The sequence below is a fragment of the Hyla sarda genome, chromosome 6, assembly GCF_029499605.1.
Source record: "Hyla sarda isolate aHylSar1 chromosome 6, aHylSar1.hap1, whole genome shotgun sequence".
In the NCBI taxonomy this organism is placed as follows: Eukaryota; Metazoa; Chordata; class Amphibia; order Anura; family Hylidae; genus Hyla; species Hyla sarda.
Window position 1 is genome coordinate 54,365,822 of NC_079194.1, and position 136,237 is coordinate 54,502,058.

Here is a 136,237-nt window from a genome sequence, read left to right on the forward strand (position 1 = left end):
TACACTTTTGCTGGTATTTTGGCCCATTCCTCCATGAAGATCTCCTCTAGAGCAGTGATGTTTTGAGGCAACACGACTTTCAACTCCCTCCAAAGGTTTGGCCACTCCAGGACCTTGAAATGCTTCTTAGGAAGCCACTCCTTCATTGCCTGGGTGGTGTTTTGAGATCAATGTCATGCTGAAAGACCCAGACTGGTTTCATCTCCAATGCCCTTGCTGATAGATGGAGGTTTTCATTCAAAATCTCACGATACATGGCCCCATTCATTCTTTCCTTTACACGGATCAGTCGTCCTGGTCCCTTAGCAGAAAAACAGCCCCAAAGCATGATGTTTCTACCCCCCATGCTTCACAGTAGGTATGGTGTTTTTTGGATACAATTCAGCATTCTTTCTCCAAACACAAGTTGAGATTTTACAAAAAAAGTTCTACTTTGGTTTCATGTCATATTCTCCCAATACTCTTCTAGATGATCAAAATGCTCTCTAGCAAACTTCAGACAGGCCCGGACATGTACTGTCTTAACCAGGGGGACACGTCTGGCACTGCATGATTTTAGTCCTTGGCAGAGTAGTGTGTTACTGATGGTAGCCTTTGTTTCTTTGGTCCCGGCTCTCTACAGGTCATTTACTAGGTTCCCCCCCCCCCCCCCCCCGTGTGTTTCTGGGATTTTTGCTCACTGTTATTGTGATCATTTTGACACCACATGGTGAGATCTTGCGTGGAGCCCCAGATGGAGGGAGATTATCAGTGGTCTTGTATGTCTTCCATTTTCTAATAATTGCTCCCACAGTTGATTTCTTCACACCAAGCTGCTTGCCTATTACAGATTCAGTCTTCCCAGCCTGGAGCAGGTCTACAATTTTGTTTCTCGTGTCCTTCAACAGCTCTTTGGTCTTGGCCATAGTGGAGTTTGGAGTGTGACTGTTTGAGGTTGTGGACAGGTGTCTTTTATACTGATAACAAGTTCAAACAGGTGCCATTAAATACAGGTAACGAGTGGAGGACAGAGGAGACTCTTAAAGAAGAAGTTACAGGTCTGTGAGAGACAGAAATCTTGCTTGTTTGTAGGTGACCAAATACTTATTTTCCACCATAATTTGCAAATAAATTCTTTAAAATTCAGACAATGTGATTTTATGGATTTATTTTCTCATTATGTCTCTCATAGTTGAGGTATGATGAAAATTACAGGCCTCCCGCATCTTTTTATGTAGGAGAACTTGAACAATTAGTGGCTGACTAAATACTTTTTTGCCCCACTGTATTATGAACTAATGAATACCACTTTAATCTATAGTTTTCATACTTTTGATATAGTCTATGGTGTGTTTTTGCAGTGGACAGACTACAGCTTTCAGATTATACATAAATACACTGCTCAAAAAATAATGGGAACACTAAGATAACACATCCTAGATATGAATGAACTACTAGTATGAAATACATTTGTTGAATGTGCTGACAACAAAATCACACAAAAATTATCAATGGAAATCAAAATTTATCAACCCATGGAGGTCTGGATATGGAGTCACACTCAAAATCAAAGTGGAAAACCACACTACAGGCTGATCCAACTTTGAAGTAATGTCCTTTAAACAAGTCACAATGAGGCTCAGTAGTGTGTGTGGCCTCCACATGCCTGTATGACCTCCCTACAATGCCTGGGCATGCTCCTGATGAGGTGGCGGATGGTCTCCTGAGGGATGTCCTCCCAGACCTGGACTAAAGCATCCGCCAACTCCTGGACAGTCTGTGGTGCAATGTGGCGTTGGTGGATGGAGCGAGACATGATGTCCCAGATGTGCCCAATTGGATTCAGGTCTGGGGAATGGGCGGGCCAGTCCATAGCATCAATGCCTTCCTCTTGCAGGAACTGCTGACACACTCCAGCCACATGAGGTCTAGCTGTTACGCCGAGCGCTCCGGGTCCCTGCTCCTCCCCGGAGCGCTCGCGGCGTTCTCCTCTATGCAGCACCCCGGTCGGACCCGCTGACCGGGAGCGCTGCACTGACATTCACGATGGGGATGCGATTCACATAGCGGGACGCGCCCGCTCGCGAATCGCATCCCAAGCCACTTACCCGTCCCGGTCCCCGGCTGTCATGTTCTGGCGCGCGCGGCTCCGCTCTCTAGGGCGCGCGCGCGCCAGCTCTCTAAGATTTAAAGGGCCAGTGCACCAGTGATTGGTGCCTGGCCCAATCAGTCTGATTAGCTTCCACCTGCTCCCTGTCCATATAACCTCACTTCCCCTGCACTTCCTTGCCGGATCTTGTTGCCTTAGTGCCTAGAGAAAGCTACTACTGTGTTTACCATCACTGTGTTCCTGACCTCCTGGTATTACTATTGACTACGAACCTTGCCGCCTGCCCCGACCTTCTGCTACGTCTGACCTGGTTGCTACCGCCGCAGCAAGACCATCCCACTTTGCGGCGTGCTCTGGTGAAAACCAGTAGCAACCCTAGAACCGTACCACCGACACGGTCCACGCCAATCACTCGCTGACACAAAGGATCCATATCCAGCTAGCCGAATCATAACACTAGCATTGTCTTGCATTAGGAGGAACCCAGGGCCAACCACACCAGCATATGGTCTCACAAGCGGTCTGAGGATCTCATCTCGGTACCTAATGGCAGTCAGGCTACCTCTGGCAAGCACATGGAGGGCTGTGCAGCCCCCAAAGAAATGCCACCCTACACCATTACTGACCCACCGCCAAACCGGTCATGCTGGAGGATGTTGCAGGCAACAGAATGTTCTACGCGACGTCCCCAGACTCTGTCACGTCTGTCACATGTGCTCAGTGTGAACCTGCTTTCACCTGTGAAAAGCACAGGGCGCCAGTGACGAATTTGCCAATCTTGGTGTTCCCTGGCAAATGCCAAACATCCTGCACGGTGTTGGGCTGTAAGCACAACCCCACCTGTGGACGTTAGGCCCTCATACCACCCTCATGGAGTCTGCTTCTGACCGTTTGAGTGGACACATGCATTCATTTGTGGCCTGCTGGAGGTCATTTTGCAGGGCTCTGGCAGTGCTCCTCCTTGTACAAAGCCAGAGGTAGCAGTCCTGCTGCTTGGTTGTTGCCCTCCTATGGCCTCCTCCATGTCTCCTGATGTACTGGCCTGCCTCCTGGTAGCACCTCCATGCTCTGGACACTACGCTTACAGACACAGCAAACCTTCTTGCCACAGCTCGCATTGATGTGCCATACTGGATGAGCTGCACTACCTGAGCCTCTTGTGTGGATTGTAGACTCCGTCTCATGCTACCACTAGAGTGAAAGCACCAGCAGCATTCAAAAGTGACCAGAACATCAGTCAGGAAGCATAGGAACTGAGAAGTGGTCTGTGGTCACCACCTGCAGAACCACTCCTTTATGGGGGTGTCTTTCTAATTGCCTATAATTTCCACCTGTTGTCTGTTCCATTTGCACAACAGCATGTGAAATTGATTGTCAATCAGTGTTGCTTCCTGAGTGGACAGTGTGATTTCACCGAAGTGTCATTGATTTGGAGTTACATTGTGTTGTTTGTGTTCCCTTTATTTTTTTGAGCAGTGCAGAATTGATGTGTGTATAAACATTCCGATCAAATTTAACATTTCAGAACTGCGCATATTATGACATACTGTGCTTTTTTAAGCTGCACCAAGCCCTCTTTGTTCCGTGTTTTTTTTTTTTTTCTGCCACCCAACAAAGTACAGTTTGAGCATAACAAGCCTAAAAAGCATGTAGGGATAAATAGCTCTATAATTTAGACTGTACCTGTCATATGCAACAACAGCTCTGGATTCAGAGCGACCCACGGAGGCAAAATGGGATGGTTTTCATTGCCGAAAATCCCATAATAAAAAAGACACGCAATGCAGCAAATGCTGGGAATTACATTATTGTAATATTTTGCTCCCATAAACTTTAACCCCTTAAGGACACAGGGGGTTTAGGCATCAGGACATAGTCAATGTTAAATTTGAGTTTTCATTTGTTTCCTTAGAGACATGGGGGGAGATTCATCAAAACCTGCACAGAGGAAAAGTCGCTTCTTTAATTTTTGAAAAGGCTTCTGAAAAATCGAATAAGCGATCTGATTGGTTGCTATGGGCAACTGGGTAACTTTTCCTCAGCACAGGTTTTGATGACTCTCCCCCTATATAACTTTTATTTTTCCATCTACAGACCCATATAAAGGCTTATTTTTTGGGGAATAAATTGTACTTTGTACTGACACCATAAAATGTACGGCGCAACCAAAAAAAGAGGGGAAAAATAGGCTCACCGCCTAAATGCATGGACTCCAGACACGAATAGGCAATGACGCAGAAGCACGGATGCAAGGACCCGCCCGCCCCTATAGCATACAGGCAAAAAAAGGTAAAAGAAGTCCAGCTTCCTTGGATACAAATACAATAAAACTTAACGTTTACTTCATTCCATTAAAATCAAAAAACATGGTGGAAAGGGAGTTGTGAGATGTCACTCTAAAATGGCCATGACTAAGAGCTTATGCTCGAAACGTGTCGGCGTTTCACTCCGATTTAAGAGTGACTTCTCACAACTCCCTTTCCACCATGTTTTTTATTTCAATGGAATGAAGTAAATGTTAAGTTTTGTTGCACTTGCATCTGCGGAAGCTGGATTTCTTTTCCCTTTTTTTTTTTTGCCTGCAACCAAAAAAATATATTATTTGTGGGGGGACATTGAAGAAAGAACACAATTTTGCAACTTTGTTCTGTGGGTCAATATGATTACAGCAGTACCCATGTTTGCATGCTTTTCTATTAATGTAATGAAACTTTATTTTTTTCTATACGGGGCTGTATAAGAGCTCATTTTTTGTGCCGTGATACGTAGTTTTTACCGTCACCACTTTTGTATCTTTGTGACTTTTTGATCACTTAATATCCCTTTTTTTTTTATGATGTAACAAAAAATCAGCAATTTTGGATTTCACCGTGGGGGATTATTGATATTATACTTGAATAGCTTGGACATTCCTGCACACGATGATACCAAAATTTGTTTGTTTTTTTTTCCAATTTTTATTTGTAGAATAGGAAAAGGGGGTGATTAAAAACATTAAATAGGGGAGGGGTTTATTTATATTGTTTTAAAACGTTTCGTTTGCTGTTACTGTTCAGTGCAATTCCATGGCAAAGCTTTGCTCAGTAACATTGGCGATCGACTTGTGCAGCCTGCCTGGTGGCAAACTATACAAGACAATCCCCAGAGAGCGTCCCGGAGGAGGATAAGAGACTTCTGGCCTTCATCTTCACTTATAGATCTCTACAGTCACGCGACAGAGGGTCCCATGAGTGTTGCCAAAGCCCCCAAACTGCTTAAGATGCCTTAATCAGCATTGATCATGGCATCTAAAGGGTAAATGGTGGGCATCAGTGTGATATGTGTTTTTGAGGTCAGTAACAACTTGCTTAAGGGAACACTTAAAGGGGTTATCCAGGAATAGAACAACAGAGCTAATTTCTTTCAAAAACAGCTCCATGTCTGTCTCCAGGTTGTGTGTGGTATTACAACTTGGCTCCTTTCACTTCAATGGAACTGAGCTGCAGAACCACACCCAACCTGGAGACAGACCAGGAGTAGTTTTTGAAAGAAATTAGCTCTGTTTTTCTATTCCTAAACCCTTCTATAACCCCTTTAAATAGTATCTGAGATCAGTCCCAAAATGTTGTTTTTATATATTATTTTGCAGCTTCTGGAGTCCTGATCCCAAATGACTTCCATGTTTGTTACTCATGACAGTTGACTGGCTAGAATTTGTATTTTTGCAACAGCTGGAGGCACCCTGGTTGGGAAACACTGTAGCAGAGCATCAACATAAACCAATAGTTTAGTTTATTTACCCTTCTCAACTACCATTTTAACTTGTAAAAAAAAAAACACAGTTACTATAATGAAACCCAAAAAGAACATAAAGAAAGTAAGAAAAAAACGATACCTTTTGAAAAATGTTATACTGTAAATGTTCTTAAGTATTGACGTCAACCGGATATTTTTTATAGAAAAAAACCTGTATTTTCTTTTTAAACCAATTAACCGTATCACACATGTAATATGAAATAGAACAGGCAAGCAGCAGCACAGCAACAAGATACAAAATAGAATGCGTTAACTATAATAAAGGAGAAATAATACAGCCATTATCTATGTCCTTGAAAATCAGACAATTGTTCTTTCCCAGGTAACTTTGAATTACAAGTGAAAACAAAAAATGTATAACCTCTGCTATTGTGTGGCTTCCTGAAAGGCAGAACAATAACACAATAAACTCCTACGATATTAATGTTTTGTTAAATTAGAAAACTGTTAAAAATGTTTAACGGACAAGTCAAGGCAACGCAAAAACAAGGCAATGTGAACTTGTTGAACAAGAAAGCAAAAAAAAAGGGGAAAGATTGATCAAAACCTGTGCAGAGAAAAAGTTGACCAGTTGCCCATAGCAACCAATCGGATCACTTATTTTATTTTATAAAAAGGCCTCTGAAATATAAAAGAAGCCATCTGATTGGTTGTTATGGGCAACTGGCCAACTTTTTCTCTACTGTCTCTATTACAGAACATTTTATTTTGCTGTGTACAAAAATTTAGTCAACATTATTACATAAGCCAATAAAAAAGGTATTTGTAAAAAAGAAAGAAAGAAAGAAAGAAAAGCTATAAAGAACTTCTAATTTTGGTTATCTCTCTCCCCTCTCCTATCTACTCCATATTAGCATAAGAGCTTAATAACCAAGGGGATCAGATTTTAAGAAAAAGATCATGGCCCTCATTTACTAAGAAAATCGGGTTGTAAGTTCATGTTGCTTTCTTACCCGACTGCTTTTTTCCCCTGGTATTTATTATTATGTCGCATCCTGTTTGTCGCACTGGGTTTTGTTGGTTTTGGTTTCCAACTCCTCTGAGCTGTCGGGGAAAAATCCACAACAATTCAACTAATTCGGGTTGGAAACCTTAATAAATACGTGGGAAAGCTCAGAAATGTCGGGTTACGCCCCTTTTTCGGGTTTGGGAGAATCCACATCGGGTCCGTCGGGAAAAAATGTCGCATCGTGTCGCAGACTGGCGCAGGATGTCTGCGACATGGCGCAGACAAAGATGCGACAAAAAAACCCGACAAAAGAGGTCGGGTTTAGAATAGTAAATGAGGGCCACTGTGTTCTTAAAATTCTACTGGTCATTTCCTCAAAAATACATATCTGGTTACAATCTTCTAAGGTTGGGGGTGTGTCTTGTAGCCATGGAAAAAAAATAGCTACAAACATCCCACCCCCAACTTATTTTTATTAATTTACTTTTTTCCCCTTTAGGTGGTGGTTACACGGGTATATATTAACCCCTTAAGGACGCAGCCCTTTTTCACTTTAAGGACTGAGCCCTTTTTCGCAATTCTGACCACCGTCACTTTACAAATTAATAATGCGAAAACACTTTTACCGAATATTCTGATTCTGAGAATGTTTTTTCGTGACATATTCTACTTTATTTTGGTGGTAAATTTTCGGCGTTACTTGGATCCTTTTTTGGTGAAAAATCCCAAAATTTCATGAAAATTTTGAAAATTTTGCATTTTTCTAACTTTGAAGCTCTCTAATTGTAAGGAAAATGGATATTCCAAATAAATTTTATTTTTATTCACAAATACAATATGTCCACTTTATGTTGGCATCATAAAATGGACATACTTTTGCTTTTTGAAAAAATTAGAGGGCTTCAAAGTAGAGCAGCAATTTTCAAAAATGTCATGAAAATTGCTAAATCTGAAGGGACAGATGTTACAGAACTACAACTCCCAGCATGCCTGGGCAGTCGAGGCATGCTGAGAGTTGTAGTTTGGCAACATCTGGAGGGCTACTGTTTGGGCACCACTGTGACAGTGGTCTCCAAACTGTGACCCTCCAGATGTTGCAAAACTACAACTCCCAGCATGCCCAGACAGCCTTTGGCTCTCTGGGCATGCTGGGAGTTGCAGTTTGGCCCCCCTAGTGGTTGCCACAGTAAAGATCGATTTACTTTCACTTTCAATTCCCCCCCCCCGTGGATTCCCTACCTGATCAGGATCCTGCAGGCTCCAGCGCAGATCCCAGGTCCCCAGGCATCTTCTCCTGCCTTCCCCTGTCCTGCGCTGCCATTGGTCAGAACTTCGTTCTGAGTAATGGCAGGGGATAGGAGGAGATCGCAGCTTTGCGATCTCACTCCAATCCTTTAGGCTGATCGGGGTTGTTGCTGACAACTCCGATCAGCCCTATTTTCCGGGTGATTGGGTCACCAGAGACCCGATCAGCCCGGAATTGGAGAAAATCGCATGTCTGAATTGACATGCGATTTTCTCCGATCGCCGACATGGGGGGGTCTCAGGACCCCCCTGGGCGATGTGCCAGGGTGCCTGCTGAATGATTTCAGCAGGCATCCGGCTCCGGTCCCCAACCGGCTAGCGGTGGGGACCGGAATTCCCACGGGCGTATGGATACGCCCTCGGTCCTTAAGGACTCGGAATGCAGGGCGTATCCATACGCCCTGCGTCCTTAAGAGGTTAAAGGGGTACTACCGTGCTGACATCTAAAAGATAGGGGATAAGTTGCCTGATCGCACGGGGTCCCACCGCTGGGGACCCCCGCGATCTCGCACGCAGCACCTCACTCTCATCAGGCCCCGGAGGTCTGATGACTGCCGATCACGGGGCTGGAGTTTCGTGACATCACAGCTCCGCCCCCATGTGACATCACGCTCCGCCCCCTCAATGTAAGTCTATGGCAGGGGGGCGAGACAGCTGTCTCGCCCCCTGCCATAGACTTGCATTGAGCCGGCGGAGCATGACGTCACACAGGGGCGGAGCTGTGACGTCACGATCACCGGCCCCTGATGAGAGCGGGGTGCTGCGTGCGAGATCGCGGGGGTCCCCAGCGGCGGGACCCCGCGCGATCAGGCAACTTATCTCCTATCCTTTAGATAGGGGATAAGTTGTCAGCACGGTAGTACCCCTTTAATAGGTGGGTGAGGCAATTAAGATCATAAGCCTCTATTTGTTGATTGTTGTAAAATATATGTACGTATAATGATTGTTATACGTAATGTATATGTTTTGTATATAGATTTGAAAATAAATAAAAACTATGATGAAAAAAAAAGGTATTTGTTACAATAATTTTTTTGGGGGACGTCAACGGGAAACTGATTCTGCTGTACAGCCTACAGCAGCATCCATCTTTTGCATCTGTTAATATTCACTGCTCAAAAAAATTAAGGAAACACTTAAGCAACACAATGTAACCCTGTTCTCATCACAGATGAAAGCAGGTTCACACTGTGCACATGTGATAAACATGACAGAGCCTGGAGACGTCATGGAGTACGTTCTGCTGCCAGCAACATCCTCCAGCATGACCGGTTTGGCGGTGGGTCAGTAATGGCATTTCTTTGGGGGGCCGCACTGCCCTCCATGCCCTTGCCAGAGGTAACCTGACTGCCATTAGGTACCGAGATGAGATCCTCAGACCCCATGTGAGACCATATGCCGGTGCGGTTGGCCCTGGGTTCCTCCTAATACAAGACAATGCTAGACCTCATGTGGCTGGAGAGTGTCAGCAGTTCCTGCAAGAGGAAGGCATTGATGCTATGGACTGGCCCGCCCGTTCCACAGACCTGAATCCGATTGAGCACATCTGGGACATCATGTCTCGCTCCATCCACCACGTTGCACCACAGACTGTCCAAGATTTGACGGATGCTTTAGTCCAGGTCTGGGAGGATATCCCTCAGGAGACCGTCCTCCACCTCATCAGGAGCATGCCCAGGGGTTGTAGGGAGGTCATTCGGGCACGTGGAGGCCACACACACTACTGAGCCTCATTGTGACTTGTTTTAAGGACATTACATCAAAGTTGGATCAGCCTGTAGTGTGGTTTTCCACTTTGATTTTGAGTGTGACTCCATATCCAGACCTCCATGGGTTGATAAATTTGATTTCCATTGATAATTTTTGTGTGATTTTGTTGTCAGCACATTCAACTATGTAAAGACGAAAGTATTTCATACAATTAGTTCATTCATTCAGATCTAGGATGTGTTATTTTAGTGTTCCCTTTATTTTTTGAGCAGTGCATACATATTATTACTTTTTGCACTGTATCAAACACATACAGTGGGGATCAAACGTTTGGGCACCCCAGGTTTGTATTAATGTGCATAAAGAAGCCAAGGAAAGATGGAAAAATCTCCAAAAGGCATCAAATTACAGATTAGACATTCTTATAATATGTCAACAAAAGTTAGATTTTATTTCCATCATTTACACTTTCAAAAATGGCATCTGCAAAAGTTTGGGCACCCTGCAGAATTTATAGCATGCACGGCCCCCTTATGCAAAGCTGAGACCTGCCAGTGTCATGGATTGTTCTCAATCATCTGGGAAGACCAGGTGATGTCAATCTCAAAGGTTTTAAATGCCCAGACTCATCTGACCTTGCCCCAACAATCAGCACCATGGGTTCTTCTAAGCAGTTGTCTAGAAATCTGAAGGTTATGCCATGGCCTTCACAATCTCCTGACCTCAACATAATTGAAAATCTATGGCTAGACCTTAAAAGGGCAGTGCGTGACAGACAGCCCAGAAATCCCAAAGAACTGGAAGACTGGGCAATGATACCTCAAACAAGAATTGAAAGACTCTTGGCTGGCTACAAAAAGCATTTACAAGCTGTGATACTTGCCAAAGGGGGCAGTACAAGATATTAACTCTGCAGGGTGCCCAAACTTTTGCAGACACCATTTTTTTGTTTTCTGTTATTTTGAAAGTGTAAATGATGGAAATAAAATCTAACTTTTGTTGACATATTATAAGAATGTCTAATCTGTAATTTGATGCCTTTTTGGAGATTTTTCCATCTTTCCTTGGCTTCTTTATGCACATTAATACAAATTTTTACCTGGGGTGCCCACACTTTTGATCCCCACTGTAAGTAAAACAAAAACGCAGTGTGACCCCACCCCCCTTAAATCAAATTCTTCATCTTGAAGGTCATGATAGTAATGGGATTTTTAACTGGATCTGGGATACTCTGCCTGGTATTGGAAAGTAGTTTTGTTTACCAAGCACATCATGACTCCAGCCAATGAAAGCTCTGTATGTTGTTCATTGTATAGCCTAAAAAAAGAAAAATATTTAAAAACATGTTTACTCATGTGAACCATTGTGGATTTTGACCCAAGTATCCCTTCTCTTTTGCACTGCTGAAAACAATTAACCCCTTAAGGACCTAGGGCGTACAGGTACGCCCTGGCTCCCTGGTACTTAAGGACCCAGGTCGTTCCTGTATGCCTGTGGGAATTGTAAACCCATTGCTGGGTAAGGGTTACCATCTGTACGTGGACAACTTTTATACCAGCATCCCTTTGTTTACATTCCTTGCCACCAGATCCACGTCCACTTGTGAGACCGTGCGGAAGAACCAGAGAGGCCTCCCTCTAAATTTGATCAAGACACCTATGCCCAAGGGTGAGTCCCGTGCCCTCACCCATGATAACCTGTTGCTGGTCAAGTATAAGGATAAGAGGGATGTCCTTATGCTGACCACTATTCATGGTAACGGCAGCTCACCTGTCCCTGTGCGAGGTACCACAACAACGTTCCTCAAGCCCGATTGTATTCTGGACTATAATTGGTATATGGGGGGAGTTAATCTCTCTGATCAAGTTCTCAAGCTATATGCGCCATGTGGAAAACACGGGTATGGTACAAAAAAGTTCCGGTCTACATGGTACAAGTTGCCATGTACAACTCTTTTGTACTATTCCAGTATGTCAGCAACACAGGGACGTTCCTCCAGTTCCAAGAAGAAGTCCTAAAGGCCCTGATCTTTGGCGACCGGGAAAGAGCAGGCCGGAGTTCCCAAGAAACTGGAGTTATAGGTGCCAGGATCGTCCCAGGCCCACACTTTCCAGGTGAGGTCCCCCACACTGGAAAGAAGGGACGAACCCAGAAAAAATGCAGAGTGTGTCACAGGAGGGGGATACGGAAGGACACCAATGTGACACTTGCCCCGATCATCCGGGCATCTGCATTAAGGATTGCTTCAGGGAGTATCACACTTCCATGCAGTACAAAATTTTCCCTATTGATTTTAATTTCCCATAATTTGACGCCAATTTTCTCCTATTACCCCTTGTAAAAATGTAAAATTTTGGGGGAAAACCAGCATTTTAGTGAAAAAAAAAAATAATTTACACATCCAACTTTAACAAAAACTCGTCAAACACCTGTGGGGTGTTAAGGCTCACTGTACCCCTTGTTACCTTCCTTGAGGGGTGTAGTTTCGAAAATAGTATGCATGTTGGGTTGTTTTTTGTTCTGGCACCCTAGGGGCTTCCTAAATGTGACATGCCCCCCAAAAACCATTTCAGAAAAACTCACTCTCCAAAATCCCATTGTTGCTCCTTCCCTTCTGAGCCCTCCACTGCGCTCGCCGAACACTTTACATACACATATTAAGTATTTCCTTACTCGAGAGAAATTGGGTTACAAATTTTGGGGGTATTTCTCTCCTTTTACCCTTGTAAAAAATAAAAAAAACTGGGTCTACAAGAAAATGCGAATGTAAAAAAAGATTTTGAATTTTCTCCTTTGCTGCTATTCCTGTGAAACACCTAAAGTGTTACAACACTTTCTGAATGTCATTTTGAATACCTCGAGGGGTGCAGTTTTTATAATGGGGTCATTTATGGGGTATTTCTAATATGAAGGCCCTTCAAATCCACTTCAAAGCTGAACTGGTCCCTGAAAATTTCAGATTTTGAAAATTTTTTGAAAAATTGGAAAATTGCTGCTGAACTTTGAAACCCTCTGATGGCTTCCAAAAGTAAAAACAAATCAACTTTATGATGCAAATATATAGTAGACATATTGTATATGTGAATCTATGTATAATTTATTTGGGATGTCCATTTTCCTTATTAGCAGAGAGTTTCAAAGTAAAAAAAATGCTAAATTTTCTAATTTTTCATCAAGTTTTGGAATTTTTCACCAAGAAATTATGCAAGTATCAGCGAAAATGTAATCCTTAACATAAAGCAGAATATGTCATGAAAAACACATTGGCCCTCATTTACTTAGAAAATCGGGTTGTAAGTCTATCTTGCTTTCTTACCCGACTGCTTTTTTCCCCTGGTATTCATTATTATGTCGCATCCTGTTTGTCGCACATGGGTTTTGTTGGTTTTGGTTTCCAACTCCTCTGAGTTGTCGGGAAAAAATTCAACAAATTCGGGTTGGAAACGTTTATAAATACGTGGGAAAGCTCAGAAATGTCGGGTTCCGCCCCTTTTTCGGGTTTGGGAGAATCCACATCGGGTCCGTCGGGAAAAAATGTCGCATGGTGTTGCAGACTGGCGCACGATGTCTGCGACATGTCGCAGACAAAAATGCGCCCAAAAAAACAGACAAAACAAGTTGGGTTTAGAATAGTAAATGAGGGCCAATCTCGGTATCAGAATAAAAAGTAAAACCATACCAGAGTTATTAATGCTTAAAGTGACAATGGTCAGATGTGCAAAAACTGCTGGGGTCCTTAAGGTGAAAATGCGCTGGGTCCTAAGGGGTTATAGGGGTACTCCGAGGAAAAAAACTTTTTTTTTTTTTTATCAACTGGTGCCAGAAAGTTAAACATATTTGTAAATCACTTCTATTTAAAAATCTTAATCCTTCCAGTACTTATCAGCTGCTGTATGCCGCACAGGAAGTTTTTAGTTTTTTTTGGAATTTCCTTTCTGTCTGACCACAGTGCTCTCTGCTGACACCTCTGTCCTTGTCAGGAACTGTCCAGAGCAGGATAGGTTTGCTATGGGGATTTGCTCCTACTCTGGACAGTTCCTAAAATGGACAGCAGAGGTCAGCAGAGAGCACTGTGGTCAGACAGAAAGGAAATTCAAAAAGAAAAGAACTTCCTGTGGAGCATACAGAAGCTGTAAGTACTGGAAGGGTTAAAAAAAAAAGAATTAATAGAAGTAATTTACAAATCTGTTTAACTTTCTGGCATCTGTTGATTTAAAAAAAAAATGTTTTTCACTGGAGTACCCCTTTAAGAGAATTTGTACCATCTAGGGTCCTGATCCCAACACTTTTTATTTTGCATTCTTACTATGTACCAGGACCATGTACAGGTCCAATAGAGCAGTGGTCTCAAACTGTGGCCCTCCAGGTGTTGCAAAACTTCAACTTCCAGCATGCCCGGACAGCCAACGGCTGTCCGGGCATGCTGGGAGTTGAAGTTTTGCAACATCTGGAGGGCCACAGCTTTGAGACCATTGTGCTAGAGGATGTGAGATCCTGCTGTTGGATTGATGCCCTTCTATGTCGCTGTCCAGCTCTCCTCACGTAATGGCTCCTGGCCAGGAGCAATTTGGTGATGAAAAATGCTTTTTTTCCAGCATGAAGGAGCAACATGTAACTAAACAAAAGTGATAAGGCTTAGAGCAGAAAATATTAAAGGTTTTGGTCCATGGCCAGGAAACTTCCTAGACCTTAAGGCTAAGTTTCTACTTGTTTTTGTTTTTTTTGTGCATTTTTCCCCAAAAAACGCCAAAACAGCCCCCATGGCGTTTTTTAATTGAAAAAACGCTGCGGCCAGATGTTAGCTGTAAATCAATGAGAAATCACAAAATTCTTTTTCCACTTTGCATTTCCAGTTTGGTGATTTTTTTTAATTCTTTTGGCGTTTTTTTCACTCTTTTTTTGGTGTTTTTCAGCTCCTTGGCAGTTTTGCAAAGTCGCAGCATATTGAACCTATGGCGTTTTTTCCCTGAAATCGTTTAGTGTGTGTTTTTCACTTTTACATTAAAATTTTTTGGTAGTACTACTACTCCCAGCATGGAACACACTGTTCCATGATGGGAGTAGTAGTACCTGTACTAATAGACAGATCGCCCGTTGCGATCCTCCTGTATAATGTATAGATGCGGGCAGCCGCTCTTCTACGGTCTCCTGCACTGCTGTATATATACCTATTCATATTTCCCGCAGAGATCTGTGATTGGCCAGATGGTTCCAGCCAATCACAACTCTCTGTGGGAAATATGAAAAGGTGAATATATACGTCAGTGCAGGGGACCATAGAAGAGCGGCCGCATCTATACATTATACAGGAGGATCACAGCGGGTGTCAGGAGTGACACTCGCTGCGATCTGTCTATTAATGCAAGTACTACAGCTCCCAGCATGGAAGAGAGTGTGCTCCATGTTGGGAGCAGTAGTACTTGCAATTAAGGACAGATCACAGCAGGTGTCACTCCTGACACCCGCTGTGATCATCCTTCATCCCTGAGATGTGGAGCGGCTTTCTCCTGCGCCCGCATCCCTGCTCTGTACTCCGGCCGGCCACTCACTCACTAATATTTCCCTCTGAGAGCTGTGATTGGCTGCCACCATCCGGCCAATCACCACTCTGGGCGGAAAATATGAATGAGTGATGTTCTGTTCACATCACTGGCCGGAGCACAGAGCAGAGATGTGAGCGCTGTATAGAGCCGCTCCGCATCTCTGCTATATTATGGATGATCGCATCACTCCTGAAACCTGGGGCGATCTGTCTATTCGTACAGGAACTACTACTCCCATCATGGAACAGTGTGTTCCCCTCTGGGAGTAGTAGTACTACCTAAAAAATATGTAAAAAAATAGAAATTGTGAAAAACACACACACTACATTTTTATTATTGTCGGCTACATTTTAAGTGCCCTGCCTGCCCACATAAATTGATCCTTGTTTAAAAATTTATAAAAATTTTGTTACAAAAAATATGAATTTCGTTAAAAAAAAATTTTTGGTGCATCTTTTTTTTGGTGCATCTTTTTTTTTTTTGGTACCCAACAAATTTTGAAAAACGTCAAAGGGGCCAAAAATGCAATTTCCACTCAAAAGGCAAAAAATGCCAGAAAAAGCGCAAGAAAAAAACACAGGAAAATGGTGTGGTAGTTTTTTTTTTTCTGGTGTTTCTTTGGGGCCACGAAAGAAACAAGTAGAAACTTAGCCTCAAGGGGTTATCCACCTTAGGTGACTTTAGTATGTACCTGCCAGTAATGTCACGGCCGCACTGCAACCTGGGAAAAGTTTTTTTCAGAATTTGGCCCAGAAGCTGATATCCAGCATGCCAGGGGGGACTGCAGAAGTCTTAAAAAAAAAAAAAAAAGAAGAAGGATCAACACTGCATTAATGTTTTTTTTTTTTTTTTTTTTTAAAGTTTAAAAACGTATGAAAAGTATATTATTGTACTTCAAGTACTGTCAGTCTCAAAACATTTGGCCATAACTGAATGAGAAAAAAAATAAAAATATGTACCGTATGCACCGGCGTATAAGACGCACCCAATTTTTAGGGGCAAAATCTTAAAAAATAAAGATTTTGAACCCAATAGTGGTCTTCAACCTGCGGACCTCAAGATGTTGCAAAACTACAACTCCCAGCATGCCCGGACAGCCGTTGGCTGTCCGGGCATGCTGGGAGTTGTAGTTTTGCAACATCTGGAGGTCCGCAGATTGAAGACCACTGCAGGAGGAGGTAATATTCACGTGTCCCCGCCGCTCCAGACCCGTCACCGCTACCCTGGATGTCGCTCCATCACTGTCGCCGCGTCCCCGTCGCTCTGGAACGTCTCTGCTGCCGGCCGGGTATCCTCGCTCTCCGTTGCCGCCATCACGTCGTTACGCACGCCGACGCACGTATGCGACGACGTGATGACGAGGAAGGAGAGCGCCGGCCATACAGGGGATCCCTGAATGGAGAAGACACCGAGGAGGCAGGTAAGGTCCCTCCCGGTGTCCTGTAAGCACTAACCCGGCTATTCAGTCAGGCTGTTCGGGACCGCCGCGGTGAAATCGCGGCGGTCCCGAACAGCCTGACTGAACAGCCGGGTTAGTGTCACTTTCCCTTCAGATGCGGCGGTCAGCTTTGATCGCCGTGTCTGAAGGGTTAATACAGGGCATCACCGCGATCGGTGATGTCCTGTATTAGCCGCGGGTCCCGGCCGTTGATGGCCGCAGGGACCACCGCGATAGGGGTGTATTCGCCGTATAAGATGCACCGACTTTTTCCCCCCAGTTTTGGGGAAGAAAAAGTGCGTCTTATACGGCGAAAAATACGGTATATATATATATATATATATATATATATATATATATATATATTTACTTTACTTTATTTATCACATCAATAAATAGAGTGTTGTGCAATATCAGGAAAGCAAAGTGAAAGAGGTAGCCGGGGTGTAGAAAGGATGCATCCATCATGTGAGATTTATTTTAAAAACATGAAGGCATCAATATGGAGAGCTGCGCCTCCTGAGACAACTTGTTCTCCTTAGTATAATAGGCAAATTGACTTTCCTCCAAAAGAAAGAAGCCCCTCCACAATGACTCCTCCATCTTCAGCAGATGATCCAGGGTTCTTGTCTCGTGTCAGTACTGGGCAGGTTACTGTTTGGCTGGTTGAGAAGCCTTAGGCCATGTTCACACGGCAGAATGTACACAACAATAATTTCAATGGGATTCTGCTGCACTGTACACACGGCGGAATGCAGATGTTTCTGCTGCTGAAATCCTGATTCCAGTGTCTGCAGAAAGAGTAGACTTCTCTCTTCTTTCTGTGGATTCAGCTCGGAAATGCATGGCTGTCTATGGAGACGGCTCATCTATTAGTGGTCCTAGCACCGGCAACCGCTGTTGTCCACTCGGAAATTTTCCAGGCAGACATTTTGCTGTATGAACTTAAAGGGGTACTCTGCTGCCCCAAGGTTCGGAACATTTTGTTCCGAATGCTTGGAGCAGGCGGCGGGGGTCGTGACATCATGCCACATCCCCTGAGTACAAGTCTATGGGAGGGGGTGTGATGACCGCCACGCCCCCTCCTATAGACTTGTATTTAATGGGTGTGACGTGATATCACGACCCTCGCCGCCCACACCCAGTATTTTAAAGAATGCAGCTGTTGACCCCTGTGATCAGACATCTTATCCTCTATCCTTTGGACAGGGGATAAGATGTCTAGGGGCGGAGTACCCCTTTAACCTTAGAGGCAGATACTGTCTGAAAAGGTCAGTGGTATGAAATGGTTTCCCTTCTTTTGGAGGAGAGTTCATTTGCATACTTTTTTACTTTTTCCAAAACGTTATCCCATAAGTCTCCATACAATTGAACTAGAGATGAGCGAACTTACAGTAAATTCGATTCGTCTTCAACTTCTCGGCTCGGCAGTTGATGACCTTTCCTGCATAAATGAGTTCAGCTTTCAGGTGCTCCCGTGGGCTGGAAAAGGTGGATACAGTCCTAGGAGACTCTTTCCTAGGACTGTATCCACCTTTTCCAGCCCACCGGAGCACCTGAAAGCAGAACTAATTTATTCAGGAAAAGTCATCAACTGCCGAGCCGAGAAGTTCTTGACGAATCGAATTTACTGTAAGTTCGCTCATCTCTAAATTGAACGCTTCGATAAGAGTCAGTCTACCCCTCCTAACCATAGTACAGTATGTGTTCTGTATCGGTGATTGTCCCTAAGGTCTGACCACAGTGCATATTAATTGTAAGAACTGTCAGAACAATGGCTGATTAACCACTTGCATACCACAATATGACCTTACACATGGAAAAGGTCATGTCTTATCTATGCAGCGTGGTCTTTAAACGGCAGCTGAATTACAGCTCTGCTGGTGCCCTATGGCAATACTGAGCTAAGTGGTCCTGCTGTTTCTATACAACAGCTCTTACATGGAAGACCCAAGTGGCCAATCATAGTGGTCTCTGAGCACGTGATCTCTGTGACAGCTTGACACCACGATCACTCAGAAAAGCAATAAAGTTTATAAAAAGCCAGCGGGATCGCTTTCTCCTCGGAGCTTGTTACTGCTGTATGACAAGTCCTGCTGGCTACTCTGTGTTATTAAATTCATTTGTAACAACCTCTACCTTCTTTTACCCCTTCCTGCCCTAAATATATATATGTGTGTGTGTGTATATATATACACACACACGGGTGCGCATAGGGTCGCTGTCAGTGGGGGTACAGGTAGTACCCCATTAAGAGATTCAACCAATATCTCTCACCACCCGCCAGCAACATTTGAGTCATCAGTATAACTGGGACATTCCAGTAGTCTGAAAAAGTTTTGGGGGGCACAGAGATGTCACAGTCATTCCCTGCGGGCCCGCAGCCACTTTAAATCATTAGAAACTCTTGGGAGGCAGCACACACAGGCAAGTCATTTATCTGCCCTGGTGCACCCAGACAGGTAGAGGGGTCTACCGCTATATATGGGGGCACATAATGGGCCTAAAACTCTTTACAGTATATAGTACCCAGAGGGGCATCTACATGCACAAAGCAGGCACTAATACTGTTTGGGGTAATTCACATGGGGAGTTTTAGAAAACGGTGGGTATTGTGCTGGAGAAAGGAGCCTTAAAATGTTTGTCTGGCTGCCCTGGCGGGGTCTGTGGAGACAAATCTTGGCAAGGAGAATGATGCCGTGGGCCAGATAGTGAAAAAGAGAAATCATGAATGACTCCGATCAGTCGTCATCTGTGAGTCACTAAATGTAATTGTAATCCCTTATACTGTCTGTAGAGTGCTGGTATTTACCTCTATATGGTCCGTGGGGGAGAGTTAATATAACCTGAGCAGAGGATAAGTGGAGCAGTTACCCATAGCAACCAGATTGCTTCATTTTTAAGAAAGCCTTTGAAAAATGAAAGAAGTAATCAGATTGGTTGCTATGGGCAACTGCTCGACTTTTTATCTGCACAGGTTGGGGACAGGCCACAAGGACCTTGGGAAAATATAGCGAACCCGACCACCATTCTTGTCCATGTCTCACAACACACGTTAGTATATAGAGCTCCTTTATGAACATTACATCATATATACTTCTTTTTACTATTACATATACACTTCTCTCTGTATTCATAACAAAAAAGATGTATTCAGCAGCTGTCTGGGTACGTACGATAACCACATATGCTCATATCCTAAACATAGAAGTGATTCGGTTGTTTATATAAAAATATTCTGAAATCATGTGGATGCGACTGATAATGTTGACAACAGACGAAGACTTTTCCAAGTTGAGTATTTAGAAGCCAGAAATGCTTTAGAAGCCCACAGCCCAGGAGTTCATGTCCGAAAGGAGAAGGAAAATAAACAATATCCCATTGATTTCAATAAGGTTTTTTGTGTTCTGCTGCCCTCAGGTCTGTTCTGTTCGTCAGGTTTCCAATGTTCCTGTACAGTAGCTTGTTATAATATTGTTGGTAACTAATCAGAAAGGATCCTTCCACTTTTTTTCTCTCAGTATAACAGAATGTATTGTTTGTTATCGTTCACTTCTGTCTTTTATTATGTCTGCCAGATTTATGGAGATAACTGTGCATGTTCAAAGTTTAATATGTTCGGCATCCGGCACAGGTGAACTCAGCCTAGATCTGGACGCAACTGATGTCACAACTGATGACAAGTTGTCATCAGTTGTATAGCCTCCGGCTTCCATTGTTTCTGGACGCCGGACAGGAGAATGCATCAAGCTGCGTTCCCCTGTCCGGTGCCCTCCGGAATGTCCAACCATTCGGCGTCAAAATTGAGACACTGGATGATTTTGAACTGTACCATTCAAATGAATGCAAGAAGAAGAAGGAATGGGATAAGTTCTAGCATCAGTTTCCCTCCGGTGCATGCAGTAACAGAGCTCTAGTGACTGACGTCCTTTATCATTTCTAATGGGATTTTTTTTCTTTTAACTGTATTTTGTATATATAAGAAATGTCATAAAATGCAGTTCTATAGATAGATTTCAATGAGTATTTGAGGAAAAAAAAAAAGAAAGTGGTAAAGATAGATCCATGACCACTTAATGGAGGACCTCAATGAAAATCGATTAGTCCCTAGTGGATGAGCAGGAACAATGAGTTGGGCATACGGTGCTCCCTGAACTTACAATATTATTTGGTTCCAGGACTAATGCAAATGCCACCATTTCAGTCTAGAAGAGGTATTTGATTATGTTAGTTGACATGTAAATACAACTTTAAAGGGGTACTACACCCCTAGACATCTTATCCCCTATCCCCAGCGGCGGGACCCCCGTGATCTCGGCTGCGGCACACCAGACATCTGGTGCACGTAGCGAACTGTATCGTTCGGCCATGCCCCCTCAACGCAAGTCTACGGGAGGGGGCATCACGGCGTGACAGGGCGTGGCTGTGACGTCCCCAGCCTCCGGCGCTGCATCCGACGCTCTAAACAAATGCCAGGTGCAGCAGTGAGATCACAAGGGACCCCTACAATCAGACATCTTATCCCCTATCCTTTGGATAAGCGCTCACGTGACCGGCGCTTATGAATATTTAAATCTAGCCGGCGGGCCCGCCTCAGAGCTCAAGTCAGCGCTAAAAGAAGGGGGACCTTCAGGGGAACGTGGCGCCGGACTTCAGGTAAATATAGCAGTCCGTGACCCTGCATCAGTCTCCTGTTCACCCGCACTATAACCCGATGTTTTGGGTTATAGTGCGGGTGAACAGGTGACCGTTTTCCTTTAAAGGGGTACTCCGCCCCTAGACATCTTATCCCCTATCCAAAGGATAGGGGATAAGAAGTCAGATCGCCACGGTGCCGCTGCTGGGGAGCCCCGGGGATCCCCGCTGCGGCACTGCGCTATCATTACAGCACAGAGCGAGTTTGCTCTGCACGTAATGACGCGCAATATAGGGGCCGGAGCATCATTACGTCACGGCTCTGCTCCTCGTGACGTCACGGCCCGCCCCTTTCAATACAAGTCTATGGGAGGGGGTGCGGCAGTCATCACGCCCCCTGCCATAGGCTTGCATTAAGGGGATGGGCCGTGATGTCACGCGGCTCCGTCCCCTGTATCGCCCGTCATTACGCACAGAGTGAACTCGCTCTGTGCTGTAATGATAGCGCAGTGCCCCAGCGGGGATCCCGGGGCTCCCCAGCAGCGGCACCGCGGCGATCTGACATCTTATCCCCTATCCTTTGGATAGGGGATAAGATGTCTAGGGGCGGAGTACCCCTTTAAGGAGCTCCTCTGAGACTACTGGTGTGCAATAAAAACAGATACCAGTGAACCATAAAGTGGCTATACAGTAAGGCCTTAGGCTCATCCCCAAGGAGAAACTAGTGAGCAAATATAAAAGAGTCTATTGGGATAGGGTGGGTTAAAGATGTGCCCACCCAGAGGTAGTCAGGCAACAGATAGGGGAAAAACTTGCTACTCTGAAACCTGTGGATAGTAAAAGGGAGGCAGCCAATAAAACCAGCAAATAGTGAGAGAATGAGGCCTCAAGGGAGCCTTGTCCATGTAAATCCAGCAGATTTAATAGACTGACAAAATTAAAAGGGACATTAATAAACTTACTGGGTTTTTGGAAGAATACCAAAGCAATCAAGAATAATCACTACTCCTGTGTACTGGGAAGGATAAAGTACTGCATTGTATATTGAAGATATTTCATCCAATCCACTGGATAGGCGATATACCATAAATGGGTGGGGGTCTAAACGCTGGGGCTCCCACCAGACATCAGAACAGGAGTCTCCGATCCTTCATCACCGCCAATACACACACAACTGAAAGGGTATGTTCACAATACGCAATGTGAACGGAATCTCCGCTCACAAAGATTCCATCTGCTGCCGAAATACTTCATTGGTAGGAACGCGTGGCACCCGCCATCACCCTTGATGGCTATGCAACATGAATGTGCGGATCAATTTCAGTGGCGGAATTGTCTGCAGCTGAAATTCCTCACGGAAGACCCATTCACACTGATGTTAATGTTCACTGTGCGTAATTCCAATTGCTGAATTCCACTCACGGAATTCCGCTGGATTTACACAGTGTGAACATACCCTAAGGGTAAAAAAACAACCTGTGTATGGTGTCAAAAAGTATAAATCTACTTTTACACTGCCATTGTGACCTGGCAGTACACCGGCTGTTGCAAAACGACGGGAGTATAGCGGGAGAAAAATGAGTGCCTGCACCATCTTTTTTTCCAGCTATACTCCTGTAAAACAACAGACCCCATTAAAATAAATGGCTGTGCCCATTGTGACCCATCCCGATAACGGCCATTAAAGGTCAAAAAAGGAGCCTAAGGGGCACGTTGCGGGCGGGTCACAACAGCAATGTGAAAGTAGCCTAAAAGAGCAAGTTACTAATATATGCAGTAAAAAAATGTCACATCACCAGCAGTTAAAAGTCCACTTTATTAAATCTTCCAATAAAATCGGAATAAAAAAATGTAAGTGTGCAGTGCAACAGACAAGACCATGGTGTACAATAGTTCCCTTTGTTCGGACATGTTTGACATATTTCCTTTTTTTTGGGTCTATGTTCAACTTACTAATATAATGTTATTAGCCAAGGTGCAGAGCTCTTCCATATCAGCTATGCTTTTCCCTTGTTACAGGGCTACAGTTGACACCATGTCACAGGCTCTGAAACAGTCTGCTCTGTCCCTTCTCCCCCCCCCCCCCTCCTCTCCTGTCAGCACAGGACAAGACCAGTGATGTGATGTGTTGTGTTGTAATAGGGGGGGAAGCTAGTATTATCGCTTACTAGATTTATTATAAGATAAGGAAGCAGGGAGCTCATTCTGATGGAAACTACTGTGACGGAGTACAGGCTTCTTGCTCCCTTATAATGAGTCACAAATCTGATGATCAATAATACTAGGTCTCCCCTTTACATCACTGGGTTCGTCCCCGTGCTGACAAGAGGGAGGATGGGGGCAGACTGCTTTTTCAGAGCCCAAGCTACAATGAAATGAGCTCTGCACTATGAAAGATTTCTACAACTTACTAATATGTTTCTAACTATAGTGCATTGTTATACTATTTGACACCATACAAAAGTTGTTTCTTTCACTGGACAATCCCTTTAAGTTATGATATGGACATGGAGGGTCAAAAAAAAAAAAAAACCCTACTGAGTTGTAGATAATTAAATTCTTATTCTCTTAGGCATGTTTCTAATCATGTGTTATGACTCCTATACATAATTTTATATATATTGGTCCCAGGATTTTACCTTTTTATAGTTTAGAATTTGAGTACAGCTGTCACCCATATCTGTTCCATTTTGCTCATTGTGTTTTCAGTGGGTCTCTTTCATACTTCTATGATTCCTACTGAAATTATTAATCAGAAGCTTATTTCCAGAATATTCCACTTGACTGCTCATGTATTGACAATGTATATGGACTCAGTTATTTATTAACAAATCACTGACTGTACAGGAGAACATTTCCATCTTCATAAGTTTTAGGATCCTACATAGAAGAAAAAAATGTTGTTTTTCTCATTTTAGTCAGTGAAGCTTAGAAATCATGATTGACGAGCCTGCCTCACATGACTGTTCTAACTACGACTAATATTCAACAGTGACAGGGATAGTTATCCTTCAGAACTGTGACCAACAATTCTTCAAGAATTAACCTTTGGTGAACTCTGGATTTTATATTGAAAAATAGCATAGGCAAAAAGTTCCTTTATATAGTGCGGCAAAAAAGTATTTAGTCAGCCACCAATTGTGCAAGTTCTCTCACTTAAAAAGATGAGGGAGGCCTGTCATTTTCATCATATACCCCAACTATGAGAGACAGAATGAGAGAAAAAATCCATAAAATCCCATTGTCTGATTTTTAAAGAATTTATTTGCAAATTATGGAGGAAAATAAGTATTTGGTCACCTACAAACAAGCAAGATTTCTGGCTCTCACAGACCTGTAACTTCTTCTTTAAGAGTCTCCTCTGTCCTCCACTCCTTACCTGTATTAATGGCCCATGTTTGAACTTGTTATCAGTATAAAAGACACCTTTCCACAACCTCAAACAGTCACACTCCAAACTCCACTATGGCCAAGACCAAAGAGCTGTCGAAGGACACCAGAAACATAATTGTAGACCTGCATCAGGCTGGGAAGACTGAATCTGCAATAGGCAAGCAGCTTGGTGTGAGGAAATCAACTGTGGGAGCAATTATTAGAAAATGGAAGACATACAAGGCCACTGGTAATCTCCCTCGATCTGGGGCTCAACGCAAGTTCTCACCCTGTGGTGTCGAAATGATCACAAGAATGGTGATCAAAAATTCCAGAACCACACTGGTGGACCTAGTAAATGACCTGAAGAGAGCTGGAACCAAAGTAACAAAGGCTACCATCAGTAACACACCACGCCACCAGGGACTCAAATCATGCAGTGCCAGACATGTCCCCCTGCTTAAGCCAGTACATGACCGGGCTGAAGTTTGCTAGAGAGCATTTGGATGATCCAGAAGAGTATTGGGAGAATGTCATATGGTCAGATGAAACCAAAGTAGAGCTTTTTGGTAAAAACTCAACTCGTCGTGTTTGGAGGAGAAAGAATGCTGAGTTGACTCCAAAGAACACCATACCTACTGTGAAGCATGGATGTGGAAACATCATGCTTTGGGGCTTTTTTTCTGCTAAGGGACCAGGACAACTGATCCGTGTAAAGGAAAGAATGAATAGGGCCATGTATCGTGAGATTTTGAGTGAAAACCTCCTTCCGTCAGCAAGGGCATTGAAGATGAAACGTGGCTGGGTCTTTCAACATGACAATGATCCCAAACACACTGCCCGGGCAACAAAGGAGTGGCTTCGTAAGAAGCATTTCAAGGTCCTGGAGTGGCCTAGCCCGTCTCCAGATCTCAACCCCATAGAAAACCTTTGGAGGGAGTTGAAAGTCAGTGTTGCCCAGCAACAGCCCCAAAACATCACTGCTCTAGAGGAGATCTGCATGGAGGAATTGGCCAAAATACCCCCGTGGACGGGAGGCATAAGACTTGGAGCCTCCAGCGTTTCCTTCAGTGCTCACAGGTGGGCGCTGCATGCTAGATTGTGGGGGTCTCCAGCGGCAGGACCCCCGCGATCAGACATCTTATCCCCTATCCTTTGGATAGGGGATATCTTAGGGCCGAAGTACCCCTTTAAAGGAAAACTGTCAGATATTTTCTCCCGCACTATCCACAGTACTGGTGGATAGTGCGGGAGACGCTGATTAAAACGAGCCCTACCTTACCCGGATCCGCCCGGCCGTTCGCTTGCAATTGTAGTTTTATTCTATGTGTATATCTTGCTGTAACTGGCACAGGCGGGGATTCTGCAGGTTAATTAACTGGCACTGACATCAGCGCCGCTTATGAATATTCATCCTCCCCTCCCTCCAGTTCTCCCTCTCTTCGCCGCTCCTAACTGGAGGGGGGATGAATATACATAAGCGGCGCTGACGTCAGTGCCAGTTAACCTGCAGAAGCCCCGCCCATGCCAGTTACAGCAAGATATACACATAGAATAAAAGTACAATTGCGGGCAAACGTCCGGGCGGAACCGGGAAAGGTAGGGCTCGTTTTAATCAGCGTCTCCTGCACTATGCACCAGTACTGTGGATAGTGCGGGAGAAAATATCTGACAGTTTTCCTTTAAGCATACTCATTTTCATACAAAAAGGTATAATTTTTTTAAAGTAGCAAACTAACACAAATTCTATATAAATTGGGTATCATCATTAGGCCAGGTTAACACTTCAAGTGAGGCCAGCGCCCTCTGAATTAGTCGGCTCTATGAGCGCACAGACATTGCCGTCCCCATAGACGGCAATGTCTGCGAAGCAGAGATCTGCCGTAATATTGAATTAGTTTAATTTTCTGGCAGAATTTTTCAAGGGGATTTTCAAGGTGGAAAGCCTGCACTCTGCAGCGAAATCCCATGGCCGGCAATGAAATATCGTTGCGTTCCCAAGAGGTTAAAGGGACCTATATGAAGACCAGGGGAACCTATCAAAATAGAAATTTATTATACTTCCTGTAAGTATTTTCCCTCTTTACCACCATTCTCTCTCTATCCAGTATACATGTGCCTCCATTGTTGACACAGCATTGTATTCAGGCTCAATATAAAGTAAGAAATTTAAAGGGGTACTCCACTGGCAAATTATTATTATTTTTTAAATCTACTGGTGCCAGAAAATTAAACAGATTTGTAAATTACTTCTATTTAAAAATATTAATCCTTCCAGTACTTAGCAGCTGCTGCATGCTCCACAGGAAGTTCTTTTCTTTTTGAATTTCCCTTCTGTCTGACCACAGCGCTCCCTGCTGACACCGCTGTCCATTTTAGGAACTGTCCAGAGCAGAAGAGGTTTGCTTTGGGGATTTGCTCCTACTCTGGACAGTTCTTGAAATGGACAGAGGTGTCAGCAGAGAGCACTGTGGTCAGACAGAACGGAAATCCAAAAACAAAAGCACTTCCTGTGGAGCATACCGCAGCTGATAAGTACTGAAAGGATTAAGATTTTTTTTAATAGAAGTAATTTACAAATCTATTTAATTTTCTGGCACCAGTTGATTTACATTTTTTTTTTTTTTTTTTTTTAACCAGTGTAGTACCCCTTTAATATCAAGCTTAGTGTACTGTTCATTTGTGTTTTACAGTAATTATTATAGGAAGCTTCTGTTTCTACTTATTCATCCAGATGATTTGGGTTGTTGTATTTTTTTTCCATTTGTGACATGACAGCTGGATGACTATGTTGGTGTTTCCCAACCAGGGTGCCTCCAGCTGTTGCAAAACTACAACTCCCAGCATGCCCGGACAGCCAAAGGCTGTCCGGGCATGCTGGAAGTTGTAGTTTTGCAACAGCTGGAGGCCCCCTGGTTGGTAAACACAGGACTATATAATCATCAGATGTGTCTTGTGTCTATTTTAGATTTGGCACCAATAGAGGGACATATCACTGCAATAACATATATATTTCAGTTAACTCATGTTCTTTTTACCGGAAACAAATCATTGAACTGTTATTAGAAAATATACAGATAATAAAAAAGACTAATGAAATGGAAATAAAAATATTATAAGAAATAAAATTAACATCCGTCATATTTTTCTATTGCTCTTCAGAAAACAAGGTCATCTCTATACATTATTAAAAGGCAGTGACAAAGTTGATTTCTTTTTAGAGTAATGTACCTGCCTTGATATGTTTTCAATAAAAAAAATGATTTATTTTTTGTATAATTACATTTATACTATTCCACGGCAAAATAACAGTAATGTGCTACTGCCACCTATCGCACATTTTAATACAACACAGTCAATAATTTACAGCGAGAGATCTCTGGCTTGGCATCCTAACCAGCATCGAAAAACACTGTAGTCGGAGCTGAAAACTTGGTTTGGGAAAACTACCTAAAATGATGGCTTAATCCATACATACAAAGAAACCAAAACAAATAAGCTCAGAAATTAACCCCTTAAGGACAGAACGTTTTTCCGTTTTTGCCCTTTCGTTTTTTCCTCCTTACCATTTAAAAATTATAACCCTTTCAATTTTGCACCTAAAAATCCATATAATAGCTTATTTTTTGCGCCACCAATTCTCCTTTGTAATGACATCAGTGATTTTACCCGAAAATCTGCGTCGAAACCCAAAAATCGTTGTGCGACAAAATTGAAGAAAAAACACCATTTTGAAACTTTTGGGGGCTTCAGTTTCTACGTAGTACATTTTTCGGTATAAATGACACTTCATCTTTATTCTGTAGGTCCATACGATTAAATGGATACCCTACTGATATAGGTTTGATTTTGTCGCACTTTTGGAAAAAATCATAACTACATGCAGAAAAATTTATACATTTAAAATGGTCATCTTCTGACCCCTATAACTTTTTATTGTTCTGCGTACGGGGTAGGAAGGGGGATCATTTTTTGCACCGTGATCTGACGTTTTTAGCAGTACTATTTTTGTATTGATTGGACTTTTTGATCGCTTTTAATTCCTTTTTTCATTATATAAAAAGTGACCAAAAATCTGCTATTTTGGACTTTGGAATTTTTTTGAGTGTACACCATTGACCATGTGGTTTAATTAACAATATATTTTTATAGTTCGGACATTTACGCATGCGGTTATACCACATATGTTTATTTTTATTATGGTTACATATTTTTTATATGGAATTTGGGAAAAGGAGGGCGATTTAAACTTAATATGGAATGGGTTAATGGGTGTTTTTTTTTACTTTTAGGAGAAATCCATTAGATTCCTTATACAGATCAATGTGGTTTCATAGAACCACATTGATGTGTGTGCTCTGCGCTCGATTGATAAAGCTGGTTGGTTGGTGTGTGTGTGTGTGTGGGGGGGGGTGGTGTGGGGGGAGGGGGGTGGTGTGGTGTGTGTGTTCCACCCCACTGGACCACCAGGGATGGTTAAATGTCCCTTTAGACGCCGCTGTCAACTTTGACAGTGGCGATCTAAAGGGTTAATAGCCGGCCACGGCAATCGCCACATGACGGCTATTAACGCCGGCCCCCAGCTACAGGAATCAGCTGTGGGTCGGCCGGTATGAAGCGGGCTCGAGTCGAGAGCCCTCGCCATACAACAGTTGCCGGTCCATACAACAGTTGCCGGTTAAGTTATGTGTAATAATGTGAAATGACACAGAAAACAGTATTGAACACAGTTACTGGTATTTATTCAATACTTTGTAAAGAAGCCTTTGTTGGTAATGATAGCTTTAAGACGTATAGAGAAACTAGTCGCATGCATTGTTCTGGTGGGGTTTCAGCCCATTCGTCCTTCAAGATTTGAAGACACAAACAGTCTTTAAATCTTGAAGGTTCTGTAGGCCTCTTCTATGAATCATGATCTACCGTTCTTTTCCCTGATTGTCAATGGAATTTAAGTCAGGTGATTGGCTGGTCCATTCTAGCTGTTTTATTTTCTTTCTTTTAAACCAAGTGAGAGTTTCCTTGGCTGTGTGTTTGGGATCATGGTCTTCATGAAAATGTCCTCTGTCGTTTCATCTTCATTATCCTGATAGATGACAGCAGATTTTAGTCAAGAATGTCTCAGTAAATTTGCCCATTCCTCCTACCTTCAATTATTTGACATTTGCCAGTACCATTTGCTGAAAAGCCACTGACACCATGATGTTCCCACCTCCAAACTTCACTGTTGGTCTGGTGTTTTTAGGGCGATGTGCAGGGCCATTTCTCCTTCAGACATGGTGTGTATTATGGCATCCAAATATTTCCATTTTTCTCTCATTGGACCACCCTATATTCTCCCAGTATTTCACTGGATTTTCCAAATGTTGTGCAGCAAACTTTAAACAAGCTTCAACATGCTTATTATTTATCAATTGAGTCTTGTGGTGAGTGTGCATACAGGCTATGGCGGCAGAGTGCATTACTTACAGTTTTCTTTGAGACAACAGTACCTGCTAATTCCAGGTCTTTTTGAAGCTCTCCATAAGTGTCCTTGGCTCTTGGACAACTCTTCTGATCATTCTTCTCTCTCCTCAGAAATCTTGTGATGATCACCTGATCAAGGCAAATGTATGGTGAAATGATTGTCTTTCCACTTCCGTATTATCGCCCCCAACAGAGCTCACTGGAACATTCCGAAGCTTAGAAAACAGCTTGTAACCAACAGCATTGTTAGGTTTTGTAAAAATTAGGTTGAGAAGGTCTTGAGGCAGTTCTTTGCTTTTTACCCATCATGAGATGTGTCTTGTGTGACACCTTGACAATGAGACCTTTTTGTAGCCATCAGATGGGACTGAACCAGCTGATATTAATTTGCACTGACAAGGGGCTGGATTCCCTTTTATTACTGATAGATTTCAGCTGTTGTCTTGGCTTTCCATGCTATTTTGCATCCCCAATCTTCATGTGTTCAATACTTTTTCCCTGTGTCATTTCACATTATTACACATAACTTAATTTCTGAGTTTGTTTGGTTTATCTGTATGTATAGATTACTTGAGTTGTTACCAACATCTGGTGAAAATGTCATGTTAATAGCAAAAAATTTTAAATGAAAATAAATTAAAGGTGAGTACAGTGGAGATCAGGCTGTGGTTGGAGCATGGCTAGAAAAGATTTTTACAGTTGCATGATCCAGTTTTGGACAAGCTTTAGTGGTTGGATAGATGGCCTCACACTTCACTATAGAATACTTTGGTATATATAAGCTCAGTTTGACCTCAAGGTGCCCAGGTCCTAAGGCTGCAAAACAACTCAAAATCATCACCCCGCATAACAGTCAGATGTTTTGAGCTGATATTTTGTTTGGTTGTTGACAACCTGGCACTGTGCATTTCTCCACTTTGGTCTTGCTTGTCCAAAGGCAGTTGTTCTAAAAGTCTTGTAGTACAATACTCTGGCATCTCCAGTGCAGTGCTACCATACAAATGAATGGAGCATATGCCCTCTATGAATCACGGTGGGTATTGGCCATGATTGGACACTTTTCCCGGATCCTGTGGATAGAGTATATTTTTCACTGGACAGCCCCTTTAATCAAGGACATTTTATTAGCAGCACGTGGCTGTTACATACCCTCTTAATTCTTAGGATTTCTCATTTTGAACATATCATTCATCTTACTTAGACGGGTTTCCTTTCTTGAAAGCAGTTCCTGAAAGGTTCTCAACAGTAGACCCAAGTGTCCTCACTAAGGAAGAAGCTTGTTAGTTGTGAGCACACAAAGTGACTGGCATAAACTCACTAAAATGCCTAGCTGTAAAGAAGTAGCCTCCCAGAGACTGAGAGCAGCACAGTAGATGGGCAAAAGCCGACCGTCACTTTGGGTGCAATTCTACTCTGATGGACCGGTTGTAGTATCACTAAATCACAAACATATAGCGAGAGGCTGTGTGGAAAGATCCTTACACTACTATACGCGAATGTAGGCCAATATTAAACAATTAAAACTGTGCAAACTTTCCAATGGGGACATTTTGTTATTGTCCTTGTTTATATGGTTTAACGATTGTGCTATTTTGCAATGCTTAATCCTTTCTTGACCGGTGACTTGCATGTACAGCATGGGTCTGGTGAAGCCACGGGTCAGGTCTGCAGCATAACCGGCAAATGGCCACTACTAGCAGCAACTGACATCTTCCGGGAGATCGTTCTGATGTCAGTTAATATAATCCCAGGGAGATGTGTTACTAGGGAAGCCCGGGGCCTTACCTCTGCTCCTCAGGCTTCCCTGGCTCTATGACTGCTGGAGGCTGCCTTTAGTAATTGAGTGTAGATAGCATAGATCAACTTAAAGCAATCATATTACATTGATTAAGGTAAGCTACCTAATCATGGCTTATGAAAGGCCCATAGAGGGGGCAAAAAATGTGTAAGATGAATAAATAAAAAATCTTCAAAAAATTCCTTCCCAATCATTTGAATCATTTCCCCCTTTTTACAAATAAAACACTGTAAAAAAAATAAAAACAACAATTATATAAATTATTACATTCCTGATCCCACACGGTCAATAGCATAAATGCAAAAAAATTCCAAATGTCAAAATTGCAGAATTTTGGTCACATCACATCCCAGAAAAAAATGGAATAAAAAGTGATCAAAAAGCCAAAACTACACAATAGCATACGGATAAAAACTACAGCTCATGGCACAAGTAACTCTAACACAGCTCCGTAAGTGAAAAAATAAAGATATAGGAGCCAAAACATGGCAATGAACAGTTTTTAGTTTTTCTTTTTTCAAGTTTTCACATGTATTTAACCATAAAACAGATTATCCAAATTTGGTATCATTGGAATCTTACTGACCTATAAAATAAAATTTGCATGGAAGTTTTACCATTTTGTGAAAGTTTGCACAATTCCGTATTTTTTTAAAATTTTACCCTACATATAAAAAAAAAAATTCTGGTTTCGTAATACATTATTTGATAAAATAAAGCATATCCATGAAAAGTACAACCTACCCCACAAAAAATAAACCCAAATACAACTTTGTCAGTGGAAAAATAAAACAGTAATGAGGGGGGAAAAAAACGTAAGTTCACTAGATCATAGATTTATTTGGGGGGGGGGGGGGGGGGTGAGGTGAATTAATTCATTTGTGTCCTTATCAAATGGTGTACTTTATCTAATCTAGTAGGCTGATAACTTACCAGGACAGCTTGTTAATTTACTTTGGATCATTAAAAGAACTTGTCCATAGTATTTATTCCTGGGCCAGGGAATTTATAGTGTACCTGTCATCAACAAAAACTTTTTATATAATGTAGATAATACCATTATATGTATATTTGTAATATACATTGGTTAAAAAATATGTATATTTTTGTCCCTGCAGCTATTGCCTGTGTGTCTCTATGAGGAGTCCAAATACAGGAAGTGATTGTGGACAAGCAGGGCTCTGTGCAGGGCAGCCCTGCGACATGCTACGAGCTCACACATGAGGATGATTGACAAGCCAGGAACCTACACAGAGCCCTGCTTTTCCTGCCCTCGCTTCCTGTATTTCGACTCCTCACAGGCAATAGCTGCAGGGACAGCACTTTTTTACCCATAAATATTCACAAATTTTAACCAATATACATAGAATTGTATTATCTACATTACATAAAGTTTTTGTTGACAACAGGTACACTTGAAGTTTTATTTTTATACCACTTTTGGCTGGATATCTGCTTTAGATTATGATTGTCTATGGGCTTTCTGTAAATCTGTAGGGCCCATGCACCACTCTCTGGCTACCCAACTGGCTGTTCTGAGAAACTTGTCTTAGTTCACCACACAGATGGTGGGGGCAGGGTGCAGAGGGAACTACCATGATTTAGTAGAGATATAGGTCTAGATTTATCAAACTGAGAAAAAAATTAGTGATTTTCCCACAGTGTCCAATCACAGCTCAGCTAACAAGCTCTGTTAAAGTGAAAGCTGAGCTGTGATTGGTTGCTGTGGAAAATCACTTTTTCTTTCACACAGTTTGATAAATCTGGGCCATGATGTCTGGGATCCCCATTGATACTTTTTCATACACCATGGACATATAGAAACCTGCTTGCCGGCAGTTTCCAGGTATTTGGAATGTTCACCCTGCACATGGTAACATTTTAATTGAAATGTATAATCCCTTTTAATAACGAAGGAGAAAACAAAAAAAGGAGACAAAGCAAAAATATAAAACTTTTTCTTTGTTTTTAATTTTAAATACTAAGTTTCTGGATAGCCCCCACCCTAAACAAATACCCCACCCCCTGAAAAAGTTCCACATGTAGATTCTTTCCAGGACTGCAAACAGAGAAAATAGAACAAATAATCAAACTGTAGAAAATAGAGAAATGTAGGTTTCTTTCGTGTATCTTAGAATGCCTGTACAGAAAAAATATTGCCTTAAGTTTTTACATAGGAGGGACAAATGACACCAAAACGTACCATGCAGTCTGCAACTAAATTAATAAGAGACTAGTTAGAAATTGAACATGAATACAGAAACAAAAAGGCACTTAAAATTCTTATTTGCAATTGTGGAGTGTTAATACAGACTCCAGGGAATGGAGGATAGCCATCTTATACCAGAAAATAGAAAAGAAATAGAAGTATTTCTAATTACAGAATTTTCCCCAAATCACGCGGCGTGTTTTTCTGCAGACGATTTTTATACTCCGCTTCAATGGGTAGGAAAATCTGCAGCAAAATATGCACGTTAATATACCTTCGGTTATAGGAAAGGGTGGTTGTACACATACCCCTTAGGGTACGTTCATATCTACTCTTTAAAGAAAAAATCCGCAAAAATAAACTTCTCCCCTATCCACAGGATAGGGAATAAATAAGTAGCGGGTCCCAGCGATCGGACCCCCAATGATCACTGGGACGAGACCCATCGCTCAGTAAGAAGCGCGTGTTGCAGTGGCTCCATTCATTTTTATGGGAATTAATGAAATTAATGGAGGGGATGCTGACTAAACACACAGTTCACAGAGTGCTGGGGTCCTGTCCCGGAGATCGTGTGGATAGGGGATAAGTTTACTTTTGCCAGAGGTCTCCATTAAGTCCTTCCTTTATATGTCCCATACCTTCTAAATTTGCTATGGTTCTAGCTCAAATAACTGAGCAAAAAAAAAACTGTATAAAATAAATTAAAAAAAAAAAAAAAAAAAACAGACTACGTAAGGATGTCACACATACATACTCTGAAATGTTTTTTTTTCTGTGACTGTTTTTCATTCAGTTCTTTAAGCTAAAGCCAGAATCATCATAAAAAAGGAATGAGAAATAAAAGGAAGGATGACTTCTTGCTGGATCCACTTCTGGCTTTGGCTAAAATAAACTGCAGCAAAAACTAGTTGTCTGTGGCTACAAAAAAAAAAAAAAAATGAAAAACTGCACAACAGTCATGTTTTTCCCTTGTATTAGTTTAAAGGAAGGAATAGATCATTGAGGAACAGGTTAGGCTAGCCAAAGAAATAAAAATTATCTGACTTTCCTTTTGGATCTTTTACTGGTTTAAAAAAAAAACAACAAAAAAAAAACAAAATCAGAAAAATGTTAAGACTGGTTATATGAAGCGGTAGCTAAATCCAAGTACAGACACAAACAATCTGACAAGATAGTTCTAATAAAAATATTTTCTAATGCAGAAAGGTGATCGCAGCCATAGCAGCAACATGAATGCATGTAATAGTCCTAAACTACCCTCACTGTCCTGACCTAGACGGCACGCAGGGTCTTCACGTGTTCCCTCTACTCTCCCCAATGCCTTCCAAATTGGAGAATAATTTTCATTTTGCCAAGCACCCCAAATGAGACTATTCTGTGCGGCTGGCTATAACATGATATACAATGTATTCTTCACATTGGGATTCAATTTTACCCCTTAATGATTCAGACAAATTTCATTTTTTGACCTCCCCCTTTGTGTTCTAAGTGCTATAATTCAACTAAATTTTCAAACAACTTTTTTTGGCTAAACCGGAGGGAAAAACAATTGCTGAGTGAAAAAAAAAAAAAAAAAAAAACACAATTTTGTGATAAAATGTTTACGTTTTCACGTAGTGCACTCTATGGTAAAAATGACACGTTGGGCCTCATTTACTAAGCTGAAACCAACCAGTTTTTGTCGGGTTATTTCGGCACAGAGTGTCTGCGACAGGTCTGCGCCAGGAAAATCTGAAAAACCTGACATTGTACTATGAAAAGAAAAAAAGGGCGCGTGGTCTGTCGCAAAGGGTGTGAGGCAGTTTCAAAAAGGGGTGTGGTTTAACAACCCAACCATATTTACTATTGAATTCACAAAAATCTTCTGGATAAATGGCTGGAAATTTCCACCTAGAAAAAGCTGGTCAGAAAATGTTCCCGACTTGTAAATCTGTGATCCCCATAGTAAATAAGGTGGAATCCTGCATGTCTGAAACAACATTTCCCACTAGTAAAAACCCGACACTCTTAGTAAACGAGGCCTGTTATCTTTATTCTGTGGGTCAGTACGATAATACCAATACCACATTTTTTTTTTAGCTTTTGTTAAATAAACCTTAAGAAATAACTCAAAATGTCCATGTTCTGACCCCCACTAAACTTTACATTTTTAAAACTACTGGGCTGTAGGATGGCTTATTTTCTGCACCCTGATCGGTTGTTTTAAGCTTTTTTTTTTTTAGTTTTTGATACATTTTTTATTACATTTTTCCAAGTATATTGTGTGACCACAAGTCAGCAATTACGGGCTTTAGGATATATCTAATTTTTTTTTTTTTGGCATTTACGCCATTGGCCGTGTAATGTGATAAATTAATAGTTTAGACAATTCCACACATGGCAATGGCAAATATATTGTTTTGTTTATTTTTGAATATATATATATATATTTTTTTAAACCTTTTTGTACACTTTTTAATGCCTCAAAGGGACTTATAGGAGCATCATTCAATTGCTCATATAGATTAATGTCATACTATAGTATTACATTGATCCATTACATCAGTACTCTATTGCTACAGCCTGCCGATTGGTCAAGGCAGCCATGGAGGCCTAGTACAAGCCTCAGGCTGCTAACACAACGTGGAGAGGGAATCCATTCACTGCGCCAATAATACGTGGAATGTTGAGGCATAGTGAGGGCCTGACTCTTTTAGCCTCCCTTTAGGTCACTACTGGCTTACAGGGTTAAAAATGTATTTAAAACAAAACAGGCAAGTGGAAAGACACAAAAGCAGCAAAATCGGTATCATTATTGCTTCTGTAAAGGTTGCAAGACTTAGAGGACAGATGAAGGTAATCGTTGATGTAGCAAATTCCACAGCAAATTCACAAGCAATCTGCAATAAAATCCACAAAACAAATCTGCACCAGTTTGTAAGAATATGGCACTGCGGATCAAAGGAAAAAAATTTTAATAAAAAAATCTGCTGAGAATGAGTGGGTAACCCACAGCATAATCTGCAGCTTATAAACTTGGGAAAATCTGAAACAAAGTTTATACCGCAGATCAATTTTTGCAGGGAAAAAAAATTGTACAATGTGGGTATTTGTAAAATCTCACATATGTAGTATTGTAATCTACTGTAAACTTTGCCTGCACTAAATCCCAAGGTAAAATCCACACTGGTCTGTCCTGTGAACAAGTGAAATGGAGGTTAGTCCAACTCCAAATTTATGGAGGACATATTTGACTTGACATTACCAATTGTAGATATTTAGCAGGATATCAGAAATGTAGGAGATTAGGTCTTTAAACCTAAAATACAAAGTAAATTAGTTAGCTCTATGGAGAATGTTACACAGCTTTAAAAGGGGTTGCTAGACATCTTATCCCAGTCCAAAGGATAGGGGATAAGATGTCTGATAGCGGGGGACTAGGGCTGGGCGGTATGGCCAAAATATGTGTATCGTGGTATTTTTGTAACTTATGGCGGTTCCACTATATATAACGGTATTCCCCCCACCCCACCCCCCTTCCCCAAAATTTATTAATAGCCCAGCGCTGCACTGTCCCCTGCAAGCGGTGCCTCCTCGTCCTGTTTTTTTTTGCGGCCGCCGGCGCTGACACTTTTTATACTGTGCGGTATCCCTATGCCCAAGATGCAAAAAGGTAAACAAAAACTCACGCATGTTCCGACGTCGGACAGCCGTCAGCCTATCACCGGCCGCAGCAAAGTTCCGCCTCGGCCGATGATAGGCTGAGTCCACGGTCATGTAAGAAGCTCTGGCCGGCTTCTTACATGCGCTCAGCCTATCACCGGCTGAGGTGGAACATCGCTGCGGCCGGTGATAGGCTGACGGCTGTCAGACGTTCCATTCCTTGGGAAGCAAGTCCGGACCGACGGGGAAGGAAAGCTATTTTGTTTACCTTTTGCAGCCCGGGCATAGGGATAGAGTATAGAGCAGTGGTTTGCAATCTGCAGACCTCCAGATGTTGCAAAACTAAAACTCCCAGCAAGCCCGGACAGCCAACGGCTGTCCGGGCATGCTGAGAGTTGTAGTTTCGCAACATCTGGAGGTTGAAGACCACTGGTATAAAGTGTGAACGCCGGCGGCCGCAACAGACAGTAGGACCAGGAGGGCAGCGCTTGCGGGTGACATATGCGAGTAGTAGTGCTGGGCTGATAATTTATTGTTGGGGGGGGCAGGCATAACAGCGCTCACGGGTCACATATGATTAGTTCCCCGATGGGGACAGCACAGCACTGGGCCGATAATTCATTAATTTCCGTGGGGGAGGGGCCAAACTGGTATTGCGGCATGGGTTAAAATTCATATCACGCAGCACAAAAATTTCGGTATTGGGTATGAACTGGTATACCGCCCAGCCCTACGGGGGCCCCGCCGCTGGGACCTCCTGTGATCTCCGCACAAACAGACATTATGTTCAGAACTAGAGATGAGTGAAGTTACGAGGTTCGGGCAGCCGTGTCGTCACCAAATAAAGTCATAGACTGATACAATAATATATGCACTCGTGTACATCTCCATGTGTTGATTGGGGGATCTAACTACCCCAATAGTCCAATATCCACAAGAAACATGCATACAAAAGATACTCTTGCTCACTCATTTATGTAGAAAAATTCAGTATACAGTCCACAAAGTAAATGAAATCATAATTACCCGAGTGCACTAATCTGGCGTCCACCATGCAAGGCTGGGTTTCAGTTTCACTCCATCAGGAGCCTTTATTCATTCAGCCATCTTACTGCCTGTTCACTGCAAGGAAGAGAAAGCTTACACCCACGTGAGCAGTGACTACATTTTAAGGGCCTCCGCCCTCTTTGTCAAGGCCCTAGAAACATAGTCACTGCTGATGTGGTTATGAGCTTTCTCTTCCCTGCAGTGAACAGGCAGTAAGGCGGCTGAATGAATAAAGGCTTCTGATGGAGTGAAAATAAAACCAAGCCTTGCATGTTTGAGAGTGAGAGTTTCTTTTCCATGCATGTTTATTGTGGATACTGACCATGTCTTCCCGCATGCCCCCCTCCATTCATGTTTATGGGAGGGGGTGTGAAAGCTATCACAACCCCTCAGACATGAATGGAGGGGGCTTGGAGTGACTTCACGACCACAGCCGCCTGAAACCACCATTCTAAACAAAGATGTCTAGCAATGGAGTGCGCCTTTAAATTGGTATGTTGCACATGTCAATATAACCGAAAGACACGGAAATTTACATAGAAGGTAAGCATGTTCTATGTCTGAAACATTTAAATATATTTCCACTATCAGGAGATTTTTTTATGTATTGTACTGAAAGAAAAAAAAAATCTATAAATGTTTTTTTTTGGTACCCAAAATTATTACTCCATCCACTATCATTCAGGTGTAGCACTGGTGTAATTTGGCATCCACATTTATAGCTGTAACACCCCGACCTCTCACAGTTCATCAGCATTAGTTCACTATTTCAGAGGACCAGGGGAGGTCTAGGTGTTGGAGCAGTATGAACACCATGTAAAGTGTCCAAGATTATGGCCTCAATAAGCACACTACTTTAGCGTTCTACTTAAATTAATGAAACTTGTGAGCAAAAGGGATCAAAAGTTATCAAACTATGGTTCAGTAGAGGATTCAGGTATCGTAGCTGCAAAAAGCAATAATGTTAAAAGGCTTTTCCCATAGTAAAAACTTAACACCTACACAAATGACGGGCAATGTGGGGGTCCAACTGCTGGGATCTCCACTGATCATGAGAACAAGGATCCTGCATTCCCAGCAGTTGGACCCCCATGGATCAGACTTAGTCACACAGCCAGGTGCAGCACAATAGGTATTCTCTCCATCAGTCACTTCTGCTTTATACAGGGAGACACAGGACCTTTGTTCTTATAATTCGTGGTCATCGTGGCCTTTGGATCACCACATAGACCTGTCTCCTCGATTCTGTAGAAAGGTGACCTGTTTATATTATGGAAAAACTACTTCAAGGTTTGCGGGACTGACCTCAGGTCAAAAGTGAATGGCTGTAATGTGGCTATGTACAGAAGCTGTATATTCAAATGTCAAAATTGCATTAGCAAACATAAGGAAAAAGAATGGAAACATTTCTCATATACAAGATAGAATACAATCCCAATCGAGGTTGTAATATATTATATATTCCCATTAAAGGTGTACTCCAGTAGAAAAAAAATAATAATTGTATCAACTTGCGCCAGAAAGTTAAACTGATTTGTAAATTCCTTTTATAAAAAAATATCAGCTGCTGTATACTACAGAAGTTAAGATTTTTTAATAGAAGTAATTTACAAGCCTGTTTAACTGTCTCGCACCAGTTGATAAGAATTTTTTTTTTCCCACCGACGTACCCCTTTAATGGGAATACGTCTGCTGGATGTGCTGCTAAGAGCTGCAGACAGCATAGGATAGCTCTTGGGGTATATAAAAGCAAACGGGACCATTCCTGGAGCTGATGGTGGTTGTCAAACTTACAAAGTCTCTTTTTATTTCACAGCAAAGTGTCAAGGAGGTGGGTCTGAGCTGCTCAAGTGCCACAGTGTGGCACACCACCTTGCTCAACCTCCCAGCCCCTCCTTGAGATGACAGCGCTGTGTATACGAGTCAAGGAAGATGGGAAGGGAGTGTGAGCGAGGAGGTGTGTCAGGTTGTGGCACTTGAGCAACTCTGACCCACCCACCTGACACTTAGCTGAGAACTAAAAAAGGATGTGTTTGGCAATCAGCAACAACTCCAGAAAGGGTACAGTTTGCTCTCATTCTTCATAACAGTTATCCATCTGTCTGCAGCTCTTGGCAACATATACAGCTGACAGCTTCCACTTAATGGCATAGGGTTAAAAGACCTCACGGTGGAAAGAACAAAAAAACAAATATAAACAAAACAAAAACACTGCTCTCATTGTACCCGCCTGTTACCACTTCCTGCTCTCAATCCTGACACACAAAATGCCTGCTCAGCTGACCCCTGGCTGAGACATGACACCGCTACAACTGGTGATTGGTGGAGCTGACATTTCCTATGTGTCAGGACAGAAAGCACTGACCGCGGACACCAGCACTGACAGGGAAACAGAAGGGAAGTACAGTTTTCTCTTTTTCGTGCCACCATCAGTCTTCTAAGTAACATTTAGGGTATATTCACATTTACAGTACCCTGCGCCCATAATTAAAGCTGCATTGAGTTAGTTTACATTGAACTCTGCAGTATGAAATCTGTACCTGTGATACTGTACACCTGAACAGATTCTAAAGGGGTATTCTACATGATTTTATAAAGTTACAGCCTTTAGATCAATTTAGAACAACAACATATAAATAAAAAAAACAGGATTAGGCATTAAACAGAACTGATCCAGAGACCTAACATGTTGTCGTTCTTTCTCAAAGTTTGAAATTTCAACTATAATTGTTATAAATATTCAGAGACATAAAACTAAAAATCTTTTCAAGTATTAAACACTGGTGGAAACAGTATAGTTTAATGATATTTTTTTTCACTTAATACTTTTATCTTGAAATGCTTGCAACCAGCATTACTGTGCCACTTGCACCACCTTGTAGATGCTTTTAGTACTTCTCGATGAAAGCCTAAGATGTTCATAGCAAATTTTACTATTAGTCTCATGATTTCCTTTAAATGCTCCCTCCCACAAAAAAAGTATATCTACTATATAAAAAAAAAAGGAAAAAAACAAAAAAACAGGAGCAAAATATCAACTTCCCAAGACAGTATGGTTTCGAACCTTTGTGCAAGAAATTTTTAAAAAGCTTTAATCCTACGTGACTTTTAAAAGTTTTTTTTTGTTTTGTTTAAACTGTTAAATAAAAAATAAGGCAATTATTTATGCTTATAGACCATCTGGAAAAATGAAAAATAAGTCCCACTTGAATTAAATAATGATCTGTGAAATTCCACAAATATAAGTTTCTTAAGAGTGGGCAACAAGGTGTGAGTTTTGCATTTTATTCGTAACTAGGTTTTCGCCAGCAGCCTTGTCCTGCAATCCTCAGTAATATGGAATGGAATGCAAATGTATCCATTTCATGTGGTTTATGCTCTATGATACCTGCAACAAAAATAAATATAAAACAATCATTTAGCCCAGTGATTAAGGTTACAGGAGGAGAATTTCATCCCCCGTCTATCCCTCGCCCAAGAAGAAATCCTTTGTGGCTTGATAGCACCAACATATAGCCGGCCATGCTCGTGAACTCCCGCTGCCGCCTTCCTCTTTCCTTTGATCAAGTATTCGTTCCGCTTTCCACAGTGCTTAGGATTCATGTAAACATTAACAGCACACGGCAGCTTTTTCTGACGGCAAAGCACTTTCCCATAGGACTGTCCAAGCCAACCAGAAGAATAAAATTTAATTCAACTTGTCCACTTAGTTCCACTGGTCAGATGTCATGGGTTTTTACGTTGCAATTTAGAGTCCCCTTTACTTTGAGCTGCATCTTGAAAATTTAAAAGGGAAAAAAAAAAAATCAGTTGTCTGTGCTTATTCTTTTTGTAATGCTTATAAGTTAGGTTTTTATGGTTTCTGCACATCAGGCTAGAACTTTAAAAGAGACACTCTGGAAATGTTGTAATAATGATGTAAAGGTTTTTGTGATGCCTTATACTTACCTATTTTGTAGCTGATGTGGCAGGCACTGGAAAGGCCTCATTATGGATGTAAGCTCCTCATAGAAATGGTTCTGTAATGCAGCCAACATTTGGCTTTGGCTTTGCTTGTGGTATTTAAAATCCAGGTGCAGTTATCAAGCACCACACACAAAGCCAGAGAATTCTTAGGAAATGTAGGCTGCATTACAGAACTATTACACTGACCTAATTAGAGGAGTAGTGCAGTAAAATAAGGAGATTTTTTAGACTCAAACTCTGGGGTATATGCTGCCGTCTCTAGGAGGTTGACACTATGGTAACCAAAAAGTTGGCTCCTCCCAGCAGGATATACCCGCCTCCAGGTCACTGAGCAATTCAGTTTCGTCTCAGAGCAATAGGAGGAGACCGACAGGTCAAAAGGAAAAAACAAAACAAAAACATTAACTGTCCGAGAACCCGAAAAAAATATAACTGAACAATCCCTCGGACAGATAACGAAAAGGAACCCCAGGAAAAAGGTGCAGGAGCTGTGTCCCCCAATGGATCCTTCGAGAAAGAGATTTTACGGTAAGTCTAAAAAATCTCCTTTTCTCTATCGGCTCCATTGGGGCGACACAGACTCTGGGACGTACCAAAGCAGTCCCTTGGGTGGGCAGAGAAGAAAAAAAATGTCAGGCAGTCTGCTGTACCACCGCCGTCTGCAACACCTTACGGCCCAGACTAGCATCAGCCGATGCGAAGGTATGAACCTGATAGAATTTTGAAAAAGTGTGTAAAGACGACCAAGTGGTCGCTTTACAAATCTGCGAGGCAGAGGCCTTGTTTCAGAAAGCCCAGGATGCTCCCACAGAACGGGTGGAATGAGCCAGAACCCTGAAAGGTGGTGTCCTCCCCTTGCAGTGGTAAGCTTCCAAAATAGCACATCGGATCCATCGAGAAATGGTGGCCTTGGAAGCAGGCTGTCCCTTCTGACGGCCTTCCGTAAGAACGAAAAAAATCGCACTGACGAAAGGAAGAGGTGACTGAAAGATTAGTCCGAACCGCTCGAACCACATCCAAATTGTGAAGCAGACGCTGGGATGAGAAGGAGCGGGACAAAAGGACGGAAGGACGATGTCCTCGTTGAGATGAAAAGCCGGAACGACTTTAGGCAAGAAGGACGGATCTGGTCGGAAAACAACCTTGTCCTGATGAATTATCAAGAAAGGGGAATGGCGGGAGAGAGAGTTCAGAAACTCTCCTAATGGCTATAAGAAATAGCTATAAGAAAAGCCACTTTGCAGGAAAGGAGGCGAAGGGGAACCTCCCTAAGAGGCTCAAAGGGTGCACCCTGGAGAGCGGGAGAAGGGGACCGGTAAGGAGGGGCCGCATGTGCCACTCCTTGGAGGAAGGTTCGGACATGAGAATTGGAAGCCAGAGGACGCTGAAGAAGAATAGAAAAGGCCGAAACCTGACCCTTAAGGGAACTGAGAGCCAGCCCTAGTTCCAACCCCGACTGTAAAAAGGAAAGGAGACGGGGCACGGAAAAGGTAACTGGAGAAAAAGATTGTGCTTCGCACCAACGAAAGTAAGTCCGCCAGGTACGGTGGTAAATTTTTGCAGAGGAGGGCTTGCGAGCCCTAAGCATGGTGCAAATTACCTGGGAAGAGAAGCCGCGGGCCCTTAAAACCGCGGTCTCAACCGTCACGCCGTCAAATGCAGCTGGGGTGGCAAAGGGGACCCTATGACAGTAGGTCTGGACGAAGAGGAAGGTGGAATGGAACGTCGTTCAGAAGCCAGACCACGTCGGCGTACCATGCCCTTCGAGGCCAGTCTGGAGCCACCAGAATGGCGGGAACTCCTTCCGCCTTGAGCTTCCTCAGAACCCTGGGAAGGAGAGGGAGAGGAGGGAACAGGTAGGGCAGGACAAAGCCCGACCACGGGATTACTAAGGCATCTGCGGTCAGGGCCAGGGGGTCCCTTGTCTTTGACACAAACTTCGGAACTTTCCGGTTGTGTCGAGACGTGAGGTCCACGTCCGGGGTCCCCCAGAGGTCGCAGATCTGCGCAAACAACTCCAGAAGAAGAGACCACTCTCCGGGATCGGCTGAGGACCGACTGAGGAAATCCGCTTCCCAATTGAAAACTCCTGGAATGTGAACAGCCGAAATGGCTGGAACCACCTGTTCCGCCCAGAGGAGGATCTTTGACACCTCGGACATGGCCGCTGAGCTGCGAGTGCCGCCTTGCCGATTGATGTATGCCACAGCAGTGGCATTGTCCGACTGGACACGGACCAGGTGGCCCAGAAGCAGGGACTCCCAATGCTTCAGACACAGATAAATCGCCCTACTTGGGGGGGCCCAGAGGCCCTGAACTGTCCGATTCCTGAAAACACCCCCCCAGCCCAACAGGCTGGCGTCCGTCGTGACCACCTGCCAGTGGAGGGGGAGGAACGAACGCCCCTGAAGAAGAAGAGGGGAGCGGAGCCACCAGCGCAGAGACCGCCGAGTCCGGAGCGGAAGAAGAATCTTGTGATCGAGAGAGAGAGGGGACCTGTCCTATCGTGCAAGAATCGCCAGCTGAAGAGGACGGTAATGAGACTGGGAAAAGGGCACTGCCTCCATGGCTGCCACCATCCGACCCAGGACTTCCATGCAAGTACGGATGGAGACCGGGGATGGTGTCTGGAGTGAGCGGATTCCCGACAAGAGGGCCAGACGCTTGTCCGGCGGAAGGCGAATCCGAGCCGAGGCAGAGTCGAACTGAAGCCCCAAGAAGACCAGAGACTGGGTGGGGGAGAGAACCGACTTGTCTCGGTTGACCATCCACCCGAAGCGACATAAGGTCTGAAGAGTGAGGCTCACATTCCCTAGAGCCTGGGCTCTGGAGGGGGCTTTGATGAGGTCATCCAAGTAGGGTATCACTGAGACCCCTCTTGACCGTAACAGAGCTACCACAGGCGCCAGAATCTTGGTAAAGACTCGTGGCGCTGTGGCCAGACCGTAGGGCAGAGCCACAAATTGATAATTACCTTCCGGAACCACAAAGCGGAGGTACCGCTGGTGTCCGGGAAAAATTGGAACGTGAAGGTAGGCATCCTTGATGTCCACCAAGGAGAGAAATTCCCCTTGATCCATAGATGCCACCACCGAACGGAGAGATTCCATTCGGGAATGGCGGATCAGAAGATGATGTTGGTTGAGACGTTTGAGATCCAGGATTGGCCGCACAGAACAGTTTTTCTTGGGAACCACGAAAAGATTGGAATAAAAACCCTGAAAGCGTTCCCTTGAAGGAACTGGGACAATGGCACCCTGGACGAGAAGAGACTGAAGAGCCTCCCAAAATTCCCTCGCAAGCGAGGGAGCCCAGGGAGCACGGCACTGGAAAAAACGATCCCTTGGAAGGGAGGCAAATTCTATCCGGTATCCATTGGATACCATGTCCCTGACCCAGGAGTCCTGAATGTGCGTGGTACAAACGTCTCAAAAAAGCAAGAGGCGACCTCCCACCCGAGAAAAGGCTGCGGGTGGGGGCGTCCCTTCATGCAGATGTGGGTTTGCGGTTGCCCGATTTGGCCGCAAAACGGTCGGGACGGTTGGTGTCCGACTTCCACGAGGGATGCACCTTGAAAAAGGGGGCCTTCTTGTCCCGTGGAGGTGCTTGGCTGGACCCTTTAGAAGGGCCAGACGTCTGAAAGGACCGAAAGGAAGAAGACTTCCTGCGGAAGGAAGTGCAAGGCTTGTTTTGAGGTAAAGAGCTCTTGCCCCCTGTCGCCTCAGAGATAATCTCATCCAGGTGCTTGCCAAAAAGTCGTGAGCCAGTAAAAGGAATCTCTGTGAGAGACGACTTAGATGCAGCGTCCGCGTTCCAGGTTTTAAGCCAAATGGAACGACGGAGGGCCACCAGATTACCGGTGGAAAAGGCAGCGCAGCGAGATGAGGGCAAGGAAGCAGAACACAGGAAATCTCCAGCTTTGGAACATTGGAGGGCCAGATCAGACAGTTATTCCGGGGGAGAACCTGAAAGAATGCCCTGACGGAGTTGGAAATGCCAAACCGAGCGGGCCTTAGACACCCAGGTGGAGGCAAAGGCAGGAAGCAGGGAAGAACCTGCTGCTTCAAAGGCATACTTCGCTAACAACTCAACCTTTTTGTCTGTAGGATCCTTGAAGGCAGCTGCATCCACCAGCGGCAAGGTAGTGGCCTTAGAACGGCAGGAAACTGGAGGAACCACCGACAGAGAGGAAGTCACTTTGGAGACAAGGGCCTTGGCGAAAGGATATCGCGCTTGGACCTTCTTCAGTCCAGAAACTTCTTCTCAGGGTGCTTCCAGGCGGATTCTAGAATGGCCCCAAATTCAGCGTGAGAGCTGAACACCTTGGGTGCCGGTCGGGCACGATGAAAGGATACTTCTGGAGCTGCATCCGAAGTTCCTGGGTCCTCTAGGTTAAAGGTGTCTCTAATGGCCATAACCAACGAGTTCACCGTGTCCACAGAGTCCGAACGGTCCTCCGAATCGGAACCCTCTGCAGCTAGCTCTCCAGGAGAGTGCGAACGAGTGGAGGCGGCCCTGGAAGAGGGAGACTCCGACCTGGTACGTGGCTCAGGAGAACCAGAACGGTGACCATGGGAACGTCCTCTGGAAGAGTGACGTGTGTGGCCTGAAGAAGTGGTCGGGCAAGACCTGCGAGAGGAACGCCCGTGTCTACCCGAAGACTCGTGGGACGAGTCAGAGGAGACACCCCTATTACGCTTATGCGAAGCGTAGGGAGAAGGGGAACGGGACCTTCTAGAGTGCTGGTGAAGGGTAGACCTCTCCAAGGCAGTCACCACAGAACGGGAGACCTGTGCCAAGTCGGATATAGACTGGGAGAGGGAGGAAACCCAGGCTGGAAGGGGGGGGCCCAACCCACCGGGTCTGAGGGGGCACCTGGGTTAGAAATAGCAGGGGGTTCTGGGGGAGCAGTGGAGCAGGCAGAACAAGTGGGATCAGCAGAACCTGGCATTTTTGCAGAGCAGTTTTTACAAGCATAATGGGTAACTAATATTCCCGATATCTGCTTAGAGGGAGGAACAGTTCTGGGCACGGAAATGACAAAAAACTGAACAGTCTCACCCAAGTCTGTGTCCCAGAGTCAGCTGCTGTGAGGAGAACTCTGCCCGTGCTGAGGGAAGAGAGAAGAAACGTCGGCCAGTAGAAGGAAGAGGCCGGGTCAGGGCAAGCAGCTCTGTGATTGGCCCCAGCCCGGCCCCAGCGCACACCGCGCTGATTGGTGGCCATTTTGCGCTACCGAGGCGCTTATGCGGCCAGGTTGGCGGAGCTAACGTCCGCCGAGGATACCGTGGGACTCCCTCTAATGGCGCCAGCTCCGAACCCCGAGCGCACACGCCGCCTGCAGTGAGTTCTGTGCGCCCGGGGACGGAGCGGGCGAAGTGCCGTCGGCAGCCATGGCTGCCTAAAATGAAAGTAAAAAGTGCACCCGCTCAATAAAGTGCCCCCTCACTACACACACACTTAATAAAGTGCCCCTTACTGTGCCTGTACACTGCTCCCCCAATAATAGGCCAGCCCCAGCTATGCAGGAAAAAAACAGAGGGTCTCCAGCTGTTGCAAGACCTAGGGAGAAAGATACTCCCCTCACGCTGAAGAACTTACCTAAAGAAGTCGTCAGACTGTGGTCTTCAGTCAGCCTTTTCACCTGCGGCAAGCCAAGCTCATAGCGAGGCGAACAGGGAGGTAGGGGGACCCGGACCCATGAGGTACAACCAAGCGCTGACCGTTGGCGAGAGGGGGGTTAACAGTACAACAAAGATGCCTGCCACCTCTTGCAATAGGGAAACAGTGAACATTGCGTTCCTGAGTCCCCACCTGAAAACAGAAATAAAAAGGAAGAACTAACAGTCCCTAAACCTAATAAAATAAAAAATATGAGACTTGGTCTGGAGAAAACCAGACCATGTCCACCTCCTTAAGATACTAAAACTGAATTGCTCAGTGGCCTGGAGGCGGGTATATCCAGCTGGGAGGAGCCGACTTTTTGGTTACCATAGTGTCAACCTCCCAGAGACAGCAGCATATACCCCAGAGTCTGTGTCCCCCAATGGAGCCGATAGAGAAATAACTTATTCCCTATCAAAAAGGATAGGGGATAAAGTTATAGATTGTGGGGGTCCCGGCAGTCTGCTGGAAGCAGCCGTTCCAACTCCTGCAGGAAGCAGTGATAGACACGCCCCCTCTATGGGATACATAGAGCGTGTGCTGGGGGTCAGCATGTCCCATTCCAGCAAACTGCTGCTGCCCAGTTCAGGAGATTGTGAGGGGAGGGGGGTCAGCGGTCGGACCCCCCTGTGATCAATAACTTATGCCCGATCCTTTTGATATGGGATAAGTTATATTTCATTACAGAACTCCTTTAATGTTAAGGTGCAGTCATCAATTAGGTTGCTGTAATGCAGCCTACATTTCCCTTGAATCTTCTCGCTTTGGGTGTGGTGTTTTTTTAAGGAATATTTTCTATTTAAAGTTTTATTTTTTATTTATTTTTTTTTGGGGGGGGGGGGGGTGATTTGACTTGTAATCAACTGTGGTTTTAAGAAGATCTGACCTTTTTAGGCTGGGTTCGCATGTTGGATTTTTACTGCATGTTTTACATTTTTAATGCGATTTTCAAAACTGCAGTAAAATGGGGAGGTGTATATAAAAATGGCCCTGTACAAATAGTGATGGTGAGTGTACATGATATCTGTGAAAAAAATAAAATAAAATCATTAAAAAATAAAAAACCCTGGAGTGCCTCTAATTTCCTGAATGTTAAAAGGCATTTGGTTAACAGATTTTTTTTAAATCATTTTTTTTTTGTGTGTTTTAAAAGTTGGTATGCATTTCAGAGATCATTTTTGTATTCTCTTAAAGGGAGAGTGACAGGAGGGTCACCCACACTAACCTGAGTACACAGCGTGACCCTGTTTCTAAAAAATGTTTTTAACTCAATTCCATCCCATAGAGGTGACATCCAGCCGTAGAGGCAACATGCAGGGGGGCGTGGGCAGGGTGTTAAGTCATGATCCTCCGGCCCCTGCATCGGCAGTCATCAGGCAAGGAGCGAAGCTCGCTCCATGCACCAGATGACAGGGAGTGCTGCAAGAGAGATCACGGGGGTTCCCAGAGGTGAGATCGCGGGGGTTCCCATAGGTGGAACCCCCGCAATCAGACATCTTATCCACTATCCTTTGGGCATTACATACAGTGACATTTTAAATTGTACAGGATAGTTTTTCGTGTCCTAATAATGGAATCTTGTAGTTAAATTTTCAGAAGGCTAAAATGGGGGGAAATTTCTTCTCAGCTGTTTTAGTAGAGAAATACAGGCTGTACAAATCCCTGAATATTACCAACCATTTTGGTGATATAAAAATATACAATAACCGTACTGCTTACCTGCGTACCCTTGTTGCAAGTGAGGAGGCAAAGCGGAGTGAGAGATGGTAGGTGTGTGCGTGGAGGTGGTCTGTAACCCTTTAAGTATATCTGAAGTAGATAGAGAATATTGAAATACAGACATGAAAAAAAAAGATTATATATACACACACACATATACACACATATACATATATATATATATATATATATATATATATATATACACATATATATATATATATATATATATATATATATATATATATATATATATTTTTTTTTTTTTTTTTATTTATTTTAGGGATCGACCGATTATTGGTGTGGCCGATAATCACGATTTTGGGCATTATCGGTATCGGCAATTATCTTGGATGGATGGCCCGGACCACCCTGACAGGTAGGGGAGAGAAGCGGGTAGCGGCGGCGGCGGCCTATGGCCCCGCAAAAGCCACTGCAGATCATTGATTTAAAGCGCCCGCTTTAAATCAATGATCTGCAGCGGTGTCGCAGGGGGTTAAATAGCCCATAACTTATACCGGAATATCGGTATAAGTTATTGGCTATAGGCCCTAACCTGCACCGATTATCGGTATCGGCCCTAAAAAACGATATCGGTCGATCCCTAATTATATTATATATATATATATATAAATATATATAAATATAAATATATATAAATATAAATATAAATATATATAAATATAAATATAAATATATAAATATAAATATATAAATATAAATATATATAAATATAAATATATATATATAAATATAAATATATATATATAAATATAAATATATATATATAAATATAAATATATATATATAAATATAAATATATATAAATATATATATATATATATATATATATATATATATATATATATATATATATATGCACACACACACACACACACAGTATTTATCGGGGTATACCACACCTATAACACGCACCCTCATTTTGCCAAGGATATTTAGGTAAAAAAAGTTTTTTACCCGGGGTCGGGTCCGCGCAGCTTCAGGCCTCCGGTGTGCGTCCCTGCTATGCACTGCACGGCGCAATGACGAGTGACGTCATTGCGTCTCGCAGAGTATAGCAACGACGCAGGGGACGCACACCGGAGGCCTGAAGTAGCGCAGACCCGACCCCGGCAACAGGTAATTATACAACCAGGGATGGGGGAGGCAACGGGGCAGCGGCGCCGGCAATGGGTACTGCTGACCCTTCTCTCCCCCGTCTGTCGGCACCACTGCTCCCATTGCCGGCGCCGCTTCTCTCCCCCTGGCTATCGGCGCCGGCAATGGGGCACCGATAGTCAGGGGGAGAGAACGGGCAGCAGCACCGATAGGGGAAGAGAAGGGCCGGCAGCAGGGCTCTAGACACCAGGACAGGCAAGGGCAGAGAAGCCGGCAGCGACGGCAGGTCTCTGCACCTGCAAAGCCGCTGCAGTTCATTGATTTAAAGCGCCCGCTTTAAATAATTGAACTGCAGCGGCTTATCAGCGTATAATACGCATGTAGACTTTAGGCTAAAAATTTTAGCCTAAAAAGTGCGTGTTATATGCCAAAAAATACGATATATATTATATACCGTATTTATCGGCGTATAACACGCACTTTTTAGGCTAAAATGTTTTGCCTAAAGTCTATGTGCGTGTTATACGCCGATACACCCCCAGGAAAGGCAGGGGGAGAGAGGCAGTCGCTGCCCGCTTCTCTCCCCCTGCCTTTCCTGGGGTCTAGAGCGCTGCTGTCGGCCCTTCTCTCCCCCTGGCTATCGGCGCCGCTGCCGTTCTGTCCCCCTGACTATCGGTGCCGGCACCACATTGCCGTCGCCGATAGCCAGGGGGAGAGAAGCGGCGCCGACAGCCAGGGGGAGAGAAAGGGCAGCGGCACCCATTGAAGCGCCGCTGCCCCGTTGCCTCCCCCCATCCCCGGTGGCATAATTACCTGGGTCGGGTCCGCGCTGCTGCAGGCCTCCGGCGTGCGTCCCCGGCGTCGTTGCTATGCGCTGCACGGCGCGGCGCATGACGTCAGCGCGCCGGAGGCCTGCAGCAGCGCAGACCCGACCCAGGTAATTATGCCACCGGGGATGGGGGGAGGCAACGGGGCAGCGGTGCCGGCAATGGGTGCCGCTGCCCCTTCTCTCCCCGTGGCTATCGGCGCCGGCACCGATAGTCAGGGGGACAGAACAGGCAGTGGCACCGATAGCCAGGGGGAGGGAAGCGGTGGCAGCAGGGCTCTAGACCCCAGGAAAGGCAGGGGGAGAAGCGGGCAGCGACGGCCTCTCTCCCCCTGCCTTTCCTGGGGGTATATCGGGGTATACACGCGCACACACGCACCCTCATTTTACCATGAATATTTGGGTAAAAACCTTTTTTTACCCAAATATCCTTGGTAAAATGAGGGTGCGTGTTATAGGCCGGTGCGTGGTATACCCCGATAAATACGGTATATTTCACAAAAGAAGACGTCCGGCACTCAGGGAGTTGCAGGTAAAACTTGTAGATGGCTTTATTCAAACGCTGTATAAAAAAAAAAATATATACCGTATATACTCGAGTATAAGCCGACCCGAGTATAAGCCGAGACCCCTAATTTCAACCCAAAATCCCAGGAAAAGTTATTGACTCGAGTATAAGCCTAGGGTGGGAAATACCTCATCCCCCCCTGTCATCATCCAGACCCGTCATTAACATCCTCATCATCCCCTTGTCATCATCCCACACATCCCCTTATCATCCCACACATCCCCCCTTCATCATCCCCTTGTCATCATCCCACACATCCCCTTATCCCACACATCCCCCCTTCATCATCCCCTTGTCATCATCCCACACATCCCCTTATCCCACACATCCCCCCTTCATCATCCCCTTGTCATCATCCCACACATCCCCCCTTCATCATCCCCTTGTCATCATCCCACACATCCCCTTATCATCCCACACATCCCCCCTTCATCATCCCCTTGTAATCATCCCACACCCCCCCCCCTTCATCATCCCCACCCCCCTTCATCATCCCACACCCCCCCCCCTTCATCATCCCCACCCCCCTTCATCATCCCCACACCCCCCCCCCCCCTTCATCATCCTCTTCTCATCATTCGCCCTCAGTGGTCTTCAACCTGCGGACCTCCAGAGGTTTCAAAACTACAACTCTCAGCAAGCCCGGGCAGCCATCGGCTGTCCGGGCTTGCTGGGAGTTGTAGTTTTGAAACCTCCGGAGGTCCGCAGGTTGAAGACCACTGCGGCCTTCAACATCATCCAGCCCCCTCTCACCCCCTTTAGTTCTGAGTACTCACCTCCGCTCGGCGCTGGTCCGGTCCTGCAGGGCTGTCCGGTAAGGAGGTGGTCCGGTGAGGAGGTGGTCCGGGCTGCTATCTTCACCGGGGGCGCCTCTTCTCCGCGCTTCCGGCCCGGAATAGAGCCGTTGCCTTGACAGCGACGTATCTGCGTCGTTGTCAAGGCAACGTGACTATTCTGAGGCCGGGCCCGAAGCGCTTAGAAGAGGCCTCCCCGGTGAAGATAGCAGCCCGGACCACCTCCTCACCGGACCACCTCCTCACCGGACAGCCCTGCAGGACCGGACCAGCGCCGAGCGGAGGTGAGTACTCAGAACTAAAGGGGGTGAGAGTGGGCTGGATGATGTTGAAGGCCGCAGTGGTCTTCAACCTGCGGACCTCCGGAGGTTTCAAAACTACAACTCCCAGCAAGCCCGGACAGCCGATGGCTGCCCGGGCTTGCTGGGAGTTGTAGTTTTGAAACCTCTGGAGGTCCGCAGGTTGAAGACCACTGCGGGTGGGGGAGTTCACTCGAGTATAAGCCGAGGGGGGTGTTTTCAGCACGAAAAATCGTGCTGAAAAACTCGGCCTATACTCGAGTATATACGGTATATATATATAATTTTAGGTATTAAAGGTATTTAGGGGTACGCTGGATGTAAATTTTCAAATCAACTGATTCCAGAAAGTTATACAGATTTGCAAAGTACTTCTATGTACAAATCGTATTATTCTAGCTTTTAGCAGCTGCTGTATGCTCCACAGGAAGTGGTGTAGTTCTTTCCACTCTGACCACAGTGCTCTCTGCTGACACCTCTGTCCATGTCAGGAACTGTCCAGAGCAGGAGAGGTTTGCTATGGGGATTTGCTCCTACTCTGGACAGTTCCTGACATGGACAGAGGTGTCAGCAGAGAGCACTGTGGTCAGACTGAAAAAATAAAAAAATTATATATTTCATAATATATACATTTATAATATATATACACACATATACGTGTGTGTGTGTGTGTGTGTATTTAATATATATTATATATTTTATCTCCTAGGACTGTATCCACCTTTTCCAGCCCACCGGAGCACCTGAAAGCTGAACTAATTTATGCAGGAAAAGTCATCAACTGCCGAGCCGAGAAGTTCGTAACAAATCGAATCACTGTCACTTTGCTAATCTCTAAGCAAATAAAATAAATAAAGCTAAATTAATAAAAAGGCAGTACATTTATGCTGCCTTGTGAACAAATCCTGCATACTGTATAACTAGTGTATAATACTCCTGTGATTGAGGATAAACAAATTAACAAAATAAAACACTATAGATGAACACAATTCTTACTCTGTGTGAGATTGTGGTGGAAAGCTGCTGAGGTAGAACCTGGGGATGTTACTGCACCAGCAGTGTCACTCCCAAAGCTGAGCAGCTCCAAAGGAAACTGGAATGGCATGGTGACCGGTACCAGTCCGCCCAACATGCCAAACGGATTTAGAGAGGTTGCCGTCACATTTGGGTTTGTTACGGAGAGCGGTGATGTCATGAGCGCCAGCGGTGCCGTATTCGCAAGGAGAGACGCAGCAGACTGTAAAAGAAAACTTAGAATTAAAATCAAACGCGCAAAATATCATGGATCCAAAAATCATCTGCTTACTCTAAAGCAATGCTTTCCAACCAGGGTGCCTACAGCTGTTGCAAAACTACAACTCCCAGCATGCCCGGACAGCCAACAGCTGTCCGGGCATGCTTGGAGTTGGAGTTTTGCAACAGCTGGAGGCACCCTGGATTGGAAACACTGCTCTACAGTATGGTTAGATAAACAATACTGTGCTTCCTGTGGATTCCCGGACAGGACAAGCGGCATATTTTGTAACAAAGATATTGAAATCTTTTGTAAATTCCCACATTTTTTCATTCAGACAAACCCAATCAATTTAACACCTGAATATTGTAAAGTTAGATCTTAAAGGGGTACTTCAGTGAAATATTTTTTTTTTTTTTTTTAAATCAACTGGTGCCAGAAAGTTAAACAGATTTGTAAATTACTTCTATTAAAAAATGTAATCCTTCCAGTACTTAGCTGCTGAATACTCCACAGGAAGTGCTTTTCTTTTTAAATTTATTTTCAGTCTGACCACAGTGCTCTCTGCTGTCACCTCTGTCCATGTCAGGAACTGTCCAGAGTAGGAACAAATCCCCATAGCAAACTTCTCCTGCTCTTGACAGTTCCTGAGACAGACAGAGGTGTCAGTAGGAGCAGAAAAGAAATCTAAAATGAAAAGAACTTCCTGTGGAACATACAGCAGCTGATAAATTCTGGAAGGGTTAATATATTTATTTTATATCCCCATAGCAAACCTATGCTGCCCTAGACAGTTCCTGACAGACAGAGGTGTCAGCAGAGAGCACTGTGGACAAGAAAAAAAAAAAATTCAAGAAGGAAATAATTTCCTCTGTAGCATACAGCTGCTAATAAGTACTGAAAGGATTGAGCTTTTTAAATAGAAGTAATTTACAAATCTGTTTAACTTTCCGGTACCAGTTGATAAAATAAAATGTTTTTCACTGGAGTACCCCTTTAAACCCTAATATTAAAGGCTCATCCGTTTTCCTTAGACTTTTGTTAAATTTACTGTATCCGGCTTTTCTTCCTTTTTTTTTTGAAGAGAGAAAAAAAAATACTGCACCGTCTTTTCTCCCGTAAAGGAAAACAGAAATGAGCGCAGACTGATTATAAAAAAAAAAAATCCCATTGACATCAATGGGATTATTTTACAACCGTTTAGGTTCCGCTGTTGCTGCTTGTAAAAGGATTACAAACGGGGGGGGGGGGAACACGGGGACAGATGGCCGTGAGAACGAGGTGGGAGAAATCGGAGCTGCCGCGCGCCCTCCTCTGTGTCACATGATTGAGATACATTCCATAGACGTACACTATAAGACCGCCTCTATCACACATGCTAAAAGTTTTTCCAAATGAATGTGGCCATTTAAGTGTTCGTGTCTAATCACACTCAGGGATAGTTTAGTGAGAAAACAGCATAACACCCATGGTCTCTGTGCTCCCCAATGAGGCGACGGAGAGAATGATCCGGAACCAGTGATAATGGCCGTTGCATTTTGCTGCCAGAAAATCCAAATCCTTGCCGGAAGTTCCAGCGTGTGAACTAAGCAGCGGAAATCGCACAGAAATCAATGGGAGGCTGCTGCATCACAGAATCTGTGTGGAATTTCTTATAGTCATAACATTTTTCACAATATGGTAAATGTGTGCTGCTTTTCCATAATATGAACGGGGTCATCTGATTTAAAGCCCATCTAAACCTTTGCAGACATTTTATTACATCATACATATTTAATTCAAATATTACCGTCATTACAACAGCTTTTATAAAACAGTACAAGTGAATACATGAAAGTGTAATGCGACTTATCTTCTCAGAATAGCGTCTCTTCCTATACTTATTAGCCTCCTTAAAGAGGTACTCCGACCCTAGACATCTTAACCCCACCGCTGGGGACCCCCACGATGACGGCTGCGGCACCCCAGACATCCGGGTGCAAGGAGCGAACTTTGATTCGTGCCGAATGACTGGCAATGTGGGGCGGAGGCTCGTGAAGTCATGGCCGCACCCTCTCAATGCAAGTCTATGGGAGGGGGCGTGGCAGCAGTCACGCCTCCTCCCATAGACTTGCATTGAGGGGGCGGTGCTGCACCCGACGCTCTAAACAATCACCAGGTGCAGCAGGGAGATCATGGGGGTCCCCAGCAGGGGGTGGCTGGTGGTGCAAACACAACCAGACACTTTTCTTGCCACGGTTGGATTTACACTGCCACATGTAAGCCTATCACAACTACTTGCAGGTTTGGTTTTCATCATACACCCCAATAAACCACGCCTCTTAGAAGTGGAGCCAGGGGTATCAAGGTGGCACCCAAAAGTTATATGCCGGGGGGGGGGGGGGCAGGGGGGTTTAGGAGGGGGCATTGTACAAATAACCTTTTACTTGCTGTACAACCAAACAGGGCTGGCTGTAGTTCCCTGAACAGCTGGGCTACTGTGGAGTGCAGAGAAAATTCAGAAAGGGATACAGGAGTAGTATCCTGACACTTCTAGTGATATAGCATCTCCTTATAAGATGAGAATACTCTTAAAGAGATACACTGGACAAAAAATCGTTTTCAAATCAACCTGAGCCAGAAAGTTACAGATTTGTAAATCACTACTACCCCTTAACCCCTTAAGGACGCAGGGTTTTTCAGTTTTTGCACTCCACAGGAAGTGCTTTTCTTTTTAGATTTCCTTTCTGTCTGACCACAGTGCTCTCTGCTGACACCTCTGTCCATTTTAAGAACTGCACAAAGCAGGATAGGTTTGCTATGGGGATTCGTTTCTGCTCTGGACAGTTCCTAAAATGGACAGAGGTGTCAGCAGAGAGCACTGTGGTCAGGCAGAAATGAAATTTAAAAAGAAAATATCAGCTGCTGTATGCTCCACAGGAAGCTAAGTAATGGAAGGATTAAGATTTTTTTAAATAGGATTAAAGGGGTATTCCAGGCAAAAACTTTTTTTTTTTTTTTTTTTATATATCAACTGGCTCCGGAAAGTTAAAACAGATTTGTAAATTACTTCTATTAAAAAATCTTAATCCTTCCAATAGTTATTAGCTTCTGAAGTTTTCTGTCTAACTGCTCAATGATGATGTCACGTCCCGGGAGCTGTGCATGATGGGAGAATATCCCCATAGGAACTGCACAGCTCCCAGGACATGAGTCATCAGAAAGCAGTTAGACAGAAAACAGCAACTCAACTTCATGAGCTAGTAACTATTGGAAGGATTAAGATTTTTTAATAGAAGTAATTTACAAATCTGTTTAACTTTCCGGAGCCAGTTGATATATATATAAAAAAGTTTTGGCCTGGAATACCCCTTTAACTTACAAATCTGTTTAACTTTCTCGCACCAGTTGATTAAAAACAATTTTTCCCAGCAGAGTACCCCCTGCGATCTCTTGAACGGGGCCCAAGCAGTCTGCTAGAAGGGGACGTACCGACCATGCAAGGAGCGGCGGCCGACACGCCCCCTCCATGTATCCCATAGAGATACATGGATGGGGCGTGTCGGTCACGGCTTCCTGCAACCTGCCAGGGCCTGTTCAGGAGATCGCGGGGGGCCCAGCCGCTGAGACCCCAGAGATCTATAACTCATCCCCTATCCTTTGAATAGGGGGTATGTTATTTTTGAGATAGAGTAGAGAGATACCGGAACTGACGTCTGTGGTCTATGAACTATGGAAAGTCTTGGATAGGCTCTAGCAAACACTCAGTATAGTAGCCAAGCAGTCCGCTAACTGAGACCTCTCGGGATGCTCGATCCTCCAGAGAAGAAGGTACAAGGTTCATACAGCAAAAGAAGGATAAGAGGAGGCACTCACTGTTTCAAGGTGCAGTGGTTTTCTTTTATTCACGGTGCATGCTTGGAGCGGTACAGCAATTGTCACTGCACCTGTGCTTCCACCTTGGCATCCTGCAGATGCTGTACCGCTCCAAGCATGCACCGTGAATAAAAGAAAACCACTGCACCTTGAAACCGTGAGTGCCTCCTCTTATCCTTCTTTTGAGGTATGTTATTTTTCGCTGCACTACTCCTTTAATAGAGGATCGAAAGGTCCTATATAGGTAATGCTGTATCCAACCAGTCTGAATGTTTTCAAAACAGATTTTAGTATAGTTATCAGATACAAATCATTTCCGCTGAACTAAACTTTGCTCACCATAGAATATTGCAAATCCCAAGTTTGTCAGGTAGAAAATGCAGGTATATTAAAAGGGGATGTCCAGGCCTAAAAAACAGAATGCCTGTCAACCTTAGATCAGCGGGGGTCCGTCTACTTGTATCCCTGATGATCGGCTAATAAAAATAAGCCACCACACTCCTGTGACTGCAGCACAGAATATTAGGCATTACAGGCCCTTTTACAGTTAATAGGCAGGGTTGCTGGGAATCAGGCCCCAGACGATCTAACATTGATGGCCTATCCTGAGGATAACCCATTTGTGTGCAAGAGAACTCAAGGATACTTTGTGCTTGTAGGCGGCCGTACAGCAGCGTTTCCCAACCAGTGCACCTCCAGCTGTTGCAAAATTACAATCCCCAGCATGCCCGGACCGCCGAAGGCTGTTTGGGCATGCTGGGAGTTGTAGTTTTGCAACAGCTGGAGGCGCACTGGTTGGGACACACTGCTGGGACCAATTGGTACCATATAGCAACAGATGCATAGCTTCTCCACTGAAATGCCACTTAAAGGGGTACTCCGCCCTTAGACATCTTATCCCCTATCCAAAAGGGGACTCCCAGGCTCTGCCACCTTGTGACGTCACGCCCCACCCCCTCAACGCAAGTCTATGGGAGGGGGTGGGGCGTGACATCACGAGGTGGAGGAGCTGTGACGTCACGATTCTCAGTCCTCTGCATCGCCCGTCAGCCACAGCGAGATCCTTCTACAGCGACACAGTGCTTCACCACTGCAGCAGTGCCATGTGTCAGTCATGCCTGCTCGGCCCGCCTCCAAACCTTACTCTGCACAAAGGGCTGCGTTGGAGAAGCCCCAGGCGTACTTCTGTAGCAAAATACGCTGCGTATTTTCTGCTGCCATGCAGACTTCCTGCAGCGTGAAATACGCAGAATATGTGCTGTGTGTGACCCCCATCCTTAATGTTTAGTCAAATGACAGTGACACTGTGGACATGTTGTCCAGACATGTCAAAAGTTTAGATCGCAAGGGGTCTCATCCGAGCAAAGAAACAGTAGTGCATTGTGTTATTTGGGTTGGGAAAGCGGAAAACATCCGAGCAGGCAGTTTCCCAACAGTATTTATGACTTGCAGTTTGTGTAAACAGTGTAGTACTTCAGTGTTCCATAAACAGCGTGGCTTACAGATCTATACAGCTCACGTAACACCCATTAAAGAGTACCTGTCACCAAATAAATCTTTTAATATAGTGCTCCTTGCATAATTAGAAGACACTTTCCCCTTCATTGCTTTTAAAATCAACATAAATATGTTTAAAATGTAATATAAAAAATGGCCACTAGGTGGCTCTGTTCTGTTCCCTGCCACAATTAATACAGTGAGTTTGGTCTCCTCCAGGCCTGGCAGGAGTCCAAACTCAGGAAGTGTTTCTCTGCACTGAACTTGATTGACAGCTGCACAGAAAGTGCCTCACTGATAACACACAGGCTGAAACAAGCAGAGAGCTCTAGGTCTTCTATTAATCACAGCACTGCAACTATGTGAGGGCAGAAGTGGTCCTGCAGCAGGCTTGAGTGATGTCATGCCTGCTGGGAAACTACCACTTTCTCCTGCTGAAAGACTGACTATAAGAGCAAGAAGAAAGGTAAGATACAAAGCTTTTTTAAGGGCTGGAGGGGTGTTAGGAGTATTTAGGAAACAGTCCGAGTTAGTTTAGAACAGATTATTTGGTGACAGGTACTTTTTAACTTCTATGAGAGTTACGTGAGAGGGTCAGATGAAAGCTCATTCACAAAGCTCTACGAATGTATTGTTGGTTTTAACAAAGAATTATTTGCTTTAATAAGCATTATCTCATCCAACTCACCTGTACAGTAGCTGCTGCAACAGGAGACCCTGAGGCAGATTGTTGTCTGTGAGGCATTGGCTGTTTAGTAGCACCCAGCGCTCCGCTCCCTGTTTCCCCGGTAATATGAGTCCTATTTGAAACAGTTGCATTTTGATTGGCTCTGCTGATAGGCACATTTATAACAGAGCTGGGAATTGTGGTCTTAATAGGCCCGGTATGTATAGAGTTTACTGACTTAGGAGATGGGCTGGGGTTTTTTACAGGCTGGTTGGGTGGTTTTGGGGATTGGCTTTGTACTTTCGGAGATGGACTGGACAATTTTGGAGAAGGGACAGGAGATGGTACCGGAGAAGAAATAGATATTTTTGGAGAGGGGTTTGTCTGCCTGATAACTGGTGAAACCAATTTGGGAGAGGAGCTAGGGATCTTGAGGGGTGCAGAAGGGTTTCTTATTCCCTGAATAACTGCTGTGCCTCGACCAGAAGGTATCGGGCTAACTGTCGGTGAAGGTCGTCCAATGTTCATTCCACTTGCCAGTTTATGATGTGGATTGTTTTGGGAGACAGGAGAACATGAACTGGAAGAACTGGGAGAGGTGGTAGGTTTGGGTGAAGGAGCCATGGTGTATGGGGACTTAAAACCTGGGTTTGAATTGTGAGAGCCAACATTTTTTGACATTAAGTTACTCGAGGTAGAAGAGGCAGCTGTTCGAGACACTGGCGTATGCTGACTGCTCCCTGGAGAAGGTGAAGAAGGCGGTCTGTAACCAATTGTTTTCTCAGGTGTCTTGATAATGGGTGAGGTGGAAGTGATCAGGGGACTGCTGGTCAGGCGTACAACAGGGTTAGTATGAGATCTGCTTATTGTAGCTTGCAAAGGAGAAACATAGTTTTGATGAATGGGTGGATTGATCTTGACTGTCTGCAAGGAAGAGTTCTGTAGTTGTGATGAGGAGGAAGAGACATGGGCATGTGACGAGGATGTCAATGGCACTGAAGTGGAAGATGGTGACGAGGAAGAAGAAGCAGATGCTGTTTTAGGCTGAGAAGCAGAAGATGCTTTCATTTTAGCAGGTGTAGAGGAGGAAGATACCTCAGCTTGCAAAGACCTTTGCATTCCTTGCTGAAGCAGCTTAGCCGGCAGTGGTTCCAATGACACTTTGGGATTCTGAATGGAAGAACCTGCAATGAGCCCAGACACCACTGTTGAATGGGCTGTTGCATGATCCTGGGGCTTCTTTGGTACAGGGTTTGAGTGGCCTGCAATGAGACTATTGGTGTGCTGAGGAGTATCGGCCTTTTTAGGGCCACCCAATGGTAATTTGCTCATGATAGAAGCTAACTTTTCTTCTCTCAGGGTAACTTTTGGCCGGGACGTTGGGGTTTCTGTGTGAGAACTGGGTGATGGGCCAGATCCGTTCTTTAGAACAGCCAGAGCTTCAGAGATCGAATCTAGTGAAGGAGTTTTGAACGAAAGCTGCTCATCTAAGGAGTCATCCAAGCAAATAGTCTCAGAGCAAGTGGTGCTTGCAGGACCTCCGATAGGCGTAGTATTCAGAGAAGGTGCACGAGCTGCATTAGGGAGAGGAGTGGAAACCTTCTGTTCCTTTTTAGGACTTGATTCCTACAAAGAAGCAAAAAACACAAAATATAATAAAATGCAATTAAGGAGACTTTACAGAGAGATAGATAGATAGATATATATATATATATATATATATATATATATCTATGTGTAATGTAAAAAATAATGTGAAGTATGTTATCTCTAGGGGATACATTTTTTTAATGTTATGTCAATTTGGAAAACTACTTCTGTAACTTACAATAGTTATTCCCATTGCTATGCGTAAATGTCACTAATAATATAGTAAAAAATTTAACATACACCTCAAAAAAAATGTAGTAGTGTACCAAATGTATATTTACTATGGGGGAGATTTATCAAGAGCTGTGTAGAGAGTGGTGCACTTAGCAACTAATCAGATCGCTTCTTTTATTTAAAAAATCTGAAAAAAGCAGCAATTGATTGGTTGCACTCTTTTGGTTGAACCTTTACACAGGTCTTGATAAATGTACCCCTATGTTTTCAAAATACAAGCTAGAATAAGATGCATCATAAAGTAAAAAATGTGAATATACGGCTGCATTCACATCACGATTTCTCCATCCGACCTGAGTACACGATTTTTATAACTTAAAATCGTATGAAATCGTATATAAAGTTGGATCCATTGACCTCCATTAAAAAATCGGATCCATTACAAACATCCGATTTGATCCGCATCAGATTTCACACGATTTTTGTTCGGGTCTGAAATCGGGGTTGACCACGATTTCAGACCTGAACAAAAATCGTGTGAAATCGGATGTGGATCAAATCGGATGTGTGTAATGGATCCGATTTTTTTATGGAGGTCAATGGATCCGACTTTATGTACTATTCCATATGATTTTAAGCTATAAAAATCGTGTACTCAGGTCGGATGGAGAAATCGTGATGTGAATGCAGCCTAAATGTACAGATTTGATGTGGAACTGTTAAAGCTAAATATAAATTTATTACCTTAACTTTGGGTTTTGGGACCAATATAACTTTCTTCTTCGCTCTACAAATACAGCATAAAAATGCACAAAGTTAATCAGTGATACTACACTAGTAATCACAAGTAAAGAAATAGTTTATGTAATAAATTGCATAGTTCTATGGCAAAGACTTTGCTTTTAACCTCAAGCTATTTTAGGCCTTGAGGGCACAGAAAAATCCATTTTTACACCACTGTGCTATGTGAACCAAAAGCATTTCATCTTTTTCCCATTGATGTTGCCTAATAAGTGCTTTTTTTCAGGGCACCCATATTCAAGTTCATTGTGTGTATTAACAGGTTAACCCTACTCCAGTGGAAAACTTTTTTTTTTTTTTAATGAACTGGTACCAGAAAGTTAAACAGATTTGTAAATTACTTGTATATAAAAATCTTAATCCATCCAGTACTTATTAGCAGCTGTATGCTACAGAGGAAATTCTATTCTTTTTGAATTTCTTTTGTCTTGACCACAGTGCTCTCTGCTGACACCTGATGCACGTATCAGGAACTGTCCAGAGCAGGAGAAAATCCCCATAGCAAGCCTATCCTGCTATGGACAGTTCCTGACACTGACAGAGGTGTCAGCAGAGAGCACTTTGGACAAGACAAAGAAATTGAAAAAGAAGAATTTCCTCTGTAGCATACAGCTGCTAATAAGTACTGGATGAATTACTGTTTTAAAATTTACAAATATGTTTAACTTTCTGGTACCAGTTCATTTAAAAAAATTAAAGTTTTCACCGGAGTACCCCTTTAAGTATGCAGGGATTTTTTATTTTTGTTTTTTCCCCTATTCGCCTTCTAACAGTCATAATGCTAAAAAAAATAAACACATTTCCACCTACAGACCCATATAAGGGTTTGTTTGCTCCCCCAATTGTACTTTGTAATGGACAATGATTTTACCACCAAGTCTACAGTGAAACAAAAAAACATTTGTGGTGAGAAATAAAAAAAATAAAACACCACCATTTTGTAAATTTTGGGGGATTCAGTTTCTACGCAGTGCAGCATTTTTTGGTAAAAATGCCAGTATATTCTGTAGGTCCATACTATGATGATATCCAATTTATATAGGATTTATTTTCTTTTACTAATTTAAAAAAAATAAACATTTTGTACAAAAATTTATATGGTTAAAAGTGTCCTCTTCTGAACTCTAATTTTTATTGTAGTTTTTATTGGTACCATTTTTGTTTTGATGGATCGTGATTGTTTTTTTACATTTTGTTATGATATGAAAAGACTGAAAATCTGCAAAACGTTCATATTTTTTTTTGAATCAGATGTTTTTATTAAACTTTTACAGTTTAACAAAAAAGTAACAACTTACATGCACACAACCCGCCACCCCTCCTCCCACCCCCCAAACCTACAAACAGTCCGCCTCCTCCTCCCACCCACACAGCATAAAAACGTTCATATTTAACGTGTACGCTATTGATCGTGCAGTTTAGTTATCGGTATAATTTAAGTTTGTACATTTACACATGCAGCAATACCACATGTTTATTTATATAATTTAAAAAAATTGAAAAGTTAGAGGGAGGGGCTTATTCACGTTCATTGCAACTTTTTTTCTCCCCACTATTTTTCTTTAGATTGCATACACTGTTCAATGCTGCTCCATAGAACAGCATTAATCCATTGCTCCAGGGTGCCATAGCTTTCTGCAGCGACAATAGGATAGCAAGGAGGCAGGTAGTTGCCCTCCCGCCAAACCCTCAGCTGATCAGGTCCCTGTGATTTTATTGAGGTGGTCCTGATCAGCACCCTGCTCTAACCGGCACTTATTTTTATTGCTTGTAGACACCGCAATTTTGATCACATCTAAAGGGATAATGCAAGACATCAGCCCAATTGGTGATGTCCGGGCATTAACCATGGGTACTGGTTGCTAACAGCAACCGTGATGCACCGAGTATGAAGTGCGCTCAGTAGTTAAAGGGGTTGTCCAGAGGATTGGTGATGTGAATCCTGCATATATATATTATACACTTTATATATCTCTATCTATCCCAGTCTGACCCCCTACTGCCCCATTTTTATCTCACCAGAAAACACTTAAGGGTACGTTCAAACGTACACAGATTTGATGCACAGGATTTTCTGCTGCAGATTTCAATGTAAACTAAATGACAGTACAGATTCTAAACAGCCCAAGATTCTGGTTTACACATTTACTATGCAATTTAAAAAAAAGGAAAACTCAGAAATTAAACAAAGTTATCAACACACTTCAATTACCTTTTCTGCCTCAATGTTTCCATGATATATCCTTTTGATATTTTTGCTAAAAACTTAAACATATAGCTGATATTTGTCAAAATGAACAATCCTTATACAATAAAGGAAGAAGTCTGACACCTAACATCGTGCTTCCCCATTGGCCTCTTATAGTTACAGAAACCTCACAAGATTAATTACCTCAGGGTTTATTGGGTGAATACCCTTCCCATATTTGTAATGGACCTGTTTGGACAGCTGTATATACTTACGGAGCAGAAGTGAGGTGGTTATGTACACTGCGACTCTCCTTAAAAAGCATCCTATAAAAAAAAAAAGTCAAAATATCACTGCAAGCAGCAGAGCCAGGTTTTAAGCACACAACTGTTTTGATCGAGGTAGAGAATGTGATGGAGGACACGGGTGCTAATTTTCAATTTTTTTTTTTAGGACAAACACAGAAGAAATTACATAGTTAGTACGATCGAAAAAGACATATGTCCATCAAGTTCAACCAGGGAATTAAGGGGTTATACATTTAAAATTTTGCCCCGTCCAATATGGCTGCCAAACCATGTGATCAACTGTTGTCTTAAACACAAGCCTGACTTTGTATCTCACTATGGACATTTACAAGTGCGTGTGATTTCATGAATTTAACAGGATAAAGGTGAGAGGAGTAAAGTCATAAAACAAGTGGATGCTCTGACTAGGGATCGACAGTTTATCGGTTTGACAGATATTATTGGCCGATTTTCACGATTTTTGACGTTATCGGCAATTACCTTGCAGATAATCCGATAATGCCCCGCTCCCCTGCATTGCACCCCCCCCCCCCCCAACGCACCAACGGCCAGAGACCGCTGCTGCTCCACTGCCTCCCCCATCCCTGGTTTTATAATTACCTGTTCCCGGGGTCTGCGTTACTTCTGGCTCCTGTGACGTCCTGCGGCATCATGTGCGCTGCGCAATGACGAGTGAAGTCCTCAACGCGACGGCAACAGGAACAGGTAATTATAAAACCGGGGATGGGGGGAGACAATGGTGCAGCGGCGGTGGCTGGACTAAGGACCGGCAGGGGGAGAGAATCGGGCGGCGGTCTCTGGCCAGAGGATTGTGGGGGGGGGGGGGGGGGTTTGGACTCAGAAGGACCCCAGGACAGGCGGGGGAGAGAAGCGGTGGCAGCAGTCTCTGGCCCCGCAAAAGACGCTGCAGTTCATTGATTTAAAGCACCCGCTTTAAATCGATGATCTGCAGCCGCTTCTTCGGGGCCAGAGAAATAGCCGACAACTTATACCGGAATATCCGTATAAGTTATCGGCTATCGGCGTGAAAGGCCACAGATTATCGGTATCGGCCTTAAAAAAATAAAAATCAATATCGGTCGATCCCTAGCTCTGACAACAGTAAATAAGCTTTGTGAACCTGTTAGCCACAGTGTCCTGACAGATTGTGAGAAAGAGGTTATCACATATGATATTATGTGGATTAATAACTTAACATTTACGATTCTACATCACAATGTAACCTTACACAGCAATTTGTATATCTATAGCTCACCGAAAACAAGACAGCTGCCAGATCATGTGACTTATGTAAGAAAAGGCTGATCACATAATAGCACTCTTGCCCAGTTTTATACATTTTTGATTAACAGTGTGCACATTACACACATTTAACTAGAGGCTTAAAGGGGTACTCCACTGCTCAGTGTTTGGAACAAAATGTTCCGAATGCTTAGAGCAGCTGCCGGGAGCTCGTTCTGTCATAGCCCCGCCCCCTCATGATGTCATGCCCCGCCCACTCAATGCAAGTCTCCCTCCCATAGACTTGCATTGAGGGTGCAGGGTGTGACATCACGAGGGGGCGGGGCTATTACGTCACAAGCTTCCGGCGCCAGCTCTAAGCATTCGGAACATTTTGTTCCAAACACTGAGCAGCGGAGTACCCCTATAATTGCTTGCAGGGATTGGCATGCAGTGGCCAAATTGATTATGGAAATGGACCGGCTTTAACAAACATGGTACAGGAGGTAGCCTTGAACATGTGTGCCAAATTGTGAATTATTCTAAGAAACTGATCTAGAGAAGAGGTTTTTTTTTAGAAAAACGTGTAATCCAATATGGCAGCCAAACCATGTGGTTAAAAGACTTGTAACAAACAAATAATATTGATCACACTGTAACCACATACAACAATTTAATCATCTTTACCATTGGTGGTTGCAGAGAAGATGTTTTAATATTGTTCAAAAACATGCCACACAAACCAAAAAAGCTGCCTGACCATGTGACCAATGAACTTCCGTTACAACAAATTATGCACAGCGTAGGTCTCTACCATTAGGCAAAATTTCATGAGTTTTAAACAGTGAGGCAATTACAGGCATATGGAAAAAATAAACGGCATTATTGTTATATAAATTTAATATGGCCACCGAGCCATGTGGTCAAATACTTTAAAACAAACATCTATGAGTCTAGAATGTAATAGTGTAACCTTAAAGAGCAATTTGTACATCTATAGAATGCTGCAAGATCATGTGACCTGTGACCTTTATGTTACAAAAGATTACACAGATTCCATTGCAGATACCATTGGGCAAAGTTTTATGAGGTTTGGAGTAACAGTGCAGCTATTAAAGAGACAAATTGCGGAATAATAAATTAATTATATTAATAAACAATATATTATTATCTTCTTATTCTGAACAAGAAAGTGACCTTGCAACTTCTTTGCTTGGCCACCTAAAAGATAACTCAAACTGGGAGCTCACAATACCATAAAACTGCACGAATACATTACCTGGACTGCATCCACCCTTTCGGCCATAAAGGTTTTACTTCTGTCTCCATAAAGGTCTTCAGGTAATCTTCAGCAGATTGACTTTTATTGGGCTCGAGTTCATAGCAGCCTAGCTTAATCTTCACCAGATTACACAGTAAATTCCTACATAAATAGGCAGGAAAAAAAAAAGGTATACGTTTATGCAAGTTATATTGTTAGTAGCCACAATTATATATCCACACACACTAATATATATACATATACACACACATACATACACACATACATACACACACACACACACACACACACACACACACAGTGTCATGGCCGTAAATGTTGGCACCCCTGAAATTTTTCAAGAAAATGAAGTATTTCTCACAGAAAAGGATTGCAGTAACAAGTAACAGGTGTGGGCAATAAGGAGATTTTTATGCATACCGTAAAATCTTTTTATCGGAGGATCCATTGGGGGACACAGACCATGGGTGTATGCTGCTGTCACTAGGAGGCTTGACACTATGATAACAAAAAAAGGTCGGCCCCTCCCAGCAGGATATACCCGCCTACAGGCACCTGAGCTAACCACTTTTAGTCCCAGAGCAATAGAAGACCGACAGGTCAAGAGAAAAACCACAAACAGTCGGAGCAACTAGAAGAAAAAGGTAACTGAACACACCCTCAGACAGATAACTGAAATAGGAACACCAGAAAAAGGGGTGGGAGCTGTGTCCTCCAATAGATCCATCGAGAAAGATTTTACGGTAAGCATAAAAAATCTCCTTTTCTCTATCGGCTCCATTGGGGGACACAGACCATGGGACGTACCAAAGCCTTCCCTTGGGTGGGTAAGGAAATCAGTAAGGTGGACGGCTGGACCACCGCCGCCTGCAACGCCTTACGGCCCAGAGGAGCATCAGCTGATACAAAGGTATGAATCTTGTAGGACCTTGTGAAAGTGTGCTAAGACGACCACGTGGACGCTTTACAGAGCTGCGAGGCCGAAGCCACGTAGCTGAGTGCCCAGGATGCCCTGAAAAACGGGTGGAATGAGCCAAAACCCTGAAGGGTGGGATCTTCCCTTTGCAGCGGTAAGCTTCCGAAATAGCAGACCGGATCCACCGAAAAATGGTGGCCATAGAAGTATGTTGTCCTGTACGACGACCTTACGGAAAAACTAAAAAGGGAGTCACACTGCCGAAAGGAAAGAGACTGAGAGACAAGTCCGAACAGCCCTCACCACAACCAAGTGGTGGAGCAAACGCTCCCAGGGATGAGAAAGGGGCCGGACAAAAGGACGATGTCCTCATTGAGATGAAGAAAAAAAAAATCAAAACCATCTCAGGTAAGGACGACAGACCTGGACGGAAAACAACTTGTCATGGTATACAACCAGGAAGGGAGAACGGCAGGAAAAAGCTGCCAGCTCTGAACCCTCCTAACAGAGGTAAGAGCAATAAGGAGGCGAAGAGAAATGTCCCTGAGAGGCTCAAAAGGAGGGCCTTGCAGGACATCTAAGACCAAGTGCAAGTCCCAAGGGAAAAAAGGGGGCTGATAAGGAGGGACAGCATGTGCCACTCCCTGAATTAGGTTTGGACATGATAATTGAACGCCAGAGGATGTTGAAAAAGAAAGGAAAGGCCAAACCTTTGACCCCTAAGGGAGCTGAAAGCCAACCACGACCGGAGAAAAAGGCTGAGTTTCACACCAACAGAAATAAGACCGCCAGGTATGGTGGTAAATCTTTGCAAAGGAAGGCTTGTGAGCCCTCCGCCTGGTGCGAACCCATTAGGAAGAGAAACCGCAGGTCCTCAGAACCGCTGTCTCAAGCGCCACGCCATCAAAGGCAGAGACTGTAATAGGGGTGGCACAGGAGACCTGATATAGGAGGTGTGGACAATAGGGAAGGCGCAGCGGTAAGTCGTTCAGGAGCCTGATGACAACGTACCATGCCCGCTGGGGCCAGTCTGGGCCACGAGAATGGCAGGAACGCCCTCTGCTATGAGTTTCCTCAGGACCCCGAAAAGAGAGGAAGAGGAGGAAACAGATAAGGTAGGGCAAAGCCCGACCAATAAAGAGATAAGGCAGGACCAAGCATGACCAAGAGAGAGGAACGCTTTGGTTGTGGCGGGACGTGCAGAGGTCCACGCCTGGAGGGCCCCAGAGGTTGCAGATCACTGCAAACACCTCCGGATGTAGGGACCACTCGCCTTGGACGGCCGAGGACTGGCTGAGAAAGACCACATCCCAGAGACGCCCAGAATGAAGATCGCCGAGATGGCGGGAAACCCGAGTTCCGAACGATCTTGTGGTCGAGAGATAATGGAAACCTGTCCCACCGGAAGAGAATCACCAGCTGAATAGGTCGGTGATTAAACTGGGCAAATTGTACGACCTCCACGGCCATCGCTAACCGACCCAGGACATCCATGCAAAAGCGAATGGAAACTGGAGCAGGGTGCCAAAGTCATCGGACTCTTGATAAGAGTCAGTCGATTGGTCGGCGGAGTCGAAAGCGGGCAGAGGCCGCGTCGAACTGGAACCCCAGGGGACTTGTCTCACTTCGGTTGGATGGTCAATCGAGACAAGGTCTAGAGGTTGAGACTAAGACTCTCCAGGATCTGGGCCCTGGCTGGAACTCTGATCAGGAGGTCGTCCAAGTAAGGAATCATGGAAACAACTGCTGTCCGTAAAAGGGCTATCACAGGCACCAGGACTTTGGTAAAGGTCCGTGGAGAACTGGTCAGACCAAAATGGAGAGCCACAATAGAAAATGACCGTCCGGAACTGCAAAGCAGAGGTACCGCTGATGACCGGGAAACAATGAGAAGTGGAGGCAGGCATCCTTGTTGTCCATCGAGGAACGAAAATTCCCCATGAACCAGGGACAACAGCACTGAACGGAGACACTCCATTCGGGGTGGGAAAGCAGAAGATGCTGGCCGAGATACTCGAGAAGCAAGATTGGAGGAACAGAAACGCCTTTCTTGGGGACCACAAAGAGGTTGGAATAAACCTCGAAAACATTCCCCTGAAGGAACCGGGACAATTACTCCCTGGATAAAAAAGGAGCTGGATCGTGAATGTGCGTGGTCCAGGCATCCCAGAAGAATAAGAGGCGACCAACCACCCGAGAAAGGTCGGCGGGTGGGGGGCGACCCTTCAGACCTAGGAAGGCCTACCGGTGCCTGATGGGACTGCAAAGCGGCCGGAACGGATAGCCGACTTCCGGGAGGACAGGTCCGGAAGGAGAGAGCCCTCTTCCCGTGAAGGCCCCCAGCTGGACCCTTTGTTGGTACCAAAGGTCCGCAGAACCGGAAGGAGGACTTACGATGGAAAGCGGTTCTGTGAGCCTTATCCAGAGGTAATAAAGAACTCTTTTCTGCCCGTCGCCTCACTTTCTGAAGGCAGCGTCCACGTTCAGGCCACATGGAGGGACGGTGGCTACCAGGTAGCTTGTGGCAAAAGCAGCACAGTGGCTGCGCATGGAAGCAGAACACAGAAAATTTCCAGCTGCGGAGCATCGGAGAGCTAGATTAAATAAAACCTTCAGAGGGATCTTGAAGACTACCCTGGCAGAGATGGGAGACCATACAGAAAGGGCCCTTGACACCCAGGCCGAAGAACCTGCTGTCTCAAGGCAAAGTTTGCCAAAGTCTCCACCTTCATGCCTGCTGGATCCTTGAAGGCAGCCGCATCAGCCAACAGCCGGGTAGGCTGGAGAGGCGGGAGACCGTCAGATCCACAGTTGGAGAGGAGGTCCACCGAGCAATGAGGTCCTTGGCGAAGGGAAACCGCGCTTGAACCTTCTTCGTTTCCTGAAACTGCATGTCAGGGTGCCTCCAGGTGGCTACCAGCAGGGCGTAAAATTCAGCGTGAGAGCTGAAAGTCTTGGGTGCCGGTCGGGCACAAAGAAAGGAGACTTCTGGAGCCACGTCCGAAGTTCCTGGGTCCTTTAGATGGAAGGCGTCTCTTATGGCCGAAACCAAAGAGTACACCACATCAGGCATCAGTGCGTTCCTCTGAGTCGGCAGCCGAATCTGAAACCTCATCCACAAATTCTCCAGGTGAATGGGAACGAGGTGAGGCAGCCCTGGAAGAGGTCGGGAACGATGAGAGGAACCTTCTGGACCACGTCTGAAGTTCCTGGGTCCTTTAGCTGGAAGGTGTCTCTTATGGCCGAAACCAATGAGTACACCACATCAGGCATATCCATGCGGTCCACTGAGTCGGAGGCCGAATAAGAAACCTCATCCACAAGTTCACCAGGTGAATGGGAACGTGTGAGGTGGCCCTGGAAGGGAGGGAGACGGACCTGGTACACGGGTCTGGAGAGCCAGAGTGGCGACCACGAGAGCGTGGACGGAGTAACGGGGCGAAGCCTGCGAGGGGAGCGCCCGTGCCTGCCAGAAGACTCAGGGAATGAGTCAGATGAAAAACACCCCTATGACGCTGCAATAGCGTCAGTATAGGGGTAGAGCAGGACCCTCCGGAGGGCCGGTGTAGGGGAGACCTGAGCCAAGTCGTATAGACTGGGAAAGGGAGGGAACCCAAGCTGGGGGGCCGGCCGAACCCACCGGGTCTGGAAGACAACCGGGGTAGTATAGCAGGGGGGTCTGGGGGAGCAGGCAGAACAAGTGGTTCAGCAGAACCAGACATTTGAGTTACAACTTTTACAGACTTAATGAGTGTCTAACACTCCCGGTAACTGTTTAGAGGGAAGAACAGTTCTGGGTATGGACATAGTAAAAAATAACTCTCTCACCCAAGTCTGTGTCCACAGGGCAGCTGCTTGAGAAAAACTCCGCTCTAGGTCAGTCAGAGAGGAGAGACTGCCAGCCAATGGCAAGAGAGGGGCATGCTAAGAGCAGGGGCCCCAGACTGACTGGTCCCTGCCACCCATATGTGCGCACACAGCGCTAATTGGTGGCCAGTTCGCGCCATGCAGAAGCTGCGGCGGTCCTGGTGGGCAGAGCTAAAGCACACCGGGCCACCGAAGAACAAAGAAATATTAATGGCGCCCGTTCCCTGCTCCGAGCGCATATGCGAATGCTGGAAGCCGCCGCTGCCGAAAGTGAAAGACGGGCGCAATGTGCGCCCGCAGAGAATACGGCGCGGCTGCCGAGGGGAGCCACATTAATAACAGTGTCCCACACATAAGTGTGCAATAAACTGTGCCCCACACATAAGTGGCCAGTGCACATAAGTGGCCAGTGCACATAAGTGGCCAGTGAGATAAACTGTGCCCCACACCTTCACTGCTCACCCCAGTAATAAAGAATTACCCCTGTCCAGCCAACCCCTAAAGTGGGCCAAAAAACTGAGGGTCTCCAGAGGTTGCAAATCCGCACCTGAGAAAAGAAGGGGGGGGGGAAATACTCACCTCAGTCAGAAGAACTTACCTCATGAAGTCTTCCTATGAAGTCTTCAGCCAGCTTTGTCACCTGCATCATGCTGAGCTTCCATAGCAGGCGAGCAGGGATGTAGGGGGACCCGGACCCATGAGGTACAACCCCAGGCGCTGACCGTTGGCGAGAGGGGGTTAACAGTACATCACAGATGTCTGCCCCCTCAATCGCAATGGGGAAACAGTGAACCGCAGATCCTGAGTCCCCACCTGAAAACAGGAAAGAAAACGGAATTTAAAAAAAACTAACATTCCTAAATCTAGGAAAATAATAAAACATAGGACCTGGTCTGAAGAGAACTCCAGACCATGTCCACCTCCTTAGACACTAAGCTAAAAATGATTACCTCAGGTGCCTGTGGGCGGGTATACCCAGAAGGGAGGAGCCGACTTTTCTTGTTGCCATAGTGTCAAGCCTCCTAGAGACAGCAGCATACACCCATGGTCTGTGTCCCCCAATGGAGCCGATAAAGAAATTAAGTTAAGGGTGCCAATAATTTTGTCCAGACCATTTTTGGAGTTTGGTGACATTATGTCCAATTTGCTCCCTTTTCCTCCTTTTTTGGTTTAGTTCCAATAAAACACAAAGGGAATAAACATGTGTATAGCAAAACATGTGTTACTGCAATCCTTTTCTGTGAGAAATTCTTCATTTTTTTAGAAAAATTTCAGGGGTGCCAACATTTACGGCCATGACGAGAGAGAGTGAGAGTGTGAGAGAGAGAAATATCTACGATCACTTTGTTATAACATGGTTGAAATGTCCCATATTACCTTAATGTGTCATCCCAGAAGAACTTTTTCCTCGGACCCATCACTCTCTTTCCAGGCTTCTCTTCATCTTCCTCCTCTGAGGGGTTACGGTCACCATCATCCCCAGCTTGATGCCTAAAGGTGAAAAAGGAAAATGATATTGATTTCCTGCTTTTGTTTCTACATGCAGGAAGTCTCCACTAAGCCAATAACTGGCCGAGGCAGGTCAGCTAGAAAGTGGTCGTGCGTGGCTTGGGATTAGGGTAGCCGAGTATTCTTTTTTTTTTTGTTTTATTTTTTGAGACTTGTGTAAACTTCATGTAAAAACATATGCTCAATCCTAATACATAAATTAGTCTATTTAGTGCACTGGGGGCATTCCCTATCCACTTTATACACTGCAACACCCCTCTGGCTGGTCCCCCTGCTGCCACTACAATAGACACTATTCCCCGTTCCATTCTATGCCAGTCTGTTGGTGGTGACACTTACAGCTTCATTCATGACATTATATGTGTATTGTTGGGTACCTTAGTGAGTGGTCCAATTTTGAACCTTTGTATTTACTTTCCTGCACAGTATTTGTTTTCTTTACTCTTCACTACACCATGGTATCTCAGATTTATCTGTTTCTCTTTATCCTGTCTTATGTCCCCAGATGAACCCTGCCATCTAAGTGAGGGAAACACGTTGGGATAAATTTCTTCATGACAGGAATTTGTGGTAGGGACATGATTAAGAGCATTTTCTTACACATTGTTGTGTAATACCCCTACTATTTAACTGCACGTTAGCTATGACAAGTAATTGTAGCCCTATTGATGCATCTATGTCTTATTTGGCCTTTGGCGGAATTTCTTTATTGTAACTCCTTAAGGACACATGATGTACTGGAACATCATGTGTCCACTCCCGATCTATATCGCGGTGCCGCGCGCTATTAACCCTTTAGACGCGGTATGCCGGTTAGCTAAGGGGCTGTTCGGGATAGCCACGGCGAAATCGCGGCATCCCGAACAGCTTACAGGACAGCAGGAGGGTCCCTACCTGCCTCCTCGCTGTCCGATCGCCGAATGACTGCTCAGTGCCCGAGATCCAGGCATGAGCAGTCAAGCGGCAGAATCATCGATCACTGGTTTCCTATGAGAAACCAGTGATCAATGTAAAAGATCAGTGTGTGCAGTGTTATATGTCCCTATGGGAGCTATAACACTGCAAAAAAAAAAAAAAAAAGTGAAAAAAAAGATAATTTAACCCCTTCCCTATTAAAAGTTTGAATCACCCCCCTTTTCCAATAAAAAAAAAAAAAAAAACTGTAAATAAAAATAAACATATATGGTATCGCCGATTGCGGAAGTGTCTGAATTATAAAAATATATCGTTAATTAAACCGCACAGTAAAAAGCGTACGTGCAAAAAAATTCCAAAGTCCAAAATAGCGCATTTTTGGTCACTTTTTATATCATGAAAAAATGAATAAAAAGCGATCAATAAGTCCTATCAATGCAAAAATGGTACCGCTTCAGGTAAAACTGGTAAAACTTCAGATCCCGGCGCTAAAAATTAGCCCTCATACCTCCCCATATGCGCAAAAATAAAAAAGTTATAGGGATCAGAAGATGACAATTTTAAACGTATTAATTTTCCTGCATATAGTTATGATTTTTTCCAGAAGTATGACAAAAATCAAACCTATATAAGTAGGGTATCATTTTAATCGTATTGACCTATAGAATAAAAAGGTGTAATTTTTACCGAAAAAATGTACTGTGCAGAAACGGAAGCCCCCAAAAGTTACAATTTTGTCTCACAATGATTTTTTTTCCCGTGTGGCCATAGATTTTTGGGCAAAATGACTTGCGTCATTACAAAGTAGAATTGGTGGCACAAAAAATAAGCCATCATATGGATTTTTAGGTGCAAAATTGAAAGAGTTATGATTTTTTAAAGGCAAGGTGGAAAAAACGAAAATGCAAAAACGGAAAAACCCTCGGTCCTTAAGGGGTTAAAGATTTTTCAGTTGATCTATTTTAGATGGTCTTATTAAAGGTTATGTTTTATACTGAAATTTTTTTAGGACCAAAATAGTTAAGAGGTTGCTCAGTCTTTTTACTTCCACTTCCCCAGGCAACTCCTGCAAGTTTGCAGCCGGCGGAAAGCAGACGAGAGTAGGAAAGTTACGCAATTGCCTAACACTCACTGACTATTGGAAGTTGAGCAAGTGGCCTAGCCACTCAGGCTACTCTGTTTACATAACTCAATATATGTTAACAGGGCGGCTCGCAGGGCTATGCCAGTTGTGTGATCCCCATCAAAAAAGTCAATGGGAGTTACTCAATAGGGCTTTCTCAACCATCTCCTGCTGCTGCAAACAGGCAGGAGATGGGGGCAACACTTTTAATGTGTGGATAAATGCTCCACTTAAGAAATAGACAAAGACAGTGATAAAATGGCTCCTATACATACTTGGCATTTCTAGCTTGATTATGTGCCTGACAGTCCTCTTGGTATCTGTTCAGCTGGACAGGCATCACATTACTGATAGCAGTTTTTAGTTTATGCAGTGGTTCTTTCAGTCGGTCATCCTGACAATGAAAAAAAAGGAGTATCGCTAGAACTGTTTACTGCTGTAGAGCATGTAGTTAGACATAAAGGACTTCCACAAAGAGAAGTTTTATACCAAAAAATCCTCCCAAAATTAAAAATGCAACCTCTATCAAGCCAAATTAGGCAATAAATGATATTGATCCTTACTGCTGCGGGGACTGTGATTTGGCACCAAACAGATTTCACAATACAGAAAGTAATTTCATCCTCTATTTTTGTACAGAAACAAATTACATGACATGTAAAGCATTTTTCTAAAAAAATAAATTGACATCTTACAGTACAGGAAATACTACTAAATGCACGCACTGACAACAAAAGCCCCAAAAACGAACTTCAGCATTCAGTTATGTCCCAGACAGCTATGTAAATGATACAGGGGTCATCTGAATAGACACTGGTCTTGCCACAAGGGGCATAAAAGTGCTTAGTCTGCCTATAAAATGGGTAGTGTACCCCCATGGTGACAAATGGCTGACTGCTAGACATAAGATGTCTCCGACACTCTGAGCTAGTGCCCAGTTGACGGTCAGAGGGGGACATCATTGAACTGAGAGAATCAGGGTGGTCATATCAATACATTTCCTGCCATTTTGGCCAAGCTGTTAGGTGCTGGAAGCAGTGGTTACTTAAAGGGGTACTTCCCCCCCCCCCCCCTAGACATCTTATCGCCTATCCAAAGAATATGGGATAAGATGTCTGATTGTGGGGGGCCAGCCGCTGGGGACCCTCGCGATCTCCCTGCTGCACCCGGCATTCATTTAGAGTGTCAGGTTCAGCACCAGAGGCTCGTGATGATGTCCTGTTCACGCCCGACATGTGATGCCATGGCTCCTCAAGCAAGTCTATGAGACTTGTCACGCCCCCTCCCTTAGACTTGCATTGAGGGGGTGTGGCAGTGTAGTCATGAGCCTCCGCCCCGCCAGTCACCCGGCATGAAGCGAAGTTCGCTCCCTGCACCGGATGTCTGGGGTGCTGCAGCCGAGATGGCAGGGGGTCCCCAGAGGCGGGACCTCCGCGATCAGACATCTTATCCCCTATCCCTTGGATAGGGGATAAGATGTCTAGGGGCGGAGAACCCCTTTAAGGCAATGCACACATTGTGAACAGGACTGAAACGACCAAGAGATCAGTAGAGAACAAGGTTTCATCTGCCGACAAGCATTAGCAGCTCCTATACTTTCCTGAACATCATCCAGACACATCCTTGTGTCATTTAGCTGAAGGTAATTTGGTGTCATGGTGCCCACTACATTGACAGCAAGTTACCTTCATTTGCAGTGGTGTTGCATTAGATTGCAACGCAATGGCACCATACACTTTTTAGCTACTTAACCATTAACTATTAGGATCAGAAGACAGTCAGGTTAGAGTATGAGGCCTCTCATGGTTTCCAGGTGACAATTTTCAGCAGGATAATAGTCGGTCACACACAGCAAGTGTTTAACAGGAATGTCTCCTCCAGATTGCAACAATTCCTTGGCCCGGTCACCAAATTTATCACCAGCTGAGCATTTATGGGACCAGGTGATATCCCAGCGAATGTGGCACAGGATGCCAAGCGAAACCTGTATGCCTCCATGACCCAATCATTTCACCTTCAATCCAGGCTATAGGCAAAACAGGGCACTAGAGCCTTCTTTCAATTGCACATTTTGTCCCAATAAACTTCTTACACTCCAATTTTGTAATCCATAGATCCTCATTACATTCACATATAAAATTTTATTTTTTTAGTACATTTTTTGGGTGTTAATGAGTACCATTTGTAGGATTTTTTATTTAAAAACAAAAATGCAATGTATTACATAGAATAATTGAAGTCTAGCGCAGGCTCCAGATAAATATAAATATATAATATATATATATGTTATATATATATATATATATATATTATATATTATATATATATATATATATATATATATATATATATAAAAAACTCAACGTGTGTGTGTATATATTTATGTATGTATGTATGTGTGTATGTATGTATGTATGTATGTATGTATGTATGTATGTGTGTGTGTGTATGTATGTTCCACAAAAATGTCCAAATGGCTAAAGATATTATGCATGAAACTTGGGACACACGTTACTTATATGTTAACAACAAACATAGAATAGGTGATTTAACCCTTACTCACCCCCATTTGCCAGGGGCGGGGTTTATGTTTAAAGTCCCATACAAGTCAATGGGAAATATATGTTACTGCATAACTTCCAAACGGCTGGAGATATTTCGATAATACTTGGTCACATGTAACTTATATGTCCACTTAAAATATAGGATAGTTAATTTAACCCTTAACTAACCCCATTTGTGAGGGTCGTGGTTTTTGTTTAAAGTCCCATGCAAATCAATGTGAAATGTATGTTCCCACATAACTTCCGTACGGCTGGAGATATTTCAATAACTGGTACACATATTATGGGTCGGGACCGGGGGGGGGGGGGGTCGGGACCGGGACCGAAAATGATTAGTGAGAAGATAGTGATAAGATAGGTATTAAAATAGTATAAAATTGGTATAAAAAAAAAAAAAAAATAGTGAAAAAAGTCTGTTGGTGCAAAGGTTCGCTATAGTTTTCTATTAATTCCACTGGAGTAACATAGTAGAATGTACAAGAAGATGATCGAAATTAAAAAAGGTATTATTGGTGCACCGCAACACTCACCACCCTTTTCGGTGTGGAGGCTCCCTAGTTCAGCGTCTGATGCTGTTTGGCAAGGACCGGCGTCTGGCCTGATGCTAGCGGAGCCCCTTGGAGGAGGCACCGAGAAGTCGTGGCTGGGAAGATCTGTGTGGTAAAAGCGGTGATCGCCATTAAGGTGGCACAGATGGCAGCCGGTCTCAGAGATAGTGATGTCCGCGGCTGGATGTTATCAGATCGTGTGTGGATGCACTGGAATGCCCGAATCTACATGTGTCAGAGTGGCACTGTAAGAGGGGGGGGGGGGTTTAGCTGTGGTTAAGCAATAGAATGGATAATATTTGCAGTAAATGTCCTTTGCACAATGTGGATGCCGGCATTCCAGTGAATACACACGATCTGAAAACATCCAGCCGCGGACATCACTATCTCTGAGGCCGGCTGCCATCTGTGCCACCTTAATGGAGATCACCACTTTTACCACACAGAGCTCCCCAGCCACGACTGCTCAGTGCGTCCTCCAAGGGGCTCCGCTAGCATCAGGCTGGATGCCAGTCCTTGCCAACCTGCATCTGACGCTGAACTAATTAGCCTCCACATTGAATAATAATAATACCTTTAATTTTGATCATCATTTTGTAAATTCTACTATGTTACTCCAGCGGAATACAGTGGTCCCTCAACATACGATGGTAATCCGTTCCAAATGAACCATCGTATGTTGAGGAATCCGTGCAATGTAAAGTATAGGACAGTGCTCTACAACCTGCGGACCTCCAGATGTTGCAAAACTACAACACCCAGCATGCCCGGACAGCCGTTGGCTGTCCGGGCATGCTGGGAGTTGTAGTTTTGCAACATCTGGAGGTCTGCAGGTTGAAGACCACTGGTATAGGAAGTTGTACTCACCTGTCCCCGCCGCTCCGGACCGTCACCGCTGTCCTGGATGTCGCTCTCCATCGCTGTCGCCGCGTCCCCGGGGTGTCCCCGCCGCTCCAGCAAGGCCTCTGCTTCCCCGGCATCCTCACTCTCTGTTGTCGCCATCACGTCGCTACACACGCCGCTCCTATTGCATGACGGGACGGCGTGCGCGGTGACGACGATGGAGCGCGCAGACGATGCAGAGGATCCCAAAGAGGACGTGCTGGAGGACAGGTAAGTGATCGTCAGCGGACCACACGGGGCACTGTAAACGGCTATCCGGTGGCAGCTGAAGCAGTCTGGGCTGCCGGATAGCCGTTTATGCGATGGCCCCGACATACAAAAGCATCTTAAGTTGATGCTGCCTTCAACATGCGACGGCCTCTGAGAGGCCATCGCATGTTGAAATTATCATATGTCGGGGCCATCTTAGGTCGGGGGTGGAAATCACTGTATAAAGAACTATATAGTGAACTTTGCACCAGCAGACTTTGAAATATAGAGAACTATAGCGGACTTTTTATTCCTATCTTATCCCTAATAATTTTATCTCCACCTGTATCATTTAGCCTTATTTTTTATAACCCGAATAGTGGGGAACATCTATTATAATGGCTTGCTATTATGGTTTTCTAATCTACCTATATCTACAGTCTATCTGGAGCCTGCGCTAGACTTCAGTAATTCTATGTAATCTATTGCATTCTATTTAATAAATACTCCTATTTCATTGTACTGGATCTAAATATCTTATCTTTAATACCTTTGAGGACTGGTCACATAATTTGTATATATATTTTATATATGTCACATTTTTGTACTCATTTCTTGCCTATTTGGGTGTAGGCAACACCAGTAAACTCAGGCATGTTTTCTTGCTAAGTGAGCTACACGATTTTTTTTCTGTCCATTTGTTAAAAATAAAAAAACATTAAAGCGAAGGTTACTCAGTACCTAATCCTGACCATGTACATGTTTTTATGCCTCTATCAATCATATTTATTATAAAAATCTCTCTTTTCATTAGCTCACAGTGTTCGAAATCTTCTCAGGGTAGGGAGTGTGTCCCTCCTTGTGGTGGTGGGAGGTGATTGGTGTGTGGTGGGAGGGGGTGTCCCTCCTTGTGGTGGTGGGAGGTGATTGGTGTGTGGTGGGAGGGGGTGTCCCTCCTTGTGGTGGTGGGAGGTGATTGGTGTGAGGTGGGAGGGGGTGTCCCTCCTTGTGGTGGTGGGAGGTGATTGGTGTGTGGTGGAAGGGGGAGTGTCCCTCCTTGTAGTGGTATCCAATTCATTTTAATGAGCTGACCGGCGTCAAACGGTGACTCCGGTCGGCACATTTTTGCCCCGTATGCGGTTTTCTGACGGGACCTGAAACCGTAGTATACCACGGCCGGGTCCAGCTGACATACAAGAGCACCCAGTTTTCGCTCTCCCCAACCGAATCCGGCCGCCGTACAGTGAAATTGTGGTGTAAACCCACCTTTACTGATGAAAATTAAAGACCTGACAGCACCCATTTAAAGACACGCTAAAAAATTTGAACATAAGAATACCTGTACGTGAAGGTGCAGTTTCTTCAGTCTTTTCACAAGGGTATCTTTAGTGCATGGTACAAAGGCTTCAATGTAACCATAAACCCCATTCCTATTTGCTGGGCAGTGTTCCTGCAGCTGCAGCTCAATGCTGTCAGAAAGAGACTAGGGTTCAGATTAATGGATTTCTGCAGTGTAACATAGAAATAACAACTACATACATATATACAAGCCACATTACAGAAGTCTGCACATTTTACTGAATCTGTTCACTTTAACATTCAGGTTTAGAACTTACTAAACATTCATGTATTGCTGCACATATTCAGGAAAAACCATGTACATATCAGAGGGTCGCAAACTTAGGAGAATTGGATACTACTGACAAGGGCATAACAAGTAACCAAGGGGCCCAAGCACAACTTAAAAGGGAACCTGTCGGCACTTTCATGCTGCTTGAAACAGTAGTCATCACGGTGGTCCCTTGTGGCTCATCCATGACCCACCAGCCTTGATTGATTGAATTATCCCGATACCAGAACAGTGAGACATCCATCGTTTGAGGCTGGTGGGGCAGGTATAAGCGTCCGAGGACCACCTTGATGATTTGTAGTTCATAAAAGTGATAACAGGTTCACTTTAAAAAGGAGTTATCCAAGAATAGAAAAAAAAAGAGCCAATTTGTTTTTCCAAAAGAAGCAACACTCCTGTCCTCAGGTTGTGCGTAGTATTACAATTTACTGCATTCATTTCAAACAGAACTAAGCTGGAATACCAGGTATCTAACGACAGGTGTGGGGCTGTTTTTAGAAGACATCAGCTCTGTTTTTCTAAACCCAACGTATTTTTTTTCCTTTGTGTCAGCGCCTCCTAGTGGCAAGAGCATATACCCATCAGTAACGGTGTCCCCCAATAAAGAGCGACCAAGAAATTATGTTATTAGGTACAGTTTCTTTGTATCACAGTACCTAGCATCTGATCATAACGGAGCTTAGATGTTGACTAAAAGGAGGCAGCTTTGTCCTAATGGATTAGTCCGGAAAAAATTTACTTCTCCCCTTATCCACCGAGACAGGCACTCTCAGTGAGGCAGGCATGTCATCTACCGGTAGATTGCATGCGAGCCATTCATTTCTATGGGTGCGCTGTACACTGGTGCGTTTGGCACTCATATAGAAATGAATTGAGCGCATGCCAGCTGCAGCATCCGCTCCTCACTGTGCGCCAGGTCCCGTCCTGGTGACCGCAGGTGCCCCAGTGCTAGGTCCCTCTGAGATCAGCTACTTATCCCCTATCCCAGAGGTCTTCAAACTGTGGCCCTCCAGATGTTACAAAACTACAATTCCCAGCATGCCAGGACAGCCGTTGGCTGTCCTGGCATGCTGGGAGTTGTAGTTTTGCAACATCTGGAGGGCCACAGTTTGAAGACCGCTGCCCTATCCTGTCTAGCATTCACACAGAACAAGTGGAAGAAAAGTGTAGATAGTGAACTAAACAGTAAAACCCCTATATATCTTAAACAACAAATAAATTAGTTTGAATTCCAATGACTTAAAATTTCAAAACTAAATAATGCACATATAAAAATAAAAAATTACATACTCTAACAAAATGTTATTCATTTCTTGAGTAAAAAACTTTTTCCGACCTTCTTCATCAAACATTTTCGCAGCCTAGGGAAAAACAGAGTGACATATTGATGAAAACCCAAACAAAATACACTGGAGAAACATCAGCACTCATAGCAGTGTCCTAAGAACTTACCACCCTCAGGTCTTCAATTCGTTTTTCCAACTGAGCCGGAAGACCCTCAGGAAGAGGTGGGACTGGTTTCGGTGTCTGCACCTGGCCCGGATTGGTTGATGGGACAATATTGCCATTCTCACCCTGATCTGAAGCGGCAGGACTGTCATTGGATGCAGAATCCAAAAGTTTATCAAAGTCAAAATCCCCGAGCATTTCAAGGGCGCACTCTGCCTCCTGCAAGAGCTCCCGCTCACTGCCGCCACCAAAGATGGCAAGGACAGGGTCATTACCAAGTGTCAGGTCAGACAAATCGTTGGTAACAGGGGCAGAGTTGGTCTTTGGAGGGGCAGAGACCACAGTCACAGTTGGTGGGTTTGGTTTGATTTCACTTTTTCGCATTGCATCTTTTTCCTTCTGGAATTTCTGAAGCATTGCAGCCAGAGTCATGGAGTCTTTGTACAGCTTCTTCTTCTTCTTTTCAGGTTTATGCGCATTAAAGGCAACTACCCTAAAAGGGAAATATACAGAGTAAAAAAATCTCTACTACAACAAATTTTATTTGCCCCCCTCCCTCCCAGGATTACCATTTGTCTAGGGTCTGTATAACTGTTGCCTTGAGCCTTTCCCAGGATGGGGATGCTTGTCGTAGTCTTGTCTACGCTGACAAGTCAACCCCCTGATGACACACTGAACACCAGCGTGGTGGCACGTACAGCTGGACCACACACACGTCATCAGGGGGGCTGGCTTGTCAGGTAATTTGGCTTCTTCTCTTCATCCCTGTGATCAGCTGTTGCTTAAAGCCAAACAGGATCCCGAGAAAGGCTCGATACAACATTCCTTCAGAGTCCAGAGGTATACAGAACCTGCGTGAGTGGGGGGGACACCATGAAAATACAAAAAAAAGAGGTCAATTTTTCTCACACGTATATCACAAGTTAATGTCCTCAATACATAACTTTGTATCAGGGGCACAATACTAAAAAGTAAAAAAAAAAAAAAATATCTGGAATACCCCTTTAAATGACTGCAAGCAGAGATAGTGCAGGTAGGTATCACCGCCTGTGTAAGTGTCCGAGTTCTAAAAATAAAATGTTAAACTGCAGTCAATGGTGTATATGTAAAAAAAACGACAAAGTACAGAATTGTGTATTTTGGGTCACGCCCCCAGAAAAAGGGACATGGTTGTCATGAAAAGGTGGCATGTCCTCTATATTTTAGAAAAATCCTGACATATTTACTAAGGTTTCCACAGAAAATGAATTAGGAATATTGTGTAATTTTTGGCAAAGCGTTATATAGGAAAAAATCTTTATCCTCACCATCCCCAGGGGACGCTCCTGCCCCCAGGGATGGTGAGGAGATGAACTTATAAACTAGTCCCCTGGTCGGGGAGCTCCTCTCACCTACTCCCGTCACTTCAGCCGTCAGCGACGCCCCCTCCGCTTGATTGACAGGCCGCGTCATCACTCTGCTCACTTCATGTCCTCACCATCCTTGGAGGCAGAAACGTCCTCCGGGAATGGTAAGGTTAAAAATTACCCTATAAAACGCTTTGCCAAGTATTATATAGGGTAAAATCTGATGAATGGTTCCCTTTAAGGAGTTACAATATAGAGAAAAGAAACTTGTTCCACTGTACCCCATCGTCTTGGCGACTTTCAGTTTTCTCGATTGTTTTTCCTTCTCCCCTGGATCTTCTTTCCTTTTACGTTTTTTAAGTGAGCGGTCATCATCTTTCAATTTAGATACCTAAATAAAACAAAGTTATTGAAATAAAAATGCCCAGATTCCCCCTGCAAAGATCGAGTGATCAATAAGACAGGAACTAAGACATTTTAGGTGGATCTGATCACAAATTACAAATCTATGAATGGACAGTACAGAGATCTTTCTAGTGATCTTTTTATACTTGGCCGATAATGACAAGGGGGCGTCCTCTACATCTAAAGGAAAGAAGGTTTCACCATCATCACAGACAGAGATTATTTACTGTAAGAGCAGTGAGACTATGGATCTCTCTGCCACATGATGTTGTGATGTCTGACTCAAGACAAGGGGACCTGGATGCTTTTCTTCAAAAAAGTGACTTCCATTTCAATATTACCGGTTATGGATATTAGATTTGTGGGGATAGGACATTGATCCAGGGATTTATTCTGGTTATGTGAGGTACAGGCTGCATTCATAGTCTATGGCCAAAGGCTGTCCGGGCATGCTGGGAGTTGTAGTTTTGCAACAGCTGGAGGCACCCTGGTTGGGAAACACTGGTCTATGGACCTGATTTGATATACAATGAGACCTTATGGGTTAGATGTGACTGTAAAGCATTTGAAAGCCACTGACGAACAAACGCCAATACCTTTAAAAGGGGGTTATCCCAATATTAAAAGTTGTCCAATACCCACAGAATAAGGTAAAACTACTGGGACCCCCAGGAATCACAAGAATGGAGGACAACTGTCCTGAGTGAATGGAAAGGCAGAGCACTCACATAGCTACTGCTCTATTCCCTGTGTAGGAGACTTCTGAACAGAGCTCATCAACATTTGTGCGTACCAGAGAATAAATGAAGCAGCCATTGAGCACGAGCGTTATTACTTCATTAACTTGAGGACAACTAACTTCTGTTCTTGTAATTAAAGGAGAGGGGACTTGGGCACTGGTCAGAAATCAGATAGTTATTCCCTAGTCCACATATTTTTAGTACATTTTGACGTGTGAGATATTATTTATATCATACTTCGCTTATAGAGATATCCATCTCCTAGGATTACCAATGTAACCATATAGTATATACAGATAATATTAGGGATGTCCCGATTCCGATACTAGTATCGATACCGATACCAGGTATCTGCATGGTATCGGGGACTCTGCTAATGTCCCTGATACCAAATCCAATACCTGGTGTAGTGCTTCGCTGCTCCGTCCTCCGGTTCGCATCACTGCCCCTTTGTGTCGTCCGCATTATGGCGTCTTATGGAGGAGCGTGTGACATACACGTCACTCTACTGTGCCCAGCAAAACGCTACGGAGGAAGCAGAGTGATGTGTATGTCACATGCTCCTCCATAAGTCGCCATAATGCAGACGGAAGAACGGGGGCAGCAGCAGTGATGAGAACGGGGCTGCGGAGCGGCGACACTGGACAGTGATTAACTACAAAGAAGGGCTGCTGGCTACAGGGGGGAGTCCTGCTGGCTACAAAGGGGGGGCTGCTGGCTACAAAGGGGGGTCCTGCTGTCTAATGTCTGCAGCTATCTTTACTACATACAAGGGGATACTACCTACTATTAAAGGCAATCTTACAGCTGAGTCACCGGCACTAACTTCAATGTAGATCGTGCAGGTGACCCGGTTTCTACCGCTGCTCACCATGTGAACATCAGCGCAATCGCTCCGGAGACATCGTTCTCACCGCCAATGCAAATTCCCTGTTCTGCCCAATGGAGAAGAGAGAAATCTTGGCTCATACTACAGCAGCCGCCTCAACAAGGAACCCACATATCAGCATGGTAAGAAGCGCCAGAAACCGGGTCACCCTAATGTCAGATTCCCTTTAAAATAAAAGTACTCGTACTTGGTATCAGCAAGCACTAGAATTTAAAGTATCGGTACACGTGCTCTGTCTTAAAAAAAAAAAATGGTATCAGGACATCCCTAGATAATATATTTTGACCACCCACAGTGGTAGTATTACTTGGTTCGTCTATGTATATATGTGTAAAATAGATTTCATTCATGGACAATGTACACTAGATCACTATTTGTATTGTTTTCATGTAGGCCTGGTGAAGGTCTGAATTGTCCAAAACGTTAATTTATTTTGGATTGCAAATAAAAAAAAAACTTTTAGTCTTTTCACCGCAAGTGGAGCGCCACGTTATTCTTTTAAATGTATTAAAACTGATTGGGACTCTAACTGTGACCCCTGATTAGAGAGTGCCGTAATAATCATATTGCAAGTCTTTCCCTATCCTGTGGATAGGAGATAACTCATTTAATCTACTGGAAGCCATGTTTTCTTTTGTATGGTTCTAACAATAAGCATGGTTGACAGATGCCCCCATATGGTGGCCTCAGTTAAACATACACATTACATCGGTGTTTCCCAACCAGGGTGCCTCCAGCTGTTGCAAAACTACAACTCCCAGCATGCCTGGACAGCCTTCGGCTGTCCAGGCATGCTGGGAGTTGTAGTTTTGCAACAGTTGGAGGCACCCTGGTTGGGAAACACTGCGTTAGAGATCATTCATGTGAACACCAACTTCATCCCACACTTGCCTTTGATGATTTGTGCTTTTTACTTTGTACAAAATCTTCAGTTTCAGAATCTGAAGCTTGACGAAACTGCAGTGTTCCTGTGTTAATATAAAATCCTCCGTATTTCGTGGTCAAGGAAGCTGGAACCAACTCATCGTACTAACATGAAGGAAAAAAAAAAACAACACCATTTGTTTAGATGAAGTCCATTGGTTTTGAACACAAGAAAACATGAAGAACATGTTAATGGTTTTTGGACAAAGATAAGCAATGTGTAAACTGAAATAAACTTTGGGACAAGGGTTTGTCATATTAAAGGGAAAAAAAAGGGTTCCTGCAGTATTCTTTAACCCCTTAAAACGTAAATGTACGTCCTGGTGCCCTGGTACTTAACACATCAGGACGTTCATTTACGTCCTGTACATGACCGCGAGCACCGGAGTGGTGCTCATGTCATGCGCGGCAGGTCCCGGCTGCTATCATCAGCCAGGGACCTGCCGGTAATGGTGGACACCAGCGATCGCGCCTCAGATGCAGTGATCAACACTGATGACGGCATCTGCGGCAGTGCGGTCGGTAAAATTTATGATCGTTCGCCCACAGCGCTGCCATGGGGATCCGGTCATCCATAATGGTGGACTGAGGTCCCCTCACCTGCCTCGGTCCGCCTCCTGGGGTCTTCTGCTCTGGTCTGAGATCGAGCAGAGCAGAAGATAGCCGACAACACTGATCAGTGCTATGCCCTATGCATAGCACTAAACAGTATTAGCAATCAAAGGATTGCTATAAATAGTCCCCTATGGGTGTTAAAAAAATAAAAAAAAAATAAAAAAAAAAATTTAAAAAAAAAAATTAAAATAAAGTCAAGTTAAAAGTCTCCTCCTCCCCAATAAAAATGTAAAACATCCTTTTTCCCTATTTACCCCCAGAAAGTGTGGTAACAAAATAAATAAATGTAATTTAATGAACATGTGGTATCGATGCGTGTGTAAATGTCTGAACTATCAAAATATAATGTTCTTGATCCCATACAGTGAATGGCTTTAATAAATAAAAAATAAAAAAAAATCCCAAATTGCTGCCTTTTTGTCACATAACATCCACAATGCGCAAAAAATAAATTAGCTCATACCGCTGCTTATACAGAAAAATGAAAAAGTTATAGGTAGTCAAAAGAGGGATTTTAAACGCACTAATTTGGTTAAAGAGTGAGATTTTTTTATTTTATTATGTTTTTTAAAGCATTACAATAATAGAAAAGTATAATCATGGGTATCATTTTAATGGTATAGACCCATAGAATAAAGAAAACATGTAATTTTTACCGTGAAAACGAAACCTTCCAAAATTTGCTAAATTGCAATTTTCTTTTAAATTTCCCCACAAAAATAGTATTTTTTTTTAATTTCACCATACATTTTATGGAAGAATGAGTGATATCATTACAAAGGACAACTTGTCGTGCAAAAACAAACCCTAATACTGGTCTGTGAATGGAAAAATAAAAGTTATGATTTTTAGAAGAGGAGGAGGGAAAAACCAAAAAATGCTAAAATAAAACTGGCTGTGTCCTTATGGCCAAAATGGGCTGTGTCCTTAAGGGGTTAATGATTAGAAAACGTTACTACAATCTTTACTTTTTCTTACAGATTTACAGCTTCTTGGGGTGTTCTGAAGTAGGTGGCTCCCATATTTTGTCTATTTTATGCACAGTTATAAAAAGTGTACCTGTCATATTTTCGTAAGCTTTCAGCATAAGCTGTCCTGTGTTTGCACATGAGGAGCAGAATTATTTCTCACCATTATAGAACTTGTACAATACTAATTTTCATTTGTCCCTGGGCTTGTAGGTGGATCCTAGCCTCTATGATGGCTCTCATACACTGCACATACCGAAGAAGGGATCCTGCTTCAAAGTACAACCTAAGAATCAGCAGCAGCATGGAAGGCATTATAGATCAGTAGTGAACAGCCTAAGCTGTCAATCAATCCATAATATTAGTTAACTTTTGTGAAGCCCCTTTGCAGTCTGTATGTGTCGTTCTGAACTCACTCCCTTTTCATCTCACTCCTTACCCTTCCTCTTACAACACATTTGTACGGTGAGCATGTAATCTGATCCCTCAGTGATCTGTTAGTCCATCTTGTAAACATACAGTGGAATTGAGATGTTTTTTCCACAGAGAATGAAAGTTTAGCTAGATTTGATAAGAGGAGAAATAAGCACTTTTCTTTGATAAGACATATAATGGTTTCATATATTCATTGTACTATTGATTTATGCAAAGTTTGTTAAAACAAGGATGAACATTTAGACTATAATCACCAATGAAGTATTATGAAAGTATACTTACTGCCTCAGAATTATCAATAAAGGGATCTGTCTCATCATAGCCATAACCTATGTCGATCAGATCCTGCATTCTATCCTTACGATGGCGATGACTTTTCACGCCCTGTTAAAAAATTACATCATGTTTTTTTTTTATGAGCACAGATAAAGAACAGACATGTCACTAGTTACTATAATGTTACCCCACACAAGAGCACTGCACCAAAATAAGGCTCTGTTCACACTACTCTCAAAGGCTTTGTTCAATGCTTACATCATAGTGTAGTGCACCACAACAGAACCAAAAAAGACCCTAGCGTAAGTTAACGGGTGCCATCACTGAACAACATGCAATGCCTCAGGTACTGTAGGTTTACAGTAATATTTTAGAGGACCTGCGGCCATTTTACTGTAATAAACTAACTTAGTGTTCCATGATCACACACCATTGTACAGTTTCTTGAAACGCCCTTCCATTCCTGAGATACAGGGGTTTATATTTTGTCTGACAGTTCAGGGAACAGTCAGATGGGAGTGGCTATCATGTGGTGGGTTGGGTTATACTGTCAGGGGGTGTGGGGATGTTGAAGATTGAACAGTGTGGTTGCCATATACACGAGCCCTTACTATATAAACCGACTATCACATCTGACAATTAAAGCATTACTGTCATTAACCGTTTCAGGACCAAATAATATATATACATTTTATTTTTATTTTTTTTTAGGTTTAGTTTTTTCCTACAGACCATTATGAGGGCTTGTTTTTTGGGTCACCAATTGTACTTTGTAACAACATCACTCATTATGCCTCCAAATGTACAGTGAAAAATCAAAAACAAGTTAGTTTTGCAACAGCTGGAGGCACCCTAGTTGGGAAAAACTTACTTAGCATTTGAAATTCGGCAGCGGCCCAGCTCCAACGTGCATGATATGGTGCCGGGCCGCAACCGCAGATAATTGCAAATTTACCCTTTGGGGGGGGGGGGGGGGGTTATATAGACATATCGGAAAAATCATGATATGATTGAGTTATGTTGCATGGCTCTAATTCACTTCAATATGAGCTGCGCTACAGTAATCCAGCAAAACCCCTACATAACAGAGGGGGCTGTACTCTGGTGTATGCAAGGGCCACAGCTCTTGTGGAACCCCACTGATCTGATATTGATGACCAATCCTTAGGATAGGGGAACAGTAAATTTACCCTGGAAACCGATTTAAAAAAGGGAGTAGTCTGGTGACTGGGACCCCCGCGATCTCCTGAAAGGGGCCCCCGGCAGTCTGATGGAAGGGGGCGTGCCGACCTCACACGGAGCGCTGGCCGACACGCCCCCTCCATGTACCCCATAAAGATACATGGAAGGGGTGTGCCTGCGGGGGTCGGAACAATCACTTCCGGTAAACTGCAGGGCCCCTGTGCAGATCAAAGGGGGTCCCACCGCTCGGAACACCTGCGATCAATAATCCCCTATCCTTTGGATAGGGGATAAGTTATACTTCACGAGCCTATTTGATCTGTGAGTCGCCGCGCGTATGCACAGTGTACTTGCAGACATCGCGGCTGCGCCACCGGCTCCCCAATCTAGGCAGTGGCAATGTGTAAGTACACTGCGCACGCGTATGGCGACTCGCAGAACACTGTCTGTTCGTAATGGTGCATTGCTGCTAAAAGCAGACAACGCTAGAGGTACACAATAGGGTCGGTCATGGGCAGATCTGCAGCGTAAAATACACTGCGGATCCCTTACGTGTGACCCTACCTTAGATCAGTTCAGGTCTTGGGTGTGTTGGTCAGCATTTTCGCTGCTTCTGGGGCATGTTCATTTAATGGCTAAAGCTGGTTAACCATCTTCTCCCCAGTGCAGGAAAATAGAACCCAACTTACATATTTTGCTTCAAATTTCTTTGCCATTCTTTCTACTTCAAGCCTTTCACGTTCGTCGTCATTAAACGGATCATTAGGAGGTGGAATTTTGACCTAAAAAGCAATGAAGAGACAATTATGGGGTCGCGAGTTATTCTTTATTTAGAATTTTATGACAAAACACAGCAAAGCAAGAACAAAAAGGAGCCCAAATCTAGACTACACACCCAGAAGCTGCTCACACCTTATTTAAAGTTACACAACTCATGTTTGTTACAGACACCAACGTTCTTGTCAGGTCGCAGCCACAACCCTATTAATCTAAAGGTTACATAAGCATTGTAAAGTATGAATAAATGATAGACAGAGAATGCGTCATCAGAAATAATCTAAATGTTTAAGTCAGGTTTTTAATGTTAAACATATTTTATAATTTTTGGAATTTTTTTTTTCTAATGTTCCATTTTACTACCTGTTTCTTTTTTAAATAATCCTGCAATCTTGTTTTTTCAATCATGCTACTAGGCCTAAAACCAAGATGAGACTTCCTATTCTGTACTGATCACTTCCAAGCATTGTCTTCCGTATATACTCGAGTATAAGCCGAGTTTTTCAGCACGATTTTTCGTGCTGAAATCACCCCCCTCAGCTTATACTCGAGTGAACTCTCCACCCTAAGTGGTCTTCAACCTGCGGACCTCCAGATGTTTCAAAACTACAACTCCCAGCATGCCCGGACAGCCGATGGCTGTCCGGGCATGCTGGGAGTTGTAGTTTTGAAACATCTGGAGGTCGGCAGGTTGAAGACCACTGTTCAGACATTGACAGGCGGTGATGATGAAGGGGGGGGGCGGGATGATGACAGGCGGTGAGGTTGAAGGGGGGTGTGTGAGATGATGACAGGAGGATGATGACAGGCGGTGATGATGAAGGGGGGTGGGATGATAGGAGGATGATAGGCAGTGATAATGAAGGGGGGGTGATGAAGGGTGGGATGATGACAGGGTAATGATGAAGGGGGGATGATGACAGGCGGTGATGAAGGGGGGGTGTGGGATGATGACAGGGGGATGACGAAGGGGGGGGATGATGACAGGGTAATGATGAAGGGGGATGATGACATGATGATGAGGGTGTTAATGACAGTGGTCTGGATGATGACACGGGGGGGGGGGGGGGTGATTTATTTCCAACCCTAGGCTTATAGTCGAGTCATTAACTTTTTTTTTTTTTTTTTTTTTTTTTTTTTTTTATTTTTTTTTTTTTTTTTATTTTTCCAGTTTTTTTGGGGTGAAATTAGGGGCCTCAGCTTGTATTCGGGTTGGATTATATTCAAGTATATACGGTAATCGCAGGATGACAGTGAAGGGCGACACCATATAGATCACAGAGGTATACATCATAGCTGTTGCTCATAGATCAACCTTACCTCACTCTAGGATGACCTCTGCAAAGGTCACTGAGCGCACCCAAATACCATTACCATTCATGTGAACGGGACAGCTTTAGTCTATTGTCACCTATGTCCAGGGGTTCTGCTATGAACTCTCTAATGGAAGCTCAGGCAAGATGGCTGCCCCCATAATAACATGGAAAAAAGTACAATAAGAAAACAGAACTATTAAATAAAAAATGTTTCAGTATCTGTCTCTAATGAGAACAAAATAAAACAAATCTAGGTGATTTCATTTAACCTATAAAACTAAGCAGCACAAAGCCAGTTCAGACCTTAAAAAGGGGCACTCCAGTGGAAATGTATTTTTCATATCAACTGGCTCCAGAAAGTTACAGATTTATAAATTACTTCTATAAAAAAAAAAAAAAATCTTAATCCTTCCAGTACTACTTAGCTGCTGTATACTAAATAAAAAGTTGAGTTGTTCTTTTCTGTCTGACCACAGTGCTCTCTGCTGACACCTCTGTCCATGTCAGGAACTGTCCAGAGCAGGAGAGATTTCCTATGGGGATTTGCTCTTACTCTGGACAGTTCCTGACATGGACAGAGGTGTCAGCAGAGAGCACTATGGTCAGACAGAAAATAAATTCAAAAAGAAAAGAACTTCCACTGGAGCATACAGAAGCTGGTAAGTACTGGAAGGATTAAGTTTTTTTTAAATAGAAGTAATTTACAAATCTGTTTTAACTTTCTGGTACCAGGTGATTTAAAAAAAAAAAAAAAAGTTTTCCAGTGGAGTACCCCTTTAAAGGAAAACTGTCAGCCTGTTCACCCACACTAAACCCAATACACGGTTATAGCGTGGGTGAACGGTCCAACGAGGGGTCACTTACTTAAATGTCTAGTAGGTCCTGAGATATGTCCTCCAGTAGATATTTTGCTTAAAGATTTTTTTTTTTATTTTATTTTTTTTATTTGATTATGCTACAGGGGCTGTAAAGTTAGTGTAGTTCATAATATAGTGTCTGTACCTGTGTGTGATGGTTTTCTCACAATTCTTCTGTGATCTTCACCCCAATATTTATTTTTACCAGTATACAAAATTACTGTTGTCTCAGATTTTTCCCAGCTTGCAATGTGGCCGGGACCTGACATCACTAGTCAGCTGATGACAGGGAGCCTGTCTGCTTCAATGGGTGGAGAGAGCAATCTGCAAGTAATGCTAAATAACAGCTGTAGGCACCCTGATTGAAAACCACAGGTCTTTTGAATGGATGCAGCTCATTTATGTTTCAATGGGTGGGGTGGCTGATGTGTGGGAGGGCGGAAAATTTAATTATGGGATTTGTAGGCAAAAAAAAAAAGAAAACAAACAGGAAATACAAGTTCACAAAAAGCTAGCTACAGTGTTCTGGTAATCTCACAACATAGCCATTTAGCCCCTAAGCATGTCCATTACTGTCTGCCAGGTACGTACTAAAATCACCTTATGGTAGATAACCCCTTTAAACTCCGTGAATTCAGGGGCTTCACTGGCTTAATTTACATATTAATTGTCGGTGACTCCACATCCTAGTTTAGTCACTAAGCCTGCGATGTCCTGCCGCCTGCACGTGATTTAATATTGTGCTGTATGGAGGGGCAGTGTAGTAGATACAGGGCAGTGCCATATGCTAGTAAACGCAGTGACAGAATACAGCAGACTTCTAGTTAGTCTTGTGTGTTTATTAATAACACAGAGGCTGGGGGGTGCTCTATCCACAGCAGCCCATCAATTACTGGCCTGGAAATCGGGTAAGGTGTGCGAGTAGGGGGCGCTACCCTCCTATCTGTAAGCGCACAACATTCTTTTAGTGCTCCTATAAGCCTAACTGGCACAAATATTTCATGCCAATTTGGCTATTAGGAGTCCGGACCAGTATCTGAATAAATCTCTCCCAATTTCCCCATACACCTTTACCATAAGCAGAGGCTACAGGCCCTCACAACACAGACTGGGTGACATTTCATAACCTTTACACCAGACAGCGCACAAAAGCCAAAATCAGCTACATCCAAACCATTGTGCACCACTGTATACCAGGGGGACCTTAGATATCCATTGTATTCTCCATTACACATGAATTACATTATCAGGAGGCGGTGATGCAGACATGGCAGGATGATCCACAGTATCATTCCACTCAGATTAAAGAAGATATTATTTTGCCCATATGATGCCCGTCCGCCATCACTAGTCGCACAGCACCATCTCTTTTATTCTAGCACAGCTGCATTCATACATTTCTTTACTGTAGCTGGGTCACCGGTTGACCCACAGAAACTTTCATCGTTTAAAGGGGGTACTCCGGCACTGGGAGCTCATGACGTCATAGCCCCGCCCCCTCATGCCGTCACGCCCCACCCCCTCCCATAGATTTGCATTGAGGGGTGACGGGGTGTGGCATCATGAGGGGGCGGGACTCTTACGTCACGAGCTCTCGGTGCCGTCTCCAGCGTTCGGAACAGTTTGTTTCAAACGCTGAGCAGCAGAGTACCCCTTTAATGTGTCAGAGAAAGTAGTCAGTCCTGGGTTAGCTGATTTTCCGTGAACTACAGGATGACCGCCTACTAGCATTCCCTAAGTCTGTGTTCTGTTTCTGCTATGATCTTGCCAAACTTATCAAAAATTTGGGTTATTTTATTTAATTATTCAAAAAAGTCAACACCCTATTAGCTCATTCAGTCCTAGTAAGGTTAAGTTCACACGTCTGCGGGTGCCTGCATATAACAGACTAGAGCTGGGTGGTATGAGCAAAAACGTGTATCACGGTATTTTTGTAAGTAATGGCGGTTCCACGGTATTGAACGGTATCCCCCCCCCCCCCAACGTGTCCTGGGCACCGCTTCTCTTCCAATACCCTGCCCCCAATGAATTATCAGCTGCGCTGTCCCCACATCATGTCACCGCAAGTGCTCCTCTGCTCATCCTCCTAGGAGTGGCGGGCCAGCGGCGCAAGAGATCTGTACTGTACTACAAATAACATTTCCCGGGCTCTGGTACCGTCTTCACTGTCCTGCGCTGTGGTCCTCTTGCTGTTTCCTTGGGACGGGAAAGTCACAGAGCCGCCAGCCTATCATCTGCCGGGGCGGGACATCACTGCGGCCGGTGATAGGCTGAGTGCACTGTCATGTATGAAGCCGGCCGGCTCCTTACATGACAGTGCGCCCAGCCTATCAGCGGCTGAGGCGGGACATCACTGCGGCCGTGTGATAGGCTGACGGCTCTGTGACGTTCCCATCCCCAGGACTGCAGCGGGGGGACCGCGAGGCCGGGAATGTCGGAAGGTGAGTTAAAGTTTATTTTGTTTATTTTTGCAGCCCAGACAACGTTATTTGTAGTACAGTACAGATTTCTAGCGCCGGCGGCCCGCAACTCATAGGAGGATGAGTAGGGGAGCACTTGCAGGTGACATGATGTGGGGACAGCGCGGCCGGTTCATTGGGGGGGGGCGGAACAAAAGCAGAACAGCTTTCCCAAACCATGTCCCTCCAGCTATTGCTAAACTACAACTCCCAGCATGCCCGGACAGCCAATGGACTGCTTGGGAATGCGCTGTCTCCAGGGAGGACAACGGAAGAGATTCATCAAAACCTGTTTACAGCAAAAGTTGCTGAGTTGCCCGTAGCAACCAATCAGATGCCTTCTTTCACTTTTGAAAAGGCCTCTGAAGAAGGAAAGAAGCGATCGGATAGGAGATTTAGCAACCAATGTATTTCTAAGCAGATTCCGACGTGTCAATCCTTTTGCCGGGATCAGGATTAACGCGGCAGATGTTTTGCCGACTGACATACCGCCATGAGCACAATGCGACAGGATTCCACTGAAAACAATGGGACTCTGCTGCAAGAGAATTTCCAAGCAAACTCTCGACGTGTGATCATGGCCTTAGACCAGCGATTCTCAACCAGGGTGCCTCCAGCTGTTGCAAAACTACAACTCCCAGCATGCTCGGACAGCCGAAGGCTGTCCGAGCATGCTGGGAGTTGTAGTTTTGCAACAGCTGGAGGCACCCTGGTTGAGAATCACTGCCTTAGACATAGTGGACCAGGAGGCGGGATACATTTGGGAAATAGAGCTAATATAAGCACAAGCAGATGTCAGACAGCAAAATAACAAACAAATTTATACTTTCTGAATGCAGCATTATAGGGGTAAATTCATATTGAAGAAATTCAGCGAAAAGAGAATTTCTTCAGGGGATCAGTGGTTATGACCCATTGACAAACAGGACAGATTTCACCCGGCAATTCTGTAGTGTGAACATACCCTAAAAGAGTAGGCTCCAAACTGTGCAGGGAGTTGTAGTTTTGCAACAGCTGGAGGCACCCTGCCCTAGAACCACACATCACCCTACTAAACCCGTCCCGGCCGATCAAGCCATGTGACCGGTTCCCTTCCATGTGCTGCTTTATTTAAATAAAAAATTAAATAAAAACACAACAAGCAACCGCCACATCCCCATCTGGAGAAGCAAAGCAGTAGGGCTGTGTTCACACTGATGCGGTACCGCACCCCTCACCTCCTCCTTGGCCGCAGCGCCCCCCTTCTTGTCGTTCTGCAGCAGCAGGCGGTAGCTGAACTCGGCGCAGCTCTCCTCGGTGGGGTCGCTGAGGGTCAGCTCCAGGCGGACGGTGTTCCGGGGCCTCGGCCTCTCGACCTCCGCTTTGGGTTCGGCCTTGGCGGGGGGGCAGGATGCGGCCTCCCGGACCGTAGTGGAGGAAGTAGCTGCTTCTCTCTGCGGCCGCTGGAGCGGGGTCTGCGGGGGAGGCCTCTGCTGCATGCCGGGGAGCGGAGGTCGGGCCGCCTGGGAGCGCTGAGCCGCCGGGGCCGCTGTACTCCGCTGCTGCTCGGCTATCAGGCTGCCCACGATCTCGCGTGGCTTCACGGGTGACAGGCTAACAAACGGCACCCTGCGCGGCTCCGCCATTCTTCCCTCTTCTACCCGGCCGCCGCCCGCCGGAGCTCTCTGCCGGCGCCCTATCAGCCGCTCCGCTCGCGCCCGTACGTCTAGGCCGTGTAGCCGGGAGCGCTGGTGACGGCGAAACTTCCTATGTCGCGCGAGCCGCCACCAGCTCCGCTAAATTGACTATCCTGTGCGTCGCCGCCATCTTGGACCCCACATAAATAATAACAGGGCCGCTTTCCAGCGCGCATGCGCTCAGAGGTCGCCGAGTCTGGGCGTGAGCTACGACGTCATCACGCACTTCAGTCTCCTCGTTTTGCATTTGTTTGGACGCGTTGACGTTGCCTCGCGCCACCTCCTGACGCCGAGCACGCGTGCGTTGTCAGGGCAACCGGGACGCCGCGCTTTTTTTTTTTTTTTTATCGCTTTCTGCGATATGTCTAGGGGCTCATTCACACTACCGAGATTCCATGCAGCAGCCTTCAGTGGGAGACTGCTGTACTGTTCTGGGCCCGTTCACACTGAGAATGGACAAGAATTGCAGCAGCTTCCCATTGCTGTCAATGGGATTTCATTGCGCTGTTCAGACTACGGAAATTCTGCCTCGGAATTTCCCCTGTAGGGCAACGTTCACACATGGAAGGTCCGCGTGGAATTCCATGGAAAAATACAGCAAATTTTATTGCACATTTACTTTAATAATGGGGATTCCACTATCCCAATCGCACAATGGAATTTCCATGGCGGACATTCCGCAATGGATATTCCGGATTTTGCTAAATTATAAGACATGTCTTTGAATTTTGTAGAATGTTTTTCAGAGCCCTATTAACCCCTCAGGAACCAGGGCCATTTTATTTTTGCATTTTCGTTTTTTCCTCCTTACCTTCTAAAAATCATAACTGTTATATTTTCATCATCCAAATGAGGGCTTATTTTTCGTGTCATCAATTGTCCTTTGTAATTACATCACCATAAACTGTACGGCACAACCAAAAAAAAATATTATTTATGTGGGGAAATTGAAAAGAAAACCGCAATTGATGAAGGTTTTGTTTTCACGCTGTACACTTTACAGTAGAAATGAAATCTTTTCTTTACTCTGTGTCAGTACAATTACAATGGTACCCATGTTATATGCTTTTCTAAAATTGTATCGTTTAATAAAAAATCTCAAACTATTTTAACAAACTTAGGCTGGGTCCACACTACGTTTTGTCCCATACGGGAGCGCATACGGCAGGGGGGAGCTAAAAGCTCGTGCTCCCGTATGTGACCGTATGCGCTCCCGTATGCCAATCATTTCAATGAGCCGACCGGAGTGAAACGTTCGGTCCGGTCGGCTAATTTTTGCGCCGTATGCGCTTTTACAACCGGACCTAAAACCGTGGTTGACCACGGTTTTAGGTCCGGTTGTAAAAGCGCATACGGCGCAAAAATGAGCCGACCGGACCGAACGTTTCACTCCGGTCGGCTCATTGAAATGAATGGCATACGGGAGCGCATACGGTCACATACGGGAGCGCGAGCTTTTAGCTCCCCCCTGCCGTATGCGCTCCCGTATGGGACAAAACGTAGTGTGGACCCAGCCTAAGTATGTTTGAAATAGCCCTATTTTGACCACCTATAACTTCCGTATATGGGGCGGTATGAGGGCTCATTTTTTGTGCCATGATCTGTAGTTTTTATCGGTACCACTTTTGCTTATACTTTACTTTTTAATTACTTTTCAATTTGTTTTTAGGAATAAAATGTGACAAAAAAGCAGCAATTTTGGATTTTTTTTTTTTTTACGTTTCATTTACGACGTTCACCATACGGTATAACTAACATTATATTTTGATAGTTTGGACATTTACACACGCAGCGATCCCAAATATGTTTATTCATACATTTTTTTAAAGCTTTTTTTTGGGGAAAAGGGCCGATTTACATTTTTATTGAGGGAGGGAGTTTTTCAAATTTTTTGACTTTTTATTTTTATTGCAATCATTTGATTGCTAATACTGATCAGTGCTATGCATAGGACACAGCACTGATCAGTATTATCGTCAATCTTCTGCTCTGGTCTACTCTATCTCAGACCAGAGCAGAAGACCCCAGGAGACGGACGGAGGCAGGTGAGGGGACCTCCGGCCGCCATGCTGGATGATTGGATTCCCACAGCAGAGCTGGGGGTGATCCAATCATACATTTTAAGTGCCCCACTGCCCCAGATGCCGTGATCTGTCACGGAATCTGAGGGGTTAATGGCGGACATCAGTGTGATTGCTTATGTCCACCATTACCGGCGGGTCTCTGGTTGCTGACAGCAGCCATGACCTGCCGTGCATGATACATTTACACCATGATGGTGTGCTAGGTACCACTGCACCAGGACGTACATTTATGTCCATTGTCGTTAAGGGGTTAAAGTTAATGGGACTCTGAATTCAAGCGAAATCTGTGAAAGCACAGAAATTCTGCTTGATTGCCACTGGAATTCCACTCAAATTCAAAAACTGTGAAAAAATCAACAGTCTTCTTTTCGGAGTGGAATAACCGAAATTCCACCTTGTGAACATAGCCTAGAGTTGGATTTTGCTAAAAAGAATTACCATGTTTATTCCTTTGGTAGAATTCCGTGTGGAGTGGATTCTGTAGAAAGAATTAGTGTCTATTCACATGGCAGAAATTCCGCCTCAAATTAAAGCTCATAGGGGGAGATTTATCAAGGCATTTAGACAGTTTTTTCCCCATCTAAATTTGTCGCACAGAAAGTCGCAGTCTAAATATGTGCAACGTTTTCACAACTTTTGCTTTAGAGGATTTTTAGAACATGATGCGTTCTAGTCTATTATAGATGGAAAAATGCATTGGTGCTGAATTTATCAAAAGCGACTTTTCGGCAACAAGTCGAATCGGCTGAAAGTACGCTGAAATGTCCGACCATGCTGGAGAAGGTTTAAATACAGTCTAAAGCATATATCCTGAAGTCCGTGCGCATAATTTATCAAGAGCCGTGTGACCTTTGATAAATTAGGCGCACAATAGACCGGCCTAATGCTCTGTAGTTTGATCTACAGGGTGGGCCATTTATATGGATACGCCTTAATAAAATGGAAATGGTTGGTGATATTAACTTCCTGTTTGTGGCACATTAGTATATGTGAGGGGGGAAACTTTTCAAGATGGGTGGTGACCATGGAGGCCATTTTGAAGTTGGCCATTTTGAATCCAACATTAGTTTTTTCAATAGGAAGAGGGTCATGTGACACATCAAACCTATTGGGAATTTCACAAGAAAAACAATGATGTGCTTGGTTTTAACGTAAATTTATTCTTTCATGAGTTATTTACAAGTTTCTCACCACTTATAAAATGTGTTCAATGTGCTGCCCATTGTGTTGGATTGTCAATGCAACCCTCTTCTCCCACTCTTCACACACTGATAGCAACACCGCAGGAGAAATGCTAGCACAGGCTTCCAGTATCCGTATACACTGCTATATACTACTATATACACCGCAGGAGAAATGCTAGCACAGGCTTCCAGTATCCGTATACACTGCTATATACTACTATATACACCGCAGGAGAAATGCTAGCACAGGCTTCCAGTATCCGTAGTTTCAGGTGCTTCACATCTGTCACGATGCCGGCTGGCAGGTAGTGGATCCTCTGTGCCAGAGAGGGATGGCGAGGACCGCGCTAGTGGACCGGTTCTAAGCCACTACAGGTTTTCACCAGAGCCCGCCGCAAAGCGGGATGGTCTTGCTGCGGCGGTAGTGACCAGGTCGTATCCACTAGCAACGGCTTACCTCTCTGGCTGCTGAAGATGCTGAAGATAGGCGCGGTACAATGGAGTAGGCAGAAGCAAGGTCGGACGTAGCAGAAGGTCGGGGGCAGGCGGCAAGGATCGTAGTCAGGGGCAACGGCAGGAGGTCAGGAACACGGACTAGGAACAGACTAGGGAACGCTTTCACTAGGCACTAAGGCAACAAGATCCGGCAAGGGAGTGCAAGGGAGGAGACTAGATATAAGCAGGGAACGGGGACCGGGGTGCGCATCGCGAGCGGGCGCTACCCGCATCGCGAATCGCACCCCGGCTGAAGGCGGGACCGCAGCGCACCCGGTCAGTGGATCTGACCGGGGCGCTGCAACAACGAAGATGAGGCGAGCGCTCCGGGGAGGAACGGGGACCCGGAGCGCTCGGCGTAACAGTACCCCCCCCCTTGGGTCTCCCCCTCTTCTTGGGGCCAAAGAACCTGAGAAAAAAAAACTCAATTTTTCCGTGAAGAGGTCCGATGCAAATTAGGAGGGGTTCTGTGTGGAAACGTACGAGACAGTCCAATCTTTTATTGTAAAAACAATAGATGTAGAGGGGTCTGGCGAGACTGGTCACAGGAACGTAGAACCTGTTGATGAGAGAGGCCAAAAAAAATTTTCCTGCAGATCCGGAATCCAAGAAGAGCATAGTAGAGAAGGAGAAGGTAGAGGCAGATATCCGCACAGGCACAGTAAGGCGTGGAGAAGCAGAGTTGACATCAAGAACTGTGTCACCTTCGTGCGGAGTCAGCGTGCGTCTTTCCAGGCGGGGAGGACGGATAGGACAATCCTTCAGGAAGTGTTCGGTACCGGCATAGTACAGGCAAAGATTCTCCATGCGGCGTCGTGTCCTCTCTTGAGGTGTCAAGCAAGACCGGTCAACATGCATAGCCTCCGCGGCGGGAAGCACAGGAACAGATTGCAGAGGACCAGAGGAGAGAGGAGCCGGAGAGAAAAAACGCTTCGTGCGAACAAAGTCCATATCCAGGCGGAGCTCCAGACGCCATCCGGAAGAACGCATGTCAATGCGAGTGGCTAGATGAATGAGTTCATGTAGGTCAGCAGGAGTCTCTCGTGCGGCCAGAACATCTTTAATGTTGCTGGATAGGCCTTTTTTAAAGGTCGCGCAGAGAGTCTCACTATTCCAGGACAACTCGTAAGCAAGAGCACGGAACTGAATGGCGTACTCGCCAACGGAAGAAACACCCTGGGCCAGGTTCAGCAGGGCAATCTCGGCTGAAGAAGCTCGGGCAGGTTCCTCAAAGACACTTCGAATTTCCGAGAAGAAGGAGTGTACAGAGGCAGTGACGGGGTCATTGCGGTCCCAGAGCGGTGCGGCCCATGACAGGGCTTTTCCAGACAGAAGGCAGAACACGAAAGCCACCTTAGACCTTTCAGTAGGAAACTGGTCCGACATCATCTCCAAGTGCTGGGAACATTGCGAAAGAAAGCCACGGCAATACTTAGAGTCCCCATTAAATTTGTCCGGCAAGGACAGGCAGAGGCTAGGAGTGGCCACTCGCTGCGGAGGAGGTGCAGGAGCTGGCGGAGGAGATGATTGCTGAAGAAGTTGCGAATGTTGGTGCAAAATGGTGGACACTTCCGACAGCTGGTGGGTTAGATGGGCGATCTGTCGGGCGATATCAGAGACAACTGGCAGGGGAACCTCAGCGGGATCCATGGCCGGATCTACTGTCACGATGCCGGCTGGCAGGTAGTGGATCCTCTGTGCCAGAGAGGGATGGCGAGGACCGCGCTAGTGGACCGGTTCTAAGCCACTACAGGTTTTCACCAGAGCCCGCCGCAAAGCGGGATGGTCTTGCTGCGGCGGTAGTGACCAGGTCGTATCCACTAGCAACGGCTTACCTCTCTGGCTGCTGAAGATGCTGAAGATAGGCGCGGTACAATGGAGTAGGCAGAAGCAAGGTCGGACGTAGCAGAAGGTCGGGGGCAGGCGGCAAGGATCGTAGTCAGGGGCAACGGCAGGAGGTCAGGAACACGGACTAGGAACAGACTAGGGAACGCTTTCACTAGGCACTAAGGCAACAAGATCCGGCAAGGGAGTGCAAGGGAGGAGACTAGATATAAGCAGGGAACGGGGACCGGGGTGCGCATCGCGAGCGGGCGCTACCCGCATCGCGAATCGCACCCCGGCTGAAGGCGGGACCGCAGCGCACCCGGTCAGTGGATCTGACCGGGGCGCTGCAACAACGAAGATGAGGCGAGCGCTCCGGGGAGGAACGGGGACCCGGAGCGCTCGGCGTAACAACATCTCATATCTTCACAGCATAGACAATTGCCTTCAGATGACCCCAAATATAAAAGTCTAAGGGGGTCAGATCGGGAGACCTTGGGGGCCATTCAACTGGCCCACGACGACCAATCCACTTTCCAGGAAACTGTTCATCTAGGAATGCTTGGACCTGACACCCATAATGTGGTGGTCACCATCTTGCTGGAAAAATTCAGGGAACGTGACAGCTTCAGTGCATAAAGAGGGAAACACATCATCAAGTAGCAATTTTGCATATCCAGTGGCCTTGAGGTTTCCATTGATGAAGAATGGCCCCACTATCTTTGTACCCTATATACCACACCATACCATCAAGTTTTGTGTTCCAACAGTCTTGGAGGGATCTATCCAATGTGGGTTAGTGTCAGACCAATAGCGATGGTTTTGTTTGTTAACTTCAGCATTCACATAAAAGGTTGCCTCATCACTGAACAAAATCTTCTGTGGGTCCTGTTCCAATTTTTGTTTTGCCTATTCTGCAGCACCTGAAACTACGGATACTGGAAGCCTGTGCTAGCATTTCTCCTGCGGTGTTGCTATCAGTGTGTGAAGAGTGGGAGAAGAGGGTTGCATTGACAATCCAACACAATGGGCAGCACATGGAACACATTTACAAGAAACTTGTAAATAACTCATGAAAGAATAAAGTTACGTTAAAACCAAGCACATCATTGTTTCCTGTTAAATTCCCAATAAGTTTGATGTGTCACATGACGCTCTTCCTATTGAAAAAACAAAAGTTGGATTCAAAATGGCCGACTTCAAAATGGCCACCATGGTCACCACCTATCTTGAAAACTTTCCCCCCTCACATATACTAATGTGCCACAAACAGGAAGTGAATATCACCAACCATTCCCATTTTATTAAGGTGTATCCATATAAATGGCCCACCCTGTATATTGATGTGGGACATAGACAACTTTGATAAATCTCCCCCCATAGACTTCTAGGGGATTCTGCACTCCCATTCACACTTCTGAATTTCCGCTTGCGGAAATTTAGAAGTGTGACTGGGAGTGCAGAATCCCCTAGAAGTCTATGGGCTTTAATTTGAGGCAGAATTCTGCCATGTGAATAGACCCTTAACATGTTCATTCAGCAGGCCCATTCACCCTTCAGAATATCCGCCAGGAGAAATTCTGGGCAGATATTCCATATTGATCTAGGCATGCGACAGTGCATGTCCAAGCGGCCAGCGCCAACATATTACTTATTTTTGTGGCTGTTAAAAATGTGTCTGTATTTTTACATGATTTACTATTGTAAACCCGACCTATTTTGTTGGGTTGTATGCCAAAAAGGGGTCACATTGCTCCACAAATTGTGTCTATGCCAGAATTTGCGCCAAAAAAAACCGACCAACTATCCAAATCAAAAAGAAAACTACAGGGCCATTTTGCGCACAACCGCCTTCTCATGACTTACATAGAGCACATTAACGTTAAAAAATGTGGAGGCAATTTGTCTGTGATTTTGCAGAAATTTTTTTACAAATGAAATAAGCCGGAAAAAACACCATGTGAACCTAGCCTATGGCTGGGTTCACAATATGTTTGTAGTGTACGGGTGACGGATCCAGTTGGGAGGTGCGAATACCGGCCGCTACCGTACTCAGCCGGATCCCCATTCATTTCAATGAGCCGACCATAGTCAAACACTGACTCCGATCGGCTCATTAATGCCCCATATACGATTTTTCCACCGGACCTAAAACCGTGGTATACCACGGTTTTAGGTCCAGTTCGAGAACCGTATACGGGTAAAAATGAGCCGATCGGAGCCAGCGTTTGACTCCGGTCGGCTCATTGAAATGAATGGGGATCCGTCTGGGATACGGGAGCGGTTGGTTTACGCTCTTTCCAACGGGATCCTGCATCCGTTCACTACAAAAGTAGTGTGAACCGGCCTTAAGGGTATGGTCGATTGTTCTCAGAGAAGAAAAAAAAAGCACTGCGGTGGTGCTACTGTCACTGATCAGATTTGAAGATTCAGAATCAACTAAATTTATTGACACATCAAATAAAAAAAATAATAAACTATAGAACGTGTCTATCTGGCAAGACACGTTTTAGTAGCTACTCCCTATTTTAATTGCAGGAAAATCTTTACTGCTTTGTGAATATACCCTTATGATTCCAAGCTATCCCTGTTGATCAGACCTACGCAAATAGAATATTTAACCCTTCCAGAACCAAGGTTGATTGAGGCATTTGTAGGACTAGGTTCCTACAATGTAAACTCAGCCTTATGTATAAGTTTACATTGCTCCAGATGTACTAAGGCTGTTGTTCCAAAAATATGGTCTCTATTGTGCCAAAAAACAAAAAAAAATGTAAGTGGGTGATCAAATATTGCAACTCTTTTATGAGTGTTCTTATTCTGTTTTTTTTTTTTAAAAGAGGCACGGCACAGACAAAGTTATAAGTTGTTTATTGTGTACTGTCCCTGAAAATACTGCAATATCAGGTCAATGAATGGAGAGGACAGGGAAGGCCTCTTTTTCCAGCTCCCTGTTTCAAAAATCCATTTAATATATTATACCCACATAGGGGGACCTATCAGATATTAAACTGATCAGAACAGTTACTTGATCTTAGCAAAAAGGCTAAGCAGCTATAAACTCTGTATACTAATTCCTGTGACACATATTTGGTGCTAATTTTGGTGATTATACCTTGAGGAAGGTAGTGTAAAGAAACATGCATAAACAGCAGAATACATGATAAGCAAACATCCCTAAATAATGACCTGAATCTATTAACAAATGTGCAACAAAATAGAACATTCAGTGTGATATTATGCTAAGATAACCACTTGGTAGTCGTAAAACCACAGCTTCCAGTAAGGGCATGTTCACAGGGCAACATTTTTGTGGGAAAATACGCAGAAGAATTCCTTCGCCATTTACTGAACATTACTTTCAATGGGATTCCCTTATCCCATTCAGACATACCTGCCACGAAAATTCCACTTTCAGCATTCCATAGTGTGTCATGTACAGAATTTAATAAGGGGTGCAGTGAGCATTTACACCCCACTGGCGTTTTTACAGATCTGTGGAACAGTGGGTTGTGCAAATAAAAAATGTAATGTTTCATTTTCACGGACCACTGTTCAAAAAAAATCTGTCAGACACCTGTGGGGTGTAAATGTTCACTGCACCCCTTGTTACATTCCGTGAGGGGTGTAGTTTCCAAAATGGAAAATCTAAATTATCCAAAGGGTTTCCCAGGGTTTATACAAAAAATATACAATTTCCCATTAGGGCTTACACCTTCATGGGACTTATTTTCCAAAACTTGGGAACCCTATATATTAAAACGTATGTCTTTAATGTTTCTTTATTAAAACTTTTAACCATGGGGAAAAAATTATAATGATGTGCTTTAAAAATACAGTCAGGAAGCAGATAACATGGAATATATATTCCTCTTTTTCTATATTATGGTTGGATGGTCTCCCAATCAGGGTATATTGTATTTTCCTCCACTCAGGAGTTAAATTCCTGCCTCCAATCCACGTATTGGTATTATTTGTTCTCTGATCCCTAGGCAGCTAATTAAAACACCATGTATTGGCAACCCCCCCCAATGTTTTACTGGCTGCAACCGGCTTTATCAAGGGTCGAGGTGCTAATGTCTCCAATCTCCATGCCCAGGGTTTAAATGTCCTCTGTTTGTAGGCGGGAAATTTCACCGCCATTCACCGTCCAATCAGATCATGCCACATCATGATTAAGATCATTTCCGCTTGTAGGACCAATCACTGCATTATTCGTCACCACTTAGGTGACGCCTGTAGATTTCCGTGATTTCCGATCATGCGCATTGTCTACTAATATTCCAGCGATGCGCATCAATACAAGTTCCGTTCATGCGCATTAGACTTCCCTCTGTCAGTCCAAATCTGCACATAGTATTCCTCCTCTCACCACGTCACTTCCGGTTTCGGTGCGTCCACATGATCAGTCAGCTGATGTCTTTGTTTATGTTTTCCTTCACATGACTCGGGTGTGCAAACACCATCCGAGTCATGTGACCACAGTGCGCAGATCCCAATTGGCCACATTCCAATTAGTAAGATTCTGACTTATTCCAATATAATAAATGTATTCTTAATATATCACTTATAGGTGTCACATTTATCTTATAAGTGTCCAATTGATATTATTATATATTACTTATAACTGTCCAATTTCTCTTAGTTTTTCCTCGGATTTGTTATTTGAGCCAGTGTAGTATACAATGTGGTATATAGAGGGTAGATGACTGCGTCTATTCTCAACAATATTGTTATAATTCAGTTAGATAATAATTTATTAGTAATCAACTTGTGAGATACATTAAATGGAATGGATTAACCATTCCCTAAGGTATTGGGAAGGGAATTGTATCTTAGCCACTTTGGGCCATTTTATTGGATTTAGCCAATATTTCTGGTCTAATTTCCATAATTTGTTTATTTTAATTTATTAATGTTGTTATCCCGTGTCTTATTTGACTGCTTTATTTCTTTTTCCTTTTCCCTTAGTTATCAGCTGTCAAAATCCGTGGTCCTCCATATATGGTAAGTATCTTATATTCATGTGTTCCTCTTATACTTGTGAAATTTTAATATCATTCAAATATAATTCCCGGGGATGGATTCTTGATACATCATTTTTTTTAAATAATTTTTACTACTATTCTCACTTTTTCCTTTGTCTCTACATATTTTCAATTATTCAACCAATTATATTATTGTAGGAATGCTGAGAAGGAGAAACCCTCATTTAGGCCTCTAGGTGACCTACACTGCAATCTGTAGATCCATTTGGCTTCTTTCTTTTGTAGAAAGTTGTCTACATTACCTTTTCTAGGGCCCATTTTTATTTGAGTTATGCCCCACAATTTAAGGGTTTCCATTTTTCCACCATGTTGTTGTCTCACATGTCTTGAAATGGGTGTATCCATACCTGTCTTAATTGTGCTTAGATGTTTCCCCACACGTCTCCTTAATTCTTGTGTGGTCTTACCCACATACGGTGGGGATCAAAAGTTTGGGCACCCCAGGTAAAAATTTGTATTAATGTGCATAAAGAAGCCAAGGAAAGATGAAAATCTCTCCAAAAGTCATCAAATTACAGATTAGAAATTCTTATAATATGTCAAGAAAAGTTAGATTTTATTTCCATCATTTACACTTTCAAAATAACAGAAAACATAAAAATGGTGTCTGCAAAAGTTTGGGCACTCTGCAGAATTTATAGCATGCACTGCCCCCTTTGCAAAGCTGAGACCTGACAGTGTCATGGATTGTTCTCAATCATCATCTGGGAAGACCAGGTGATGTCAATCTTAAACGTTTTAAATGCCCAGACTCATCTGACGTTGCCACAACAATCAGCACCATGGGTTCTTCTAAGCAGTTGTCTAGAAATCTGAAACTGAAAATAATTGACGCTCACAAAACTGGAGAAGGCTATAAGAAGATAGCAAAATGTTTTCAGATGTCAATATCCTCTGTTCGGAATGTAATTTAGAAATGGCAGTCACCAGGAACAGTGGAAGTAAAAGCAAGATCTGGAAGAACAAGACAAATATCAGACAGAACAGCTCGCAGGATTGTGAGAAAAACAATTCAAACCCCACGTTTGACTGCACAATCCCTCCAGAAAGATCTGGCAGATACTTGAGTTGTGGTACACTATTCCACTATAAAGAGATACTTGTACAAATATGGTCTTCATGGAAGAGTCATCAGAAGAAAACCTCTTCTATGTCCTCACCACAAAAATCAGCATTTGAACTTTGCAAATGAACATATAGACAAGCCTGATGCATTTTGTTCTGTGGACCGATGAGGTTAAAATTGAACTTTTTGGCCGGAATGAGAAAAGGTACGTTTGGAGAAGAAGGGGAACAGAATTTAATGAAAAAAACCTTTGTTCAACTTTTAAGCATGAGGGTGGATCAATCATGCTTTGGGGTTGTATTGCAGCCAGTGGCACAGGGAACATCTCAAGAGTAGAAGGAAAATGTCAGCAAATTTTGGATGCTAACTTGATGCCATCTGTGAAAAAGCTGAAGTTAAAGAGAGGATGGCTTCTACAAATGGATAATGACCCTAAACACACCGCAAAATCCACAGGGGATTACATCAAGAGGCATAAACTGAAGGTTTTGCCATGGCCTTCACAATCTCCTGACCTCAACATAATTGAAAATCTATGGATAGACCTTAAAAGAGCAGTGCGTGACAGACAGCCCAGAAATCTCAAAGAACTGGAAGACTTTTGTAAGGAAGAATGGGCAAAGATACCTCAAACAAGAATTGAAAGACTGTGATACTTGCCAAAGGGAATCAACTTCTCAACATAATCAGACCACAGGTGTGCACGTAATGGGTGGCTTCCCTATGTCTATCTCAGGGCTCCGTCTCCTGAGTGTAGTAAACCATATGTATAGAAATAGACATAGACTGGGAATTGCACTTAAAAAGTTCTTTATCTCCAAATTCATCCATGTACAAAACAGTAGAGAGATATACAGAACATAATCACCCGGTGCTCAATAGACTGCTCAGAGGTTATTCCACTCGGTGTCTTCAGAACCTTCCATCCCAGACTTGCTGCTTGCTGGACGGTGTGTTCCTGGCCATGTGGACGCTAATTCTGAGGGGGTGTGGAAACGCTCGCTGGCATGCGAGCTGCTGGACGTTTCAGGAGTCTCCTCCCTTTCTCAACATGCTTGCCAAAGGGGGCAGTACAAGATATTAAAGGGGTATTCCAGGCAAAAACTTTTTTTTATATATCAACTGGCTCCGGAAAGTTAAACACATTTGTAAATTACTTCTATTAAAAAATCTTAATTCTTCCAATAGTTATTAGCTTCTGAAATTTTCTGTCTAACTGCTCAATGATGATGTCAAGTCCCGGGAGCTGTGCATGATGGGAGAATATCCCCATAGGAACTGCACAGCTCCCGGGACGTGACATCATCATTGAGCAGTTAGACAGAAAACAACTCAACTTCAGAAGCTAATAACTATTGGAAGGATTAAGATTTTTTAATAGAAGTAATTTACAAATCTGTTTAACTTTCTGGAGCCAGTTGATATATATAAAAAAGTTTGGGCCTGGAATACCCCTTTAACTCTGCAGGGTGCCCAAACTTTTGCAGACACAATTTTTTTGTTTTCTGTTATTTTGAAAGTGTAAATGATGGAAATAAAATCTGACTTTTGTTGACATATTAAAAAAATGTCTAATGTGTAATTTGATTTTTTTTGGAGACTTCTTTGTGCACATTAATAAAAACTTTTACCTGGGGTGCCCAAACTTTTGATCCCCACTGTATATGAGTGAGGGTATATGTACAGGAAAATACAGAGGGAATTAGCGCTGAAATCCAAGTCCCACCACCTATATCAAGAATCAAAATTTAGACTCACCCGGTGTATGTGGAGTGGTGCCAAAGGCAACTCCCCACTAGCACACACGGGCCCAGATAGCAGTCAAGTCAATCAAAGTAAACGTGGTATCTTCACAAATCCACAATTTTGGAGAGCGCACAGTCCTCCGGGAACATAACATTGCCCGTACATAGACAGTATAAACAAAAAAGGGATAAAAAGTTGACCAGCGCTCAATGAAGTACCACTTTAAGTATGTAGATAAAAGGAATGGTATGCACACTTACTCCACAGTGGGGGATCTAGGTGATCCTTTCACCAAAGATACCCCCTCCAAGACAGCTTGTATCACTCAGCGCCGGGTATGGGTAGCAAGTCACAGCGCCAGGACAGCCAGAGATTCAGGAATTCATTTAATATAGCAACGCGTTTCAAAGGTTAAAATATACCCTCTTCATCAGGCTTACACATAATAATAAAACATCCATTCAATTTATACTCACACATCGTCTCCTCAGACACCGGCATCTTCTGCTCACTTCGTCCCTTCCAGTCTCATGGTCACATGACCGTGGCTACGTAACCATGGCTGTTACGTGGCCGTCACGTAGGTTAATCACTTGCGCCTGCGCTATGACTGAAACCATGTGTCCCAGCCTGGAACGCACAGGTATCGGACATGCGTATCATTGGTGCATGCGCTATAGTTAAACCCGTGCGTCTACACATAGATCTATCCACGCATGCTCTGTAATATCCCCATGCGTCCCAACCTGGAACGCACAAGGAACAGGCATGCGCAGAGAAACTCCCGGTCCGACCTCCATGCGTCTCATTCTGGAACGCAAAGAAGATCGGTATGGGTATATGATATATACATTTCCAACCTGGAGCACAATTGAATTTCCAGGATAAAGGCCTATATTCTAAAGCTTTATTAATGACTTGGCCTTAAATTTAATTGTTTTTGGTTATCCTTATTTTGGAGCGGAAAATTGCCGTTATGTTTGTAGACTAAAATCTAAAACATACATTATAAATACCTATAAAATACTATAAAAATATCATTGTTAAGTTATATAATAAATATAAACACATTATTATGCCATTCTATGAAAGAAAATTAGTAAATAAATATATCATAATATATTATAAATAGTTTTATATATAAAAATATCAATTTCTTATAATAAAAAAATACAAAATACATAGTAACCTTTAAAGGAGTACTCCGAAGCTAACCTTTTATAGGGGAATTGTAGCATGAGGCAAAGTTATATAACATTCTAATATACTCACGTTTTCCATATGGTCTTCTTCCCGGTCTTCTCCTCGCTTTTCTCTCCGTCCGGAAGCTGGGTCTTCTAATGACGCTCGACCTGTATTTCTTCTTGATCCGCCGCCATCTTCGCCCGGTGACTCATCGCTCCCATGAGTCACTGCGGGCTGTGCCGGCCTCCCAGCCCGGAGTCGGCTACTCCCCCAAAGTTAATTTATTCTGCGCATGCACAGTACTACGCAAATAGCGTAGGGCTAATGCTAGGCTCCTATTGCTGCCTACGTTAGCCCTATACTATTTGCGTAGTGCTGCGCCTGCGCTACATAGAATGCACTTCTATATACTGTACACTGCTCCAGCACCCCCTGCTCTCCCTATACCCTGTGCCTCCCTTTAGCCGCTGATCTTGCCCTCTCCCCCAGTATATGATCCGCCCCGCCCGGAAGCCTCAGGTCTCGGGGGCACGCCTGTGTGTTCTCCGGCATTACAGCTGCGCGGACTCTGGGTCCGGGAGGAGGAGGACGGCGGAGGAGCCACAAGTGGAGGCGGTGGTGACAGCAGGGCAGAGCGGCGGGCAACATCCCTCAGTCTCCGGGGTGAGTGACACTACAGACCGGGTTAGGGCGGCACTGACAGCATGCTCGGCCACCGGCAAAACTTTCACAAGTTGTGTGTCAGTGGGAGAGAGAGGAGCCCCCTGCAGGGGAGAAGGGGCAGGTGTGCCAGGTGAGGAGGGGGCACAGCCTGGACCCTGGGGGGCACTACTCTCTGGGGTTGGGGTGCCCAGTGCAAGGAGCAGTGAATTACTTTGCAGAACTGGGGGCAGCATGGGCACTGTTTGCAGGAATGCATTATATATAGTGTGTGTTGTAATGGGGGAGCCCCTTTAACTTTAGGGAGTCTGTAGTGAAGCAGCTTTGTGGGGTCACCCCAAACTCTATAACCCTGCTGTAACATGGATACATGTGTAAGACAGTGGTCTCCCAGCTGTGGACCCACCAGCTGTTGCAAAACTACAACTCCCAGCATGCCCGGACAGCCGGGAAAAGCTGGAGGCACCCTGGTTGGGAAACACTGCGCTAGTGGGCACATGGAAGGAGGGAAACAGCTGTGGGCGTTACTTTATTATAATTTCCTGGGGGGGGGGAGAGGAGGGGGAGAGAGCAATAGCTAACAGGAAGCTGGCGCAGGGAGTCATGGGAAATGTAGTCTTTATGACATGGCTGCTTACTGCTACAGGTGGCAATTACAAGAGAATGGCTGGGCCATGAGCTATCAGATGAAGTAAACTTTTTTTTTTAAGTACCAGCGCTCCGGAGTACTCCTTTAATACACATGTTCTAATGATTCGTTAAGCCCATATGGTTGGAGGGTGTTAAGTCTAAAAATCCAATACATCTCTTTTTGACATAAATTCTTATAATTGTTATTTCCTATTTTTTCCAATGGGGTGATCTTCATGAGTGTAGGATCTTTGTTATGACACTCACTAAAGCAACAGCACTATAGCAAGATTCACCATGATACGGGAGTAGAGGCAGTAAACACCTTCCTACAAAAAGATCCTCTTATGCCTATAAATCAGCGTAACTTTATATTACAGTCTATAAGGTTCATTTTGGACCACAATCACTTTGTCTATGATCACGCCCACTACGTACAGGTTTGCGGTACGGCAATGGGGACAAAATTTGCCCCTTCCCTTGCTACGCAAACCTGTACGTGGGGGCTTTTGAAGATAAATTCATAACTGATAAAATAATAAAATTCTATAAGCGATTTATAGATGATATTATAATTGTGTGGGAAGGATGCAAAGACACATTGAAAGCCTATATTGAAAACATCAATCAAAATAATTGGGGTCTAGAATTTACGTCCCACATCAGCCGTAGATATCGTCTTTCTAGACCTTAGGATCTATATTGAAGACGACTGTATTTGCACCGCCACCCATTTTAAGGAGGTGGATGCGAATAGCTATCTAAATTTTTCCAGTTGCCATAAGGCTTGGAAGACAAATATCCCTTATGACCAGATGAGGCGCATCAGGAGGAATTGTACATCAGATAAAGAATGTCAAAAACAACTATCATTACTACAAAAACGTTTCCTTGAAAAGGGGTATCCGAGACCCCTTGTCAGTGATGCTGTAGATAGAATAACTAATATGAAACAAGAGGATTGTTTTGATAAATTGTCAGAAATAAAAACAAAAAGGACCAAAAATTCTAAAGAATCGGATAATATAGAATCCTTTGACCTAGCTTTCCTAACGAGATATAACATATCTCATAAGGAAATTAAAAGGATATTGGGGAACAGTTGGAATCTAGTTACTGGAGATCCCATTATAGGTCCATCTGTTCCAAAAAAAAAACTGAAATGCATCTTTAGGAGAGCTAAAACTTTAAAAAATATATTAGCCCCCTCCATCCCAAAAAAAACAAAAAGAAAATTAATAGAAAAAAGGTAGGTATCCACAAATAGGTATACAAATGTGGTATGAGTAGATGTAAATGTTGCTCCATCATCTCCAACAAGAGGACTGAGGTTGTTATTCCATTAGAAGAAAAACCATACTATATAAAGGAATATTTAAATTGTGTCAGTGAATTCATTATTTATTTAATCGAGTGTCCATGTAAATACAAATATGTGGGAAGGACCATTAACAGTCTTAGACAACGGATAAACAAGCACCGTTCTAATATAGTTAATGGTTTCCAATTACACAGTGTTTCTAGACACTTTAGTGAGTGTCATAACAAAGATCCTACACTCATGAAGATCACCCCATTGGAAAAAATAGGAAATAAGAATTATAAGAATTTATGTCAAAAAGAGATGTATTGGATTTTTAGACTTAACACCCTCCAACCATATGGGCTTAACGAATCATTAGAACATGTGTATTAAAGGTTACTATGTATTTTGTATTTTTTTTATTATAGGAAATTTATATTTTTATACATAAAACTATTTATAATATATTATGATATATTATAATATTTTATAATATATTTACTAATTTTCTTTCATAGAAATGGCATAATAATGTGTTATTTTTTTTAAATATCACTTAATGATATTTTTATAGTATTTTATAGGTATTTATAATGTATGTTTTAGATTTTAGTCTACAAAGATAACGGCAATTTTCCGCTCCAAAATAAGGATAACCAAAAACAATTAAATTTAAGGCCAAGTCATTAATAAAGCTTTAGAATATAGGCCTTTATCCTGGAAATTCAATTGTGCTCCAGGTTGGAAATGTATATATCATATACCCATACCGATCTTCTTTGCGTTCTAGAATGAGACGCATGGAGGTCGGACCGGGAGTTTCTCTGCGCATGCCTGTTCCTATTGCGTTCCAGGTTGGGATGCATGGGGATATTACAGAGCATGCGTGGATAGATCTATGTGTAGACGCACATACCTGTGCGTTCCAGGCTGGGACGCATGGTTTCAGTCATAGCGCAGGCGCAAGTGATTAACCTAGTTTACGTGATGGCCACGTAACAGCCATGGTTACGTAGCCACGGTCATGTGACCATGAGACTGGAAGGGACGAAGTGAGCGGAAGATGCCGGTGTCTGAGGAGACGCTGTGTGAGTATAAATTGAATGGGTGTTTTATTATTATGTGTAAGCCTGATGAAGAAGGTATATTTTAACCTTTGAAACGCGTTGCTATATTAAATGAATTCCTGAATCTCTGGTTGTCCTGGCGCTGTGACTTGCTACCCATACCCGGCGCTGAGTGATACAAGCTGTCTTGGAGGGGGTATCTTTGGTGAAAGGATCACCTAGATCCCCCACTGTGGAGTAAGTGTGCATACCACTCCTTTTATCTAAATACTTTAAGTGGTACTTCATTGAGCGCTGGTCAACTTTTTATCCCTTTTTTGTTTATACTGTATATGAGTCGACATTCACATTGTGCTCCGTATACTACATTTCTACAACCACAGTTGATGAAGTTCCTAATTGTATAATTTCTTCCATCAACTAGGTTTGTGAATGTTTTAGTTTTTGGTAAATATTTACAGGTCCCACAATGTCCACAAGGGTACGAACCTTCAGGGGGATTCGGTAACCAATCAGTCCTTTCTCCACTTCCTATTTCCTTCTGGTGACTATGGACCAGTAGGTCCTTCAAATTTGGGCCTCTTCTGTATGTTATGCTCGGTCTTGGGCCAATAATTCCTCTCAAATCTTTGTCAGCCTGAAGGATTGGCCCGTATTTTTTCATTATATTCATTATCTGAGACGAGTAAGCGTCATACATACCAATACAACGTATCAGTTTTTCTTGAGATACCTCTGGTTTTTCGTTAAGGAGCTCATTCCTTGGTCTCTGATTTGCCTTATTAAATGCCTTTCTCATATATTTCTTTGGGTATCCCCGTTGTTTAAATCTCAACATTAATTTATTACTTTCCAGCCTGCATTGTTCCTCTTGTGAGCAATTCTGTTTCGCCCTCAAGTACTGCCCAACAGGTATACTTTTACATAAGGGTCCCGGATGCCAACTGTTCCAATGTAATAAACTATTGGTCGCAGTTGGCATCCTAAAGACCGTAGTCTGTATATGGTTGTCCATGTCAATCGACATTGTAAGATCTAAAAAGTTGATCCTTCTGCCCCCAATTTCATGGGTGAATCTCATTCCAATATTGTTGTTATTTAATTTCTCTATAAATTCTAGGAAGGGAGTTGATATGCACTCCCAGAATATTAAGATATCATCCAGATATCTACCCCAAAAAGAAATGTGCTCCGTGTAATGTGCCAAGTCATCACCACCAAAAACAAAATTGTGTTCCCACCACCCCAAAAAAAAAAAAAGAAGATTTGCAAACATGGGTGCAGATGTGGGCCCCATAGCGGTACCTTTTATCTGCCGATAGAAGGTACCAAAAAATAAAAAATAATTGTGCGTAAGTAGAAAGTTAAGTAATTCAGTGACAAATAAATTGTGATAAAAAAAATAATCTACTTTTAGTGTTGAGATAAGTAATAGTTGCTTCAATTCCAAGGTTGTGTTTTTTGTTACTATAAAGTCCCTCCACATCTCAACTGTAGGGTGTGTTCAGTAACTGATTTTTTTGACAGTGTCCTTAGTGTCTCTAAGATGTGATGGTAAAGTGGGGACAAAGGGTGCCAAAATTGTGTCCATATATTTACTGATATTTTAGGTTATATTATAGATACCAGATACTATTGGTCTACCTCATATTGGTGGGTGATTTTTATGTGTCTTTGGGAGGGCATAAAAAGTCGCTATCCTGGGATGTACTATCAGCAGAAACTTGAACTCATCTGTTATAAGGTTTTTCTCTTTGGCTCTTTCAAGGATCACTTTTAGTTCTTTTAGATAGTCCTCTGTTGGGTCTTTTTTCAGGGTCTTGTATGTCTCCACATATTCTAATATGTCCAACACCATTCTTATATAATCGTATCTGTCCAAGAGGACAATATTGCTTCCTTTATGAGATGGCTTTATCACTAGCTCTTCTATTCCTCTCAATTCCTCCAAAGACTTTTGTTCCTCTCTGGACAGGTTAGTGTCACCTTGTTCATAAGGGGTTTTATTTTTTGGATATCTGGTGTAACCATATCCACAAAAGTTTCGATGTTGGAATTCTGGGAGAAGGCTGGAGTCATGGTGGATCTTGGTTTTAAATTTGTAAAGGGGGCTCTCAGATCTGTATCCTCCCCTTCATTTTCTAATTCTAAATCAATTAATGCCTCAAGTGCTACACTTTCTCTAAATCTCAATTCAGTATCCTTATTGTTTCTCTCAGTGTGCCATTTATGTAATGCCAGTTTCCTGGCAAAAAATTTATGTCTTTTACCCATTCAAATTGATCGAATTTAGGGACCGGGGTAAACAACAGGGATTTTTGTACTTTCATCAGGACATGGGAGGACAGATTGAGTATTTGCAATTCATCATCCTTCATTTTAGCCTGATGTTCACTTGAAGTGTTTGACCACTCCTGTGATTCCCTCACATCATCATAGGGGGATGTGGAACCATTGGCATATTCAGAATTGGTGCCTGCCTCTGTTGTCTTAAGCTGGGTTGGGATAATCCGGGTACCTGAATGGTACTCATGGGGTTTGGATGTACCCCTAAAAAAACTGTTCATTGATGATGGGGCACTGAATAGGGGTGTCATCATCCTTTGTACCCCTCGAATCACAATGGTGTTTGGAAAATTCATTACCGGATTTCCAAAGCTCTGTTGTTGTGTGCTTGGGAATTGTCCGTGATATGAGGGACAGACACCAGATTGTTGCAAGGCTCCATTCCCATCTCGGGGACCTCTTTCTCCCCATGTTCCGGTCTTATTTCTTCCTCTGCCTTTAGCGGGGTTTGTATTTTGGTTAGGATGTTTTTTTAGAATTGGGGTAATATTTGATCTATTCCCCTTTCTTTTAGTCCATGTAGAGCTCCCACTGGAGTCCAAAAATCTGTCCTTAGTGTAGGAGCTATCTGGGTCTGTCACTTTAGGTGGTCTATAAATTTTATTCCTACCCCTCGTATATTGATCCTTGTATGTATATACTTTGTTGTTAGCAAAGTCTATGTAGTCCCTAATATATTTGCGGTGTTTGTGTTCTTTGAGTTTGTTTTTAAATGTCTCCAGATTGTTTTGGAGTCTATTTTCCAAATTACTGTATTCAGGGTTTGTGATAAAATTCTGTATTTGACTTATTTCTGCTTTTAATTGTGTATTGGTTTTCTGTAGAAAGGTCCTTTCAGGGAGTTCTCAGTCTGGAGGTTCTCCCAACCTCTTATAAAATTCTCGTCCGATCTTAGGCCTCTGTAAACCAATTTTTGTTGTACATAGGTCTCCAGACTAAAAACCTCCCACCACGATCCAATATATTGTTTGTACGTTTTGGTTAAAGTACGAAAGGCTTGCTGTATATCTACTTGATGTAATGGTAAATTATTCACTGAGAATACATGTGAGGCTTCTGTCAAAAAGTTATCAGCATTAATTGGTTGATTAAGGAAACCGGACATTGCCGTGTATGGATATATCTAGCGCATTTAACCACCAATTAAACAGAATATCAAAATTATCCAAAGGGTTTCCAAGGGTTTATACAAAAAATATCCAATTTCCCATTAGGGCTTACGCCTTCATGGGACTTATTTCCCAAAACTTGGGAACCCTATAATATTAAAACGTATGTCTTTATTGTTTCTTTGTTAAAACTTTTAACAATGGTGAGAAAATTATAATGATGTGCTTTAAAAATACAGTCAGGAAGCAGATAACATGGAATATATATTCCTCTTTTTCTATATTATGGTTGGATGGTCTCTCAATCAGGGTATATTGTATTTTCCTCCACTCAGGAGTTAAATTCCTGCCTCCAATCCATTTATTGGTATTATTTGTTCTCTGATCCCTAGGCAGCTAATTAAAACGCCATGTATTGGCTACCCCCCCCCCCCCCGACGTTTCGCTGGCCGCAACCGGCTTGATCAAGGGTCGAGGTGCTAATGGCTCCACTCTCCATGCCCTGGGTTTAAATGTCCTCTGTTTGTAGGCAGGGAATTTCGCCATCATTCCCTGTCCAATCAGATCATGCCACATCATGATTAAGATTGTTTCTGCTTGTAGGACCAATCACTGTATTATTCGTCACCACTTAGGTGACGTCAGTAGAGTTCCGTGATTGGTTCTTACCCTACTGGAGGTTTCCGATCATGTGCATTGTCTACTAATATTCCGGTAATGCACATCAATACAAGTTCCGTTCATGCGCATTAGACTTCCCTCTGTCAGTCCAGATCTGCGCATAGTATTCCTCCTTTCACCACGTCACTTCCGGTTTCGGTGCGTCCACATGATCAGTCAGCTGATCTTTTTGTTTATATTTTCCTTCACATGACTCGGGTATGCAAACCATCCGAGTCATGTGACCACAGTGCGCAGATCCACATTGGCCACATTCCAATTAGTAAGATTCTGACATATTCCAATATAATACATTTATTCTTAATATATCACTTATAGGTGTCACATTTATCTTATAAGTGTCCAATTGATATTATTATATATTAGCGAAATGGAAGATAGTCAGCTACACCTTTCCTTGCGCCCGGCAATCTCCTCAGAGATATGGAGAAAAGAAAGCAGGAGCCAGCGCACAGTCTTCAGATTTATTCAAGAGGTATACAAAGGTAACAGGATAGTACACATACCGGCACTCCGGATAGGATGTGACGCGTTTCGGGTCACGTGACCCTTTGTCAAACAGATAATTGGGTAGAGACTAGATACCTTTTTATATGGTGTTTCACAGGTGCAGCTTGACTGGCTAATGGAAAAAAAGTCCATTAACCCTTAATAGCTCAAACATTGTGAAAACATCGAACAAGCTTTACAAGAAAATGTTACAAAACATGCACAAAAGCACAGATATAAATAAGTTATGTTGCATATTACAGAGTTCTATATGCTAACATAATAACATGCTGCATGATTAAAGGTAAAGTATGGAATTGGTATAATATTGCAGAAAAGAGGTGTAGGACTAATCATAGTACAGAATAATATCAGATCTAAAATTGAGACCGTACGGCTGGTAACTGCGTAAATTATATATCCAAAAGATTTCTCTGTTGCGAAGGGTTTTAACCCTGTCACCACCTCGTTTCTGCTTGTGAACCAATTCTATACCATGGAAAGAAAAATGGGATGTGTCACGATTATGTTTGTCACAAAAGTGTTTTGAAACACTAGATATATTAACATGATGGGGATTTAAAATACCTCTAATATGCTCCTGAATCCTGATTTTAAGCGGACGTTTAGTGCTTCCTATATAGGAAAGGTTGCAAAATTTGCAACAAATCCTATATACCACAAAGGTAGTTTGGCAGTTTATAAAGGATTTTATGGGCAAGCTGTGTTGAGCAGAAAGTCCAGGTGTGAATTTACACTTATTGGCGTATCTGCAAACAACACATCTTGAGTTGCCACAAGGAAAAAAACCTTTAACTTTGAGCCAATTGTCGGCTCGTGGACGCACACTGGGTAACATGCTAGGAGATAGCATGCCACCCAGTGTGGGTGCTTTCCTGGAAGAAAAATTACATCCATTTTTAAGAATTTTAGCTAAAGTTGGATCCTGATCTAAAATGGGAAGATATTTTTTTATGATTTTTAGAATTTGGTGATATTCGTTGCTATAAGTGGTAACAAAGCAAACTTTGGATGCACTCACAGGTGCATTCACACGTTGCGTTTTGGATACCAGCAAAGAATTCCTTTCTTTTCCACTGACTATAGATCGGGCCCGATCTATGGTCCACCATGGATAACCTCTATCCCTTAACCTTGAAGTAACCAAGGTGGATTCCATATTGAATGAATGGGAAGAGGAACAGTTACGTTTTGCTCTAGTAAATTCACCTACGGGAACAGATTTTATGGTATGTTGAGGATGGCATGATTCTGCCCGCAGTAAAGTGTTGCCGGCACTGGGTTTTCTGTATGTGCATGTATGCACAATGTTATTTTCCGCAGAAAGAAAGATGTCCAAAAATGGAACCTTTGTTTCATGCCAGGAAAAAGTAAAAAACAAATTGTGAAAATTGTTATTGACATAATCAATGAATTTGTGTGCACGGTCTTGTGTGGACGACCATATGATGATCACGTCATCCACAAAGCGACCGTACCACACAATGTCTGAAAAAAAGGGATTTTCCTCACAAAAAATATATTGGAGTTCCCACCAAAAAACATAAAGATTAGCTGCAGATGGGGAGGACTTTGCCCCCATTGAAGCTCCTGTTTTCTGTAGGAAAAATTGGTCTTCAAACATAAAAAAGTTATGTGATAAAATGTAATGCAATGCCTCCAATGTGAATGACTTTAATTCGGAACTGTAAATGGAAAACAAATCCATGACATCCGAAACTGCTTGTACTGACAAGGCATGTGGTAATGATGAATATAAAGATTCAATATCCATTGTGAGCCAAGAATAGGAATTATTCCATTTTATTTGGTCCATTTTATTTATTCCATTTTGTTTGCAGATACGCCAATAAGTGTAAATTCACACCTGGACTTTCTGCTCAACACAGCTTGCCCATAAAATCCTTTATAAACTGCCAAACTACCTTTGTGGTATATAGGATTTGTTGCAAATTTTGCAACCTTTCCTATATAGGAAGCACTAAACGTCCGCTTAAAATCAGGATTCAGGAGCATATTAGAGGTATTTTAAATCCCCATCATGTTAATATATCTAGTGTTTCAAAACACTTTTGTGACAAACATAATCGTGACACATCCCATTTTTCTTTCCATGGTATAGAATTGGTTCACAAGCAGAAACGAGGTGGTGACAGGGTTAAAACCCTTCGCAACAGAGAAATCTTTTGGATATATAATTTACGCAGTTACCAGCCGTACGGTCTCAATTTTAGATCTGATATTATTCTGTACTATGATTAGTCCTACACCTCTTTTCTGCAATATTATACCAATTCCATACTTTACCTTTAATCATGCAGCATGTTATTATGTTAGCATATAGAACTCTGTAATATGCAACATAACTTATTTATATCTGTGCTTTTGTGCATGTTTTGTAACATTTTCTTGTAAAGCTTGTTCGATGTTTTCACAATGTTTGAGCTATTGAGGGTTAATGGACTTTTTTTCCATTAGCCAGTCAAGCTGCACCTGTGAAACACCATATAAAAAGGTATCTAGTCTCTACCCAATTATCTGTTTGACAAAGGGTCACGTGACCCGAAACGCGTCACATCCTATCCGGAGTGCCGGTATGTGTACTATCCTGTTACCTTTGTATACCTCTTGAATAAATCTGAAGACTGTGCGCTGGCTCCTGCTTTCTTTTCTCCATATCTCTGAGGAGATTGCCGGGCGCAAGGAAAGGTGTAGCTGACTATCTTCCATTTCGCTTTTGTTCCAAGGTGTTCTCCCCACCAGTCGAGCTCCCTATCCATACTATGTCTTCAGAAGAGGTCACAGAACAAGAGGCTCCAGCTCCGGCGAAATCACACTTGATGGCATTCAAGGACATTGAGGACTGTTCTGTCCGTATGAACACTGCCATAGATGTGTTCGATGCTGAAAAAGCCTCCAAGGATATTAAATTACACCTACGGATGAACACTCTGGAAAAGCTCATGGTACGTGAAACTAAATTATGGTGGGATATCACGACTTTGCAACAATATGGAGAACAACGTCTTGTTCCTAGGGGTTTGCGCCTAAAAAAACTCCCTACTATAGCTCTCAGCGAGGATTTGCACCGCAAGTGGGAAGAAGCTTTGACCACTTGCTCACTGCAGCTTATAAATATCCTCATCAGCTCAGAGCAGGATTCTCTTGCCAAAGTCCGGAGTGACATTAAACAAATTCAAGAGGATTTAATCCCTTTTTCTGACCTACCTGATCTAAGTGTGTTTGACCAGAAGTTAAAGGACAATATAGCCAAGTTGGAAAAAGTTGTCATTGATTCCAAAAAATGGAAGTTCCAACGGGATCTTCATGACTTTCAATCCAACAAAGTTTATGCCTGGGGTTCTTGGGATAAAATTCTTCCATCCAAATCTATCTTAAAAAAACCACCCCCCCCACGGAAAACAACCAAAGGACCCAGAGTCACGTTTAGCTCTCCTGAATCGGACACATCTGATTCCTTTTCAGACACCTCGGAAATGTCGGATGCATGCATTGACCCTTCTATCGCACGAGATGGTGCGACAAAAAGAAAAAAGTCAAAAAACGCGGTCGGAGGGCCGGCAGAAAACACCGGCCCAAGACGCTCTACAAGAGAATACAAGGTGAGAAACAAATAAGTGAATCTCAAGATGTGATCAATTTGTCATCATTTATTCTCAGTGAACTGCAAATTTCAGTTCTGTCCAAAGGACTTGGTTTTTCTCCATCTCACCATTTTGATGTTTTCAACACCATTCTTGATGTGAACAAATTCATAAGAACTCTAACAGTTAAAAAGTTTTTTGAAGATAACAAGGACTTAAATGATGATTTATCTGTCCCTTCACCATCACCTGATCCATTTTTTTCTGTTGGTGTTCCTTGTACCACTTTATCTGATCAGATGTCTGTTTGTAATTTGAAAATACTTGAAAATGAATCCTCTGCTATGCAATCCATTTGTGAGTCTCAAAATTTCTTTGTTGGCAACCCCACTTTCTATCCCTTACAGTCCAGATCTTCCCCCATGGACAGTTTCCAGGACTTGGTCATTCAGGATCTCATGTGTTTGGCACATGACTCTGGGAACCGGGCCGCTGGTAACCTGTCCAGGGGGGAAAAAATGGCTATCTGTCAGTTACGTGACAATCGGGAATTGGTAGTTCGGTCGGCTGACAAAGGGGGTTCTGTGATATGCATGAATAGATCACTTTATTGCCAGCTGAATCAAACCCTCTTAGATGACACCAGTACATATTGTCGGTTGAAGTCTGATCCTACAGTGATGTTCACTGAAAATCTGACTCAACTTCTCAATACAGGATTACAAATGGGGGTCATCACTCAAAAGCAATATGATTACATGTTAGTATCTAATCCTATTACCCGGATTTTCCACTCACTCCCAAAGGTTCACAAGGGCCGATTCCCGCCACCCATGAGACCCATCGTGGCGGGCATCGGCTCTTTAAATGAACACTTGTGTGAGTGGGTGGATTCTATTCTTCAGCCTCTTGTACCGTTATGCCCCAGTTACATTAAGGACAGCCAACATTTACTATCCATTGTGGACCAAATAAAATGGAATAATTCCTATTCTTGGCTCACAATGGATATTGAATCTTTATATTCATCATTACCACATGCCTTGTCAGTACAAGCAGTTTCGGATGTCATGGATTTGTTTTCCATTTACAGTTCCGAATTAAAGTCATTCACATTGGAGGCATTGCATTACATTTTATCACATAACTTTTTTATGTTTGAAGACCAATTTTTCCTACAGAAAACAGGAGCTTCAATGGGGGCAAAGTCCTCCCCATCTGCAGCTAATCTTTATGTTTTTTGGTGGGAACTCCAATATATTTTTTGTGAGGAAAATCCCTTTTTTTCAGACATTGTGTGGTACGGTCGCTTTGTGGATGACGTGATCATCATATGGTCGTCCACACAAGACCGTGCACACAAATTCATTGATTATGTCAATAACAATTTTCACAATTTGTTTTTTACTTTTTCCTGGCATGAAACAAAGGTTCCATTTTTGGACATCTTTCTTTCTGCGGAAAATAACATTGTGCATACATGCACATACAGAAAACCCAGTGCCGGCAACACTTTACTGCGGGCAGAATCATGCCATCCTCAACATACCATAAAATCTGTTCCCGTAGGTGAATTTACTAGAGCAAAACGTAACTGTTCCTCTTCCCATTCATTCAATATGGAATCCACCTTGGTTACTTCAAGGTTAAGGGATAGAGGTTATCCATGGTGGACCATAGATCGGGCCCGATCTATAGTCAGTGGAAAAGAAAGGAATTCTTTGCTGGTATCCAAAACGCAACGTGTGAATGCACCTGTGAGTGCATCCAAAGTTTGCTTTGTTACCACTTATAGCAACGAATATCACCAAATTCTAAAAATCATAAAAAAATATCTTCCCATTTTAGATCAGGATCCAACTTTAGCTAAAATTCTTAAAAATGGATGTAATTTTTCTTCCAGGAAAGCACCCACACTGGGTGGCATGCTATCTCCTAGCATGTTACCCAGTGTGCGTCCACGAGCCGACAATTGGCTCAAAGTTAAAGGTTTTTTTCCTTGTGGCAACTCAAGATGTGTTGTTTGCAGATACGCCAATAAGTGTAAATTCACACCTGGACTTTCTGCTCAACACAGCTTGCCCATAAAATCCTTTATAAACTGCCAAACTACCTTTGTGGTATATAGGATTTGTTGCAAATTTTGCAACCTTTCCTATATAGGAAGCACTAAACGTCCGCTTAAAATCAGGATTCAGGAGCATATTAGAGGTATTTTAAATCCCCATCATGTTAATATATCTAGTGTTTCAAAACACTTTTGTGACAAACATAATCGTGACACATCCCATTTTTCTTTCCATGGTATAGAATTGGTTCACAAGCAGAAACGAGGTGGTGACAGGGTTAAAACCCTTCGCAACAGAGAAATCTTTTGGATATATAATTTACGCAGTTACCAGCCGTACGGTCTCAATTTTAGATCTGATATTATTCTGTACTATGATTAGTCCTACACCTCTTTTCTGCAATATTATACCAATTCCATACTTTACCTTTAATCATGCAGCATGTTATTATGTTAGCATATAGAACTCTGTAATATGCAACATAACTTATTTATATCTGTGCTTTTGTGCATGTTTTGTAACATTTTCTTGTAAAGCTTGTTCGATGTTTTCACAATGTTTGAGCTATTGAGGGTTAATGGACTTTTTTTCCATTAGCCAGTCAAGCTGCACCTGTGAAACACCATATAAAAAGGTATCTAGTCTCTACCCAATTATCTGTTTGACAAAGGGTCACGTGACCCGAAACGCGTCACATCCTATCCGGAGTGCCGGTATGTGTACTATCCTGTTACCTTTGTATACCTCTTGAATAAATCTGAAGACTGTGCGCTGGCTCCTGCTTTCTTTTCTCATTATTATATATTACTTATAAATGTCCAATTTCTCTTAGTTTTTCCTCAGATTTGTTATTTGAGCCAGTGTAGTATACAATGTGGTATATAGAGGGTAGATGACTGCGTCTATACTCAACAATATTGTTATAATTCAGTTAGATAATTTATTAGTAATCAACTTGTGAGATACATTAAATGGAAGGGATTAACCATTCCCTAAGGTATTGGGAAGGGAATTGTATCTTAGCCACTTTGGGCCATTTTATTGGATTTAGCCAATATTTCTGGTCTAATTTTCATAATTTGTTTATTTTAATTTATTAATGTTGTTATCCCTTGTCTTATTTGACTGCTTTATTTCTTTTTCCTTTTCCCTTTTCAGCTGTCAAAATCAGTGGACCTCCATCTATGGTAAGTATCTTATATTCATGTGTTCCTCTTATACTTGCGACATTTTAATATCATTCAAATATAATTCCCGGGGATGGATTCTTGATACACACGGTAATCGTGCTTCTTCTGGCCAGAAAAAGCACGATTAACTTGTGAAACGGATCCCGTCGCCTACTGAGCAGTACCCCCCTATCCTTGCTTGCGGTCCTCTCCCCCCGTTTTGTATATGTGAGTATGTTCCTTCAATAAACGAAGAAACGTGAAGCAACCGAATGGTGAGTCGCCGACTTATTCTTTTTCTCTTTGGATTGTTCCCTTTGGATTCTGCTGAAGTCAGAGCGCCACCTGTATTTGCACTAGCAGTGTACCTGCCTTCCTTGAGAGTAATACCCGTGGTCAGACGCACCTGTGCCGAGGCTATTTCATTCTTCATATATATGTGTGTGTGTGTGTGTGTGTGGAAACGACTGTGTGTGTGTGTTTTTTACATTGAAGCGGCTGACAGCCGCGGCATTCTTTATGCGGGCGCTATGAGCACCGGCTTACTTTCACTTTCAGTAGCGGCTGCTGCCGGCGTCTAGTCCGCTCAGTTCCCCGCGAGCGCACATGCATTCGCATGTGCGCTCGGGGCAAGGAGTGGGTGCCATTACGGGACTTCTTGTCAATACTTCGGCCGCCAGGGCCGCCGAAGCTTCTCAGGGTGCGAACTGACCACCAATCAACACTGTGCGCGTGATTATGGTGGCAGGGGCCAATCAGTGGTGCCCTCTGCTCCTAACACGCCCCTCCCTTGCTATTGGCCGCATTTCTCCTCTCTGACAGCCTGGAGACCACCACAGGTTCGAGTCCCGAGGTGGGACAGAGTGTTACAGTGTTGTGGTTTAATTTTAAAATAAGCCCATTGTGGTCTATGGGGATCTCAAGCTGAATTTTACGCCCTGCTGGTATCCGCCTGGAGGCACCCTGACAAGAAGTTTCAGGAAACGAACAAGGTTCAAGCGTGGTATTCCTTCGCCAAGGACCTCATTGCTCGGTGGACCTCCTCTCCAACTGTGGATCTGCCTGTTTCCCGCCTCTCTAAGGCGCCTACCCGGCCGTCGGCTAATGCGGCTGCCTTCAAGGATCCAGCGGACATGAAGGTGGAGGCTTTGGAAAATTTTGCCTTTTGAGGCAGCAGGTTCTTCCTGCTTTTGCTTCTGCCTGGGTGTCAAGGCCCTTTCAGTATGGTCTCGCAACTCTGCCAGGATAGTCTTCAAGATCCCTCCAGGGGATTTCTTTAATCTGGCTCTCCGATGCTCCGCAGATGGAGATTTTCTGTGTTCTGCTTCCATGCGCAGCCACTGTGCTGCCTTTGCCACAAGCTACCTGGTAGCCACCGTCCCTCCGTGTGGCTTAAAGCCTGGCATGCGGACGCCACCTACAGGAAGTGAGGCGACGGGCGCAAAAGAGTTCTTTATTACCTCTGGATAAGGCTCACAGAACCGCTTTCCGTCGTAAGTCCTCCTTCCGGCTCTGAGGACCTTTGGTACCAACAAAGGGTCCAGCCAGGCGCCTTCTCGGGAAGAGGGCTCCTCCTTCAGAGCCCGTTCCTCCCGGAGGTCGGCTATCGGTTCTGGCCATTTTGCGGCCCCATCAGGCACCCATAGGCCTTCCTCGGCCTGAAGGGTCGCCCCCACCCGCCGACCTTTCTTGGTTGGTTGGTCGCCTCTTACTCTCCGGGATGCCTGGACCATGCAGCTTTTTTTTTTTGCTTTTTTTTTTATCCAGGGAGTAATTGTCCCAGTTCCTTCAGGGGAACGTTTTCGAGGTTTGTTCCAACCTCTTTGTGGTCCCCAAGAAAGGCATTTCTGTTCGCCCAGTCTTGGTTCTCCGGTATCTCAGCCAGCGTCTTGCTTTCCCATCCCGAATGGAGTCTCTTCGTTCGGTGCTGGTGTCCTCGGTGGACTTCAAGGATGCCTGCCTCCACATCTCATAGTTTCCCGGTCATCAGCGGTACCTCCGCTTTGCATTTCCGGAAGGTCATTTTCTATTGTGGCTCTCCGTTTCGGTCTCGCCACTTCTCCGCGGACCTTTACCAATGTCCTGGCGCCTGTGATCGCCCTTTTACAGACAACAGTTGTTTCCGTTGAACAACTTCCTGATCAGAGCCCCAGCCAGGGCCCAGATCCTGGAGAGTCTTAGTCTCAACCACCAGACCTTTTCACACTTTGGTTGGATGGTGAATTGGGACAAGTCCAACCGCTCTCATGGGGCTCCAGTTCGACGTGGCCTCTGCCGCTTTCGACTCCGCCGACCGATCGACTGACTCTCTTATCAAGAGTCTGATGAATTCGGCACCCTGCTCCAGTTTCCATTCACTTTTGCATGGATGTCCTGGGTCGGTTGGCGGCGGCCGTGGAGGCCGTGCCATTTACCAAGTTTCATCACCGACCTCTTCAACTGTTGATTCTCTTCCGGTGGGACAGGTCTCCATTGTCTCTCGACTGCAAGATCGTTCTCTTTTATCAGTCTTGTCGGTCCCTTCTATGGTGGCTTAGTTTCCCCCTGCTTTTTTCGGGAACGCTACTTCCTGCCCCTCCCTGACAGTCTGTCGGGCTGGGGAGGTGTTTTCAGGGACCGGCTGGTCTGGGGTCTTGGCCCCCCGAGAAGCCCTTTTCCCCTTCAACATTTTGGAGCCTAGGGCAATTCTTTCTTTGCTTGCTTCTTGGGAAATTCCCTTATGGGCGGAACTCAGGTTTCCGGCCATCTCAGCTATCTTCAGTCCGGCCGTCCCTGGGATGTGGTCTTCTCGGCCGGTCCTCAGTCATCCAAGGCCAGTGGTCCCTACATCCAGGGGTGTTTGCAGTGATCTGCAACCCCTGGGGCACTCCAGGCGTGGGCCTCTGCTGACCCGCCACAACCGAAGTGTTCCTCTCTCTTGGTCGGGCTTTGCCCTATCTTATCTGTTTAGTGGTCGGGCTTTGCCCTACCTTATCTGTTTCCTCCCCTTCATCTCTTTTCGGGGCCCTGAGGAAACTCACAGTGGGGCGTTTCCGCCATTCTCGTGGCCCAGCCTGGCTCCGGCGGGCGTGGTACGCCGTCGTGGTCAGGCTCCTGAACGACTTAACGCTGCGCCTTCCCTATCGTCCAGACCTCTTATCTCAGGTCTCCTGTGCCACCCCTATTTACCGTCTCTGCTTTTGACGGCGTGGCGGTTGAGACAGCGGTTATGAGGACCCGCGGTTTCTCTTCCCAAGTGGTTCACACCATGCTGAGGGCTCACTAGCCTTCCTCAAGATTTACCACCATACCTGGCGGTCTTATTTTGTTGGTGTGAAACTCAGCCTTTTTCTCCGGTTGTGGTTTTCCATTCCCGACCCCTTTCCAGTCGGGGCTGGCCCAAGGGTTGGTTTTCAGCTCCCTTAAGGGTCAAGGTTTGGCTCTTTTCATTCTGTTTTCAACGTCCTCTGGCGTTTAATTATCATGTCCGAACCTGGTTCATGGAGTGGCACAAGCTGCCCCTCCTTACTAGTCCCTTTTTTTCCCTTGGGACTTATACTTGGTCTTAGGTGCCCTGCAAGGTGCCCCCTTTTGAATCTTTCAGGGTTCTCTTCACCTCCTATCCCGGAAAGTGGCGTTCCTTATTGCTCTTACCTCTGTTAGGAGGGTGTCAGAGCTGATAGCTACAATTTTAGGGACACGTCCCCAAGGACTGCCCCAAACTAGAGACTACTTAACTAAATTATTAAAACTTAACTTTTATTACAACCACTAAATTATAAATTGTGCTTTTGGTACCATAGTGAAAAAATGTTAAAAAGTCCGGTCATCCACAGTGTGACTACAACATAGGTCAAAATTGCCCATATGTCTTGTGATCAGTATCACAGTGGAAAGGTCTAGTTAAGCCAGACAGTGTCGCCACCGCTGACTAGAGAAAACCCCCACCCTGTTAGAATCTTGCTATAGTGTCACTAGGATGCCGATTTATAAAAACATTATAGCCCCTCCTGCCGACGTTTCGCCAGTGTACCCTGGCTTTTTCAAAGAAGTGAGGACAAAAAAGCCAGGGTACACTGACGAAACGTCAGCAGGAGGGGCTATAATGTTTTTATAAATTGGCATCCTAGTGACACTATAGCAAGATTCTAACAGGGTGGGGGTTTTCTCTAGTCAGCGGTGGCGACACTGTCTGGCTTAACTAGACCTTTCCACTGTGATACTGATCACAAGACATATGGGCAATTTTGACCTATGTTGTAGTCACACTGTGGATGACCGGACTTTTTAACATTTTTTCACTATGGTACCAAAAGCACAATTTATAATTTAGTGGTTGTAATAAAAGTTAAGTTTTAATAATTTAGTTAAGTAGTCTCTAGTTTGGGGCAGTCCTTGGGGACGTGTCCCTAAAATTGTAATTTTCATTGTTTTGCCCTGAGACACTTAGGAGTATTTGCTTGGTTAGAGCTGATAGCTCTCTTAAGCCGTTCTCCCGTCCTGGTTATATACCAGGACAAGTTGTTTTCCGTCCAATAAGGACACTCATCTTCATCTCAATGAGGACATCGTCCTACCGTCCCTTTGTCCGGCCCTTTCTCATCCTGGAAGCGTTTGTTCCAAATCTGGTTGTGGTGAGGGCTGTTCGGACTTATCTCTCAGTCACTCTTTCCTTTCGGCGGTGTGACTCCCCCTTTTTTGTTTCCCAGAAGGTTGTCGGACAACCTGCTTCTACGACCACTATTTTTCGGTGGATCCGGTCTACTTTTTCGGGAGCTTACCGCTGCAAGGGTCAGATCCCACCCTTCAGGGTTTTGGCTCATTCCACCCGTTATTCAGGGCATCCTGGGCCCTCCACTACGTGGCTTCAGCCTTGCAGTTCTGTAAGACGTCCGCGTGGTCGTCTTTGCACACTTTCTCAAGGTGCTACCAGATTCATACCTTCGCATTAGTTGATGCTACTCTGGGCTGTAAGATGTTGCAGACGGCGGTGGTCCCACCGTCCACCTGTCTTGATTCCTTCCCCACACAAGGGACGGCTTTGGTACGTCCCATGGTCTGTGTCCCCCAATGGAGCCGATAGAGAAAAGGAGATTTTTTTTTTGCTTACCGTAATATCTCTTTCTCAAAGGATCCATCCATTGGGGGACACAGCTCCCACCCTTTTTTCTGGTGTTCCTACTTCAGTTATCTGTCCGAAGGTGTGTTCAGTTGCATTTTCTTCTGATTGCTCGGACAGTTTGTGGTTTTCTCTTGACCTGTCGGTCTTCTCCTATTGCTCTGGGACTAAAACTGATTACCTCAGGTGCCTGTGGGCGGGTATATCCTGCTGGGAGGAGCCGACTTTTCTTGTTGCCATAGTGTCGAACCTCCTAGTGACAGCAGCATACACCCATGGTCTGTGTCCCCCAATGGATCCTTCGAGAAAGAGATATTACGGTAAGCATAAAAAATCTCCTTTTTCACTTCCAACTTTAACAAAAATTTGTCAAACATCTGTGTTTAGTATCCCTAGTTTTTGCGTTGCACTGCACAGCCCAGTGTCAGAAAGCTGGGTTTGCATCCAAGATCATGGGTCTTCCAGCAGGACAATGACCCCAAACATACATCAAAAAGCACCCAAGAATAGATGGCAACAAAGCGCTGGAGAGTTCTGAAGTGGCAGCAATGAGTCCAGATCTAAATCCCATTGAACACCTGTGGAGAGATCTTAAAATTGCTGTTGGGAAAAGGCACCCTTCCAATAAGAAGGACCTGGAGCAGTTTGCAAAGGAAGAGTGGTCCAACATTCCGGCTGAGAGGTGTAAGAAGCTTATTGATGGTTATAGGAAGCGACTGATTTCAGTTATTTTTTCCAAAGGGTGTGCAACCGAATATTAAGTTAAGGGTGCCAATAATTTTGTCCAGCCCGTTTTTGGAGTTTGGTGTGACATTATGTAAAAAATTTTTTCCTCCCTTTTTTTGGTTTAGTTCCAATACACACAAAGGGAATAAACATGTGTATAGCAAAACATGTGTTACTGCAATCCTCTTCTGTGTGAAATACTTCATTTTCTAGAAAAATTTCAGGGGTGCCAACATGTACGGCCATGACTGTATAAGATATGGCCAAGGACTATTCATAATATATAGAATATTGGGCAAACTAGATGGGCCAAATGGTTCTTATCTGCCGACACATTCTACGTTTCTATGACAGGGTACCAACTAGATCTATAACCAGACAAGTATTTTTAGAAATATGAACATTTATGGAAATGTGAATAACGAATTGTATATAAGCACTAAAAGGATATACCGTATTTATCGGCGTATAACACGCACTTTTTAGGCTAAAATTTTTAGCCTAAAGTCTATGTGCGTGTTATACGCCGATACACCCCCAGGAAAGGCAGGGGGAGAGAGGCCGTCGCTGCCCGCTTCTCTCCCCCTGCCTTTCCTGGGGTCTAGAGCCCTGCTGCCGGCCCTTCTCTCCCTCTAGCTATCGGCGCCGCTGCCCGTTCTGTCTCCCTGACTATCGGTGCCGGCGCCCCACTGCCGGCACCGACAGCCAGGGGGAGAGAAGGGGCAGCGGCACCCATTGCCGGCGCCGCTGCCCCGTTGCCTCCCCCCATCCCCGGTGGCATAATTACCTGGGTCGGGTCCGCGCTGCTGCAGGCCTCCGTCGTGCGTCCCCTGCGTCGTTGCTATGCGCGGCGCAGCGCATGACGTCAGTTCGCTGCGCCGTGCATAGCAATGACGCAGGGGACGCACGCCGGAGGCCTGCAGCAGCGCGGACCCGACCCAGGTAATTATGCCACCGGGGATGGGGGGAGGCAACGGGGCAGCGGCACTGGCAATGGGTGCCGATAGCCCCTTCTCTCCCCCTGGCTATCGGCGCCGGCAATGGGGCCGGTACCGATAGTCAGGGGGGACAGAACGGGCAGCGGCGCCGATAGCCAGGGGGAGAGAAGGGCCGGCAGCAGGGCTCTAGACCCCAGGAAAGGCAGGGGGAGAGAAGCGGGCAGCAACGGCCTCTCTTACCCTGCCTTTCCTGGGGGTATATCGGGGTATACACGCGCACACACGCACCCTCATTTTACCATGGATATTTGGGTAAAAAACTTTTTTTTACCCAAATATCCTTGGTAAAATGAGGGTGCGTGTTATAGGCCGGTGCGTGGTATACCCCG

The 136,237-nt window shown here is 43.9% G+C and overlaps 1 protein-coding gene and 1 non-coding gene across 4 annotated transcripts; both read right to left on the reverse strand.

Annotated features, from left to right (window-relative positions):
* Window positions 1-41,050: 41,050 nt before the first annotated feature.
* On the reverse strand, window positions 41,051-99,494 carry UBN2 (ubinuclein 2). 3 transcript variants are annotated; one of them, XM_056523777.1, is made up of 17 exons: window positions 98,847-99,493; window positions 92,910-93,002; window positions 91,045-91,146; window positions 88,712-88,849; window positions 86,068-86,177; window positions 84,444-84,933; window positions 84,282-84,352; window positions 82,701-82,830; window positions 77,433-77,551; window positions 74,988-75,101; window positions 68,825-68,968; window positions 66,292-66,342; window positions 63,772-63,814; window positions 61,225-62,829; window positions 54,947-55,187; window positions 50,345-50,434; window positions 41,052-42,771 (listed from the first exon to the last, which is right to left on the reverse strand). In XM_056523777.1, exons 1-17 carry the CDS (start codon window positions 99,252-99,254, stop codon window positions 42,722-42,724), a joined length of 3,999 nt encoding a protein of 1,332 aa, XP_056379752.1. In that variant the 5' UTR covers window positions 99,255-99,493; the 3' UTR covers window positions 41,052-42,721. The 3 variants fall into 3 exon arrangements, with proteins under 3 accessions (XP_056379754.1, XP_056379752.1, XP_056379753.1); XM_056523778.1 differs by lacking the exon at window positions 91,045-91,146 and having other exon boundaries at window positions 98,847-99,494; XM_056523779.1 differs by lacking the exons at window positions 91,045-91,146; window positions 92,910-93,002; window positions 98,847-99,493 and adding an exon at window positions 90,491-90,599 and having other exon boundaries at window positions 41,051-42,771.
* An 8,268-nt stretch (window positions 99,495-107,762) lies between these two features.
* LOC130277965 (U2 spliceosomal RNA) lies at window positions 107,763-107,950 on the reverse strand. Its single transcript, XR_008845651.1, has one exon. It is a non-coding gene; the product is annotated as a U2 spliceosomal RNA (small nuclear RNA).
* Between the last annotated feature and the right edge of the window lie 28,287 nt (window positions 107,951-136,237).

What these genes read in the sequence shown, in the direction of transcription:
- UBN2 (XM_056523777.1), bottom strand. Translation starts at nt 99,254, where the DNA reads ATGGCGGAGCCGCGCAGGGTGCCGTTTGTTAGCCTGTCACCCGTGAAG. An exon ending in GCGCTGCGGCCAAGGAGGAG is followed by an intron (nt 93,003 to 98,846) that starts GTGAGGGGTGCG and finishes ATTGCTTTTTAG; the next exon opens with GTCAAAATTCCACCTCCTAA. An exon ending in AACTGCACCTTCACGTACAG is followed by an intron (nt 77,552 to 82,700) that starts GTATTCTTATGT and finishes TTTCATTGTCAG; the next exon opens with GATGACCGACTGAAAGAACC.